Genomic DNA, 144,179 nt, shown 5'->3' with positions numbered 1-144,179 from the left:
AATCCACTAAAATAGTGTTAGTTCGAAGATCTAACAGCCACTGTTTACAACCTTCTCACCTAACCACTACCCGTGCAACCTCTACCTAAGAGCCACTCTTAGATATGAGAACCCCTCTCACTCCCTCTCAATCACTCTCCCGTGTTTACAAATAAATCAAAGACACACCAGAGATTGCTCTCTGAACAAAAGAGATCAACTCTACACACTCAGGTCCAACACTTGATGTTAGGGTAACATCAAGGTGGCTCACAAAACACTCAAGTCCCAAAACTCACAAAATAACTCTTCAATCTCGGACTTGGTAGAAAACTCGTGCAGCCTTCATGTTTATATAGCAGTGTGCGTATCTGGGCTGCAACAACTTGCGCTGGATGAGATCTATCATTCTCCTGAAAAATCTGCACTTAAAGAACTAAAAGATAAAGTTTGATCTTTTAGTTTTTATCTTTAATCTTTAATCCCTGAACGAACTATTCAAGTTTGTAATTCGAACTTTAATTATCTTTTAATTCGTTCCTAAAGATAGATCGCCAAATCTGTTGCTAACTGCACATTAATCTGTTAAAGATATAACAGATTTATGTGTCCAGTATTTTCGGGCAGGATGTCCTGGACATCGTATCCGACATCGTGGATCCTGCAGCTTCAATTCTTCATTTGACATTTTATCTTGCCTTGTGTATTGTGCAGCCCAATCTGATTCCTTGACATAACGTTGGCCATCATGTGCAGCAACTCCAGCTTTCCTTCATTGTCTAAGTGCTTATGTTTTAACAAAATTTTAGCCAATCTTTTAAAACTCAGTAAAGCTAAGCACTAACAATCTCCCCCTTTGGCAAATTTTGTCTAAAACATACTTAGACACTTCCTGAGCAGGTACGAGCAGTTATGCAAGTGGGATCAGCAACTTTCATTATCAGAGTAATCAAGCACAGCGGTATCTGTAGGGGCGACAGCAAAATTCTGCAAGTTGCAAGTCGTTTCCAGGATGTCAAGACATCTCACGTGACATCAGCTTTCTGCTCCCCCTGTCTCCATGCTCCTACTACAACATCTTCTATCAGCTACTAGTAGTTACAGTAGCTTACATCAGTCATCATCAGCAGCAGCAGTCTCCCCCTCAAAATCATATACATACAACTCCCCCTCAAAATCATGAATCATGCATACATCGTATCCTACTACTCAAAATCATAAATCATGCATAATACTATTACTCCCCCTTTTTAGACAGAATTTGACAAAAGTAGAATGCATGCAAATATTACAGACCAATAGCAATCAATTGTTCAAAGGGACATGCCCCTATAGCTAGTAAGAGTAGAAAGCAAAAATAAAGGTCTGATGGTCATGGGGTGGCATCAGAATCATCATCATCGGATTCTGTATCCTCTGCTGCATCTTCTTCTTCCTCAGCGGCTTCTTCTTCTTCCTCAGCTGCTTCACCATCATCAATGCCACTGTCTGAGAGTCTTTTGATCAGGCGTTCCAGCTCCATTTTCTTCTCTGTGGTGGCTTTGATGGTTGCTTCCAGCACCTTGCATGTGTCCTTGAGTTCAGCAATCAAAGCATCCTTGGACACAGCACCTGAAGCAGCAGCTTTCCCTGATGTCGAGACAATGTCTGGGACATGTGTCCCCTCAAACAGTTTGTAATGTAGGGACAGAGCAGATTCTCTCTTCTTCACAGAGTCAATGTTGTTTAAAATATTGGGATGTTGACTCAACATAATGCCACACAATACAGTTGGGAAGGCAATGGGTAATTTGACAGCAAAAGATTCTGAATGCTTAACAGTTTGATCAAAAATATAGTTTCCAAAATTAAATTTGGACTTGGTTCCAACAGCATACAGAAATTTACCCAAACCTGTGGCAACAGTGGAAGTATGATTGGTGGGTACCCAGTTTGCAGTGCCAATCCTATGCAGGATTGCATACTTCACACTTAGCTTCCCTGCAGAATGCTTCCCTTTCTTTGGCCAATGCTGGACTTGTTTGGCAGTGATTTCCTTGGCAATTTGATGCTCAGAAACAGCAATATCCACCACTCCTTCAGTTGGTCTGCCCAGGTATTTGTTGATTACAGCAGGGGAGAATCTAACACATTTTCCTCTGACAAACACTTTCTGATACTCATCACTCTTTCTGTTTGTTATGTCAGAGGGAATGTTGACAATGAATTCCCTGACTAGACTTTCATAGCAATCTCCCAACTTGGTGACAGTTTTCAGCAGTCCAGCAGCCTTGATGAGGTCCATGATCTCCTTGCAATCCAAGGCATCTCTTCCCAGTTCTCTTTCTAAGGCAAGTCTGCGTTGATATACAAATTTCCACCTTTCAACATTGCCAATGGAGTGGAATGAAATGTTGTCCAATGGTGCATCAGGGACATTTCCAGGCACCTTTTTCCCTGATTTCTTGGCCCTCTTGATGTCGGGAACATCTAGTTCGACATCATCATCAGAATCAGATGAGGAAATTTCTTTCCTCTTCTTGGAAGGGATTGCAACTTTGCTCCATCTGGATGTGGTAGGAGTGATTGGAGTGCTCTTCTTCTGTGCCATAGTTTTGATTCGTCCAGACCTAGTAATGGGGGTTTTTCCCTTTCTGCTTTGTAATCTTTCTGCAATGCCAGGTGCCAACTTGTTGGCAATGGGTTCCTCATCAGATTCTACTTCTTCTAGGTCAATGAGGTCACCTGGAGCAGGTTCTGGTGCCCTTGGTGCAGGGGTCTCCTCTGTGGCTTGATCCTCTTCCTCTGTTGATTCCTCTTTACTGGATGAAGAGAGGACTTCAGCATTTGGGGTGGAAGATGTTGGAACATCTTTATCAGCATCAGGGACAGAAGCATTTTTCAGAATGCTACTCACAATACTGCGGATCTTCTTATCCATCTCCGTGTCTACTTCCCTAGGACTTGTTGCAAGGCTAGGGTTTTCAGAAATCTTCACTCCCTGTTGTCTTTTGGGGACCAGTTTCTCAGGAATAGGGGTTTGACCAGGAATCATTTGTATGGGTTGGATATTGAATTCAGGTTGTTCCTGGTTTGATGGTGCTTTGGTGGATGATGGAGATGATGGTACAGAGGGTGAACCAGGAGATGAAGTTTCTTTTGGTGAGGTAGCCATGGAGAAGCAGAGCCTTTGGAGTGGTTTCGTAAATCTCTGAGAGCTGTTGGGGAATGCTGATGAAACCGAGATTACCACGAAAATGTAAATTTGAATGAGGAATGTAGAGGGACGTGTGAAGCAACGGTCAAATTTGTTTTGGCCCAGCAGTGAACGTGCTATTAACATTTGAGCACGTTCAGACAGAAGTAATTGCTATAAATCCTCTAGCAGACAAATGCCCAGCTTGCCCCTCAGCTTTTCAAACTGATTTGCATCCAATGCCTTTGTGAAAATATCTGCTACTTGTTCCTCAGTGTCAACATGCTCCAGTGTGATAATTTTATCATCAACAAGATCTCTAATATAGTGATGTCTAATGTCAATGTGCTTGGTTCTGCTGTGTTGAACAGGATTTTTAGAAATATTAATAGCACTCATGTTGTCACAGTACAATGTCATGACATCTTGTTCGACATTGTACTCCTTGAGCATCTGCTTCATCCAAACTAGTTGTGAACAGCTGCTTCCTGCTGCAATATACTCTGCTTCTGCAGTGGATAGGGACACACAGTTCTGCTTCTTGCTGAACCATGAAATAAGATTGGTTCCCAAATAGAAACATCCACCAGAAGTGCTTTTTCTGTCATCTGCACTTCCAGCCCAATCAGCATCACAATACCCAACCAGCATTGAATCTGAACAATGACAGTACATAATCCCATAGTCACTGGTGCCATTTACATATTTCAGAATTCTCTTTACTTGATTCAAGTGACTTATCTTAGGATTGGCTTGATATCTTGCACAAACACCTACTGCATAGGTGATGTCAGGTCTGCTAGCTGTTAAATATAGTAAGCTCCCAATCATGCTTCTGTACAGGCTTTGATCAACACTGGTGCCAGCTTCATCTTTTGACAGCTTCAAGTGAGTAGGTGCAGGTGTTCTTTTATGGCTGGCATTTTCCATCCCAAACTTCTTGACAATGTTCTTTGCATACTTGCTTTGTGAGAGGAATATGGAGTCTTCCATCTGCTTCACTTGGAGTCCCAGAAAATAAGTCAGCTCTCCAACAAGACTCATCTCAAATTCAGATTGCATCTGTTGGACAAAATGTCGAAGCATCTCATTCGACATCCCTCCAAACACAATGTCATCAACATATATCTGTGCTATCATCAAGTTTTCAGCATCTTGTTTGACAAAGAGAGTCTTGTCAATTCCTCCCTTCCTATACCCTTGCTGAGTAAGGAATTCTGTTAGCCTTTCATACCAAGCTCTTGGAGCTTGCTTCAATCCATAGAGAGCCTTCTTGAGCCTGTATACATGATCTGGATGAGTTGGATCTACAAATCCCTTTGGCTGCTCCACATAGGCTTCTTCATTCAGGTATCCATTCAGAAACGCGCTCTTCACATCCATCTGGTACAGCTTGAATTTGAGGATGCAAGCTACACCAAGTAACAATCTGATGGATTCAAGTCTAGCAACAGGGGCGAAAGTTTCATCAAAGTCTACACCTTCAATCTGAGTGTAGCCTTGAGCAACAAGTCTGGCCTTGTTTCTTGTTATAACACCTTCTTCATTGGTTTTGTTCTTGAAGATCCACTTGGTGCCAATCACATTAGTTCCCTCGGGTCTAGGAACTAGCTCCCAAACTTCATTCCTTTTGAATTGCTCCAATTCTTCTTGCATAGCATTGATCAAGAACTCATCAGTCAGTGCCTCTTTCACATTCTTGGGCTCAATTTTGGAGACAAAACATGAATTGGAGACAATCTCAATCTCCCTTGATCTTGTAGTGACTCCTCTGTTTGGATCTCCTATAATCAGCTCCTTGGGGTGCATCTTCTGGATTCTAATGGAGGGGCTCTTGTCAGGTTTATTGATGTTTGGTTCATCTGTAGCAGAATCAGAGTTTTCTGCATTTTCTGCACTTTTAGCTGTATCTGCTACATCGTCTCCCGATGTTCTGACATCTTCTTCGACATCCTTCTTTCTTGCTGGAGTTAGATCATCAACAACCACATTGATGGATTCCATCACAGTTCTGGTTCTGGAATTGAATACTCTATATGCTCTGCTGTTTGTAGAGTATCCCAAGAATATTCCTGCATCACTCTTGGGATCCATCTTTCTCCTTTGCTCTCTATCTGCCAAAATGTAACATGGACTTCCAAAGATGTGGAAGTGCTTGACAGTTGGCTTCCTCCCTTTCCAGATTTCATACAGTGTGGTTGGAGTCCCTCTTCTAAGTGTGACTCTGTTGTGAATATAGCATGCTGTGTTCATGGCTTCAGCCCAGAAATTATAGGGAAGTTCTTTGGCATGAAGCATGACCCTAGCAGCTTCTTGCAAAGTCCTGTTTTTCCTTTCAACTATGCCATTTTGTTGTGGTGTAATGGCTGCAGAGAACTCATGAGTGATGCCTTCAGATGTGCAGAATTCAGTAAACTTGCTGTTTTCAAACTCTCTGCCATGGTCACTCCTGATTCTCTTGATGACACAATCTTTTTCTCTTTGAAGTCTTAGACTCAACTCCTTGAATACTTCAAAGGTGTCTGATTTCTCTCTGATAAAGTTGACCCTGGTAAATCTGGAGAAATCATCCACAACAACATAGGCATACCTCTTTCCTCCAAGGCTTTCAACTTGCATAGGCCCCATCAAGTCCATGTGAAGTAGTTCCAGCACCCTGGAAGTGGTCTGATGTTGAAGCTTCTGGTGGGACATCTTGACTTGCTTTCCAATCTGACATTCACCACAGATTCTGCCTTCTTCTATTTTCAGATTGGGAATGCCTCTAACAGCACCTTTGTCAATGATTTTCTTCATGCCTCTTAAGTGCAGATGTCCAAATCTTTGATGCCATATTCTGACTTCATCTTCTTTGGAGAATAGACATGTGGAGGAGTAACTGGTTTCTTGAGGTGTCCATAGGTAACAGTTGTCCTTTGATCTGCTGCCCTTCATTAGGACTTCACTCTTCTCATTTGTCACCAAGCATTCTGACTTTGTGAAGTTTACATTGAATCCTTCATCACACAACTGACTGATGCTGATCAAGTTCGCAGTCAGTCCCTTCACCAGCAGTACTTTGTTCAGACTAGGAAGTCCATCATGGACTAGCTTTCCCATTCCAGTGATCTTTCCTTTAGAGCCATCTCCAAATGTCACATAGCTAGTGGAGCAAGGTTCAATGTTCACCAGGAATTCTTTAACTCCTGTCATGTGTCTGGAACAGCCGCTATCTAGGTACCAATCTTCCTTAGCTGATGCTCTAAGTGAAGTATGAACAACAAGACTAACAGTCTTGTGTTTTGGAACCCACATCATCTTCCTTCCGCTGCTGCTACTTTGAGTTCCATGATGTGGATGGCCATGTAGATGATAGCAAAAGGGCTTTATGTGACCATACTTGCCACAGTAGTGACACCTCCACTTCTTTCTTTTGCTCTTTTTCTGCTGCGTTCCATGATGTCGAGACCGATGTTGTGACATCGTGGCTCCAGTGTTGTTTTTGGCAGGAACAAATTCTGTCATGGTCGTTCTGCCAGCAGATTTATGATTAAATCCAAGTCCTCTCTGGTTTCCAACATTCTTCCCAAGCTGTAGCACCTCATCAAGCAAATCTGAGCCTTTATTCAGCATCTTTATTGATTTTGTCATGTTTTCCAGTTTAGAGTTCAGAAAACCAATTTCTCCTTTAAGTTCAGAGATTTCCTCTTCATGTGCCTCCTTCTCAGCCTCCAGATTTGCAATGACCTTCTTTAGTTGTGCTTCTTGCTGAAGAATCTTCTCACTTTTGATGCATAGTTCTCTATAGGATATAGCAAGCTCATCAAAAGTGATTTCACTATCTGTATCACTTGAATCTTCAGCAGATTCAAATCTCCCAGTGAGTGCATTCACATCTCTGTCAGAATCACTTTCTTGTTCACTCTCTGTATCATCAGACCGACATACAGAAAGTCCTTTCCTCTGCTTCTTGAGATGAGTGGGACATTCAGCTTTGATGTGTCCATAGCCTTCACACCCATGGCATTGAATTCCTTTGCTGTGACTGGGCTTTTCATCTGACCTTTTCTGGTATTCACTACCTTTCCTGATGTCGAAAGGGATGTTCCGGACATGTGGTTTCTGCCTCCTGTCCATTCTGTTCAGCACTTTGTTGAACTGTTTTCCAAGGAGCACAACTGCGTTAGTCAGACCTTCATCAGTATCCAGGTCATACTCATCTTCTTCTCCTTCATCATTGGACACGAACGCCAGATTCTTGCTGTTCTTTTCAGTCCTATCCGAGAGTCCTAGCTCAAAGGTTTGAAGGGAACCAATGAGTTCATCTACTCTCATGTTGCAAATGTCTTGGGCCTCCTCTATTGCAGTGACTTTCATGTCAAATCTCTTAGGCAAAGATCTGAGGATCTTTCTCACCAGCTTTTCATCTGTCATCCTTTCTCCCAAGGCAGTGCAAGCATTGGCAATTTCAAGAATGTTCATGTGGAAGTCATGAATACACTCTTCCTCCTTCATCTTCAGATTTTTGAATTTTGTAGCCAATAGTTGCAATCTGGACATCTTCACTTTGGAGGTTCCTTCATGAGTGGTTTTCAGGATCTCCCATGCATCCTTGGCCACTGTGCATGTATTGATCAGTCTGAAGATATTCTTGTCAACTCCATTGAATAGAGCATTCAAGGCTTTGGAGTTTCCAAGTGCCAATTCGTCGTCTTCTTTTGTCCAGTCTTCTTCTGGCTTCAATTCATTAGTGGGCTTTCCTTCTGTGTCCAGCATCTTGGGATGTTCCCAGCCTTTGATGACAGCTTTCCAGGTTCTGCTATCCAGTGATTTGAGGAAGGCCACCATCCTTGCTTTCCAGTATTCATAGTTGGTTCCATCCAGAATTGGTGGTCTGTTCACTGGTCCTCCTTCTTTCTCCATGTTCATCAGAATTTATCTCCCTAGATCTCACTCAGTGATTTAGAGTGCCCGCTCTGATACCAATTGAAATTCTGATACCAATGACAGATGTCGTACCGGATGTCACGACATCACGCTTCAGAACATGCAGATTATATTTGACAGTATGAACAGAATCAGCAAGTAAATAACTCAAGAGAATTGTTAACCCAGTTCGGTGCAACGTCACCTACATCTGGGGGCTACCAAGCCAGGGAGGAAATCCACTAAAATAGTGTTAGTTCGAAGATCTAACAGCCACTGTTTACAACCTTCTCACCTAACCACTACCCGTGCAACCTCTACCTAAGAGCCACTCTTAGATATGAGAACCCCTCTCACTCCCTCTCAATCACTCTCCCGTGTTTACAAATAAATCAAAGACACACCAGAGATTGCTCTCTGAACAAAAGAGATCAACTCTACACACTCAGGTCCAACACTTGATGTTAGGGTAACATCAAGGTGGCTCACAAAACACTCAAGTCCCAAAACTCACAAAATAACTCTTCAATCTCGGACTTGGTAGAAAACTCGTGCAGCCTTCATGTTTATATAGCAGTGTGCGTATCTGGGCTGCAACAACTTGCGCTGGATGAGATCTATCATTCTCCTGAAAAATCTGCACTTAAAGAACTAAAAGATAAAGTTTGATCTTTTAGTTTTTATCTTTAATCTTTAATCCCTGAACGAACTATTCAAGTTTGTAATTCGAACTTTAATTATCTTTTAATTCGTTCCTAAAGATAGATCGCCAAATCTGTTGCTAACTGCACATTAATCTGTTAAAGATATAACAGATTTATGTGTCCAGTATTTTCGGGCAGGATGTCCTGGACATCGTATCCGACATCGTGGATCCTGCAGCTTCAATTCTTCATTTGACATTTTATCTTGCCTTGTGTATTGTGCAGCCCAATCTGATTCCTTGACATAACGTTGGCCATCATGTGCAGCAACTCCAGCTTTCCTTCATTGTCTAAGTGCTTATGTTTTAACAAAATTTTAGCCAATCTTTTAAAACTCAGTAAAGCACTAACAAGTTTTATCAATAAAATTTCATTCTTTATTTGATTAATGGAAGGCTAAGTCCGCAGCGTTGTTTTCTCTTGAGGATCAAGCACAATTCTCTTTGAGGTTCTATTATTACTGTTAAATTCTGTTCAGTTTTTCCTCTTCACTAATTACTCTGAATTTGTTGCTATTAATTTATGCATGCTTAGTGCTTGATTAATTGTCTCTGCGCTTAATTTATGTTCATGCTTAATGATTGTTTATGAGTAATTGGTGTGTGTGATGCTTAATCACATAATGAATGCTTTACATTAAATTTCGCTTAGTAATTTAATTTAGGATTGGATTAAGTGGTTGAACTGATAAAGGATAAATTCTCGCAGCCTAGGATAAGAGACTTGCTTTTGAATCAAGGGAAGCAGCGTATTTTAATTCTGATAATTTCTAATTCAATTTTACTCGCTGTTTAATTTACAAAAGCAAACAACCCCCCCCCCCCAATTTGTTATTATTTCCTACTATCTGTTATGAACATTTGGTGTATCATTGCTCGTTGGGAAACGACCTAGGATCACTTCCTAGTTACTACATTTTAATATTTATTTGATTCGGGTACGACCTTGATCAGGTGTACCAAACAGGTATCCTCCTCGCTTCCATCAAAACAGATGATGCCTGCCTCTCCCAACGCCTTCAAAATAAACCTCCAAGAGGTTACTACATCCTTCATTTGCTTTAGCCTCTGTGGTCTGCAATCCTCCACTACATTAACCGTTGGCCCCCCATGACTGGTAAGAGGGTTTGTCTTTACGTTTAGGATGTCCTCTTGGAACATCAGCCAACCTGTGTCGATTAAACCCTGGACCTTATGTATGAAGGGCATACATTGTTCAATCGATTTACCCGGGACACCCCCATGGTAAGCGCAGGTTGTGTTGGGGTTGTACCATCGAGGAAATGGAGACTGGAAAGTCCTTTCGGGGATCACTACCGCCATTTGGTTAGCGATCAACGATGGTAGCAAGTTCGTGTATGGCATCGGGATAGGAGCAAATTCCACAGGTTTCTTTACCGAAAAATTCCTTCCCGGATTGGAACTTGTGCTTGGATTGGAGCCGGCGGCGGGAAGAGGTTGTGTGTAGGGGCCGAATTTTGAATGGGGGCCCTTTATGGTTAAGCGGGCGCCTTTTGCTGGATGGGCGCTGAACTAGAGGTGTTCCCAACGCGAGCCGAAAAACTCGATAGATGTTGGGCATACTGGTAGGTGTTGTGGGGGGTTGGTTGGGGCTTCAGCTAAGCAGGAGCTACAGTCACGGCTTGGGCCTCCCCTTCCTTTCTCTTTGCCCCACTTGCCCCAAATATTTTGTTGTTTGTACCGGCAGGGCCAACATAGTCGAACTTCCCCTTTTTCAGGCCTACTTCAATCCTCTCACCTATAAATACTAAATCTACAAAGCTCGAAGGCATGTAACCCATCAACTTTTTGTAGTAGAACACTGATAGCGTGTCTACTATCATTATGATCATCTCCCTTTCCACCATGGAGGGCACCACTTGTGCTGCCAAATCCCTCCATGGTTAGGCATACTCTTTAAACGACTCATGCTCCTAGTTGCTCATATTCTATAGCTGGGTTCTTTCGGGAGCCATGTCCGTGTTGTATTGGTACAGCCTAATGTAGGCAGCAATCAAATCCTTCCATGATCAGACGCGAGAGGCCTCCAAATTGGTGTACCAGATGACCGCTGCTCCGACCAAATTATCTTTGAAGAAATGCATCAATAGCCTCTCGTCCCTAGAGTACGCCCCCATTTTCCGGCAATACATCTTCAGGTGATTTTTAGGGCAAGTGGTCCCCTTATATCTATCAAAATCTGGTACCTTGAATTTTGGAGGGATGACAACATCCGGTACCAAACATAAATATGTCATGTCAACGAAAGGGTAATAACCAAACCCTTTGACAGCTTTTAATCTCTCTTCGATGAGATCAAGTTTCTCTCTTCCTTCCACTATCGAAGGTGGCCCCCCTACGGAGAAATGCAACGGTTGCAGAGGGCAGGGTTGAGATGCTCCCGCGGTGTTGGGTTGAGGCATAACTTTGAATGCCAGCCCCTCAGCGGTAAATAGGGGATATGAGTCAAAGTCACCTTGGGCCCGCTCCCGAGGCTCTTCACGGGTGCCCCCTATAGGCTGGGATTACTGACCCTCGAAGGTAATGTGAACAACATGATCAATGTTCTCGTGCATGGTGGGCGGTGTATAATTAGGGGGTAAGTCGTAGGGGTAAGCATTTCTATTATATCCCATGTGCGGGCCGCCGGTGGTCCCCAACACCTCTCCTCCTCGTCCCACCATGTCTGAGGCAGGTTGATGTGCTTGATTCATGGCAGACGGATGAGTAGGATCTGCCTCGGCGGCGGTGCTGGCGGCGGCAACCGTGGCCGTGTTACTTTCTATGAGTCTTTTCATGCTTAGCATGGCTTCCATCATAGAAGCCATTTAATCTTTCAAGGCCACCATATCGGCCTTCATCTGTTCTTGCACTTCTTCTACGTCACCCATGACCCTAGTCTTAGAACGGGTTCGATAGGGGTGCCTTAGAGTGTGTTTAGTTATGGTGTTTTCTCCTAAAAGAACAAGAATTTAGTGAGTAATGTGACAAAGAACTTAACATGAATGCATGCCAAAGATAAGTTGTTGAAGCATTGGATTCGCACAGATTTTTGAGCAAAAACATAGGATTGAACCAAACTCATTTTTATTAAGGAACAAAATTGTTCATCTCGTCAAAATTTAAAGCGAAATTACAAATGCCGTAGTGATTCCTAACTATGTGGGCCATCAGATTGATCATGTGCTGACAATAATTGAGGAGCCCATGAACCTCCTCGAGGACTGCGTATACGTCCACCATTGCCTTGGCTTTAGCTAGCAATCTTGGAAGCTCTTGACTCCCATTCAAGGTGAAAGCGAATCTATCCATCCACATCATTGCTTCTCTGTGCAAAAAATCAGTCACTCTCTCCCTCACCTCCCTTTCTGCTTGTAGGACTGATACCTTTGCTTACTCGTCCTCTAGCCTTTGTTCATGGGTTGAAGCTAGCTTTAGCTTCTCTTTGTATTGGTCAATGATGGCCCACATGTTTTATTTGGTCTTGCTCAAATGCTCGGACAAACTCTTTTTGGATCTTTGACAAGCCTTCAACTTGTCTTCCAATATCATGCTTTCGACCCTTGACTGGTCTCTCTCAGCCTCTTTGTTTCCCGCTCCAAAGCTTTGGCGATGGCCACATTGACGTCCCTCAGTTCATCGCATTCTTTCCGAACCTTGATGGCTGTCGTCTTGAACTTTTCTTTGACCACTTGTGCTCTTTCAAGTTCCGCCTTTAAGGCTTGCACCTCCTCACTTTCCTTGGGGGTTTTAGCCTCTTCCTCGTTTGAAACCTTTAGCTTTGGGAACCAATCAAACTCTTGCGTCGGAGCTTTCAACCACTTATGATAGCCGCCAACGATCCCATCCCTAAGCTCCTTGTCTTTCTTTTGCACCACGCCCCATGATTTGTAGACTCCTTGAAGTATCCTCGCATTGGGGTCACTAGAACCCCATGCGATGAAGGGCGTGATGCTTTCTTCTGATGGTGCTCCTCTCATGGGGTAGCCAAGTTGTCTTATGGCAAGGATGCAATTATAATTGATACAACCCCTCGTTCCCATCAAGGGGATTGATCGAGGCCGTACCCAAATCAAATAAACATTAAAAATGCAATATCTAGGAAGTGATCCTAGGTCGTCTCCCAACAAGCAATGGTCAACCAAATGTTCATAACAGATAGTAATAAAACAATAACGAATTGGGGGGTTGTTTGTTTTTGTATTTTAAACAGCAAGCAAATTTTAATTAGAAAATAATAGAATTAAAACATGTTGTTTCCCCTTGATTCACAAGCAAGTCTCTTATCCTAGGTTATGAGGATTCATCCTTAACCAGTTCAACCACTTAATCCAACCCTAATTTAAATTACTAAGCGAAAGTTAACATAAGGCTGTCATTATGTGATTAAGCAACACATACACCAATTAATCATGAACGAAACTGGTCATTAAGCATGAACGTAAATTAAGCGCAGAGACAATTAATCAAGCACTAAGCATGCATGGATTAATAGCAACAAATACAGAGTAATTGGTGAAGAGGAAAAACTAATCAGAATTCAATAGTAATAACAAAACCTCAAAGAGAGTTGTGCTTGATCCTCAAGAGAAAACAACGCTAGAGACTTAGCCTTCCATTAATCAGCAAAAAATGAAATTGTAGATTGAAGCAGAAACAAAATTACAGAAAACAAATTTTATTCTACGTGAACAGTGTGCATGAACAGTAAAAACTGGAATTCTAAAACTCTAGAATTATTCTCCTCTCCGAAAAACTCTCAAAACTAAAACCCTGGTGTTGTTATATAGGTTCTCAACCCCAAAGCTTACAAATCTATTTTAATTCCAAGCCCATAAACGAAAAAAAATAAAATCTGGACAAGATAAGATAAGATTGGATGAAATAAAATCTGGACGAAATAAAATCTAGATGAAATAAAATATGGATAAGATAAGATTTGATAAAATAAAATTGTATGCTCTCTTCAAGTCCAAGCCCAATTCCGGATTCAAGCCCAATTGCTTATAATTCTCCTGAAATTAAATTAAAAACACAAAATTAGTCAAGTAGGCCCAAATGATAAAACTGCATAATTAATTTGACAATTAAGGCTAATCAGTAATTAAAATGGTGATAAAAAGGGTTGAGAAATAAAAGAAAATAATGGCACATCAGGGACGTTCGAGAATCCCTCACATGAGGACAAAACCCCAGCTCTTCCTTCCTTCCATCGAGGGAACCAATTAATAGATGCCTCTACCATACTAGCCAAGAGTTGCTCCCAATTTGCCTACCCTTTCTCGGTGAACAAGCGGTGACCTGGTAGGGGACAGACGAGTCTATTTTCATGACAAAAGAGGTGTGAGACTAGCCACACATAAAGAGCTAGTGTTCAACAAGCAATCCTTGCGCCACTCTTTTTGTATCTTCGGTCAAAGGTGTCATAGGCATCGGCCAAAACAACAACGACCGAACTCTCCTTGCTATGGTGATAAGCAAGGAAGGCATTGATCGTCGCTAAGTCCATTAGCCCATCCACATTTGGAAAGAGGACAAATCCAAAAACCAATAGCACTAAGACATCAATGAACGAAACCCATTAACCTTGATCCACCAACGCCTTCACCTTTTCCTCCAAATGCCTCCTTGGTATTCTGACTATCCCATTTCTGTTTTGTTTTACTCGGTCCAACTCTTGCACCGAGATTTTGACTACCTTGGCTATTCTCGCCATGGAGGGATAGAATCTAGAAAAAAGACATGGTTTTCTTCCTCCTAGCGGAAATCCCAAGATCTCTTCAAATTCTTCTACGATCGGCACTAGCTGAAAGTCTCCAAACATGAAGCATCTTAGTGGCTAATCGTAATAATGAGTGAGGGACACAATGGCTTCAATAGAGACTTCTATCATAGCTAGATCCCAAATCTTCCCACAGGTCTTCCGGAAAGCTTGACATTGGAGTTGGTCCATCAATTGCCCCAATTCTTGCAAACTGGCAACCTCTTCTCTAGGCTTTTAATTTTGACTTGATAGAACCTTTTCCTAGACAAGAGTGCTTGGTTCGATCCCATGTTTTTGCTAGAATGAAAAGTATTGTTTGAATCAATACTTCGACACCATATCATGGAGGAAATATCATGAATGCATGAAGGAATGCTTATGCTATGCATGAGACAAATGCATTTACAGACACACGAGCCCGAAAGATAATCTCTTCTTACTCACAAACATTCGGGCATCATGATTCATTTGCAGTCATCACCACAGTGCCCCATGTATTCATTTAAAAAGGTGACGCGGACCTTCCAACTTCTTGTGACAAAATGACTAGACAAATTCAACGCATGAGTGATGATGTAGTATAGATATACATGCATGAGAGCACGCGGTTGATAGCACAAAATAAAAATGTTCTAGACGAACAAGCATGGTAACACCATCAAATAAAAGACAGTAGAGATGCACACAAACATGACATTGCAATATGTATCACAATATCAAGGAAAACAACACGTAGTGTGTTTGCTCCGTGCCTCTATTTCAGGAATCTAATGGGAGGAACTAAAAGCTCGCTATTTAGTGATAATTCTCAAGGTGGTTTCATCTAGCTTCCAAAGGTTTCTAGAGATATCATCCCCTTTGATATCAAACATTGTGGCGGTAGTGACTACCAGCGACAACGTATCATCAAAGAGAAAAACTCTAGATGAGGTTTCACTATCATCAAGCAAGTCGGAGACATAGCATGATCATAGATTCACCTCCACTTCCTATGTTCCCATGGACCCGGGTGTAGGGCCCTTACCAATTCACAGTGTGTGTAAAAGTGTAGGTGTTGTGTGTATGCATCAAATGAATATACATTTATCAAGTGCATACATTAAATAAACCATTACACTAAAAAACATCAAAGACTTATGCATACAAGAACATAACAGAAATAAAGGGAAACAAATAAAAGAGCGAGTCATGATGAAAAATGCACACAGATTAAAATGGCCTAACTTTCTAAAAATAGTCCCTAGTGGAGTCGCCAATTGTCGCAACCTACCCTTCGGCGGGAGAGCGACGCGAGGCTCAAGGGTGCATCTTTCAAGGAAGGAAAACGCACGAAGTCGCCACCAACGTTTATTCGAGGAAAATGTTAGAAAAAACAAAAACGGTCTACGAACATTAAGAATAAGGGTTTGGGAGTTGTTTATGCACGGCGAAGGTATTAGCATCCTACACGTCCATCACAAGGGACGACAACCTTTAATCAAATGTGCAAAATCATAACTTCAATTTTTAGTTTATTTTCCCTTTTTATGCTTTTTTTATCTTTTTAGGGTCGACAAGAGCAGGGCTCTCACTCCTACGTATCCTCAATTGCGATGAGGAACTCAAACCTATGTAGTTCTTTAAAGAAATAAAATTACGCGTAGGATTGATTTCATACTTCTAAAGATTCATTTTAACCGTTTAAAAGTAAAAAAGACCGTTCAAGGCGTTGAACCTTTGAACGGAGTCAAGTGATTTTCCTATGGACAAAAGCTTGTTTATGAGTTGATTTTAACTTTGGTTTCACTTGATTATTTTTCAACCCATTAAAAGAGAACATTTGAAGTAAATGGCCGGTTGAAACTTATTTTGATGATTAACCGAGGTTACAGCACAAACGATTGGTTGAATTTTATTTTAAAGGTGATTAAACGAGATTACAACACAAACAATCGGTTGAAATTCATTTAAACATTGATTAAGTGAGATTACAACTTAAACGGTCGGTTGAAACTTGCTTAAAACAAAAAAGAAAGATTACCAGTAGTAGATGAATGAAGAGGAAGACATGCAAAGCAAGAATGGACCCCTAAGGGCGCATAGAATGAATTCAAAGCTTCAAAATAGAAAACTAACCGGTCAAAGATCAAAGAACAATGAAGAATAGATGAAAAACGATGAAGAACATTCATGGAATTGATCACATAAGCGTTACGGAAGCGCCTCGACCTTGATTTTTCTTCTTCTTTCTCCTTCTTCTCACTAATTTTAGTGAAATATGCTTATAAATGGTGTTGAACCCTTTCCCCTCAACCCCCCCCCCCACACACCTATTTATAGGGAAAATGGGGGAGGAGGTTGCAACACAGCTAGCCCAGGCGAGCTGGTTGCTTCTCCTCTAAGTTTCCTAATGAGCCCAGGGGCTAAAGAATGCCCCTAAATTGACCATTTTGCCCCCATTTTGAGAATTTTGCTTATTTCCTTTCAAAATGTCACAAAATCCTATGGATTGCGCGGCAATTGGTGTTAAGCAGCTTAACTCAGCTGGCAAAAATCCACATGTTGACAAACAATCGTCCCCGAACGAAATTAGGGTATGACAGTACTGCATCTTAAATTTTGTCCAAACGTTTTGGAGTTCACCTCATGGCAAATAATGTTAAGAACTGTTTTAAGCTTTGGAGAACATGGTATGAAATTGTGAGTAATATTCTTAGTCAAAGCGGATTTGATTGGGATAACACAAAGTACATGATTACCATTGAAAATGAAATTGCATGGAATGAATATGTTAAGGTAGTTAATCATCTTTTTAATTTTATTTATTATTCAACTGTAGTTATTATTTGTGTTGTTATTAACAAGTTTCTTTTTTTTTTCAACTCACATGAAGAGGTCAAATGATTTCGATTCAAAGTCATTCCTAATTGGGATGATATTCTAGACCTATGTGCAAAGGATAGAGCTACTGAACTTAGAGAATAAAATGCATTAGATGTAGATGATATCATAAGCAAAGAGGCAAATGAAGAGGAAGCAATTCCCCGTGTGAGTATTGATTTAGAGGGATCAAGTTCTGCCTCAAGGGAAAACATTTGCCCAAGTAAGAGTGGAGAGAAAGAAGGGATGATTTCCTCAATGAAAGAAGTAGTCAAGTCATTGTAGTGGTGAATGAGCTAGATAATATACCAAATTTTAATGGTGCACTTTGACATAAAGCAATAGATTGGTTGAGAGAAAATCTCATTATGTTTGCGATTATAAAAGCTCTGCCATTGGATGAGAAGGAGAATTACATCTCGTCTTTTATGCCTTGATGCCAAATTAGAGGTACATTTGATATAGAGATTTGTAGTGGACTGCAAATGGAATAATGATTTAAATTGTTAAATTAATATATTTTTAATTGAAAGATATTAAAATAGTACGTATTTATTGGAATACCACACTCGACAAATAGTACATAGAATTTATTAATGAAAAAATAATTATTTTATTCAAATATAAAATTTTAAAAAGAATGGATTTGACTATTTTATGAAAATAAGAAATTTTGAAAATGAAGAAATTTAATTTCCTTATCCAAACACAAAATTTTGAAAATGAAAAAAGAATTAATTTATTTATCCAAACGCATAATTTGGAAAATGAAAGAATTTCAATTGAAGCATTTAAAATTTTTTTAGACTTTTAAATTGTTTCATCCAAACAGACTCCTAAGGATCATGTTGTTAAGCTAAATGTGGATGGTAACTGTAGGTATAGGTAACCCTAGACCATCAAGTTTTAGGTCACATCTGTGACTTATGTGGGCATTGGCTGTTAGGTTTCTCTTGAAATTGTGGTTTCACTACTAACATGCATGTTGGGTTCTTGGAAATCTATAATGGTTTATGGGTAGCTTCAAATGTTGGGTTTAGGAAAATCATTTGTAAGATTTACTCTTGGATGACTTATGATCATTAACCGACTGTATCAAGACTCTTGCTGCTCAACCATGGTAGCTTTCTTTCCAACACACTTTGAGGGGATGCAATTAGTGTGGCACCTAGTTAGCTAAAAATGATCATCTTCTCCTAATCTTTTTTGTCCTCGTTTGATCACTCATTTTTCTTGGCAGGTCTGGTTGCTAGAACCTGCCATTAAAAAATGATCAACATTTAAATTTAGAATTTTTCTTCAAAAGCATTGATGGTGGTTAGCTCATCATATACATGGTGGATATGGTGGTTGAATCCCCTGCAATAAATATTTTCCTTCTCTTGTATCCATCAATTAAATATGTTTCCATATAGTCATTATTTTTGGAGCCATTATATTATCAGGATTGAAATCAGTAGCAATGAGTACTTGGTTGGTGGGTTGAGAGAACAAAATTGTCTGACTCTTAATAGGTTGTCACTTTTCAATGCCTCTGTAATGATTGCCTCATTATTTGTAGGTTTTGGACCTGCATTTAATTCTCCTAAATCATTATTTGGTTGGTGAAGACTGATTTTCATTGTTGAGTCAACAATTGCCTCCTATCAAGGACTTCCTCAACAATTGTACCTCTCATTTCTCGTTAGAGTTGTGACACCCTAAAATCTATTATGAATAATCATGAAGTTTTCCTTCATTTTTAAATTTGATTAGATAATAGTGTTTATTAATATAGTCAAGGAAGCATTTTACTATGGGCAAACATGAGTAAATATTTTTCTTTTTCTTTTTATTTCTTTATTACATGTAAGTTGTGACAAAAGATAAATTGCTTGATAAAAACAAATGAATCTTTCGATATACTTTAAAAAGTGCAAAATGTCCTTTTCAAATATAATGATACACCCATGGTTATTAAAATTGTGTTTTAAATCATAGAATCATACGATTCTATGATTCCATAGAGCCCCAACGAGTTAAAATGGGAGCAGAATTGAAATTTGAGTGGACTTAGTCAAGTTTGCCCAGACTTGAGTGAGTTAGTGTACACTCGTGAGTTTGTGTCGAGTTTGTGGATTTGGGAAAAAATGAAATGAAGTCGTTTCATTTTTCTTTTGTTCTCCTCACTTCACCAGTCTGTGCCACAATTCTTCTTTCTTCCTGCAATTTTCTTTCTTCCACCTCACTTTGTGTTTTGTGTGAAGGTGTGACTGTTTGATGGTGTGATGATGCGACTATTCCCTCACTCCATCTTGGCTCCCATGACTATGTGACGGTGCGATTGTTCCATCACTCCATCCCGGCTTCCGCGATAGGTTTTCTTCTTTTCCTCTTCTATTGGTAGGTTTGAGTCTGACTCTTGATTGAAGAATACTATGAATTTGTAGTTCTCAAGAATCCTGTGAATGAAGAATACTATGATTCCGTGAATACAATATGAAGCTTTTAATTACAAATAAAATGTGAATCTAATTTCCACACTGTGAAGTTCTCTTTCATTGTTAAATTTTTAGGTTCTTGTTAAATTTATAGTCTGACTTGTTTGCTTACCATGATGTGGCCAATCTGATGACACTCGGCTTCATTGGTCTGGGTTCAATGTTGTTGGTGTATGTTCATTATTCAAATTTTAGGTTCTTTTTAATTTTTCAGTTTTGCTACCTTTTTGGTATTATCATTGGTTTTCAATGTTGTCTTGCTTTTTTTGTCCAAAATACAGTATGACAATTGTTTATCTTGAATGAAATCTAGCACCCAATCCCCTACTTGGCCTTGCTTTTGTCCTAGATGCAGTTTGGCTCTAGCTCCAGTCCCATGAGTCACCTAATTTTCACAAGTTTAAAGCTTAGTAAATGTTTGCCAGTGGAGAAATCTTAGAATATATAAGAAACATCTCATAATATGATGATTATATTAAGAGTATCTTAGATGATCTATTAGGAGTGGTTTATATATTTCTCAGTTTACTTTCTTATTTGATTTTATTAGTATTGGGAGTCTAGAATGAGTGTAAACGAAGGTCAATGCTTTATATTTTGTTGACACCAATATAGATAATTGAACATTATTCATATATGTTTTATTATTTTGTATCATTCTCCATTTTTATACTTTTTGTTCTTTGTTATTAGTTTGTTATAATGAGTGGAAGTGGATACAATTCAATTGGTGGAGATACGATTGTGGGTGGCTCGTCTTCGGTTGCTAGAAGTAAAAGAAAAATACCCCTGGGAATAGGACTGATATTGGGTGCAAACATGGGATTGATGTTGATGGCAATGGTAAGAGAGTCAAATGCAAGTATTGTTCAAAGACTGTGAGTGGTGGAGTTTTCTGATTCAAGCATCATCTTGTCTGGACTAGAGAAGATTCTGAGCCTTGTGCTATGGTGACAAATGAGATTAAATTGCTAATGATGAAAATTGTTGCTGAATCTAAAGCAACAAAAGAAAAGAAAATGAGATTGAATAATATTGATGAAGATCAAGAAAGTGCTAAGGGGGTGCATGCAACCAACTTGCAGGGACAAAGGGGTTTTGGTTCAAAAGGAAAAGAAGGTAGTGGAAGTAGTGGGAGTGTCATTGTTCAAGCAACTTTGAATCAATTGATAAAATAAAAGATAAACCTCTAGTTGATGCTCTAGTTGCTGAATTTTTTTACACAAGTGTCATTCCATTCAATGCTATTATAAATCCTGGATTTTTAAAGATGTGTAAGATGATCAAGAAATATGAACCTAACTATAAACCTTCATCTTATCATGATATTAGAGAAAAGCTCTTGAAAACATGTAGTGCAAAAAACTGATGACAGTCAGCTAGAGTTTAGGGATGAGTGGAAGAAAACCGGTTGCTCAATAATGTCTAATGGATGGACGAATAAAAAAGGAATTCAATTTGTAACTTTTTGGTGAACAATCCAAAAGGGACAATATTCCTATATTCCTTAGATACTTCTGACATTTAAAAAAAACTGAAAAAGTTTTTAAGATGTTTGATGACATTGTCACATTTGTTGGAGAAGAGAATGTAGTTTAGGTGATTACTGATAATGCTGAAAATTTCAAAGCAACAAGAGAATTGTTGATGCACACTAGGAAAAATTTGTATTGTACTCCATGTGTTGCCCATTGCATTGATCTGATACTTGAGGACTTGGAGAAACATTTGAAGGTTCATGAAGTTACTATAAAAAAGGAATAAAGATAACCACATATATATTGTAGAGCAAAGCTCATCAGCATGCTCAAGAAGTACACAAATGGGAGGGACTTGGTTAGACTTGGTATGACTAGATTTGCAACTGCTTACTTGACTTTCGCTTGTCTCCATGAAATGAAAGCATCTTTGATGAGGTTGTTCAGTTCTGAAGAGTGGAAAAAAATTAAGTTTGGACAAGAGGGGAGAAAAGTAGAAAATTTAGTATGGAACTTCAAAAGAATGTATTCATATGCCTCAAAGTTGTTGCCCTTCTTATGGTAGTCCTTCGATTGGTGGATTCTGATCAATAACCCGCATGGGTTTCATATATGTTGAGATGGATCGCGCAAAGGAAAGGATTAAAGAAACTTCAATATTGTGAAGAAAAAGTAAGCTTTTTTAAATTATATCATTTAAATTTTAAAATATATTTTACTTTATTTATCTATGTCTAATTCTAAATATAATTTACTTTATTTATCTGTGTAGTTATAAACCTGTTTGAGAAATTATTGATAAGAAGGGGGAGAACCAACTTTATAGGCCTTTGCATGCAGCTGCATATTATCTTAATTCTTAATTGCATTTTGAAGATGATTTCAAAAAAAGATAAATAAGGATTTTTTATATGTATGATGAGATTGGTAAAGGACGTTGGGGTAAGGAACAAAATTAACGGGGAGCTTCTTGAATGTCATTTTGCTAAAGGTCTTTTTTTCTATGGAAAATGCAATAAACTCTAGGAAGACTATGCCACCTGTAGAATGGTGGGAAATGTTTGGGGATGGATGTCCAGAATTAAAATGGTTTGCTATTCATGTTTCAAGCTTAACTTCTAGCTCTTCTGGATGTGAGCTTAATTGGAGCACATTTGAAATGGTAATTGAACTTCCTGACTTTATTTGTGTTTTTTAATATATTTTTTTTGGTTAGTATAGACTCTAGACTTTAGTTAAGTTATGAACTTCGATTTGTTATGTTATTTATAGGTTCATGCAAAGAGGACAAACCACTTGCATCAAAGAAAGACGAATGAGTTAATTCATGTCACGTACAACTTGAAGCTGAAAAGTAGACAAATAAGAAAAATTATTGCTCTTCCATTTGAAGATATGGAATCTGATGATGAGTGGATTACAAAAGAGGGATATGATATTTTTGATGAAATTGAATACAATGTCCTACTTGAGCAACCTCTAGGTGAAAGTGGTAGTGGAAGCAATATTGACTTGTTGGAGGAAGTTTAAGTGAACCAACTTTGAATGCATTTGATATTGACAATTTGGTTTTGAATGACAATATTGAAGATCACTTCTCAATCGAGGAAGAGCTTGAAGATGATGGAGATAAAGATAATGGTGGTAGTGGTGATATTGGAGATGGTTTTATTACAGGATTGATGGACATTTGAACTATTTCTATGTTTTTTAAGACATTTTATTTTAAGAACTTATATTTTGTATTTATGAATTTATGTTGATTAGGTGTGGACTGTGGACTATGTTAGTCCATTGAATTATTGTTAAAGTTTTTTATTTTGATTTATTTTAGGGTTGAATGATTTTATATATAGGAATATTGATATATATTTTTAATTGAATAAACTTTTACGAGTTTATGATTCGATTCTATGAGTCGAGTTTACGGGACCTCCATGAGTTTACGTAAAATCATGAGTCTGACAACCTTGCATACACACATTTTATATTAAAGGAAAGAGAAATGAAATAATTTTAAACTATCAAAATATAAGTAAAAAATGCATGACTGAGCCAAAACACATATAATGGAAACTGATGAATGAACATACAACCAACCCAGTGTGGAAACTACACCCAAGCCTAAGTTAGCATGCATCCGCACATAACCGAGATACACAAGGAAGTGATCCATGCCTCTGGTCACGTCAGGTATCTGCCGCCTACAAGTGCACTCATCCTTGAGATGGAGGGATTGACTTTCTGCCGGTTATATGATCCTAAAATAAAAACTTAAGGGTGACTTTTTCCACTTCGTCAGCCAAAACATAGAAAGCCCTAACACAAGTTAAAACATACAAGACTAACAACCATTGTGTTATGGTTATCTACCAGATTTGACATGCATCTTAAGGGGCGACATCTTACTTTCTCAACATAAAAAAGCACACCAACCAGCTGCCACTGGAACTCCCAAAACTCAGTGTTCTTACAACATTTTAGTTTGGATGACTCCTGGGAGTACATCCTCACCATGGTATAATTGTGGGCTCTCATCAGTTAGCTATTCCTCGCATATGTCAGGAAGGCCAAGTCGACACTATGGAAAACACGACCATAAATTCAGCGCCACACTCTAAGGACTTGCTTCTTAACACACTCCTCACTGAGTGTTCACTTTATTGTTGTCGTGGGGCCCGACTGCATAGGTACAAAATGACGTCGAATGTTGAACCAGGTCTAAGAATCATCCAGACTTAACATCATCACAAAATAGGGGTCCCATCCATACATTATGGTGGAAACCGCCAATCAATCTCCATTCTTCGTGATAGGGCCTAAGCATGCACATGGAGAAAAATGGGGTCCTTTTTATAACATCAACATCGATTTTTTTAAAAACTAATGTTGCCTAAGCACGCACAACATCAGTTTTTAAAAACTGATGTTAAGTAAGTATTTACAACATTGGTATTTTAAAAACTGATGTTAAAATCATCTTGTTAACATCAATTTTTCTAAAACCAATGCTAACAATGACATTTATTTACAAAAATACCATCATACATTTTGTAACATCAGTTTTCGTCAAAACCAATGTTAAAAACTATTTTTGTAGTAGTGAAGTTACAAGTCATAAGTTTTAATTACAAAGCTAAAAGCATTTATAGAAATTCTAAATTTTTAAAAGAAACATATGTCGATGTACTAGATTACATATACAAATGATTCACAAAAAAATTACATACATAAATGGTAAAGATAACCTGCAACATTTGTGTGAATTTTGATCCTTGAAAAACAAACAAGAAAATGGAATGATTAATGTTAATAAAATTTAGGCCTCAAATTTAATAAAAACAATTATTAATATGACACAGAAATTAAAATTGGTATCAAGATTTTCGTCCCTTAGTTAGTCACTCTCTTTTGACTTCCATTTGAACTTTTGCATAATTGTATGTATGTGTCCCAATCCTTTTTTAACGATATCCTCAAGTTATCAACAATGGCCAAAATAATAAAAAACAATTAGATATGAGAAATAATAGGTATTTGCTTAATTTTCACCAATTCAAAAGATTTCAAGAATTTGAACTTTTCACCATAATCACTATATCATGGAATTAATTTGAATGACTAAGTAAAAGATGAATTTTAACTAACAGAATAATCATACAATAGAGAGAGGAAGAAGAAAGATAGTACACAGACTATAGCTAGCTTTCAGTTAAAGCATAACATCATATACAAAGAGAAAGACAAAATGAGATAGTACAAAGATATTAAAGACTTACCTCTACCAGGAAAGTTACTATTTTTTTTATAAGAAAAATCAAAAAAGATTTACAATTTGTTTCGAATAAAACTTGCGGTCAAAACATAATTGTGTTGCAACCTGAATGGCATATAGCTTGTTGTATTGCAGGTGCCAAGGTGCATAAGAAAGTGATGGTAACAATTTTTTTTGGTGGATAAAAGGGCAAAAATACCCAAAGAAGCTCTAAATCTTGCTGAAGTAAAAATCCTAATATTAATATAACATCAAGAAACAGGTCAAAATTAGCCAACTTATTTGCTACTTGGTTAGCTTTCCTCTAAGTATGCAACTAGTGAAGTTGACCTCCCTTTTGCACATCATCATTAATTTTCTGCACAATGCTATAACACAGATGATATATAAGATTGACACCCTTTCCAAAGAAGACCAATATAACTACTATCACAAAATTGACTTATGCTAAACATGTAATCCTTTGAATTTTCACTCATTGTAAATCGATATTTAATGTATTTCCTGTGTTATTTGATTGATTTGGATGAGTTGAAGTGTTGTGTGAATTAACTATGTCTAATTTCTTGGTGTGGATGTTGGGTTATGTAGAATTTTATTGACTTATGTTGAAATTGTGAGATTTCAAGTTTTATCCAAACCTGTTCCGGTAAAATCACGATCCTGGACTTGTTAATTGTTGGATCACCTTCAAATTTAGACAGTAGGTTAGTAGCCCATGTCTTCATGCTTTGACTATTGGTATTTTCAAAATAACACTTTTGGACATCTTGCTTAGCGAGACAAGCACGTTAAGTGCATTTCCAACCCTAGTGGAATTGCGCTCAGCTCAAATTCCAACTTGAGAGGAATTGTGCTCAACGCGAAAAATGTCATGCTCAATGCTAAAAGTGGATTTCTGCTTAGCAAGACCATCTTGCTAAGTGAGATCTCCAAATTATAAATGTTTTTTAGTGTGAAAAACAAGATTTCACGTCTCTCTCTCTCAAAACTCCATTCAAACAACCCTAGAAACTTCTCCTTCACCAACCACGACCACTGGTGGCCACTACGAACTGCCATTGCTTGCTGCCAGACCACTGCACGGAGAGGAATACTTTAATCAAAATGAAATCCTCAGAATCCACCTCAAGGATTCAGTGGAGAACAAGCTCCCAATCCTTTATTTCATAATTTCTCTGAGGTAATTGATGCAAGCTCCATTGGAGCTTGTAGGCCTAGGATCTTCTTCATCAATGGATTCCTTTGCTTCTTGGAAGATGAATGGCAGCGGAATGGAGAAAGGAAGAGAGAGAGAGGAGACGCCACTTCAAGAAGAAGATGAGTCTAGAAGAAGCTCACCACCATAGGAGGCCATGGATAAGAGCTTGGAGGAAGAAGAAGATGAATGAAGGGAGAGGGAGAGAAGAGCACGAAATTTTGTGCTCTAAATGAGCTTTGAAATCTGAAGTTTAATATTCAAATGATCAAAGTTGAAAAAAATGCACACACATGACCTCTATTTATAGCCTAAGTGTCACACAAAATTGGAGGGAAATTCAAATTTCACTTGAATTTGAAATTGAATTTGTGGAGCCAAACTTTGGAGCCAAAATTTCACTAATTATGATTAGTGAATTTTAGTTATGGTTCAGCCCACTAATCCAAGATCAATTCCAAGATTCTCCACTAAGTGTGCTTAGGTGTCATGAGGCATGAAAAGCATGAAGGACATGCACAAAGTGTGACTATATGATGTGGCAATGGGGTGTAGTAAGCAAATGCTCACCTCCCCCTCTAAAATTTAATTGGATTGGGCTTCTACCAATTCAATTAAATTTATTTCCAACCACACACATCAAATATCCACTTAGTGCATGTGAAATTACAAAACTACCCCTAATACAAAAACTAGTCTAGGTGCCCTAAAATACAAGGGCTGAAAAATCCTATATTTCTAGGGTACCCTACCTACATTATGGAGCCCTAAATACAAGGCCCAAAAATAATGAAACCTTAATCTAATATTTACAAAGATAAGCGGGCTCGTACTTAGCCCATGGGCCCGAAATTTACCCTAAGGCTCATAAGAACCCTAGGGCCTTCTCTTGCATCTCTGGCCCAATCTACTTGGAGTTTTTCTATCCAATGCCCTTGCGGAGTAGGATTGCATCATTCCCTCCCCCTTGAAAAGGATTTGACCTCAAATCCTGAGGTTCTTGATACTCTGGGCTCCTTCCCTTAACACCTGTAAAAAGAACAAAAACATATGTATTAGTGGTGTTTAGTATGTTGAAGTAAGGTAAGGTCTGAAAACTCATTTCCGGGGCATCTTCCCATGAAGGAACATGGTTCCTCACCAACTCAATGAGTGGTGCTACAAGTATAGAAAAATATGGGGCAAACCTTTTGTAAAAGTTTGTTAAGTCTTGGAAGCCCCAAATTTTTCTTACACTTGGTGGAGCGGGCCACTCAGGAATGACCTTTATTCTCTTAGGGTTCATGGGAACCCTTTGATCACAATTTAAAAAATTAAGAAAAGTAAAGCAATAGAACATACCTTTTTCTGTATTTTCATGTTGATTATTCCTACCAAAAAGTATGACAAACCTAAGGTGTCCCATATGTGTGCCTAAGTTTGTATTGAAACTAAAAATAAGAACAAACCTACCTAATGAGTCCCTATGTACACAAATCATGAAGATGTTGGGTGCATGAGTAATTTTACAAAAGAGTGTTGCACCACCCAAAGCATTCATCACACCACCTATTTTAGGGATTTGGTGCCTAATAATACCTATTTTGGGCACCAACAAAGCACAAGGATTTAATCTCTTGCGAACCAAACCCTCATCCAACAACTCCTTTACTTGAGGAATAAACTCAAGCCTAAGAGATGTGGCAATGCTAACAAGTGTCTTTTTACAAAGGAGAAAATGTGGAGGTTGTCTAAGAAGAGAAATTTCTTTAATATTTGTCTTTATTTCAAAATGTCTTTCCTTCTTAGCTAACCTCTTGGAGGAGACACTTACCTCCTTACACTCCTCCTTAACCATTAAAGGTTGTCCTTCTTCTTGGGGGTAGATCTCTTCACTAGATTCTTCCCCTTTTGCTTCTTCACTTTTACTAGAGGAAGGTGAAGTAGTAGCCTCATCTTGGCTACTATAAATGTCTTGGCCCCTCATAATCATGGTTTTCTTGGTGGGGCATTGAGAAGTAATGTGTCCTCTTCCAAGACATTTAAAGCACTTCATGGAGCTAGTCTTCTCTTGCATACTAGCCTTAAGGGGTTGCTTTTCTATTGTCTTCCCCTTATCATCTTTGGGCTTAGAAGGTCTCACCCCTAAGATTCCTTGACCTTGGTCTTTCTTTGGATAAGAGTGAGAGCCATAAGATTTTGAAGTAGACTTCCTTTTAAGTTGTTGCTCTACCTTTATTTCCCAATCTAAATTGGCCTCTACATTGTCCTTCCCATGGAAGTATGGGAGTTTAATGTTAACCTCTTGAGGCTTTCTTTCATTTTCTCTCCTATGGGAGTGAGGTCTAAGATGTGACCTATGCCTTCCTTCATAATAGTCACGAAGTTCTTCACTTAGGCTCTTGCAAGAGTTATGACTACTATAGGAGACATGTTTTTCTCTTTTCATTTCTTTCATTATTTTTCTTCTTTCTTCCTCTCTTATTTTCTTTCTTTCATCTTGACTTATTTCTTCCACTCTTTTTTTACCTTTTTCTTTTCTCTCTTGTTTTTCTTTCCACAACTTAAGGGATCTCAACTCATCTAATATCTTATACAAGGGGTCCTTAGGAGTAGAACCCTCACCATTAACACTAGATGAAGAATGAAGACTCATGTTGGTTCCTAAGTTATGGTTCTTTCTTGTTGGGGGTTTGAAAACAAAAGGTAAAATAAACTATGGTTGAAACTAGCCAAAATAAACACTAAAAGAGGTGTGAAAGATAAGGTAAAAACTAATTAGTAAAAGGCAAGCTATCTAGGCAGTTTGACAATGGAGGGTAAAGGAAATAAGCTATGAAAATAAGCAAGAAATTAAAGTGCAAGAAATGCAAACTAGGCGGATCCTAAGAGTGTTTGGATGACCTCATTTAAGGTTCCCAACAAAACACTCACTATCCTAAGGGGAAATTGCCTAAAATTATTACACACAAATGGAAGTAGGGTGACCTAGCGGAGGCTCCCAACTTACTTCCAATGAAAGGCCTTTTTGTTACAAAATTTGAAAGCAAAGCAAATTGCCAATTACAAAATTACAAAGAAAAAAGTCCTCAATTGTGGTGGCTATTCTCTCTTTAGTGTTTCACTCAATTTGGAGTGCTTCTTAGTCCAATAGCTCTTAAGGTGGTTGGCCCCTTGCTTCTTGACTCAAATTCTTCAAGATATGGCACCAATCCTCCTTTCCAATTCCCTATATGGCAACTCACAAGCAAGGAAACAAAGAGACAAGCAATAACCAAAGACAAAAAAAAAATGAAATGAAAGCTAAACCAATAGAGTTTTAACAAGACAAATTTCCAAGGATTATTCAACAATTAAAGCAATGAAAAGCACAAAAAGCAAGCTAGGACTCAAAGAGAAACCTAGAATGGCTCTAGAGTAGAGTAGAAAAACTCTAAAAAAAAAGACTCAAGAAACCTCTAGTTTTGGCACTTGTTTTCACAATAATGTTCAATTGAAATTTCAGAACTAGGATTGGTATAAAATATGCACCAATTATAGAACAAATTTTGAGCCAAAACAACAAGCACACTTTCCTTTCACTTTTCTTTTTTTTCCTGGACACTGATTTTTCTGCCAACTTGTGAGATTTTTATTATTTTTTTCTTTAATCCAAATCGCTTGATTCTTTTTTTATAATTTTGGTCCAGATGTCTAGAAAATTCAGTAAAAGTTTCAGCTCAAAAAACGTAGTTACCAATTCCCAGTAATTTATACAAGTTCGTATGTTCAAGCTGCCAGCACCAGCGATTTCAGCCTAGAAATCAAGAGTAGTGTTTATGTTGCTTAAGGCTTGGATAGTTACAATTTGTGTTTGCTTATGCTCAATTATCTTGAATAACACAATTAAAGAGAGCTTAAGACTTATTTTGATTCACAAATCCAGCCACAACTCAGCACCACAACTCAACTTCATCATAGGCATCATGTAGGAAACTTAGAAAGCAAAAAAAAAAAAAGTTCAAGAACAAGACTACTTCTAGGAATTGATTTAGAACATGTTATGAACTAAATAACATGCATGAATTAGACTCAAAATTCAAAAGATAGGCTAAGAATGACAAGAATACATGAACAAATGTATCTATAATTCAATCAACAAAATAAAATTCAACACAAACTTAGAACATAATGTGACAATTACTATGACTAAACATGACTCTAAGACAACATGGATTAAGTGATTTACACTTAGATTTTTGTGTTTTTTTTTTCTAATCAATATTTTGGAACAAAATTTAGATCTAAAGGTTCAGAACAAGAATATTATGAATGAAAATTGATAGAACCTAAAATCAACACAAAAACAAGATTCAAGAGTAGATCTACAAAATTTGAACCATAGAAATGCAAGAACAAGTGTAGATCTAAGATTTAATCGGTTTATTTTTTTTTAATCTACTCTAAACAGCACCAAACTACAAGACAATGGAGGATATACATGGAGAATAAGATGAAGAACAAGGAATTAAAGAGAATTCACCGAACAAAAAGATAGAGGAAGCAAAAGAACATCACCTAGATGAAGATGCTCTTGATACCACATGATGCAAGCTCCATTGGAGCTTGTAGGCCTAGGATCTTCTTCATCAATGGATTCCTTTGCTTCTTGGAAGATGAATGGCAGCGGAATGGAGAAAGGAAGAGAGAGAGAGGAGACGCCACTTCAAGAAGAAGATGAGTCTAGAAGAAGCTCACCACCATAGGAGGCCATGGATAAGAGCTTGGAGGAAGAAGAAGATGAATGAAGGGAGAGGGAGAGAAGAGCACGAAATTTTGTGCTCTAAATGAGCTTTGAAATCTGAAGTTTAATATTCAAATGATCAAAGTTGAAAAAAATGCACACACATGACCTCTATTTATAGCCTAAGTGTCACACAAAATTGGAGGGAAATTCAAATTTCACTTGAATTTGAAATTGAATTTGTGGAGCCAAACTTTGGAGCCAAAATTTCACTAATTATGATTAGTGAATTTTAGTTATGGTTCAGCCCACTAATCCAAGATCAATTCCAAGATTCTCCACTAAGTGTGCTTAGGTGTCATGAGGCATGAAAAGCATGAAGGACATGCACAAAGTGTGACTATATGATGTGGCAATGGGGTGTAGTAAGCAAATGCTCACCTCCCCCTCTAAAATTTAATTGGATTGGGCTTCTACCAATTCAATTAAATTTATTTCCAACCACACACATCAAATATCCACTTAGTGCATGTGAAATTACAAAACTACCCCTAATACAAAAACTAGTCTAGGTGCCCTAAAATACAAGGGCTGAAAAATCCTATATTTCTAGGGTACCCTACCTACATTATGGAGCCCTAAATACAAGGCCCAAAAATAATGAAACCTTAATCTAATATTTACAAAGATAAGCGGGCTCGTACTTAGCCCATGGGCCCGAAATCTACCCTAAGGCTCATAAGAACCCTAGGGCCTTCTCTTGCATCTCTGGCCCAATCTACTTGGAGTTTTTCTATCCAATGCCCTTGCGGAGTAGGATTGCATCAGTAATCTTGACTTCTATTCCTTTTTCCTAGTTAGTTTGAGCTTCTCTTAGTGTTTCTTGTGTTTTGGGTATCATAATATGATGTTTCTATAGTTCCTTTGAAAAAACCCTTGAAAATGAGACGTTATAAAAGTCATTTTTTTGTAAAATTGATGTTGTTTTTGTGACCTCGGTTGAACCCTAATCACATTGGCGTGATCAAAATTTTAAAATGACATCTCTTTGTAGTAGAACCCAAAAACACCCCTTAGTCCATTTTATTTTGATAGGGGTATTTCACCACAAATGTTGATATAAACCTTCTTTTTGAAATCTATACTAAATTGCCTTCAATTTGGTGTATAGAACTTTGTGTTTGGACTAACAAACATGAATGTGAGAAACCTCTGAGTGACACAGAGAAGAGTTGATGGAGAGCTCACGATACGTGATAGGAGTTTATTTTGGTTTGCCGCTTTGACACCACAGTTGCGGATCAGGGAACCCAACTATGGTGATGTATGTCTATTTCTATTGCATTTTAGTTTTCTAGATAAACTGTGTTTTTGACTAATGTGATGTGGTTTAATTATTATTGATGATTGAAATTGTGAATGATATCGTTGTTGTATAAGAATTGGGTTGTCTGAAGACCTGGAGAGTGTGAATCTCAGGCATAAAAAATTGTGTGTGTATATATATATATATATGAAATGCGATTACTGATGATGTTGATAACATAGAGATGAGATGATGTTGATGTTTATGATAATGTTGGGGTGAGACGATGTTGATATTGATGATGATAATAAGATAAGATGATGTTGATGTTGAGAATGTCATTGAAATAGGATGATGTTGATGTTAATGATGATATTGAGATAAGATGATGTGAGGATGATAATGACATTGAGATGAAATGATGTTTTTGTTGATAATATCATTGTGATGGATATATGATGTGTATGTACATGGGGGGTGTAGTGACCATGATGGATATCCTCGATGGGGGAAATAGAGTGGTTAAAGAGTTTTAAGGATCTCTTGAGGGGGATGGCTTAGAATCTTTAATTATCCACGCTCAGTGCATTGATGGTGCCCATGTTTCATACTTCATATTGCATGGAAATAGTATTACTTTCTCAGTAAGTACTTGTAGTTTCTTATGAGGGAAAATACTTGTACTTGGAGGCATGTCACTCGGTTTTGAACTTCCTTGAGACTCATGTTGATCACCATGGGAGGGAAGTTGCCTATGCATGATAGGATGACATCGACATTTGCTGCCTAGTTTTCCTAAGTGAGAGTGTCTCATGGAGATGCTTAGGCTATTTCCTAACAAGTGGTACCACATTGCATTTGAGAGTTGATTTTAGGTGCATGCATCATACTGAGCATGATTGATTGAAATTGTGGAAGTGATGCAATCCTACCTCCCAAGGGCATTGTATAGAAGACTCCAAGAAGATTGGGCCAGAGATGCAAGAGAAGGCCCTAAGGTTCTCATGAGCCTTAGGGTAGATTTTGAACCCATGGGTTAAGTATAAGCCCACTTATCTTTGTACATATTAGATTAGGATTTCATTATGGTCCTTGTATTTAGGGCTCCATAATGTAGGTAGGGTACCCTAGAAATGTAGGATTTTTCAGCCCTTGTATTTTAGGGCACCTAGACTAGTTTTTGTATTAGGAGTAGTTTTGTAATTTCACATGCATTAAGTGAATATTTGATGTGTGTGTTGAGAAATAAATTTAATTGAATTGGGAGAAGCCTAATCCAATTAAATTTTAGAGGGGAAGGTGAGCATTTGCTTGCTACACCTCATTGCCACATCATATAGTCACACTTTGTGCATGTCCTTAATTTTTTACATGCCTCATGACACCTAAGCACACTTAGTGGAGAATCTTGAACTTGATCTTGGATTAGTGGGCTGAACCACAGCTAAAATTTAGTAATCATAATTAGTGAAATTTTGGCTCCAAAATTTGACTCCACAAATTCAAGTGAAATTTGAATAGAAATTCAAATTTCCCTCTAATTTTGTGTGACACTTAGGCTATAAATAGAGGTCATGTATGTGCATTTTTTGGAACTTTGATCATTTGAAAATTAAACTTCAGATTTCAAAGCTCTTTTAGAGCACAAAATTTTGTGCTCTTCTCTTCCTCTCCCTTCATTCATCTCCTTCTTCCTCCAAGCTCTTATTCATGGCCTCTTATGGTGGTGAGCTTCTTCTAGACTCATCTTCTCCTTGAAGTGGCATCTCCTCTCTCCCTTCCTTCTCCATTTCGCTGCCATTCATCTTCCAAGAAGCAAAGTAATTCATTGATGAAGAAGATCCTAGGCCTACAAGCTCCAATGGAGCTTACATCAGGAAGGCTAATGACTACTTGTTGAGTGTATGTTAAACTAATTGTCCAGATACTAGCTTAAACTCTGGCCGGCCTTTTGCTACTAAGGATATTTGTAGTAGGTACTATTTGAGATTTTAGTACCCATATCTTTTTTAGTCTAGCATAATTAGTAAACTTAGACATTTGTTTCTTCTTATGGATGCATTTAAACTCGAAGTGTCCAGACTTACCACAAAAGTCACATTTTTCTGAGATAAACTTTGACTTGGAGAATGTTGTTCCCTTTTCAAAGCCTAGGCCAGACTTGTCATGGGGATGTTGATGGAATTTCAAAAAAGTAGTGAGAGTCTTTGGACTTTCCAAGAATTTCCTAAATTCTTTAGTAAGGCATGCTACTTCTTCCCTTAGTTTTTCAACAGTGGAAGTTTCTTCAGACTTTCTTCTAGAGTTTGTATCTTCTTTTCAGATCTTCATTTGATTTCCTTATATCAGTGTTTTAAAAAATAGAAGCATTCAATTATTCTTTAAACTTTTTGCACTTAAGGAAAATCATATGATAGTTTTTAAGAAAAACATCATAGGGCTTATCCTCTTCATCATCTGATGAAGCACAAGAAAAGTACCAATTTCTGAACAAGTTTTTTTGCCTCAATCTTATCATCTGAATTGCTACTCTTCTCATTGTTCCAGTCATCCAGATGACCATCAGACTTATTTTTTTCATATTCCCAGAGTATATTCTCTATTTCAAATAGGGACATTCGATCTTCATAGTTACAGGCTTCCTACACTTAAAGTAGATTACCTCATTGCTTTCATCCTGGTTTTTCTTTTTTAATCTTGAATATTTTTTTCTAGAGGAGTGTTGGAACTTTCCTTTCTTCTTTATCATTTGTTTGCACTTTTTAGACATGATGAGGGTCATTTCATCATCTGTGGATCCATCAGATTCTTGCATTTGCAATTTTAAAGCTTTAGACAAGCTCTTTTTTTCTTGTCTTCTGAAGCTTGTCTCTTCATATTTAAAGGCAATGAAATTCTTATTTTGCAAATACTCCTTGTTTTGATGGTGAACTTCATAGACTCTCAAGATGCTCAGTAGCTCATCCCATGCAAGATTTTTTTTTTTATCTCTTGCTTCTTGAATAACTATGGTCTTTGGTTCCCAGACCTTAGGGAAGCTATATAGTTCCAAAAATATAATCATCAAAATAAATAAAATTATGACTTAGAACCACATATTAGTGGATGTTATCCAAACCTCTCTCCATGTGATGTGTGTACACCAAAGCTTAAAAGCTTCTCTTGAAGTGTCATGTTGATTTCGAACCTCTTAGAGCATCCCCAATGAGAAATGCTTACATGAATTGTTTAACTTTAAGTAACGTTGCTTATTATTGTAAGGCCCCACTAGTCTATATTTAATATAAAAAAATATTATAAGAATTTACTTTTTATATTAAAATAAATTTTTTGGTACATTTGTGATTCCTTATACAAACCTAATTATATAAAAATAATAAATTAATTTACACAATTTTTAAAATAATAATTAGCAATAAATTGTGTAAAAAAGTATAATTAACAATAAATGATAATTTAACTATCGAATATGCATCAATTTTTCGTAATCAAGCTGATTAATTATTTGTAACAATTAATTATGATCCATATCCGAACCAAATATTAACGAAGCAACATATCATGAAACGTCTAATTTTGATCACTCTATGAATGACACATGTAATCTGAACCTTAAAAATGTCTCTTGAATCATCATGTGTGTTACTATCCTTGGAATGTATTCTCAAATATGTTGTCATATACATAAAGTATGCATCAGAAACTATTCGTATGAAAACAATTCTAGTACTATTTGTATACTAAGAATGGTAGGGTAAAACATCTAATTTTTTTTTTATTAATTCTGGTCTATTTTAATATAAAAAATAGTATAAGAATTTTATTTTTTATATTAGAACAAAATTTTTGGTGCATTTGGACACATTATACAAACTTAATTATATATAGCCTAAATTTCAATTTTGGTATCAAATGCATGATTTTGGTCCCCTTGATTTTTAATTATAGCATTTTGTCCCCCTAATTTCATAGATTTACGATTTTGGTCCCCTTGAAGAATAATTAATGAATACTTGTAATTATTAGAGTGATTAAATTAAATAAAAATTAGTAATCATAAAAAATTTAATAAAAGACTATTAATCCTAATGTGGTGTTACTGTTGACGGAATCATGTTTGATAGTGAGGTAGAAGAAGTGTTTGAGTCGATGAAAAGGAGCACAATATTATGAAAAATTAGGAGTAATAATATTTAGTCATTTTTTAATAATTAATAATTAAATTAATAACTCATTTAATTAGAGTTATTTGTTAATAATCTATTAGGAGGACCAAAATCACAATTTTATAAGACTAGGGAGATTGAATGTTACAATTAAAATATAGGGGAACCTAAATCATGGATTTGAGAAACTAGGGAGACCAAAATTATAGTTTAACCTTATATATAAGAATATTATGTCAATTTGTATAAATTTGATTAAATGATAATTAGCAATAAATTGCATAAAAGGATAATAGTAGTAAATGATAATTCAATTATTGAATAGGCATTGATTTTATAAAATTAAGCTGAATGTTTGCAATAATTATGATTCGAATTCGAACAAAATATTGACAAAGCAACATATCATGAGTTCATGACATGTGTCATCTAAATCTCTTTGTAAATGACAGTGTACTTTGAGCCTGAAGAGTGTCTCTTGGATAACTATGTGTTACAAACATGAGAATGAATTTTCAAATTTATTATTATAGATTTTCAGTTACAAAACTCCAATTTGACACTTGATTTATTAAGGAGAACCAAGTTGATTGACACTTAATCAACATTCATTGCTTCATGAATAATTATTTAAATATAGAGAGTTGAAACCATAAATAAATAAATTTAAATACAAAGTATAATAAAAACGTCACTTTAAAAAATATAGTGAAGACAATCAATTAAGATATATATATATATATATATATATATATATATATATATATATATATATATATATATATATATATATATATAACAACATTAATGAAATTCATATGCATACATGATGCATTTAAGGCTGATAGAAAGACCATTGAATGCATATGGAAACATAGTAATTGCTTTAATTAATTTCTCTGCGTCATCATCCTGTCCCTTCCCATTCACGTCATGTCGTTCATATATTACCTTAGCCATAGAGACTAAACTTAATTGTCAGCAGTAGAGAAACTGTAATGTTGCACATCAATGTCATCATTACTTATCACCTTCATTAATTCTCTCCGCCATATATGATCCTTCTATTTGTTCTGCCAACTATATATAATATACCTGGTGTTCAAAAGATATTTGATAATAAAGAACCTAAATTGTAAAGTGTTTTAATAAAAAATATATGCACAAATAGAGTAAATTAGTTTTTTAATTATTATTCAATTACAAAATAGTATAGATAATAAGTGGCATTGACATCTTGTTCTATTCTTTATTTGCCTTGTAGTAACTTATAACACATTTGTCTTGTAGGGTGTGCATGTATGTGTTACAAGGAGAAAATCACCAATGGATCAAGAAGATGAAACCCTAAAATGTAAAAGAATTGGTAGTGATTATAGTAGAAGACCTATTGGAAGACCATGCAAAATGCCATATCCAAAATTGGTGCCACAAAGAGGACTTGGAGTGGCACAACTTGAAAAACTTAGACTTGAACAAGAACAAAAGGAGAAGACAGCTGTAATAGCTGCAATTGCATCATCATCCAATTCTGATATCCCTTATGATAAGCATCCTTCAAGCTCTGTTTCAATTGCAAACAGTCGTGGATATAATGCTGGCTGGCATGGCGCTCTAGTTTTGGGGCATGCAACTGGGCCCCAGTTGCGGGATCCCCATGATTTGGAATTTGGGAAGAAGAACATTGGGATGAATCCTCGATTGACTTTTGCATCAACTTTGCCTTGTGAGTCCAATACTATCATGCCCTTCCCGAATTGGGTGCAGCAAACACAACAACACCAACAACATCCTTTCTCATCAACGGTAAGATGTTTTAAAGTTTGATCTCTCTCTTAAATTTTCATAATGATTGACATCTTTTAGCTCATTCTCTTCCTTTGAAATAAGAAAAGGATTGGCTTAAATTGTGTAGGTGGGTGTCTCCTCAAGGACTTCATCAACAATTGTGCCTCATTCCTCAGTAGAGCCCTATTCAAACAACCAAACCTATGTTTCTAAGAGGCTAGATAAGGTATTTACAATTTCTACTCTCAAATGATTAATTTAATTACTTCAACAATTCAATTTTTTAAGGTAGTGTTTTACATCAATTTTGTCCATATATCTCAATAATTTTGTTCATTCAATTGTTCATATATATCCTCTCTTTTAATAGTTATATAGTAATTTTTTATAATTTAGTTTTTCTGATTAGATTTTTGCATTGGAATTTGTTATAACTAAGGACTAATACCATTTAAAACAGATGGCATATTTGAGCCTTAATCTTTTGACATTGGTGCAGATAATAGGGATTAAAAGACCAAACCCATTCTCCGTGAAGAAAACACCTCTGTCCTCATCCAATTTAAAGCCTTTTGAGTCGAACCCTATTAGGCCCTTCCATAATTGGATGCACAGAACACAACAACATCCTTCTTCATCAATGGTAACATGATTTAAAATTTGATCTCTCTCCTGAATTTTCATACTGGTTGGCATCTTTTATATATAACATTCCCTTCCATTGAAATAAGAAAGGTTTTGCTGGATTGTGCAGCTAGGTGTAAACTCAAGGACTTCATCAACAATTGTACCCTATTCTTTGTTAGAGCCACCTTCAAACCCAATCTATAGTGGAACCTATGTTTCTAAGAGGAAGGAGGAGAAGGTATATACAATTTCTACTTTCAAATGATTAATTTAACTACTTTAATCATTCAATTTTTTGAAGGTAGTTTATTTTTACATCAATTTTGTTCATATATGTCAATAAATTTGTTCATTAAATTTTTCATATGTATCCTCTCTTTTAATGGTTATATAAAATATTTAAAAAATTGAGTATTTATGATTAGATTTTTTCCTTGGAATTTATAATAACTACAAGCTGATACAATTTAGAACATATGGCATAATAGAGTCTTAATCTTTTGATCTTGGTGCAGATGATATGGACTAAACGACCAAATGCCTTCTCCCTTGATATTCCACCTGTGTCCTCTTCCAAATTTAAACCTCTCAGTTTCCCTAATCCTCCTGTGTCCTCTTCCAATTTTAAACCTCTCACTTTCCTTGATCCTATGAAAGCAAGTGAATCCATTTCATGCAGCAGTGGAAGAAGATTCAACTTGGATTTTGGCAATTCAACGATAAGGTTGGTTCAACTTTGATCGTTAGAGTTTTGATAATTGTTTACAATTTTGCATGTTCATCTGCAGGGAAATTCCTTCTCTTTCAGCGTCCAACTCAGAGCTGATCTCAAAGAAAAATAAAAAAGGAAAGAAGAATATTGGTGGAGATTTTCACACAGTGGATCCTCCTACTCGATGCTCATGTTCCAAGTTAAAGTCTCCTTCAGGTTTCGTACCATTTCACCACCAGGTATACCCTGATTTTGAATCTCTATTTAGTCACTTTAGGAAAATTTCACATTGGCCATTATCCCCATTTTTCTGATTTCAGTGTTTATTCTTAACTTCCACTTTTTTAACTAAAGGAAAAAATGAAAGACCAAGTCCCTCCACCATCAAGGTACAATCAACCAAATCAACAAAAACTTGGGTACAATGGCATCCCTTCATCAGCAAAGATGGCACAAATTGGACAACAATCTGATAGGTTTCAGAACTGTAATGTGGTGGGAGAAAGTGTTGATCTTGATCTCAGTTTGAAGCTGTGAACATCTTCTTCCCATTTCTTGTGGTGTCACTTTTAGGCAACTGTAATCTTGTATGGTTATGTTTTATTTAATTTCTTTGTTTAATGACTTTGTTTATGTTAGCCCTAATTTTGGCGGAGCTTTGGTTATTTTCTATTTCCTTGGTTTACATTTCCTTTGGTTAATGCTTGACGGGATGAATGGGTAATTGCAATGAAAAACTAATTTGTGTTTAATGCACAAATATAATGGAATAGAACAAATTTCTTTGATATCTTTTATTTGACTCTTGCTAAATTAAACAGACATATATATATTTTTATACATTATGCTAATGTCAATTCTAAACATAACATAATTTTATATACAAATTTATTTTGTGTTATTTGAAATTCTTTAATTTTAATTGTTATTGAAAAAACATTTTGCATCAAAAAATCTTCTACAATAATTCTAGCATCTTAAAAATTGATTGAGTTTAATATCCAAAGAAGATATTGTAATATATGGTATTTTAAAATAATTTGAAAATTTAATTTCTCTTTCAAAATTTCCCATTCAAACATACGGATATAATTTTTCTTATTCACAATTATTTTTTCACGAAAAAGTAAAACTTTATTTAAATAATTCAAAATATTTTTACAGTTTAATTTCTATGTACTTGTAGTTTTTAAAAACTAATATTTACCTTTCTTAATTACATTGGCGGTATAATTATTTATAAGAATAAGTTCAAAAGAGTATTATTTTGTTTGTTAATCTATCGTTTTTTATTTAAAAAATACAAAACATTAGTTAGAAATATAAAATTCACCTTATTTTTATTATTGTTTCAAAATTTAATTCTCTAACATATGTATATATGTTGTATGTGGTCTAATGTTGGTTAGTTGGGGGAGTAAGCTGGAAGCCTTATATAGTTAATTTTTTTATTATGCTGTTAATAATAACGGGCATGTTATCACACGTATATAAGTTTCGCTTTTTTTTTTTGTTAATAAAAAAACAATATACAGAGCTCCATTTTTGTTCCCAATTTTTGTTTTCACAACAAAAATCATCTTCTTCATTCATAACAAGGGATATCAACAATGAGTTGAGATGCTAAGGGAAAGAAAGGAGAAAACCATGGCTCTTGCAAGAATGGAGATCAAAAAATTCGTTGGTGAAATAGATAATTTCAGTCTATGGGAGGTGAAGATGAATGCATTGCTCATTCATCAAGACTTGGATGCAACACTTTCAGAGTCAGCAATCACAACGAGAGAAGAGAAGAGACGCGTAGAGGTGATGAATAGGCTCATAGTGATGTAGCTCCATGTGGAGCTTGTAGGTCTTAGATCTTCATCATCAATGGAGTCTTTTGCTTCTTGAAGATCAATGAAAGCGGAATGGAGAAGGAAGAAAGATGATTGGAGATGCCACTTCAAGGAGAAGATAAGTCAAGAACAAGCTTACCACCATAGGAAACCATGGATAAGAGCTTGAAAGTAGGAGAAGATGAGTGGAGGGAGAATGAAAGAAGGAGCACGAAATTTTGTGCCTCAAATGAAGTCTGAACTTTGAAGTGTAATTCTCAAATGATCAAAGTTGATAAAATCCACACACATAGCCTCTATTTATAGCATAAGTGTCACACAAAATTAGAGGGAAATTTGAATTTCTATTCAAATTTCACTTGAATTTGTGGAGTCAAAATTTCACTAATTATGATCAGTGAATTTTAGCAATGGTTCAGTCCACTAATCCAAGATCAAGTGCAAGATTTCTCCACTAAGTGTGCTTAGGTGTCATGAGGCACGTAAAACATGAAAGACATGCACAAAGTGTGGCTATATGATGTGGCAATGGAGTGTAGCAAGAAAATGTTCACATTCCCCTCTAAAATTTAATTGAATTGGGCTTCTCCCAATTCAATTAAATTTATTTCCCAACACACACATCAAATATTCACTTCAGGCATGTGAAATTACAAAATTATCCCTAATTCAAAAACTAGTCTAGGTGTCCTAAAATTAATAATTAATAGTTTTGATTAATTTATAAATAACTTAATAACTCAATTAATCAGAATTATTTGTCAATAATTTATTAGGAGGACCAAAATCACCAATTTATAAGACTGGAGATATTAAATGCTACAATTAAAATCTACGGGGGACAAAAAACATGGATTTGAGAAACTAGGGGGAACAAAATTGTAATTTGGCCTTATATATAAAAATACTATGTTGATTTGCACAAATTTGGTCAAATGATAATTAGCAATAAATTTCATAAAAAAGATGATAGTAGTAAATGATAATTCAATTATTGAATAGACATTGATTTTATAAAATTAAGCTGATTTTTTTTTTTTTGCAATAATTATGATTCAAATTCAAACAAACTATTGATGAAGCAACATATCATGACATATGTCATCTAAACCTCTTTGTAGATGACATGTATACTTTGAGCCTTAAGAGTGTCTGTTGAATCACTATGTGTTACCTGGGAATGAATTCTCAAATTTATTATTATAGATTTATAGTTATAAAATTCAAATTCAAAACTTAATTTATTAAGGAGAATAAGGTTGGTTGTCCCTTAGTCAACATTCATTGCTTTATGAATAATTATTTAAATATGGAGTTAAACCGATAAATAAATTTAAATAAAAAGTATTATAAAAACTTCACTTTAGAAATATAGTGGGGACAATCAATTAAGAAGTATATATATATATATATATATATATATATATATATATATATATTAAAAATATTGTTTGCATGGATGATGCATTTAACGTTTGAAAGAAAGACCATTGAATGCATATGGGAACATAATAATTGCTTTAATTAATTTCTCTGCATCATCTTACCGCCCCTTCCCTTTCATGTCGTTCATATATTATTTTTCCTAAAGTGGCTAGTAATTAACCATGAAGATTAAACTCAATTGTCAACAGCTAAGAAACTATAATGTTACTCACCAATGTCATCATTATTCATCACCTTTGTTAATTCTCTGCGCCATATATGATCCTTCTATTTGTTCTACCAACTATATATAATATACCTGGTGTTCAGAATATACATATAATAAAGAACCTAAAGTGTAAAGTGTTTTAATAAACAATATATGTACTGATAGAGTAAATTTGTCTTTTAATTATTATTCAATTACAAAATAGTATATATAATAAGTGACATTGACACCTTGTTCTATTCTTTATTTGCCTTGTAGTAACTTATAACACATTTTTCGTGTAAGGTGTGTATGCGTGTTACAAGGAAGAGTGATGAATCAAGAAGATTAAACTCTAAAATGTAAAAGAATTTTTAGTGGTGGTGGCAGAAGACCTATTGGAAGACCATGCAAAATGCCATATCCAAAATTGGTGCCACAAAGAGGACTTGGAGTGACATGACTTGAAAAACTTATACTTGAACAAGAACAAAAGGAGAAGGCCTCTATAATAGCTACAATTGCATCATAATCCAATTCCGATATCCTTTATGATAAGCATCTTCAATCTCTAAAATTTCATGACTCCAATCAACCTTCTTTGCCAAATTCACTTCCTTCAATCACTGTTTCAATGGCAAACAGATGTGAATCTGATGTTGGCTAGCATTGGGCTCTGGTTTTGGGGCATGTAAGTAGGCACCAGTTGCGGGCTCCCCATGGTTTTGAATTTGTGAAAAACTTGGGGGATGAATCCTTGATTGACTTTTACATTAACATTGCCTTGTGCGTCCAATAATATCATGCCCTTCCTGTATTGGGTGCAGAAAACACAACAACTGTAGCAATAATGACATCCTTCTTCATCAAGGGTAAGATATTTTAAAGTTTGATCTCTCTTGAATTTTCATAATGATTGACATCTTTTAGCTCATTCTCTTCTTGTGGAACCAGAAAAGGCTTGGCTTGAATTGTGTAGGTAAGTGTCTGATCAAGAACTTCATCAACAATTGTGCCTCATTCCTCGTTAGAACCCTATTCAAACGAAACCTATGTTTCTAAAAGACTAGATATTTACAATATTCAAACGAATATGATTCATTTAACTTCTTCAACCATTGAATTTTTTTAAGGTAGTGTTTTACATCAATTTTGTCCATATATCTCAATAATTTTGTCCATTCAATTGTTTATATATATATATATATATATATATATATATATATATATATATATATATGATCCTTTCTTTTAATAGTTATATAGTAATTTTTGATGATTTAGTTTTTCTGATTAGATTTTTTCATTGGAATTTGTCATAAGTATAAACTAATACAATTTGAAATAGATGGCATATTTGAGCCTCAATCTTTTGGTATTGGTGCAAATGATAGGGTTTGAAAGACCAAACCCATTCTCCCTGAAGATAACACATGTGTCCTCTTTCAATCTTAAACCTTTTGAGTCCAACCCTATTAAGCCCTTCCCTAATTGGATGCACAGAACACAACAACACCCTTCTTCATCAATGGTAACATGTTTCAAAATTTGGTCTCTCTCCTGAATTTTCATAATGGTTGACATCTTTTGTCACTTATAGAAAAACTTTTTACAACGCACTTTCAACGTCGGTCCAACAAATCCATCATAGTATATTCAGGTCGTGACATTTTTGTAATTATGATGTTTCTAAATGAAGACGGTTTTACAAAAACCGTCTTTGAATTATGCGTACAACGGCAGGTCAGGGTATAACTGCCATAGAAATGACACTTCCACAACCTTTTTAAGAAAATCGTCGTGGTTTGTGAGTCTTTTAAGGTCTCGTGAACCCTTTCTTTGACTGAGTCACTTGTGCCCTTAGTCACTCACCTGTTTTTTTGCGTTGTGGTTGTGACCTCACTGAGTATCTCTTGTAACAGCCGTGTCTTTTAAGCTTTCCTACAAATAAATAATAAATAAATAAAATCAGTTAGGTCATAATTTCCCCACCATATAAACCAACTTTTAACCCAGAGCAGCTCTTACTAAACACCTTCTGTTCCTTTTTCTTCTTCTGACGTCCAAAAATCCTAACAGAACAACCAGAGGAGGAGCTCTAGAGAGCACCAGAAACACCACAATTGCTAATGAAGAACGCTTGAGTGACTACATCGAGGTAAGAGATGAGTTACTCACGCTTGGGTATTAGAATGAACATGTGTAGGGATTCCTAGATGATCAATTTCTTGGTTATTTTGGGGTGTTTTATGAAGTTCAATTATGTTTTCATGTTTTAATCGCAGATTGAGTGTGTTTGATGAATCAATTGGTGTTCTGATGCGAATTTGTTGTAAAGTTGATGTTCCTGTGTTGGGTGTGTACCTTAGGGATTAGGATTCTTTATAATTAGCATAAAAATTGTGTGATAGTCATTTTGTTTATATCAAATATGTTGGCCTTTCAATCTTGTTGATTTTAAAAAAAAAAAATTGCACCACAGTGTATACACGTACATGTATTGACACTCTTATTTCACAAACTTTATATTTTAATTCGCGTAGGTGATTTCTCATCATGAAATTCATATGTGCAAGGATTATTAGATCATTGAATTGACTAAAATCATTTGAAGAAATTAACTAAAGTTGTACTCACATTGTAATTAGGCATTTTCTTGATGTTGGTGACTTAGTTGAAATATGTTTAGAATATAGGTATACATGTTTTTCATATAAATCAATATAAGTATATATTTTTTTATTTGTTATATATATATAATACATTTCATATTTATAATATATATATATATATATATATATATATATATGCGCATGTTTACTATTTTATATTTATATATATATATATATATATATAATATACGTTCAAATTAATATATACAAATATATATATATATATATATATATATATATATTAATGTTTTTTATATATAATATAATATTTATTTAATGATATGTTTATGATTATTGTTCTTATTAATTATATATATATATATATATATATATATATGTATGTATATGTATATATTTGGTATTACATATAATTGTACAGTAATATGTTATATATATTTGTTTATAAATCTTGAAGTTAGAGGTGTTATGTTATTATTATAATACATTTTTATCTAACTGTTAAATATATTTTGTAATTAGTTAAATTGTGAAATGTTAAATTGTAGACATGAGATATGATTGTGAATGAGTGAGTGATTAATATTTGTAGTGATATTACTTGTCTTGTGAGTTATGAGTTATACAGTAACCCGATCAATGTTTATCTAGAGAAAATTTTTATGCGCAGAGTTAAAGGAAAAGTGTGGGGATTCCTAGTTAGGATCCTGAAGGGTTAAAATGTAGCACAACTTGTTAAATATGTTTGAAATATTAGTGTGAGGTCGTGGGTATTGTATAATTCATGAACAGAGTCTGAGTACAAAAAAAAATATTTTTTTAGGGGTTGGACCTGAATCAGGAAGGTGAGGCCCAAATGGATTCTTCGGAGTCTAGGCCTTAGGGGTAAAGATACTCAGTTTGAATGCTCCTTTAAGCCTATGTTGATCACATGTGGTTGGAGCATTCTTGCAAAACAGAGTAACCATGACTGGTCACCTTATGATTTTACTTAGTGAGAGTGACTTGACATACTCATTGTGTGGTGTGTCTTGTTATGTACTCCTAAGCGCCCCAGTGTGACTTTTCACTGACATGGTATCACATTACATATAGATTTGAGTCTTAGTATAATTATTGCATAACGCATGTGAATTGTTTATTATGAAATCAGTGAATGTTGTTATGCCTTGATTGAGTGGGTGATTCATAAATAATGTGATGGGTGACTGAAATATGAAATTTAAATGATAAAGTGTTGAAATAATGTGAATTGAATTAAGTTGAGTTATATTATAAATGGTTGTATAATGTATTTTTATTATGTTTTTATTTATGTGTAATTTATTTATGTGTAATTTATTTAGAAATGTGATAACTCACTCCCAGTGTGTGTTTGTATTTGGGCTTATTGCCATTTTGTTTTAGGCGAGCCAGCATATGATGAGTTACATGTTGGAGATGGAGAAACTTAGTCTGTGATAGGGATATGCTCTGATAAGTGTGACATAGGGGGCATAGGATTTTACTTCGCATGTTATAATTTCCATGAATGATATAATTGTGTTATGGTTTCTATTTTAGTTTTTTTTATTTACTCAGAATAGACGACCTTGTGTTGAGCCGAGATAACTTTATCTTTTATTTGAACAATTTCTACTATGTTTTCACTAAGCACTACTACAAAATGGTCATTCTACATCGATTATATTGGTCATTCTACATCGGTTATGGACCGATGTTGTAGAAGATGTCGTAAAAGGGGGGTAGGTGTTCTACATCGGTCTCCGCGACCGATGTAGATTGGTGTTAATTCTACTACGGTCTCTTGGCCATAACCATTGTAGAATGACATTAATTCTACTACGGTCTCTTGGCATGGACCGATGTAGAAAGCAATAATTTAACATCGGTTGTCTAATTGACCGATGTAGAATGTCCGCCATTCTACATCGGTTTTGGCCGTTCAACGTTGTTGAATAGGCAACCGAGGTTAAACATTCTACATCAGTTTTCCAGCTAACCAATGTAGTATATTCGAGAATTCAACATCAGTTATCCTAATAACCGATGTTGAATTATTTTTTTTTCCTTTTTCTTCATGAATGGCAATTACAAATGTTTACATGAACCTCGGTATTATCGACAGTTTATAATCATTAACTAGCAAATTGTAACGAACCACGAAGGTTCCTATTCTAACTTTATAGTGTATACAACATATATTGTATTCATATATGTGTGTGTGTGTGTGTGTGTGTGTGTGTGCATATATCACTTACTACCTGCAAACCAACTATATCTCATTAGATATCTAGGTTATATATCTCATGCTCAATGCAACATATGATGAATCAAATACATATATCAGTGAGAAATGACTTGTTTCCTGCATTAACTTCAACAACAGTGAAAAACTTTTCATCACAATTCAACAACTCAATAATTGGACCGTGAACTCCAAAAATGTTATACTCCTTGCAGATCTTTGTAACTAAATTCAACCCTTTTCTCACATCTTGAACATCATAATGTCAAACATGGTGATAGGCAAACAACAATCTGTGACTAGGGATTGACTGGGTTGACCCATGACTCACAAGTTGTTGTTTTTATCATCTATTTATTCAAACCGTGTGAGTATTTTTGAGCAAGATATATTTTACAATTCAGATACACCATGTTAAGGATTCTTGACAATTTAATGGCATATACAAAAGGATATGTTAGAAAGAGGAGTTACTCACACCAGGAATTGCATGATCAAGACTCTTTTCAGCCTTCGAAAGTTTACTAGTCGCTCCAAGCCTCTTTCCAAATCATAGCCTTATAGGGACTATTTGGAGTAAATTTATCACAATAGAAGCCATTGCAGGTGTTTATTTGTTACCCCAAAGATGAAACAAATTAATTTAACAAAAGAAATGAAGTGAACACACAACGAGGTCCATATAAGAGAAATAAACTCATAAAACAAATTAAGTTTTTATTACATTTTTCTTGAAATTCATTAATGACAATAATATATATATATATATATATATATAAACTTGATTCAAATTTAATATAATTTTAATTTTAAATTTAAATTTAGAAAATATTATGAGAATTATTTTATGTAAATGCACCTTAGAAAATAAAGTCATAAATAACCCACTACCAAAAGATTCAAAATGATATAAGGAGATGGGTTCAAACCACTTGCATCTACATCAATATGGGACTGTAATTCACTTGAAAGAGAGACCAGAGACATTACTCTACTCTTTGTATTGTGATGTTATTGATTCGGTGCCATCCACTTGAAAGAGAGACCAGAGACATTACTCTACTCTTTCACACTTCACCAAATAATATACCAGGGATACCACCAAATAATATACCAAGGATATCAAAGATTATCATGGTAAAAGAATCCTAAGTTTAAGCAATGCATAAGATAACCAATTTTTAGTGCTGAAGCACTTTAAAATATTTAAAACCCACCGCATATATTGCCACTAAACCTGGCCTCACTAAGCTGTTTATATATTTTCTCTTTACTGTATGTCATCACAATATCATTACACTTTCTCTATACATGTGCATATAGTAGTATGTCAATACATAAATGAATAAAAATGCTAGTTATGAATATAGAGAGTCACATAACTTATAATAAAAGGGAAGCCTGGTATACAAGGCTCCCACTATTGTGGATATGGGAATATATACTAAAGAAAAGGATATCTCTTTTGAGGACCATTGTTTGGTAGTAAATCACGAACTTGTTTAGAATAAAAAGAAGAAAAAAAATCAGGTCATCAATCAAGCAAACACCAGTTCGCAATCTTCATATAAGCACCATATAATACATACCTTTCAAATCTTGAACTTCATTATACAATTTCCTATTTTCAGCTATAACTACATGATAATTTTCAACAGCCTTAGCTAGACCTTTCAACTTGATTCCTACATATACACATCTTGTTAGTTGTAAATACATCTAATCCATCATAAAATAAATACCAATGATAAATGACGAAAATTTTTAAACATTGTATCCTACCAAAGTACTTGAATTCCTCTAAGTAGTTTCTTTTTGTTTTTATCACATCATCTTTGACAGACTTCATGGCAGCTCTCAGTTCCTAAAAAGCATCAAATTATATGGGATAGCACAAGAAAAAATTGGCGACCATAAATGAAACGGCAATACAAAAAAGCAAACCTAGAAAGCTCCAACTTGGAAATTTACAATAGTTTGATAGGTATCCTCTTTATTCTTCCATTTCAAAAATCTGGATTCGGAAAATGCCTCTAGTTCCTTCACTTGCATTCTTGCATCTACAAGATGAAGCTTAAGTCCCTCTATTCTTTTTTCATATTCAGCTTCAGATTCAGTAGCTTGCAATTCTAACTCTGAAACATGTTCTTCATGTGTTCTTTTGGCTATTTCCAAGTCTTGCTTCAATTCAAAATTATTGAAGGGAATAATTTTAGCAAGGAGTAACTCAATCCCTCCTTTTATATATATACATACATACACACACACACACACACACACACACACACACACACACACACACACACATATATATATATATATATATATATGTATATATATATATATATATATATATATATATATATATATACACACACACACACATGCATGTTTGCCATAAAAAGGAAAGAAAATACTTAATTTATTCTTATTTATAAAATTCAAGTTTAAAATAATTATTGTTTCTTTTTATAAAATTTAATTTATAATATTTTTTACATTAATTATTTTAGACTAAAAATATTTCTCGTTAAAAAAGAAAAAAATATATTAACATATAATTAAAAAAAATAAATATTAATAACAATAATAATTTAAAAATAAATTAAATTTAAGATAAACTTATTATTATTAATTAAATTAATTCTTTTTCTAATCTTAATAAATAAAATAATTAAATTTTATATATCACTACTACAAAGTAGACTTTCTACATCAATTATAGAAGCCTTTCTAATTCGGTTTTGACGCATCATCGTAGCCAGCGATGTAGAAAGTTCGTCGTCCTACTACGACGGTTGAAGGACCGTCCTAGAAAGAATTGGGTTCGAAGACAGGTTTCAGCCCAAACCCGATGTAGCATCCTGACCGTTCTACATCGGTTATTAGGACGACCGATGTAGAATGTCAGTTTTCTACATTGGTTATCCTAATAACCGATGTAGAATGGCCATGATACTACATTGGGTTTAGGTGAAAAACGTCATAGAAGGCTACCTCTTGGTAAAGCATTCTACATTGGTTGTTGTTAGGATACTACATCAATTTTTGGAATAATTGATGTAGAATTAATTTTTATTTTATTTTTTTGCTTTTTGCTACTCTAAAATCACTATCCTTCCCAAAAACTTACAAGGCCCCCCTCATGTTATCATAATATAGTAATATGTATATGTTCTTGTATGTGGCAATTAGAATATACAAATGACATGTATCACTTAAAGCATCAGCTTATGGGCTTATGGCTACTTCAAAATTATCAACCAAGTGACTAAACCAATACATGAACTTCAAAATTAAGAACGAACTAAATTGGATTATCAGCAGCATTTAGCTTATTGGCGATAAAATGCTCCACTAACTAAAACCACAGACCTGTTTCAATATCAATCAAAAGATGAAAAACACAGGCCTCACAATTTTTTTCTTAAAGAAAAATTTAAATTCAATATGTATACTCCATACAAGTTCAAAGATCATATTATGGCTTGCCACATCATAATAATGAGATAAATTGTTACTCATGACCATATATAATGCTCCATCAGATGCAACAAATCCAATACTATGATCAGAATGAAATTTGATTTAAACCTTATCATCATCCAAAATGTTTTCTTAGAAAATTGCAAAGCATTATGCACTGACCTTTCTTTAGGGTTGATTTTTTCCTTGACCACAGCCCGTTCACTATTGAGCTATGATGCAACCATCTCTAGAAAAGGCAAAGGTAAATTAAGATTGAACCTGCCAAGCAAAGCGTTTGCTATTCATGTCCACTTCAAAGTCTGAGCCACAACAATAGGGAGCAATACTCATAAATCATAATACAGTGGAACTTCTAAAACAAATTAATAGCTCACTTCAATAAATACATACCAATTAGATAAAAATCAATGATTGGTGAGTTTGGATCTGTCATAAGTCTCCTATACGGCTCAGGAAGTGAATGAGAGCTGCAAACATATGATAGTTCCAATGTTACACTAACTGAAGATTAGAAAGCTACAATTTACAAAAATAGTAAGTTGTGTAGCAAGCAAACCTTGCAGCAGGAAAGACCCCTATCAATTGGTTTGAATGGGGTACCCAGCCTAAAGCTAATATCAAGTTCACCAAGGCCTTTGAGATCAGATGCAAAGGGGGCATGGTGATAAGGATAAAACCTATTTTATAACAAAATAAAATTCATAAAATAAGACATGCAATTCTTGTAGATGCACTCTGGATCAAGAAAACATGAAATTCACAGGCAATAGAAGTGTATATATATATATATATATATACATATATATATATATATATATATATATATATATATTTTTTCTTATTATTGTCCTAGCTGTGATTTCCTAAGTTTTAACTCTAAAAAAGCAACACAGTGCAAAAGGTCCCCCCCCACCCCCAAACCTAGTGGGTCTAGGAAGGATAGGTATATGTAGCCTTACCAGTGTCACACAACAAATATTAGTCCAATAAGTTTGTGTTGTGGTTAATATGGTGATGAGACAAAAGTATTAAAGGTCCAAAACAGCATTTGTTCCAACATATTCAAACAAAGGACATTGTCCAATTGAAGTAGTACTTCGTAATCATAGGGTAGGAGTTAGAGATTTCCAATTAAAATCAGACATCAATATCTCTAATGTGTGCTTCACATTTTAGAAAAAACTAAGATGCTAAGTTGTAAATCAGCCAATACCTTATGGACCTGATCCTTCCAACAAATCAAGAGAAGTCACATTTAGAACCAGGTAGATAACAGAGATTAAATAAACAAAGTGCTTATTTCCACATATTAATCCCAACCAAACATACACTTACTTCAAAGTACTTTAAAAAATTCTGACCTTATTCATAGATCACGCATTGCAATAAAATTTTAGCCTCTTCATTTCTACTAAAACAAGTTAATCCATAAGACTATTGCAAAGGTGTATCCCTGCTTTATTGCAGGGAATATTAAATTTCTCATTTCCAATATCAATCCCCACTCCACTCATTTTAATTTATTGCGTCCTTCCCCCAAACTACAAACAACTAATATATAGCCTCTGAATATTGAGCAAACATTTTATGCTAGACACTAAATTTTAAGTTATGCTCAGTCAAGTTTTGTTCTTTGAAGATTAGTCACTCACTAGGTATTTTTCACTTATAATATAGTAGTATTAAAAAATTTAAAAATTATAGTAAAATGGTAATATTTTAATTATTCATAAATTACACAGAGAATTCTAATAGCCTAGCCTTATTCATCTGATCCAATCAATGCATTATTAAATCATATCAATCAACAAAAAACTATGGTATCAATGGATGAATTTCATTAAACCGTAAATATATAAATAATAATAATAATAATAACCCTTTCAAAAAAATAAAATAATAATAACAACTGCCTTTTAAAAAATAATAATATAATAACGATAGAGTATATGAGATTTTAAATGTATGAGATTTTAAATGTGGAAAAACCACGTCTCAGTGATATAGGAGTGTTTTTTTAATTATTATGCAAAATATGAAATTAGTCTTTTGGATTGTATAGACCAAGGCAGGCTATATATATTAGTCTCTTTTAGTAACTAATTTGTTCCATTTTTTTAAAAAAAAAAAGACTTATATTAGTGATTTTTCCAATGTAGACTTTTTTTATCATCAAGGATTCGATTAATTAATATACCCTATGTTAACTTTATCATAAAATTGGGTATTTGCTTCAAAGAAATTCCAAATATATCAGCTTTTTCCTACCTGCACATCTTGTGTTATTTATTTACAGCTAAAAGCCTAAAACCAACCACACGAGGTAGTTAACTTTTTTTTTAGTGTCTACAGAGACGTAAGAGTGAATGCTATATAGAAACTTTTCACTCAATAATTTCAAGAGACACATCAATCAATTTATATATGCAACATCAAGTTGAAGTTATTATCGCTAACCTGCAGCTCAATAGAGGGGCGATCCAGTCTATGCATTGTTGAATGGTTATCGCGCCTTTCAATTACTTGATGCATACTGAAAACAAAAAACACATTGTACTCAGATTTAAATTATTCAATTTTTCTTCTGCTTTCCTTTGAATCAATGAAGTTCTTATCATTGCTGTTATATAGCTCATTTTTAGGTGATCAACAATATTAATGTCAATAAGAACTTCATATAATATTGCCTAGAAAACCATTGACCCTTGTATTAAAACCAGTCAATTAAATTTGATTTTTCTTGATTGAAGATTACATAAATTATATAAGCATTCATTTTATTTCGTATTATATGTCTACTTCATTCATAAGATAAATAAAATCATGAAAGTTTGAATCCTAATTAGTTGAAGGGAGTGAATGTGATAAAAAGGGAATTAATATTTTATTCTGTCAAAGGTCACTCTATCAAACCAAACACGTCCTTACGGTTTATATCAAGCCTAGCTATTGTGTTGCCTGGAGATATAGATCGAACTAAAGCCTGAGAAGTGAAATGCTATAAAATACAAGTATTATTAAGTGTTAATGTCAGGTATTCTGCGTAAAAAAGCAAGTGTGTGACACAATTTGGAAAATATCATGCATGTTGCATGATTGGTAAAAGTAGCCAATCTTACATAGTACTTGAAGGATTTCTCATATTACTTTCTTTGGTCAAGCATTTCAGGAGAGATAGTTTAAGAAAACAGAAAGTTGCACAAATACTATTTACAACAATGTATATAGAGAATCCATTTTGACAAATTTTAATGTTTAAAGAGATAGTACTCCACTGTTGTAAAGAAAGGGAAATTTGTTGGTACCACTATAGTAGCATATATACATGGGCATTGAGTTCAGAAAAATCCATGACTTTCTCCTAAACTCCTGAGTCATGCAATCAGTCATTATTATCATGCATATACATTAAATCAATCTTTTCTCTTTCCCTCTTTGTCCATAATATAAGGAATCAAGGAAAGACAAAGAAGCATAATAATTAACACTTGAATAAAAAGACCTGGGCATCAGGTTATAAGTTTCCTTCCACAGAAGAAAATACAGAAAAGAAAGGAAGATAGTGATATGAAAATATATACCTTGAACTGGCATACTCAAAGAGCTTGCTAGTTGTAGAAAAAACAATGAGAGCTATGTGTGCATCACAAAGGGCTGACAATTCCAGAGCCTTCTTGAAAAACCCTTTGCTTCTCTTGGAGAAAGTCACTTGCCTGGAAGGAATTAACTAGTGAACAAATTTAGACCACTCCATAGCTTCTTAAACAAAATGAGATAAAAAAACAAAACATAACCAATTATTTTTCCTCAGTACCTAAAACTGCACTCACCTAGGAATGTAATTTTCTTTTGTTAAAAGAAAAAAAAAATCTTTCATATATATATATATATATATATATATGAAAGAAATTCAATATATATACCTCCAACACTAAAATCTAACCACCCAGCTAATTGTGCCTAAAGCTATCAAGATTCAAAATGCACTCACCTGGTGAGATCACCCATTCAGCAAACAAGTAATTAAACCCATCCACTTTAGGATACAGCCATACCCAAGACTTCATCCTAAATACCATGGAAAGATAACACATGATTAAATATCATATCATTTCGCAATCTCCACACACACCAGATGATGGTAAACGATACCATCGTCCAAGCCATACCTCCCAATTTCCCTCTCACCATCGAGGGGTGCTGCCAGTAGTGTGTTCTCAGATCATTAGGCATAACCACATGAGAACCAATACAGCTACACCAGTGCTTCCAGATCCTCTCTGTTACACAGCAAGTTAGCAATAAATGTTCCTCTGACTCCACATCTTTGCCACAAAACAAGCATAATCCAAGATCATTTTTCAGCAACACCCTTCTTTTCTTCAAATTCAGCTTCGTTGGTAGCCTATTAAGTGTAGCTCTCCACCGGTGGCGGGGTCTTGATCTACCAAAGATGCTTGTAAAAGTTTTCAATTGTCAGATTTGGTGAGTGTGCGTTGTAGCATAGAGTATGCAGAGGCCACAGAGTATAGGCCCGAAGAATCCAGCTTCCATCTCCACAAGTCATCGTGATGCTTGTTCAATGTAACCGTACTAGTAAGATCCTGAAAATTTTTCCACCTCCTCCACCACCTTTTAGCCTCCTCCACCCCCTCGTTTTCCACAACAACACCATCAAGCATGCTCCTTCCTCCTAATAAAAGCCCCTTACCTCTCATCAATGTATTGAGTACCCCTTCTAACTTCCTTGATAACACCTTTGCAATAGTCTTATAGATACATCCAATTAACAAAATGTGTCTATACTCACCAAGGTAAAAAGAATATTAAATAGACAGAAAAGGGAAGGAGAGACGGGCAAGGAACAAAGTCACCAGCATGCATCACACAATTTCAGTTTCAACCAAACTAGTCTTAAAACCAAGTATTCAACACCTTAAATTACGTCATCCCAAATTTAATCATCCAAGGTGAGAAAAGAGAAAAATATCACAAGTGCCATATTAAAGGTAAATGAAAGCCAACAAAATTTCAGGCTCATACAGTTCTCCAGGAAAATTAAAGCTAGAAAAGGAACTCACCAATTCCAAGAACAAACGCCTTCATAATAATAGTGCGTCACCCAACATAGGCCTTTAGTGTATTTCAAGACCTAAACAATAAATTGAATTAAGAACACCTAGATCTCCATATGAATCAAAATTAGTAACACTTCAATTTGTTAACTTACGACATCTTTACGTATAGCTTCAAGTTCCTCAAGAGTTTTGCCTCCATCTAAAAGCTTCAGCTTTTGGGATAGTTGTTCCTAATCATAGACTACAAAATCCTGCATAACCACTCACATGCTTTAAAGTAAGTTAAATTTTAGAGAAGGTAGAGTGGGTTTGATACTTTATTCATGCTTCAGCGAATCAACCCAAAGCACTTTAGCCTTGGTCAATCTAACAATTTAAGCTTTCTTGATAGTTAGTTCCCTTATTATTTAGATAAAAGAACAAACCCATCATTTTTAGAATTGCCCCAAATTGTTTACATTAGCTACCAAAATCCAAACAATGAGAAAAGGGGGGAAAACAGCTCCAATATACGTCCAAGACCAGTTAGGTTAAGTCAAGAACAAAATCCACAACTAATGCCTAAAAAATAGAAGACCAGTCTTGAAATTTGATTCAGACCAAATATATAGAAAATAGAAAAGAAAGGGAGTGAGAGAATAAGAGATCTAGAATACCAGACCTCACGAATCTCTAGTGTAGGCATATGTGGTAGAAAATCATTGCCGACAAAAAAACACATGAAGATAAAATCATCCACAATGCATTCAAAAACAATCTCAGGCAAACACTAGATTGTCGATTACCTGTTTGACAAGGTGAGTATGGATGCGCGTGTGAAAACACTATTGATGGCGTATAACCTAATAATTTTGAGACAGCAGGCTAGGGTTTGAGGTACACAATATGGGTGAGGTTCAGGGTTTGAGGTACACCATGTGGGTGAGGTTCAGGGACACCATGTGGATGAGCTTCAGGGAGGCAAGGCAAAAAGTTTGATGGAGACAATGGCTGAGGAAGAAACATGAATGGTCTACGGCAAAGGCTGAGTAGCGGCGCTGCGGGTTTAGGTTAGTTTTTATATTCGTAATACTACGACGGTCCTAGGTCAAAACCCATCGTTGACTTTGTTGTACGTAATTACAAGTTTGCCACCACCATACATAGAATGTACGATGTGAAAAATTATTTTTTTCCCCTAATTACAAAATTTCCACCGCGCCTTATATTAAAACGGTTCTCCAGAACCGTCGTAGATCGCGCGATGTAGAATGCCATAATTCTAGTAGTGTATAAAAACGGAGAGAGTACATGTTATATATATTGTGTTCATAACATTAAATTCTAGGACCTCCAAGGCTAGCTACAAGTCTTCAAGCGGTTCACTGGCCCATCATAAGCCTGAAGTGTCGTACATAGATTTAAACGAAATATATCCAACATTTTTTTTCATTTGATTCTTAAATTTTTCTCTATTTTGAATTATAGTAAAAAGTAGTAACTTTCAATTTTGATAATTAAATTTCTAGTCAATTTTTATTCATAACGAGTTATGTTTTAAGATATCTTTCTTTTCTTCAAATTCACTAACTGATTATGTAAGTTAACATTTATAAATAGAAATTTAGGACGAATAAAAATTGCATTCGTTCATAGATTAAGGCACGTGATCACTGCTTACAAAGAAATTTATCAACAAAAGACTACTAAGAAAAATCCATATAAGCCAATATTATTTTGTTCTAATCTCCTCATTCTAAAGTAATCATCACTTTAAAGTTTTATATAACTACCCTAAAGTTTAGAGAGAGAAAAGCAGTGACAATGAGAATAACTTATATTTTTAACAGAATATATTATTAATTAATAATTCATCTATTAATAATAATATAATATGGCAAGGCATTGCCCCAAATCCATCAACAACGACAACACATAAAAATAAAGAAATACCTCATTCTCTGTCGTTGTCCCTACCGCCAAGGTTTCAAGTGCATTTATTCTTGTTTGATACTTTCCCTCACGAGCCTTGAAAATATGGTTTTGCTTTAGGTATGCGACATAGTTAAATGGTCATTGTTCAAGAACAACTGAAAAACTAATAATCTTTAGGGGAAAATGTGAAAAAAAAATATTTTTACATTTTTCATGCTTTCTGCTTGATTTGAAAAGCGCAACTGAATTACTTGCAGAGAATTTTCCTCAACAGGCATGCAACACGATGAGCCTAGAAATAAAAAAAAATGGGAAATCAAACTACTTCACAGACACAATCAAAACTAATTTTGTCAGAACAATAAAACAACATTATGCATTACTTCTTGTAGAAGTATTTAGTCCACTTACCTGAGGTACATCTCCATTTTTCCTTTCAAAGATATCACTTAGGATCCTATTTCCTATATTAAAAAGCAATTGAGTTGAGACACTCTACAGAAAAAGATTTCACAAATATATTAGGGTCACATACAAGTTAATAGCAAAAACCCAAGGGAATTATACACACACACTATACACACAGGGAGAAAGAGAGGAAATTATTCAGACAACAATATATATAGAATTGGTATGAACAAGAAGAAAGGGAAACTTTGATAGAGACAAACAAATTATCTCATCACTTACATCCAAATTGTTTGATTTCAATACTTCATTAAGTTTAGCATCAGAAAAATCTACAAGCAATCCTTGCTTCAACTGGAACAGTTCATTAGACTTTATTCCAGTATGATCTACAGAAGTGATTTGATCTGGATAAAGAAAATAATAACTATAATAAAAAATTAAAGGTAGATACAAATCCATCCCTCAACCATGCCCTCAATTCCTTCTCTGAAGTATCTAAAGGCAGATTAAAACTAGGAAGCACCGCATTTATCCACTTCACCAGAGACACAAGCTGCTGGCTACTTGAAACCATACCAAAATCTAGTGTTGCGTAAAGAGTAGGCCAACAAAAAATTGAAATAACCATTTCATTAGAGAGAAGCCAATGAAACTTCTCTTCGGTTAACACCTGCCCGAGGAAACCCATTTCCGTTGTCAGATCCCCCTCTCCCCCGCCCCTCCTGCTCCCACTGCATGCTCATTTTCAACACTCCTCACCCCTTTGATCAATTACACCTAAACTGCCACAACTAAGAATTTTAATAAGCGCAAACTCAAAACAAAAATGTTAATACTTCAAGTGCAGGAGAAACATTTAACCAAAATATACTTAACAACACTTCATCCTAAGAAAAAGATCAATAACATCACAGTCCAAACTTTGGCAGCCACTTACATCGTTTTAAAGCGGACCAAGCTGCCATAGCTGCATTTTTCTCAGCTTGTTTCTTATTCTTGGCAGGTTCACCAGTAAACGTGATTCCAGTCAGTTCTACTATCCTGATAAAAATAGGTAAATGTCCTAAGCCTGACCTGTACGTTATGTAATGAGGCAATGGAGCTCCTACCCTTTGCGCAATTTCCTGTAGAAGGTTCTTGTACACTCCAGTCTCATCCTAAAAAAATTGACAACACGATAAGCATGTGCACAAAAAGCTACTAAAGGTACAATCAAGACATAATACCATGCAATGCAGTGTGGTTCAAACATTACACATTTTTCTTTCATATCTACAAATAGATATTAAAAAAAAGCACTAAAAGTAAAACATTAGCATCAGTCAAGCAGTAAAAGAGATTAATGAGTTCATGAGAAGGCGCATGTTAGAAAAGAGTGCGCCAAACATGAATTTGGGGGGGTTAAGGAGAGGGGGAAGCAAAAGAAAAAAAAACCCTAGAAGTAGAAGCGACAATGACTCACGAGGATCTTAGTGGCGAGGGAATGGGAGGGGCCACGGTGGGAGAGGGAATTGAGAGGGACTTCAGCGGCGGAGTGTTCGGCCTGACGGAGAGTGGAGCAGTAGTGAGGGGTCTCGAAGATCTCGCCGTTAAATTTGATGGTGGCCTTGAACCTTGGCGCGTGATCGGGACCTTCCCGAATAGACATGTAGGAAGGCAGATTAAAGCAGCTCCGTTGGGCCAGCTCTTGAAGCTGGTTCTTGTACATTTCTAGCAGCAACAACAACTTCTCTTTCTAGAGAAAACAGTAACCAGAGGTGGATGGGCTTTTAGGGTTAGTGAGAGAAAACGAAGAGGAATGCAGAATAAGAGAGTGATTTCTGGGAAATAATAATAATAAAATTGGGAGCTGAGGTTTTGCTATTCGCACGCGCTTGTTTTTTTCCCCTAATTACGATGGTCTTTACCTAAAACCCGTCGCAAACTTTATTGCATATAACATTCTAAAGCGGTTTTTAATAACCATCTTAGAATGTGCGTCGTAAAATACAATTTTTTTTATAATAATTACAAAAATGTCACCACACCACCTTCTAAATTGGTTCTATAATAACCGTCGTAGATCACACGTCGTAAAAAGTGTTTTTTTTAGTAGTGAAGTGGATGTGAACCTTTAGTCCTTTTGAATTGATTTAAAGTAAATGTAGTGTTTTAAAAAAAATCTCCATGATTTTCTTCGCTTTTATTACTATGTGTTTAAAAACTTTTAAATAAATTTTGTATGACTTTTTATTTATTTATTTATATTTGTGAGGGTAGAGGGTGTCACATCTCTAAACTATGAATCTCCATCACTCACTGGTCTCTTAACCCACCCAAACCCCAAAATCTGAAAAGACAAAAACCGTCTTATTCCTGGTGAAGAAGAAGAAGAAGAAGAAGAAGAAGAAGAAGAAGAAGAAGAAGAAGAAGAAGTTGTGTGGTGTGTTTGCGTTTCGTTCTTCCAAATGGCGATTTCCATCAGTCCCAGCGGCGGCTCTATGCCACCTCAACAGGAACAACAACCCAACAAGTATTCTTTCACCAAGCCCGTCTCTCTCGTGGGTCCTACCGATGCTGATCTCCAACGTAACAATGAATTGGACAAGGTTAGGTTATTGGTTTGTTTATTTTTGATTCGTTTCATCTCATCTCATATACGATTTGTTTAACTAACCCGTGCCTTCGCGTGAGACAAAAACCTAAATTTGTTTTGTTTTGTTTTGCTTCATTTGTTGATCGATTCAGGGCTCTACAAGAGCAATGAAGAATCCGTGGAGAGGAAAGAGGTTACCGCCTTGATCAGGTCTTCTACTTCTTCGATCTTGCTTTTCTTCATACTATTCAAGGTTCGTTATGGCACCCTTTACTGTTGTGATTGTTGTGTTTCATTGTCCTTTGGGTTTATGTTTTGTAATGATGAAGTTAGTTTGCGATGTAGATCGAGAAAAATTGGGTGAAGCAGTTGATGCGCCAACGTGGCTACACAGATTAGATGGTTGAGAATGCAAACAGTCATTTTTACTTTTGGCCCTTACCGACTAGGGGTAAGTATGCTGTTGTTACCTTTTCCTGACTCATGACATGGCCAATTGCTAATTTCTCTTAATTGTTCCAATCATGTAATGGCTCTTGATTGTTCCTAAGGATATATGTTTGAATATCATTATACTCATGATTATCGTGGAAAGTACAAATAGAATAATCGTTGAACTTCAGCTATATAATTTGACTTCATTTACTTCTTATTTCATTTCTCAATCACATTGATATCAATTTTTTTTTTGTAATGTTTTTCCTATTCACATGACTGGTGACAGAAAAACATACGATTTTTCTTTATTGTGAATTAAACAAACTTAAAATCCTGGCATTACAGTTGAGCAACCATTAGGTAGAACAAGGTTTAGGCCATCTTTTTCTGAAATCTTGTGTTGCAAAACTATCAAAAAATATTTGTGAATCTATTCAAGGTTAACAATATAATTTAACCAGAAATTGTCTTTTTCAAAGGATGAAAGTTTCTTAAGTTTAATGTGTGCATAAATAATGTCATTAAATGTGTCAGTGTGGATTTGGTTTGAGTTATTGGCTTTTTATGCTGGAAGTCTATGTCAATGTGGTTATGATAGGTTGTCAGGCGATGGATACTTACATGAAACTTTCTATTTTTTATTATTTTTATTTTTGTGTGTACTGTGATTAGTGCTACTATGGGACTATTTACATAAACATTTGAGTCTGAAAACTTGTTTAGAAAAAAGCATGGGTTAAAATCATGGCATTTTTTTCAAGTTCTGCATTATGAACTTGGACAAAAGTATGAGCCTTGTTAGTGCTTAGCTTTACTGAGTTTTAAAAGATTGGCTAAAATTTTGTTAAAACATAAGCACTTAGACAATGAAGGAAAGCTGGAGTTGCTGCACATGATGACTAACATTATATCAAGGAATCAGATCGGGCTGCACAGTGCACAAGGCAAGATAAAATGTCAAATGAAGAATTGAAGCTGCAGGATCCACGATGTCGGATACAATGTCCAGGACATCCTGCCCGAAAATACTGGACACATAAATCTGTTATATCTTTAACAGATTAATGTGCAGTTAGCAACAGATTTGGCGATCTATCTTTAGGAACGAATTAAAAGATAATTAAAGTTCGAATTACAAACTTGAATAGTTCGTTCAGGGATTAAAGATTAAAGATAAAAACTAAAAGATCAAACTGTATCTTTTAGATCTTTAAGTGCAGATTTTCAGGAGAATGATAGATCTCATCCAGCGCAAGTTGTTGCAGCCCAGATACGCACACTGCTATATAAACATGAAGGCTGCACGAGTTTGCTACCAAGTCCGAGATTGAAGAGTTATTTTGTGAGTTTTGGGACTTGAGTGTTTTGTGAGCCACCTTGATGTTACTCTAACATCAAGTGTTGGACCTGAGTGTGTAGAGTTGATCTCTATTGTTCAGAGAGCAATCTCTGGTGTGTATTTGATTTAATTGTAAACACGGGAGAGTGATTGAGAGGGAGTGAGAGGGGTTCTCATATCTAAGAGTGGCTCTTAGGTACAGGTTGCACGGGTAGTGGTTAGGTGAGAAGGTTGTAAACAGTGGCTGTTAGATCTTCGAACTAACACTATTTTAGTGGATTTCCTCCCTGGCTTGGTAGCCCCCAGATGTAGGTGACGTTGCACCGAACTGGGTTAACAATTCTCTTGTATTATTCACTTGTTTAATCTGTTCATACGGTCATATACAACTTGCATGTTCTGAAGCGCGATGTCGTGACATCCTGTACGACATTTGTCCCCAGTATCAGAATTTCAATTGGTATCAGAGCGGGCACTCTAAATCACTGAGTGAGATCTAGGGAGATAAATTCTGATGAACATGGAGAAAGAAGGAGGACCAGTGAACAAACCACCAATTCTGGATGGAACCAACTATGAATACTGGAAAGCAAGGATGGTGGCCTTCCTCAAATCACTGGATAGCAGAACCTGGAAAGCTGTCATCAAAGGCTGGGAACATCCCAAGATGCTGAACACAGAAGGAAAGCTCACTGATGAATTAAAGCCAGAAGAAGACTGGACAAAAGAAGAAGACGAATTGGCACTTGGAAACTCCAAAGCCTTGAATGCTTTATTCAATGGAGTTGACAAGAATATCTTCAGACTGATCAACACATGCACAGTGGCCAAGGATGCATGGGAGATCCTGAAAACCACTCATGAAGGAACCTCCAAAGTGAAGATGTCCAGATTGCAACTATTGGATACAAAATTCGAAAATCTGAAGATGAAGGAGGAAGAGTGTATTCATGACTTCCACATGAACATTCTTGAAATTGCCAATGCTTGCACTGCCTTGGGAGAAAGGATGACAGATGAAAAGCTGGTGAGAAAGATCCTCAGATCTTTGCCTAAGAGATTTGACATGAAAGTCACTGCAATAGAGGAGGCCCAAGACATTTGCAACATGAGAGTAGATGAACTCATTGGTTCCCTTCAAACCTTTGAGCTAGGACTCTTGGATAGGACTGAAAAGAAGAGCAAGAATCTGGCATTCGTGTCCAATGATGAAGGAGAAGAAGATGAGTATGACCTGGATACTGATGAAGGTCTGACTAACGCAGTTGTGCTCCTTGGAAAACAGTTCAACAAAGTGCTGAACAGAATGGACAGGAGGCAGAAACCACATGTCCGGAACATCCCTTTCGACATCAGGAAAGGTAGTGAATACCAGAAAAGGTCAGATGAAAAGCCCAGTCACAGCAAAGGAATTCAATGCCATGGGTGTGAAGGCTATGGACACATCAAAGCTGAATGTCCCACTCATCTCAAGAAGCAGAGGAAAGGACTTTCTGTATGTCGGTCTGATGATACAAAGAGTGAACAAGAAAGTGATTCTGACAGAGATGTGAATGCACTCACTGGGAGATTTGAATCTGCTGAAGATTCAAGTGATACAGATAGTGAAATCACTTTTGATGAGCTTGCTATATCCTATAGAGAACTATGCATCAAAAGTGAGAAGATTCTTCAGCAAGAAGCACAACTAAAGAAGGTCATTGCAGATCTGGAGGCTGGGAAGGAGGCACATGAAGAGGAAATCTCTAAACTTAAAGGAGAAATTGGTTTTCTGAACTCTAAACTGGAAAACATGACAAAATCAATAAAGATGCTGAATAAAGGCTCAAATTTGCTTGATGAGGTGCTACAGCTTGGGAAGAATGTTGGAAACCAGAGAGGACTTGGATTTAATCATAAATCTGCTGGCAGACCGACCATGACAGAATTTGTTCCTGCCAAAAACAGCACTGGAGCCACGATGTCACAACATCGGTCTCGACATCATGGAACGCAGCAGAAAAAGAGCAAAAGAAAGAAGTGGAGGTGTCACTACTGTGGCAAGTATGGTCACATAAAGCCCTTTTGCTATCATTTACATGGCCATCCACATCATGGAACTCAAGGTAGCAGCAGCGGAAGGAAGATGATGTGGGTTCCAAAACACAAGACTGTTAGTCTTGTTGTTCATACTTCACTTAGAGCATCAGCTAAGGAAGATTGGTACCTAGATAGCGGCTGTTCCAGACACATGACAGGAGTTAAAGAATTCCTGGTGAACATTGAACCTTGCTCCACTAGCTATGTGACATTTGGAGATGGCTCTAAAGGAAAGATCACTGGACTGGGAAAGCTAGTCCATGATGGACTTCCTAGTCTGAACAAAGTACTGCTGGTGAAGGGACTGACTGCGAACTTGATCAGCATCAGTCGTTTGTGTGATGAAGGATTCAATGTAAACTTCACAAAGTCAGAATGCTTGGTAACAAATGAGAAGAGTGAAGTCCTAATGAAGGGCAGCAGATCAAAGGACAACTGTTACCTATGGACACCTCAAGAAACCAGTTACTCCTCCACATGTCTATTCTCCAAAGAAGATGAAGTCAAAATATGGCATCAAAGATTTGGACATCTGCACTTAAGAGGCATGAAGAAAATCATTGACAAAGGTGGTGTTAGAGGCATTCCCAATCTGAAAATAGAAGAAGGCAAAATCTGTGGTGAATGTCAGATTGGAAAGCAAGTCAAGATGTCCCACCAGAAGCTTCAACATCAGACCACTTCCAGGGTGCTGGAACTACTTCACATGGACTTGATGGGGCCTATGCAAGTTGAAAGCCTTGGAGGAAAAAGGTATGCCTATGTTGTTGTGGATGATTTCTCCAGATTTACCTGGGTCAACTTTATCAGAGAGAAATCAGACACCTTTGAAGTATTCAAGGAGTTGAGTCTAAGACTTCAAAGAGAAAAAGACTGTGTCATCAAGAGAATCAGGAGTGACCATGGCAGAGAGTTTGAAAACAGCAAGTTTACTGAATTCTGCACATCTGAAGGCATCACTCATGAGTTCTCTGCAGCCATTACACCACAGCAAAATGGCATAGTTGAAAGGAAAAACAGGACTTTGCAAGAAGCTGCTAGGGCTATGCTTCATGCCAAAGAACTTCCCTATAATCTCTGGGCTGAAGCCATGAACACAGCATGCTACATCCACAACAGAGTCACACTTAGAAGAGGGACTCCAACCACACTGTATGAAATCTGGAAAGGGAGGAAGCCAACTGTCAAGCACTTCCACATCTTTGGAAGTCCATGTTACATTTTGGCAGATAGAGAGCAAAGGAGAAAGATGGATCCCAAGAGTGATGCAGGGATATTCTTGGGATACTCTACAAACAGCAGAGCATATAGAGTATTCAATTCCAGAACCAGAACTGTGATGGAATCCATCAATGTGGTTGTTGATGATCTAACTCCAGCAAGAAAGAAGGATGTCGAAGAAGATGTCAGAACATCGGGAGACAATGTAGCAGATACAGCTAAAAGTGCAGAAAATGCAGAAAATTCTGATTCTGCTACAGATGAACCAAACATCAATCAACCTGACAAGAGACCCTCCATTAGAATCCAGAAGATGCACCCCAAGGAGCTGATTATAGGAGATCCAAACAGAGGAGTCACTACAAGATCAAGGGAGATTGAGATTGTCTCCAATTCATGCTTTGTCTCCAAAACTGAGCCAAAGAATGTGAAAGAGGCACTGACTGATGAGTTCTGGATCAATGCTATGCAAGAAGAATTGGGGCAATTCAAAAGGAATGAAGTTTGGGAGCTAGTTCCTAGACCCGAGGGAACTAATGTGATTGGCACCAAGTGGATCTTCAAGAACAAAACCAATGAAGAAGGTGTTATAACCAGAAACAAGGCCAGACTTGTTGCTCAAGGCTACACTCAGATTGAAGGTGTAGACTTTGATGAAACTTTCGCTCCTGTTGCTAGACTTGAGTCCATCAGATTGTTACTTGGTGTAGCTTGCATCCTCAAATTCAAGCTGTACCAGATGGATGTGAAGAGCGCGTTTCTGAATGGATACTTGAATGAAGAAGTCTATGTGGAGCAACCAAAGGGATTTGTAGATCCAACTCATCCAGATCATGTATACAGGCTCAAGAAGGCTCTCTATGGATTGAAGCAAGCTCCAAGAGCTTGGTATGAAAGGCTAACAGAGTTCCTGACTCAGCAAGGGTATAGGAAGGGAGGAATTGACAAGACTCTCTTTGTCAAACAAGATGCTGAAAACTTGATGATAGCACAGATATATGTTGATGACATTGTGTTTGGAGGGATGTCTAATGAGATGCTTCGACATTTTGTCCAACAGATGCAATCTGAATTTGAGATGAGTCTTGTTGGAGAGCTGACTTATTTTCTGGGACTCCAAGTGAAACAGATGGAAGACTCCATATTCCTCTCACAAAGCAAGTATGCAAAGAACATTGTCAAGAAGTTTGGGATGGGAAATGCCAGCCATAAAAGAACACCTGCACCTACCCACTTGAAGCTGTCAAAAGATGAAGCTGGCACCAGTGTTGATCAAAGTCTGTACAGAAGCATGATTGGGAGCTTACTATATTTAACAGCAAGCAGACCTGACATCACCTTTGCAGTAGGTGTGTGTGCAAGATATCAAGCCAATCCCAAGATAAGTCACTTGAATCAAGTAAAGAGAATTTTGAAATATGTAAATGGCACCAGTGACTATGGGATTATGTACTGTCATTGTTCAGATTCAATGCTGGTTGGGTATTGTGATGCTGATTGGGCTGGAAGTGCAGATGACAGAAAAAGCACTTCTGGTGGATGCTTCTATTTGGGAACCAATCTTATTTCATGGTTCAGCAAGAAGCAGAACTGTGTGTCCCTATCTACTGCAGAAGCAGAGTATATTGCAGCAGGAAGCAGCTGTTCACAACTAGTTTGGATGAAGCAAATGCTCAAGGAGTACAATGTCGAACAAGATGTCATGACATTGTACTGTGACAACTTGAGTGCTATTAATATTTCTAAAAATCCTGTTCAACACAGCAGAACCAAGCACATTGACATTAGACATCACTATATTAGAGATCTTGTTGATGATAAAGTTATCACACTGGAGCATGTTGACACTGAGGAACAAATAGCAGATATTTTCACAAAGGCATTGGATGCAAATCAGTTTGAAAAACTGAGGGGCAAGCTGGGCATTTGTCTGCTAGAAGATTTATAGCAATTACTTTTATCTGAACGTGCTCAAACGTTAATAGCGCGTTCTCTACTAGGCCAAAACAAATTCGACCGTTGCTTCACACGTCCCTCTACATTCCTCATTCAAACTCATATTTTAGTGATAATCTCGTTTTCAGCTTTCCCCAACAGCTCTCAGAGATTTACGAAATCACTCCAAAGGCTCTGCTTCTCCATGGCTACCTCACCAAAAGAAACTTCAGCTCCTGGTTCACCCTCTGTACCATCATCTCCATCATCCACCAAAGCACCATCAAACCAGGAACAACCTGAATTCAATATCCAACCCATACAAATGATTCCTGGTCGTATTGTGAGTAGCATTCTGAAAAATGCTTCTGTCCCTGATGCTGATAAAGATGTTCCAACATCTTCCACCCCAAATGCTGAAGTCCTCTCTTCATCCAGCAAAGAGGAATCAACAGAGGAAGAGGATCAAGCCACAGAGGAGACCCCTGCACCAAGGGCACCAGAACCTGCTCCAGGTGACCTCATTGACCTAGAAGAAGTAGAATCTGATGAGGAACCCATTGCCAACAAGTTGGCACCCGGCATTGCAGAAAGATTACAAAGCAGAAAGGGAAGAACCCCCATTACTAGGTCTGGACGAATCAAAACTATGGCACAGAAGAAGAGCACACCAATCACTCCTACCACATCCAGATGGAGCAAAGTTGCAATCCCTTCCAAGAAGAGGAAAGAAATTTCCTCATCTGATTCTGATGATGATGTCGAACTAGATGTTCCCGACATCAAGAGGGCCAAGAAATCAGGGAAAAAGGTGCCTGGCAATGTCCCTGATGCACCATTGGACAACATTTCATTCCACTCCATTGGCAATGTTGAAAGGTGGAAATTTGTATATCAACGCAGACTTGCCTTAGAAAGAGAACTGGGAAGAGATGCCTTGGATTGCAAGGAGATCATGGACCTCATCAAGGCTGCTGGACTGCTGAAAACAGTCACCAAGTTGGGAGACTGTTATGAAAGCCTAGTCAGGGAATTCATTGTCAACATTCCCTCTGACATAACAACCAGAAAGAGTGATGAATATCAGAAAGTGTTTGTCAGAGGAAAATGTGTTAGATTCTCCCCTGCTGTAATCAACAAATACCTGGGCAGACCAACTGAAGGAGTGGTGGATATTGCTGTTTCTGAGCATCAAATTGCCAAGGAAATCACTGCCAAACAAGTCCAGCATTGGCCAAAGAAAGGGAAGCTTTCTGCAGGGAAGCTAAGTGTGAAGTATGCAATCCTGCATAGGATTGGCGCTGCAAACTGGGTACCCACCAATCATACTTCCACTGTTGCCACAGGTTTGGGTAAATTTCTGTATGCTGTTGGAACCAAGTCCAAATTTAATTTTGGAAACTATATTTTTGATCAAACTGTTAAGCATTCAGAATCTTTTGCTGTCAAATTACCCATTGCCTTCCCAACTGTATTGTGTGGCATTATGTTGAGTCAACATCCCAATATTTTAAACAACATTGACTCTGTGATGAAGAGAGAATCGGCTCTGTCCCTGCATTACAAACTGTTTGAGGGGACACATGTCCCAGACATTGTCTCGACATCAGGGAAAGCTGCTGCTTCAGGTGCTGTGTCCAAGGATGCTTTGATTGCTGAACTCAAGGACACATGCAAGGTGCTGGAAGCAACCATCAAAGCCACCACAGAGAAGAAAATGGAGCTGGAACGCCTGATCAAAAGACTCTCAGACAGTGGCATTGATGATGGTGAAGCAGCTGAGAAAGAAGAAGAAGCAGCTGAGGAAGAAGAAGAAGCAGCTGAGGAAGAAGAAGAAGCCGCTGAGGAAGAAGAAGATGCAGCAGAGGATACAGAATCCGATGATGATGATTCTGATGCCACCCCATGACCATCAGACCTTCATTTTTGCTTTTTACTCTTACTAGCTATAGGGGCATGTCCCTTTGAACAATTGATTGCTATTGGTCTGTAATATTTGCATGCACTCTACTTTTGCCAAATTCTGTCTAAAAAGGGGGAGTAATAGTATTATGCATGATTTATGAGTGTGAGTAGTAGGATATTATGTATGCATGAGTTATGATTTTGAGGGGGAGTAGTATTTATATGATTTTGAGGGGGAGACTGCTGCTGCTGATGATGATTGATGTAAGCTACTGAAACTAGTAGCTGATAGAAGATGCAGTACGAGCATGGAGACAGGGGGAGCAAAAAGCTGATGTCACATGAGATGTCTTGACATCCTGGAAAAGACTTGTAGATTTGCAACTTGCAGAATGCCGCAGTGAACTGCTTCACAACAGTAGGAGCATGGAGACAGGGGGAGCAGAAAGCTGATGTCACGTGAGATGTCTTGACATCCTGGAAACGACTTGCAACTTGCAGAATTTTGCTGTCGCCACTACAGATACCGCTGTGCTTGATTACTCTGATAATGAAAGTTGCTGATCCCACTTGCTTAACTGCTCGTACCTGCTCAGGAAGTGTCTAAGTATGTTTTAGACAAAATTTGCCAAAGGGGGAGATTGTTAGTGCTTAGCTTTACTGAGTTTTAAAAGATTGGCTAAAATTTTGTTAAAACATAAGCACTTAGACAATGAAGGAAAGCTGGAGTTGCTGCACATGATGACTAACATTATATCAAGGAATCAGATCGGGCTGCACAGTGCACAAGGCAAGATAAAATGTCAAATGAAGAATTGAAGCTGCAGGATCCACGATGTCGGATACAATGTCCAGGACATCCTGCCCGAAAATACTGGACACATAAATCTGTTATATCTTTAACAGATTAATGTGCAGTTAGCAACAGATTTGGCGATCTATCTTTAGGAACGAATTAAAAGATAATTAAAGTTCGAATTACAAACTTGAATAGTTCGTTCAGGGATTAAAGATTAAAGATAAAAACTAAAAGATCAAACTGTATCTTTTAGATCTTTAAGTGCAGATTTTCAGGAGAATGATAGATCTCATCCAGCGCAAGTTGTTGCAGCCCAGATACGCACACTGCTATATAAACATGAAGGCTGCACGAGTTTGCTACCAAGTCCGAGATTGAAGAGTTATTTTGTGAGTTTTGGGACTTGAGTGTTTTGTGAGCCACCTTGATGTTACTCTAACATCAAGTGTTGGACCTGAGTGTGTAGAGTTGATCTCTATTGTTCAGAGAGCAATCTCTGGTGTGTATTTGATTTAATTGTAAACACGGGAGAGTGATTGAGAGGGAGTGAGAGGGGTTCTCATATCTAAGAGTGGCTCTTAGGTAGAGGTTGCACGGGTAGTGGTTAGGTGAGAAGGTTGTAAACAGTGGCTGTTAGATCTTCGAACTAACACTATTTTAGTGGATTTCCTCCCTGGCTTGGTAGCCCCCAGATGTAGGTGACGTTGCACTGAACTGGGTTAACAATTCTCTTGTGTTATTCACTTGTTTAATCTGTTCATACGGTCATATACAACCTGCATGTTCTGAAGCGCGATGTCGTGACATCCTGTACGACATTTGTCCCCAGTATCAGAATTTCAAGCCTCACTATGATTGCTTCAAGTTCTGCATTATGTCTTACAAGGTATATTACTTACCTTATCCATAAGTATTTGAGTTTTTGTATCCTATATTAATCAATTTATTTAACATCTTACAATGTTGACCTTTGACAATAAGTAAATGATATGCCCAAGTATTCCTTGATGTGACACAATACCAATAGCTAGAAAATGTGCAAATAGAACATAGTAATTGAGAAAATATTCTTAATTTGGCCTAAGTAAAGTATATTTTGGAATGTGAATGCAGATTCAAACTTTTGCATTAAGAAGATAGAGTTTCAAAGATTTGGTATGCGTAAAAATGTTGCTCAGCTTTGTGTTTTTGAGGTATTGTTTCTATTTTTCTAAGTTGTTTCCCTCCTATGTTTTATATTTGCTCTTTTGTCTTTTATTAGAATTTATCATCTAAGATGTAAATTTTTATTATCGCTCCTAAATTCTGATTTACTAATGATACATATATACTTTTTTCATATCACTCTAAATTATTATATATGGTTTCCCTCCTATGTTTTATATATTTTTATTATCACTACTCCTAAATTCTGAGATGCAAATTTTTATTATCGCTCCTAAATTCCTATTTAATAACTCTGTAGCCTTTTTGAATTGGACATCAAGACCCATTATAAATAATGTGTCGAGTGAATCTACTAAAATTGCCCCTATACCGCCAAAACTGTTAACACAATTCATAGATTGTGACTGTGAAAGGAATAACAGACTAATTAGATAAATTTAAATTTTATCAAGGATGAAAAATGTGAATGAAAGATAGAAAATATTTTCATAGGGAAGACCATTCCAAACTCTAGATTAGCATAAAACAAAAAGGATTTAAATAAGAGCATCCACAGACACATTTGTTACTGCTTTTAATCTGAACTCTAGATAAATTTTAATTGTACAAATAATTATGTGCACATATTATTGTTCTTGTGGTACCTGGTTTTGGCAGTCCGATCTAAGAGGGAAATAAAATTGGTCAATGACAATGGGGCTATTGGCTCGAACAAACCTAATCTTTTCAAACGTTATTCTCCTAGCATATCCAGCTCCCTCCCCCCCTAATGCAAAATAGAATAGAACAATTACATTTAACATAAAAGTTTGCATAACTCATATGTAACCAAAATTGCAAGAAAACTATCTTCTATTAAGAGACTTTTTAATAATTAACTAATAATTTTCTATTTGCTCAATTACCTTCCATGTCTTGATTCTTACTCCGGTTAATGTTTCGGTTGAAGTACAATTCTACACATGCACGTCTTCTTCAATGTCGGTATCTCCACGTGCTCCCAATGATCCAATGCTACAAAAGCGTAATTTCTTTTATTAGTCAAAACAATATTCCAGAAAGTAGAAAAGGAACATGATACGTACTGGGGAATCACACATATGCCCCCAGTACTATCTAGAAAACAAAATGCGGTTAAAAGTGAATAAATAAATAAAATTTTAACATGCATAATTTATAATTGGATTTGTAGGTTACAAAATTACATTTTTTTATTTATAAAAAAACACATTGAAGTCAATATCTATATACTAAAACAGAAGTAAATGGAAAATACTGAAATACCCATGGCTGAGAGGTTGACCGTTGTCCAAAATTTTGGTTTTTTGGTCAAAATACCTATAGCTGAGAGCTTGACACCTGTCCAAGTTTTTTGTTTTTTGGTCATTTATGCCCTTCTAGGTTGGGTTGGTTTTCTACCACCTTGCTGCCATGTGTTATTTTATGGTTCTATGATTATGGTTTTAAGCCACGTAGCTTGGTGTGTTGTTGAGTGATTAGATTGCCGTTTGCAGTTTTGGTGGTGGGTGGTGTACGTGGCTTCTTTGTAGCGTTTTTTACTTCTTTCACTAGCAAGTTACAAGCTGCTGATTGCATTTGTTTAACTTTTTTCATTTGTTTTTAGTTGACTTTTGTCTTCAATATAGTTGTTCTGTTGTTTAGGAGTTTGGCGTGAGGCTGTGGTTTCCAGTTCGTGATTTCCGTTCTTCTGTGGTTGAAGGTTCGAGTGCATGTTTATGCTCTTCTAGCACGTGTTCTGTTCTATTCTTTACTGTTCACAAATTCTTGCTTTTCTTTTCGTTGGCCTGCATTTGTCAGTTGTTCTTTGGATTGCATTTACATGGTTTTGGATTGATCATATTATTCCTTTAGAGCTATAATTGTTTGGTTCTGTTTTTTGCTTTTTTGCTGAGTTGGATTTTTTGTTTTTTGTCTTTTATCACTGGCTTCGATGGTTGGATTGTATTGACATGGTTTTTTGTTAATCATATTATTTTTCGTCTGTTGTGCATGTGTGTTTTTTGATTAACCATATTATTGTTTGTGTGTTCTGCATATGTGATTTTGTCATGTTTTTGTTGTTTGGTGATTTTGGTTTCTGCATGTTTATGTTGCTCTGACATGTGTTCTGTTCTATTTTTTATTATTTACAAACTCTTAGTTTTTTTTTTGTTGGCTTCCATTTGGCTGTTATTGTTTGTTGGATTGATTGATAGTGTAATACTTTTTGTGTTATGTTGGCATTGATGGAAATCTTATTGCATGTGTGGTTTAAGGATGGGTTGGTATTCTGTTTTCCAAAAGCTGAACTTTGTTGTGTTTGTTTTCGGCCTTTCTATTTGTTTGTTGATGGTTGCAATATTATTTGTTCAGAGATATAATTTTTGTTTCTGCTTCTCTTCTATTTGCTTATTTGGTTTTTTTTTTTGTTCAGGTTGTTGCATGTATTGGCTTAGTAGTTCAACGAATAGTATCATAGTTTTTATGGTATTTTGTCATTCATTGAAATGTTATTGCATGTGTCATTTGAGTCTGTGTTGCTATTCTATTTTTTGTTAGCATTATTTTCTATTCTAAATTGACAATCATTCTTTACATAGCATTTGCATGGTTTTGGATTTATTACATTTTTCATTTAGAATTGGCAGGTCTATGTAATTTTATGGCGAGGATTCCTAACAAGATTAGGTCTATTGATGGATCAAAAGAAACGCTTAAGCTTGCTGTTAGGATCACCGATCTTTGGTTCGTTGGGACTCCTAACAAGTCTGAGCAAGCGAAAATGGTTTTTGTTGATTTTGAGGTATATTTTGTGCTCTCTATTTGATTGTTGGATTGTTGTTGATGTCATTTATTGATTATATAGTTTGCATATTTCAGGGTGATCAAATTCATGCTATTTGTAAATCGGACCACCTCAAGTCTTGGAAAGCTGATTTGAAAGAGAATTGCACTTATGTTATGCATAATTTCAAAGTTGTTAAGAATGATGGTCAATTTAGAGTGTGCGAACATGAGTACAAGTAATTTTTTTATTGGAGTGACGATTGTTAGAGAAGCTGATTTGCATGAACTGCCTTTTAAGGAATTTATATTTGTTGAATTTGCAAATGTTGCTGCAGGCAATTTTGTGTCTGGCCTGTTGTTTGGTGAGTATAGTCACAATTTTTGCTTTCATTTTGATCATAACTTCTTTGGGTTTTTTCCGATGACCTATTTTCATTTCTGGTGGTTTAAGATATTATTGGGGTCGTTGATCAGGTGGTCTTTTGGCATGTTTCATCGAAAAATGCCAGGGTTGTTTTTAGAATGAAGGATTTGAGGTTATGGTTAATCACAGTTTTTGCTATCTCCTGTGTATATTTGGTTATTTAGAGTTTATATTGTCGAGAATTTTATTTTTCATTTTGCATGGTGCTTATGTCTATCTTATCCTTATGAGGTGATGGATGTAATGTTGTTTCTTTGTTGTAGTGGTGAAATTTTGTCTTGCACACTTTGGGAGAATCACTGTACTCAGTTCCTATCCTATTTGAATGAACGTGGGGATGATGGGCCGATGGTTATTATATTGACGCATGCCAGAATAAAAGATGCATAGGGTAAGTATGATATTTTATTTGTTGATTTGGATACTCAATAGCTGAGTTTTGTTGTTGCTGTTGTTGGCATTTATAGGAAGTTATCCAGCTTCAGTGAGCAATTCCTTCAAGGCGTCAAAACTATTGATTAATGATCCTATATTGGAAATTCAGGAATTTAAAGATAGGTATTTTGCTTATCATTTTTGCTCTATAGTTGTTAAATTCATGTGACAATTGTCTTGACTGTTTTCTGTTGTTTTATTCTATTTATTCGATTGGCTTAGGCTTTTAGATTTAGGTGTTGAGGTGAGTCGAGTTTCGCTACCTGGCGATCAAGCAAGCTCACAAGTTCCAGGGGGAAGTCAGCTATCATCAAAGGATTCGTTTCTTTCAAAGGCCGAAGCCAAAACTATTTTAGAAATCAATGCCATTTCTGAGGTGGACCTGTTATCTGTGTTTATTTTATATTCATTGCAGTTGGAAGTCGAATTTGGCTAGATTTGTTCGCATTCATATATTATAGCTAATGTGTCTAACAATGGCATTTTATTGTTGGCAATTTGATTGTTATGGTTTTTTAAAAAGGACGCTGTTTGTGTTACGGTAGGGACTATTAGCAAAATAGTCATGGATAACCATTCATGGTGTTATCCAGCCTGTGCTCAATGTCATAGGAAAACTGACATACAAATAGGACAATTCACATGTGGATGTGGCAAGGATAATGATCAGCCTGTTCTAAGGTAATTGGAGTTTTAGTCCATTAACATGTTTTATTCAGTATTTTGTTTTTGAGTGCCATCTAAATTGGTAGGTATAGAGTTGAAGTCATGGTTACACAAAACAATGAGAGTGACAAATTTTTGCTCTGGGACCGTGAATGTGCTGAATTGATTGGCCAAATAGCTGATGATGTGAATAGGGTCAAGATTGAAGTATGTTCATGCTTTATGATATGTTGCTTCTCATTTTATGTATTATATTTTGTTCTTCGAGTTGTAACTGGCAGCTGGTGAATATGTGTTGTTTCTGGCAGGATGGTGATCTTGATTTGAATGCTTCCCCTCAAGCACTTGACAAATTGTTGGGTCATGTGCTTGCTTTTAAGGTCAGGATTCAATCATGATTCAAAAATGCAGTTGTACTTAAATACTCAAAGGACCTGGATTTGAACAATGTTGTTCTGGAGATGCTGCCTGATAGTGAGGTGTTCTTTTCTGATATCTATTTTAGTCGTTGTTGTCATGATGATATGATTCATGAGTTTGACTATCATCAACTTATATATGGTGCAGGCATGTTCCAAAATAGATCCTTCCAATGTTGATTGCGATGATGCTACGCATGCTGAATGTGTGAGTTAATGTTGTTGTCATGAACATTGATATCTTATATTTTTTTTATTTACCAGTTTATGCTTTATGTAGCAATCTCTATCTGTCACAACTTACCATGATCCGGTTGTGGGGTTGCCTTTAACACCCAAAAAGCGGATGTCATCTGATGAAGCCGATGATGAGTTAGGGAGCTCTTAAATTTTGCCAGCCCAACTATCGTCTAACAAATTAACAAGACATTCTCATAGGAGCTAATTTAGCTGATTTCAGATTCTTATTGTTGTGTTTTCACGCTGCTATTAAAATATTGGCATATTGAATAGACAATTATGTAGTTTTTGTTATCACTGCATTTGCACATTTGAAAATCAATTTTTTTGGATTCATGCTTTTAGACGTTCTAAATTGAGATCTGTCCATATTGTGTTCCTGCTGTAGTATCGGAAGTTTTCTTATATTAAATATGGCATTGAAAGCAATTCATTTTCCCAGTATTCTTTGTTTGGTTGTCCTCGATACAATTGAATTGTTGTTTACCATACCTTTGATGGTCTATATGGTTCTAACAAATTAATGGCGGAGTTAGCCTAAATAAAAAAAAAACAGTGAAGGAGATAAATTGGTGTTCAAATAACATCAAATATTAAAAAACAACCAAGGAGGAAAATTTATAGCTACGTTGGCGATCATGTTGTTATTCGATATTCTCACATTTTTAATCTGTTTGTTGATTAACTGCTTAATGAATTCCATTCCCATCTGAATTGCTTGAAAATAACAGGAAAAAAAACCAGATTAAGAAAAAAATAGCATGCAGAGGATTGTGTTAAATTTTTAGTTTCAGTTTTCCTTCTCAATCGAGGTGCTCTTTAAATTAATCAAAGTTTCTATCCTGACATCGTATTTCCTTATTTGGAATGTGTTTGCTTTGAATGTTATCACTCCATTTTTGTAGCTATCACTGCTTTGCTAAAATCATGTGTTCGATATTTCAGTTGCAATTTTTAATTTCATTGATGGCTTACGCAACTTTAATCTTGATTTTAACTACAGCAAAGTAGAACTATATAAAATAGGTCTAATCTATGGCGAAGAGAAATCAAAGAAAAAATTGTGATGTGCTGGACAAGGTTATATAATGCCAAATAAAAGATGTAAAATAGAAATTTCATATTTCAAATTGAACACATCTGCTAATAGATTTGAGCGTACAAATTAAACAAATTTGTGTTAGTGAATGGAAAATTCATCAACATATATACAATGTCTTCCATTGCAAGCTTAGTAGCAGTTACAGAAGTCAATATTTACGCCAATAACTATGATCATTTCTACCTTACCTATTTTCCATCATGGCCTTGGTTTGTGTGTTTAGATTGCCACCAGAGTCCTAAATAGATAATATCTTTCATTGCAAGTTTGCAGCAGTCCCAAAACCCAATTTTTTGTCGAAACCAAGTGTCATGATTTCTATATTGCCAATTTTGCTAGCTGTTGATGTTGCATCATAGTTTTGCTATGTCATCTACCTTTGGCCTCATCTCTTTACCTTACAATTTAGGCAATTCTATCATTAGCCTTTTTCAATATATAGAATTGGCAACATGCAAACATATCTAATCCAGGAAATTCCACCACTAATAGCCAGCCTATAATCCATAACCAATGAAGTCCCCTATCTCCAATTTATTCCATCTTCTAATTTTATTGTAGTTTCTGCAGATTTAAAATAAACGTTTGGTTCTTCGTTTCAACATAAATCTATTGTTTAGTTTATAATTCACCCAATTCTGCCTTTAGTCATTTTCAACATGCAGAACTATCAACATGCAAAGAGATGTGATTCTGCAAAAGGGAGGACCAACAGAAAACGTGTTATGCAGCAGAAGCGACATGGTCATGCTGAGTCATCTTCACAACCAACAATTAATTGCACTTTAGAATATAATAGTGAGACATCTGATATATCATGTTCTGGAAGAAATGAATTTACTTAGTTGTCTTAATCACATTTTCTTTTGTTTCCTCTCTATTTTGTAGTAATTGTTTCTGATTCATCAGAAAGTGAAAATTCTGAATCCACACAAGGTACTGAAAAAAAAATGTTTCCTGCTCTTTTCTGCTATGTTTCAAATATTGCTATTATATATATTTCTAATTTATGCAGGTTCAGGCTCTAATTATATGACTCCCTTCGAGGATTGTCAATCTCCAACTAATCAGCCTGTAATCAACACCAAAGGTAATGACTATAATTCTGATTTCCAGTTTCAGATGCTACTCTACATGTTCTTAAGTTAATATTCAAAATTCTGATCATGATATTGTACTATGATATTGAACAATTTCAGGATATTCTGATCTTGGTGATCAACTCATCCAATGTAGATATTGTAAAGCACAAATGTGGTATGATGAAAGAATATCAAAAAATAAGAATTTTCAGAATCCAAGGTTCAGTTTATGTTGTGGAGATGGCAAAGCTGAAATGCCATTATTACAAAATCCACCTGAATATCTGCAACAACTTCTATTTCATGATGATACAATTGATAGTAAAAATTATCAACATAACTTGCAAGCATACAACATGATGTTTGCCTTTGCTTCTGCTGGAATTAAGCTAGATAAAACAATTAATAATTCAAGAGGACCTCCTACGATCAGAATACAGGGGCAACCATGCCATAAAATAGGCATTCTATTACCAATGCCTGGCAAAAAACCCAAATTTGCACAGCTATATATCTTTGACACAAAAAATGAAGTGCAAAATAGAATTAATGTCATGAGGTAGAAGTTCTTTTATTTCTGTCAGTGAGAAAATTATTCATTCACTTTCAATAGTTTGTGCAGTTATCAATATTTTTAAATATTGTTTTTTCAGTCAATATTCCGGAATTCAGAATCATATTGTTTCAGCTTTAAGTCACATGCTAGATCAACACAATTCTCATGCTAAAAGTTTTATAATGTCCAGAGATAGATTGGCAGCTAATCAAGCCAATAATATCAAATTGCAACTCATAGCTGCTCGGGGAAAAGATGGTCGTGTATATAATATGCCTAATGTTCTGGAAATTGCTGCACTTATTGTTGGCAATTTTCATCCAGCTCAAAAAGAGACATTATTGTTGAAACTCAAAATGGAGAATTACAAAGAATCCATGAACTTCATCCTAACTATCTACCACTAAAGTATCCTCTGCTCTTTCCTTATGGAGAAGACGGATATAGAGCTGACATACTTCATCGTTGTACTTCATCCAACAAAAAAAGAAAGTGAAACCGTCTGACAATGAGAGAGTGGTTTGCTTATAGACTTCAGTCCAGGTCAAATGAAGCGCAGACTTTATTGCATTCTCGAAAATTATTTCAACAATTCATTGTTGAAGGTTATACCATGGTGGAATCTGAAAGACTTAGCTATATCAGAAACAACCAAAAGAAGCTTAGAGTTGATAAGTATTCTAGCTTACAAACTTCATTGGATACTAGAACAGCTAAAGGCTTAACCAAGGGAAAAAGAGTCATCTTACCCTCAACGTTTGTTGGGAGCCCACGTTATATGGATCAACTTTACTTTGACGGTATGACAATATGCAGTCATGTTGGTTTTCCAAATCTTTTTATTACTCTAACCTATAATCCAAATTGGCATGAAATTCGTAGATGACTTTCACCTTTAAATCTCAAACCGACAGACAGGCCAGATATTGTATCACGAATTTTCATATTAAAATATGAACACATGCTGTCAGACTTAACAAAGGGTCAATTACTGGGAAAAGTGGTTGCATGTAAGTTCACCATCATTTTTATACTTAAATACAAATATAACTTGGTCATTTGGCCATTTTTGTTTGTTGTATAAAGCAGATATTCATGGCTAAAATATTACAATTTAACCAATGCTTTTACAGATATGAAATACAAAATTATACTTACCATCATAAGATTATCTTTTGTGAATCACATATATGCATTTTATAGAGTTTAGTTGGTCATCAATTTTTATAATTAAATTAAATACAAATATTAGTTGGTCATTTGGAGATTTTTCTTTGTTCTATAACGTAGATATTAATAGCTAAAATATTACAATTTAACCAAAACTTTTACAGATATGAAATACAGAATTATACTTGGCATCATAACTTTATCTTTTGTGGATCACAGATATGCATACTATAGAGTTTCAAAAGCGAGCACTCCCTCACGTGCATTTATTACTATTTCTACATCCAGACAATAAATATACATCTTCAACTGACATTGATAAGATAATATCAGCTGAAATACCTTCCCATCAAGATGACCCAGAACTCTACAGATTGGTGGAGAACCATATGATACATGGCCCATGCGGAATTTTACAACCCAACTCTCCATGTATGAAAGAAGGCAAATGCAGTCGTTTTTATCCTAAACAATTTCAGCCTCAGACTCTTTTGGATTCAAACGATTATCCATTCTATCGTAGAAGAAACAATGGTCATTCAATTTCAAAGAATGGTGTTATCATTGATAATAGATATGTAGTACCTTACAATCCAAAATTACTGAAAAAATATTGCGCTCATATAAATATTGAATGGTGTAATTAAAGTACTTCAACCAAATATTTATTTAAATACATAAACAAAGGCTATGATAGGGTGACTGCTGTTATGCTTTCTGATAGCGATAATGCAGCTCAAAATGTAAATATTCATAATGATGAACTTAAAGAATATCTAGATTGCAGGTAATTTCATCTTAACCTGCATAATTTATTATCTCACTATTATTTTTATTAACCAACCTATATCACAGATACATTTCTCCCTGTGAAGCTGCTTAGAGAATATTTGCTTTTCCAATCCATGGCAGAAAGCCTGTTGTTGAGAGATTGTATTTTCATCTGCCAGATCAACACAACATTATTTATGAAGATCATGATGATATAGATGATGTACTATCAAAACCAACTATTTTAGATTAAAAATTCCTGGCTTGGATGAACACTAATAAAGATTTTGATGAGGCCTGAAATCTAACTTATTCCCAATTTGTGTCAAAGTTTGTATATAATAAAAGAAACAGATCATGGCAACCCAGAAAAAAAGGATATACCATTGGAAGACTCATATGGGTACCACCATGATGCAAGCTCCATTGGAGCTTGTAGGCCTAGGATCTTCTTCATCAATGGATTCCTTTGCTTCTTGGAAGATGAATGGCAGCGGAATGGAGAAAGGGAGAGAGAGAGGAGACGCCACTTCAAGGATAAGATGAGTCTAGAAGAAGCTCACCACCTAGGAGGCCATGGATAAGAGCTTGGAGGAAGAATGACATGAATGAAGGGAGAGGGAGAGAAGATCACGAAATTTTGTGCTCTAAATGAGCTTTGAAATCTGAAGTTTAATATTTAAATCATCAAAGTTGAAAAAAATGCACACACATGACCTCTATTTATAGCCTAAGTGTCACACAAAATTGGAGGGAAATTCAAATTTCACTTGAATTTGAAATTGAATTTGTGGAGACAAAATTTGGAGCCAAAATTTCACTAATTATGATTAGTGAATTTTAGTTATGGTTCAGCCCACTAATCCAAGATCAATTCCAAGATTCTCCACTAAGTGTGCTTAGGTGTCATGAGGCATGAAAAGCATGAAGGACATGCACAAAGTGTGACTATATGATGTGGCAATGGGGTGTAGTAAGCAAATGCTCACCTCCCCTTCTAAAATTTAATTGGATTGGACTTCTACCAATTCAATTAAATTTATTTCCAACCACGCACATCAAATATCCACTTAGTGCATGTGAAATTACAAAACTACCCCTAATACAAAAACTAGTCTAGGTGCCCTAAAATACAAGGGCTGAAAAATCCTATATTTCTAGGGTACCCTACCTACATTATGGAGCCCTAAATACAAGGCCCAAAAATAATGAAACCTTAATCTAATATTTACAAAGATAAGTGGGCTCGTACTTAGCCCATGGGCCCGAAATCTACCCTAAGGCTCATAAGAACCCTAGGGCCTTCTCTTGCATCTCTGGCCCAATCTACTTGGAGTTTTCTATCCAATGCCCTTGCGGGGTAGGATTGCATCATTCCCTCCCCCTTGAAAAGGATTTGACCTCAAATCCCGAGGTTCTTGAAACTCTGGGCTTTTTTCCTCACACCTGTAAAAAGAACAAAAATATATGTATTAGTGGTGTTTAGTATGTTGAAGTAAGGTAAGGTCTGAAAACTCATTTCCTGGGCATCTTCCCATGATGGAACATGGTTCCTCACCAACTCAAGGAGTGGTGCTACAAGTATAGAAAAATACGGGGCAAACCTTTTGTAAAAGTTTGTTAAGTCTTGGAAGCCCCAAATTTTTCTTACACTTGGTGGAGTGGGCCACTCAGGAATGACCTTTATTCTCTTAGGGTTCATGGGAACCCCTTGATCACAATTTAAAAAATTAAGAAAAGTAAAGCAATAGAATATACCTTTTTCTGTATTTTCATGTTGATTATTCCTACCAAAAAGTATGACAAACCTAAGGTGTCCCATATGAGTGCCTAAGTTTGTATTGAAACTAAAAATAAGAACAAACCTACCTAACGAGTCCCTATGTACACAAATCATGAAGATGTTGGGTGCACGAGTGATTTTACAAAAGAGTGTTGCACCACCCAAAGCATTCATCACACCACCTATTTTTGGGATTTGGTGCCTAATAATACCTATTTTGGGCACCAACAAAGCACAAGGATTTAATCTCTTGCGAACCAAACCCTCATCCAACAACTCCTTTACTTGAGGAATAAACTCAAGCCTAAGAGATGTGGCAATGCTAACAAGTGTCTTTTTACAAAGGAGAAAATGTGGAGGTTGTCTAAGAAGGGAAATTTCTTTAATATTTGTCTTTATTTCAAAATGTCTTTCCTTCTTAGCTAACCTCTTGGAGGAGACACTTACCTCCTTATACTCCTCCTTAACCATTAAAGGTTGTCCTTCTTCTTGGGGATAGATTTCTTCACTAGATTCTCCCCCCTTTGCTTCTTCACTTTCACTAGAGGAAGGTGAAGTAGTAGCCTCATCTTGGCTACTATAAATGTCTTGGCCCCTCATAATCATGGTTTTCTTGGTGGGGCATTGAGAAGTAATGTGTCCTCTTCCAAGACATTTAAAGCACTTCATGGAGCTAGTCTTCTCTTGCATACTAGCCTTAAGGGGTTGCTTTTCTATTGTCTTCCCCTTATCATCTTTGGGCTTAGAAGGTCTCACCCCTAAGATTCCTTGACCTTGGTCTTTCTTTGGATAAGAGTGAGAGCCATAAGATTTTGAAGTAGACTTCCTTTTAAGTTGTTGCTCTGCCCTTATTTCCCAATCTAAATTAGCCTCTACATTGTCCTTCCCATGGAAATATGGGAGTTTAATGTTAACCTCTTGAGGCTTTCTTTCATTTTCTCTCCTATGGGAGTGAGGTCTAAGATGTGACCTATGCCATCCTTCATAATAGTCACGAAGTTCTTCACTTAGGCTCTTGCAAGAGTTATGACTACTATAGGAGACATGTTTTTCTCTTTTCATTTCTTTCATTATTTTTCTTCTTTCTTCCTCTCTTATTTTCTTTCTTTGATCTTGACTTATTTCTTCCACTCTTTTTTTACCTTTTTCTTTTCTCTCTTGTTTTTCTTTCCATAACTTAAGGGATCTCAACTCATCTAATATCTTATACAAGGGGTCCTTAGGAGTAGAACCCTCACCATTAACACTAGATGAAGAAAGACTCATGTTGGTTCCTAAGTTATGGTTCTTTCTAGTTGGGGGTTTGAAAAAAAAGGTAAAAGAAACTATGGTTGAAACTAGCCAAAATAAACACTAAAAGAGGTGTGAAAGATAAGGTAAAAACTAATTGGTAAAAGGCAAGCTATCTAGGCGGTTTGACAATGGAGGGTAAAGGAAATAAGCTATGAAAGTAAGCAAGAAATTAAAGTGCAAGAAATGCAAACTAGGCGGATCCTAAGAGTGTTTGGATGACCTCATTTAAGGTTCCCAACAAAACACTCACTATCCTAAGGGGAAATTGCCTAAAATTATTACACACAAATGGAAGTAGGGTGACCTAGCGGAGGCTCCCAACTTACTTCCAATGAAAGGCCTTTTTGTTACAAAATTTGAAAGCAAAGCAAATTACCAATTACAAAATTACAAAGAAAAAAAGTCCTCAATTGTGGTGGCTATTCTCTCTTTAGTGTTTCACTCAATTTGGAGTGCTTCTTAGTCCAATAGCTCTTAAGGTGGTTGGCCCCTTGCTTCTTGACTCAAATTCTTCAAGATATGGCACCAATCCTCCTTTCCAATTCCCTATATGGCAACTCACAAGCAAGGAAACAAAGAGACAAGCAATAACCAAAGACAAAAAAAAATGAAATGACAGCTAAACCAATAGAGTTTTAACAAGACAAATTTCGAAGGACTATTCAACAATTAAAGCAATGAAAAGCACAAAAAAGCAAGCTAGGACTCAAAGAGAAACCTAGAATGGCTCTAGAGTAGAGTAGAAAAACTCTAAAAAAAAAGACTCAAGAAACCTCTAGTTTTGGCACTTGTTTTCACAATAATTTTCAATTGAAATTTTAGAACTAGGATTGGTATAAAATAGGCACCAATTATAGAACAAATTTTGAGCCAAAACAACAAGCACACTTTCCTTTCACTTTTCCTTTTTTTTTCCTGGACACTGATTTTTCTGCCAACTTGTGAGATTTTTCTTATTTTTTCCTTTAATCCAAATCGCTTGGTTATTTTTTTATAATTTTGGTCCAGATGTCTAGAAAATTCAGTAAACGTTTCAGCTCAAAAAACGTAGTGACCAATTCCCAGTAATTTATACAAGTTCATATGTTCAAGCTGCCAGCACCAGCGATTTCAGCCTAGAAATCAAGAGTAGTATTTATGTTGCTTAAGGCTTGGATAGTTACAATTTGTGTTTGCCTATGCTCAATTATCTTGAATAACACAATTAAAGAGAGATTAAGACTTATTTTGATTCACAAATCCAGCCACAACTCAGCACCACAACTCAACTTCATCATAGGCATCATGTAGGAAACTTAGAAAACAAAAAAAAAAGTTCAAGAACAAGACTACTTCTAGGAATTGATTTAGAACATGTTATGAACTAAATAACATGCATGAATTAGACTCAAAATTCAAAAGATAGGCTAAGAATGACAATAATACATGAACAAATGTATCTAGAATTCAATCAACAAAATAAAATCAACACAAACTTAGAATATAATGTGACAATTACTATGACTAAACATGACTCTAAGACAACATGGATTAAGTGATTTACACTTAGATTTTTGTGTTTTTTTTTCTAATCAATATTTTGGAACAAAATTTAGATCTAAAGGTTCAGCACAAGAATATTATGAATGAAAATTGATAGAACCTAAAATCAACACAAAAACAAGATTCAAGAGTAGATCTAAAAAATTTGAACCATAGAAATGCAAGAACAAGTGTAGATCTAAGATTTAATCGGTTTTTTTTTTAATCTACTCTAAACAGCACCAAACCACAATAAAATTGAGGATATACATGGAGAATAAGATGAAGAACAAGGAATTGAAGAGAATTCACCGAACAAAAAGATAGAGGAAGCAAAAAAACATCACCTAGATGAAGATGCTCATGATACCACATGATGCAAGCTCCATTGGAGCTTGTAGGCCTAGGATCTTCTTCATCAATGGATTCCTTTGCTTCTTGGAAGATGAATGGCAGTGGAATGGAGAAAGGGAGAGAGAGAGGAGACGCCACTTCAAGGAGAAGATGAGTCTAGAAGAAGCTCACCACCATAGGAGGCCATGGATAAGAGCTTGGAGGAAGAATGAGATGAATGAAGGGAGAGGGAGAGAAGAGCACGATATTTTGTGCTCTAAATGAGCTTTGAAATCTGAAGTTTAATATTCAAATCATCAAAGTTGAAAAAAATGCACACACATGACCTCTATTTATAGCCTAAGTGTCACACAAAATTGGAGGGAAATTCAAATTTCACTTGAATTTGAAATTGAATTTGTGGAGCCAAACTTTGGAGCCAAAATTTCACTAATTATGATTAGTGAATTTTAGTTATGGTTCAGCCCACTAATCCAAGATCAATTCCAAGATTCTCCACTAATTGTGCTTAGGTGTCATGAGGCATGAAAAGCATGAAGGACATGCACAAAGTGTGACTATATGATGTGGCAATGGGGTGTAGTAAGCAAATGCTCACCTCCGCTTCTAAAATTTAATTGGATTGGACTTCTACCAATTCAATTAAATTTATTTCCAACCAGACACATCAAATATCCACTTAGTGCATGTGAAATTACAAAACTACCCCTAATACAAAAACTAGTCTAGGTGCCCTAAAATACAAGGGCTGAAAAATCCTATATTTCTAGGGTACCCTACCTACATTATGGAGCCCTAAATACAAGGCTCAAAAATAATGAAACCTTAATCTAATATTTACAAAGATAAGTGGGTTCGTACTTAGCCCATGGGCCCGAAATCTACCCTAAGGCTCATAAGAACCCTAGGGTCTTCTCTTGCATCTCTGGCCCAATCTACTTGGAGTTTTCTATCCAATGCCCTTGCGGGGTAGGATTGCATCACACCAACCACAGGAGAATTGTTTTATTTAAGAATGATGCTTGGCAGCTGCAAAGGACCTACTTCATTTGAGGATATCAAGACTGTTGCGAATATCCAATATCCAACATATAGAGAAGCATGTTTTGCAATGGGCTTTCTACAAGATGACAGAGAATATGTTGAGGCAATCAGAGAGGCCAAGAACTGGGGCACATCTAATTATCTAAGGAAATTGTTTGTATTAATTCTGTTAATAGGTGCCATGAGCAAACCTGAAGAAATTTGGAATCAATGTTGGCATTGGCTAGCTGATGACATTGGATATCAATATACTAAATCAACAATCAACTCAGGTAGGCTGTAGCAGTTTTTATGTTCCACAGCAATGGTCACAATCATTCACTACCAACTTCATTTTTATCTTTTTATTGACTAACAACTTGCTTTTTTTTCTTAGAAATACAGATCAATGATGATACTCTTAGAAATTTGACATTCATTGAAATTGAACAACTCTTGCACATAAACCAAAGATCACTAAAAAACTATCCTACAATGCCATATCCTCAGGATATCAATCTCACATCGTACCTACAAAACAACTTGGTATTATCAGAACTCGACTACAACCATGATGAAACGAGATCAGAATTTGAACATCTTTTTGCATCCATGACAGACAATATACTTATTCATACATTATAAATTCTATTAGTGACAGTTAACATCTTATAAAAAATGGTCATTGCGAATTATAAATTATATTGATGCTTTTAATATTCTATTAATAATAGGGAATCTACCCTCACTTAATTGTTTCCATCAATGACTAAATTAATCTTCATTTCAATATAACATCAGCTTACCTATCAATGCAGATGAACAAAAAACAATTTATCACAGAATTATCCAAGCTGTCAACAACAATGAAGGTGGAATGTTTTTTCTATACGGATTTAGAGGCACAGGAAAAACATTCATATGGAGAACATTAGCAAGTTCATTGAGAGCAGAAAATCAAATTGTAATTATTGTTGCTTCTAGCGGAATAGCCTCTCTATTATTACCAGGAGGCAGAACTGCACATTCTAGATTTAAAATTCCTGTACCAATTTTTGAAGACTCAACATGTAATATCCATCAAGGCACCGAATTAGCAGAATTATTGAACCAGACAAGCCTAATAATTTGGGATGAAGCACCAATGGCCCACTAATTCTGTTTTGAAGCGCTTGATCAAAGTTTAAGAGATATTATCTGATGAGGACAAGACCAAGAGCAAGGGCAAGGATCCACTTGAAGGACTTGGAAGACCTATGACAAGGGCTAGAGCAAGGAAAGCCAAGGAAGCTCTTCAACAAGTGCTGTCCATACTATTTGAATACAAGCCCAAGTTTCAAGGAGAAAAGTCCAAGGTTGTGAGTTGTATCATGGCCCAAATGGAGGAGGACTAAATGACACCACTTTGTCTCAATTTTTAGAGTGTTTAGTTTGTCTAAATAATGGCCCAATCCTTGTAAAGTTGGCTGACCAAAAATATGTTTTGGGTTAATCAATTAAAAGGGCTTTAGTTAGGTTTAGTTCAAGTTGTAATAAGGGCCCAATTGGCAACCTAGGCATCAGCCTTTTGGGAGACCAAATGGTGGCTGACTTGTTGGCTGTTGGGGGTGACTTTTGGTTGCCACAATTTCAGTTACACTCAGCCATTAAGTTTGTTTTAATTCCCTAGGTTAATGGCATTAAGTTATTTTAATTCTAGGTTAGTGGGTCATTACTAAAATCTGCTGTAAAGCTTCTATATAAGCTGAACCATTTTATCAATAAACACAAGTTGAGTTTTATTCAGAAAATTAGAGTTTATCTCTTTTATCTTAGTGAGAGTGATTCTCCTAAATTCTTGAGTGATTCAAGAACACCTTGGCTGTATCAAAGGACTTTCACAACCTTTGTGTGTTGCCCTCGCTGGAAAGAGTGATTCTTTCCTTCCTTTCATCATCACCCTTGTTCTTTCAAACCACAATTCCAGAAAATCCACCTCTGCCCAGAATTATCTCGTGGCCATAACTCCCATTTTACGCACTCAAATTAAGTGATTCTTGAGCCTAAATTGAATTTCAAAACGAGACCTTTCACCTCGTTTTGGAATCACCTCATTTGGAGCCCTGTAGCTTCAGTTATTGCCATTTCTATATTTCTGTCCAGCCACCACTTAACCTACATTTTACCATCCCATTCATCCATTTTATGCCAAGAACCACCTTATTAAGACCCACGAAATTAGCCACCTTATTTTCCATCCTTTCCTTAATCAATTTCCGCATTTTCCATCAAGGTTTAATCCTAGACGATCCTAAGTTAGCCCTTGTGCCATGTGGGTTCATATCATTATCACAGATAAATCAAAGTCAAATCAAATATTTGGAGGCAAAGTTATAGTTTTTGGTGGAGATTTTCGCCAAATACTACCAGTCATCCCAAGAGGAACGCGCTCAGACATTGTATATGCAACAATCAATTCATCCTATCTATGGGATCCGTGTGAAATATTGACCTTGACAAAAACATGCGCTTACACAACAATCTAGAATCAGTTGATGAACAAGAAACTGCCACATTTGCTAAATGGATTCTAGACATTGGAGATGGAATTATAGATGATGAAAATGATGGTTATGCTACAATTCAAATTCCTGCTCATCTACTCATTACTCAATATGATGATCCAATCGGTGCTATAGTCAAATCAACATTCCCAGACTTAGATCAGCACCACAATAATCCTGAATTCTTTAAATCGAAGGCAATATTGGCTTCAACAAATGAAATGGTAGAACAAATCAATGATTACCTGCTATCCTTCATTCCAGGTAATTATATCATTACTTATTTAATTGTCACTTTCTCAGATAAAAATATAACCACTGAAATTGTAATTTTGCAAATCATAGGTGACCACATGGAATATCTAAGCTCTGATTTCATTGATAAATCAGAAACCAGTGAGAATTCGTATTTCCAATCAATTACTACTGAATTCCTTAATTCATTGAAAACATCCGGTTTGCCAACTCATTCTATCAAACTTAAAATTGGAAGTCCTATAATGCTGTTAAGAAACCTCGACCAAAATCAGGGTCTATGTAACGATACTAGATTAGTGGTAACAAAGATGGCAAAACATGTAATTGCAGCTGAAATTATCTCAGGTAAAAACATTGGCACGACTGTTTATATTCCAAGAATGTCAATGTCTCCTTCACAATCACCCTGGCCGTTTAAACTATTAAGAAGACAATTTCTGATTATGCTATCTTATGCAATGACAATAAACAAGTCACAGGGACAATCACTATCCATGGTTGGACTTTATTTGCCGAAACCGGTATTCACTCATGGCCAATTATATGTTGCATTGTCAAGGGCCAACTCAACAAAAGGATTAAAAATTCTTATTCATGATGATGAGCAGAAAAGCATGAATTCCACCACGAATGTAGTCTACAAAGAAGTGTTCAGAAACATTAAAAGTTAAATTTCAGTTGTTTAATATCAGATTCAATTCTATTGTCATGCTTTTTCAAACAGTTTTATTCTTTAATAATCAATTGTTCAATATTATATTATCACTGCATTGTATAATTTGAGTTATTACAACCTTCAATACAATTCAATTGATATTAAATATTGATAATTGACAATCAATTTCAATTCTTTTCTCATGTGTTCTGAAACAGTGCTACTCTTTTGTGATCACTTCTTGCAGACAATTCCATTGATTTTAAATACTAAGAATCTAGCAAGAATAACAACAACCAATCTATAATTTTTTAAATAACAATGACAATTCCATTCATATCACCACTTTCACACAGACACACATCGAGAAAAATACATATATATATATATATACATATATATATATATATATATATATATATATATATATATATATACACACGTGGTTTTATTAATACCAAAATATGCTAGATCAGTTAAACATCTTATCTTTTAAATCACATTATAAATTAAAAACTAAGGATAAATAAGGCTGACTAAGTAGCGGTAGTAGTAATTAGTGCACTACAATACTTTGGAACTTGATATGTCTAGGAGAATTAGAGTCCTCACAGAAAATCCTTTTCATTTTGTTTTGATTTATTTCAGTTTGAATTTCAGTTTTTTTACTGTATCTTGCCTATTCTTCTCTATTTTCTAACGTGCCTCCATTTTACTCATTTTTTAGAAATTGCACACACAACAGTTTCACAGGGGCATTAATTGAGAAGATATAGGTGACGGCAGAGTTGATACTGCAATTACTTCAAGCACGGGAACGTGTAAAATACTTTAATGATTAGGTGAATTTGACATTATTAATCTATTAATTAATCTATCAAGCCGAAAACCTCATGAAAAAAATTAACGAATTTAAGGCCCAACTATTATATGCACACCACAAACAGCACTAAAGTCCAATCACTTCTAAAACCATTCAGAAAAAAACCCTTCGGTTACTTCCACAACTATTCACGTTGAGGCTCTTCATATCACCACTGCCTTTCACATTCAAGAAGCAACCATTCACTTACACCATTTCCAACATAAACCTACCTCCACTTATGCCATCGAAAAGATAAATCAATTAACCAAGTGCACTCAACTATTAACCCATACTACCCGTTCCTCTGCAAACATCATCTTAACATCAAATCACCATACTTTTACTTCAAAAAAACCCAACATGAGTACCTCATCCTCCACCGCTTCAACCAGAGTAAGGACCCACTCTTACAAAATTTATATCTTGCAATGCATCATTTTTTCGTTTAAACTTTTGACATTAGCAAATCTTTTGTTCATGCAGATCAGATATCCAATTGTGAGACCACCAACAATCATGCAATTCAGAGTAGCTTTCCACAATTGATGATGTCATTTCTCTTCGTTCTGTTTTTTCCCTGTTTCCTGCTTTACCTGTTCTCTTTTTGCCTATTTCTACTGACTTGCATGCTTCCATTGCATTTGCATGCTTTTCAGTTCCCCACATTTTAAATATATAGCATTTTGCTTTACCTGTGGATTTCACGTGGAAGTTTATATCATTTTCATTTAATTCCTTTAACTTTTTTCATTTTCTCTTTTGACATATTATTTCTTTTCATGCATTTTCTTGCTTTTTATATTCAAACATTCATAGAGATACCCCCATTTTACCATGAACAATGGGCACCCAATTACCCACACGAAGTTCGGTTCAAATACAATGGAGCAACCTACCCAATACGGGTCCAACAACACCGAGGTAGATATTTTTTTGCAGATGGACTCTCAGAGGTCAGGGCAGATTTAAAAATCTACGAGTCTATTATCATCAACTTCTTTGCCTGCGATGATAATACCGTCTTTGATCTACATTTTACGCCTCCCCTCAATCAACAGACATGCGGTAGACCAATACTTCATTCCCGTGTACATGCCTGGAGAACTGAAATTACCCAATGTATACTGGGTGCTCCCCAACCACTGGTAATATACAATCACATTAACTTGCATTATTATGAGAATTTCAATAACATTATTAATCTCTATAAATGATCCGCAGGAAATCCCATCACATGCAAGGAAATATCTGAAACAATGTGAGAATCACTTGACAATTTTAAGGAAGACTGCACCTCCTCTGCAATGGGACGTCGTTACACTTGACCGCGACATTAAAGATAAAAGTATAGTTCGGCCATGGTACAAGTTTCTCAGGGAAAACGATTTCCATCACGAAGACGAGGTATCATTCTATTACCGGCCACATGAAAGAATTTGGGAAATAGTCATCAGAAGAGAAAGGAAGTGGCTATAATTTTCGCTTTATATGTGATTATATTTTGCTTTATATGTAATTATGTTTTGTTTATTTTCTCTGAACAATCTCTATTTCATCAACATTATAATTATATATCTATTTAATATTCAATTATGCTCCTGTGATTGCAATTTTATTAACCAAGTGACTCGTGCGTACAGACTAGTTTGCATATATAGTTAAAAAAATAATGGGGTGATACCTGACTGTCCCTAAGAAAAGTTAGAATCTAATGAAAATAACAAAAATTTTATATTATGTAATAAAATTTATTAAAAAAAATATAAATTTATACGAGTCTCACTTATCATTTAATGAGATTCACCTATACTTTTGTAATTTTTAATAATTTTTAAAAATACTAACAGATGATGTGTTAATAAAAATATGTAAGAGAATACTAATTTTCTTTCTCCTATTAATGTAAAGTAGAGCATTTAAGAAATCTAAACTCATTTTAATTAATTATATAGGAAGGAATTTTTATTTATTTTTTGCACAACATAGGAAGGAAATAGTGAACAAAGTATTTGGTTTGTAGAAGCCAAGCTAGAGCAAATGGATAATATTACCGAAGCACTAACTAACTAACCTGATACCATGGCCTGGACCACATGTTATACCAGTTATTTTGATCTTGGAGGATCCAGCACTAATAGCTCAATTTCATTCAACGAGATATTTGATATGGAGGTACCCCCTCGGTTTGAATCTGTTGGAGGTAAAGTACATGAGCTTAAAAAGGCTCTAAATGAACTGAATGAAACAGTCCCTAAAAAAACTAGTGGGAATATTAATGTACTCATCTCACTAGCATGATAAAATTTCAGCAGTAAGGATGCTGAGCCAAATTATGCATGATCTTAAAAATCCCATCTTATAGTTGTCCATCACACAAAGTAACTAAAAGGTACTTGTGGAAAGAACATTCACAGGCTCTACATTGTCAAACAATACTAAATACTAAGTAAAGCTTGGCTCATATGACCTCTACATCATTAAGTAGAGGTGAAATATGTGCTAAAATCTATTGGGAAAACAGGAAAAAAAAACAGAAGTGAGGATTGAATGGCATAACCATGAATCCACTGACAACACTGCATACTACACAATTGTTCCAAATGTCTTGACCACGGATTTCCTCTACTGAGGGTAGTCCTATAGGCTCAATTTGAGGGTTCTCTAGTTGTGTTGAGTTCAAAGAAGCATTTTCAATTCCTTTAGTAGAGTCATCATCCATTGGTAAAGCTCAAATCAGGGATATGCTAGAGCTATGTAATGAAGAATGAATAGTTATTATAAAGCACAAATACTCAAAATATCTATCTATATAGATACAACAGAGTCAGTTCTCAAGTATTAAAATGAAAGGAATCCAATTGAGATAACAAGATTCATAACATTATAATGAATCATATGAGAGGTAAGGCAAAGCAGAGAGAGATAGAGAATGTGGTTGGCACAAGTAGCACATGGAAACAGGTAAAAAGCAATGAACCTCCAGCTTGGGACTCCCAAACACACTACTCATCATCATTGTGCTTGGTGGTAACAATGACCTTTTTGGCAACAAGATATACAAAGTAGAACCCCACACCAAATAGTCCAATCATACTAACATTAGCACCAGCAGCCAAAGCTTCCACGAATTCCTTAGTACCAGACCTAGCAATTGTACCCAAGTTGTTCAGCAAATCTGAAAAAAAAACATCACAAAAATCAATTAGAGACTAACCAAGTAAACAAAAAAATTGGTCCACAAATATCTCAATAAAATAACATCTCAACCTAGTTGGATCGAGTGACCTCGAAATAATTAAGAAGGGGGATTGAATTAATTATGAATGTGTCTTGACTAATTAAAAATTTATCCTTCTTAATGTTACTAGATTCAATTAGGTTTTACTACTAAGTTATGAGAAAGTAAAGAATAGAAACAATAACTTAGACAAAAGTAAAGCGGAAATAAAAAGTACACAGCGGAAATTAAAGAGTGTAGGGAAGAAGAAAACAAACACAAGATTTATACTGGTTCGACAACAACCCGTACCTACATCCAGTCCCCAAGCAACCACCGATTCTTGAGATTTCCAATAACCTTATAAAATCATTTACAAGCAAAGATCCATAAGGGATGTACCCTCCCTTGTTCTCTTTGAACAACCAAGTGGATGTACCCTCCACTTGAATTGATCCACAAGAGATGTACCCTCTCTTGTTCTCAGTATTACAACCCAAGTAGATGTACACTCTACTTGTACCACAAAAGATGTACCCTCCAATGTGTTAAGACAAAGAATTCTTAGGCGGTTAGTCCCTTGAATCTTTGTAAGGGGAACCAAAAGATATCTCAGGCGGTTAGTCCTTTGAAATCTTTTGTCAAGAGGGAGAAGGGAAGAATCAAAAGAATTCTCAGGCATTTAGTCCTTTGAATCTTTTGGCAAGAGGAAGAAGGAATGAAGAAGAAGAATAGCACAAGTTTTTGGTTAATGAACTTTTCTTGAAAGAGAAAGTATTGTGTAATCGATTACCATCATAGTGTAATCGATTACACATCAACAGATGTGACTCTTCATTTTTTAATTTGAAAATCAAAATATTTAGAAACACTGGTAATTGATTACAAGTATTGTGTAATCGATTACAAGTTTGAAATGATTTGAAAATGTTTTATCACAAGTTGTGACTCTTGAAATTTGAAATCTAACGTTTTAAAACATTGGTAATCGATTACATGATTATGATAATCGATTACAACTTTATAAATCAGTTTGAAAAGAATGTTGGCTACTAGTAATCGATTGTTGCCTTATGGTAATCGATTACCAGAGAGTAAAACTCTTGGTAAAAGATTTCTCTTTGAAAAATTCTCTTGAACAAAATTGTGCTATTCAATATTTTGAAAAACTCTTTTAATACTTATCTTAATTGAGTCTTCTATTGAATCTTCACTTTAATCTTGATTCTTGAAACTTGCTTTGATTGAACGACTCTTTGATTCTTGAAACTTGCTTGACTCTTGATTGTTGACTTGAGTCTTTGGCATCATCAAAATAATCTTGGAAAACATTGCTTCCCCAAACCTACCAGCTTTGGTCATGCCAATACCACTGTTAACAATGGTCAGCATATTGTTATTCTTGTCAGGAATAATATGAATGAACAACTTTGGCTGAGCATCGAGCTTGCTCTTGTCCATTAAACTCTCAAATCTAATTTTGTCCAAAGCCTACAATTTTACATACAGCCACATAATTAATTAATCTATCAGAACAAATCAACTCAAGAAGAAAAGCAATATTAACACAACCACACATCACAAAAAAAATTTAGTGGCAGAGTACAACATTCCAATCATAAATTAGATATCACTAATTCACTATTCACCATTAGAGTTTGAGAAAAACATTGTTAAAAGAGCAACAATAATCGAATTCATTACATATCAAAACCAAAACAATAACCTAACCGCATGAACTTATATCTAATCCACCATCTCAATGCCAAAGGTGACGGACTCAATCTGGCTCTGGTCCTCGAGGACTTGGTTGGCCTGGATGACAGCCATGGAGAAATCAGTGTTGGCAAACTTTCTGATGTCGCGGAACTAGTGGACATCGTCCTTGCATTTTCTTCTGGCGGCGGCATTACCAGTGTCTAACATCTCTCACAAAACCTAACCCTAGGCCCCCAGCATCGGAACCTCTTTTCCCAACAGGGGCGTTCGAGAACAGGTCATAGAGGAGCGTCAATAGGAGCATGGAGGAACAAAGCGCATGAGTGAAGAGTGAATGGGAGAGAAGAGATCGAGAGCATGCTTCACAAACTTGAAGCTTAACTTCTTCAGCGACTGTGGCTCACGGGCTCCACCTCGCATCTATCTTTATACTTACCCAATCTATGATGCCAGTTTTGATGAAAATCGTCATCATATTGAATGGTTTGCATACTCTTATTTACGAAAATACCACCGGTCATTTGTTAAAAACGCTTTTAGTAGAACTGTACTTATTCATTTGTCATAAAAAGCTTTTTATTTAGTGAATGATACATATATACTTGTTCATCCATGTGCCTGTCTTTTTTTTTCATGTAGATATCATTTGCATGCATGGCCATATGTAATAACCAGGCTTGCATTTCCTCGTGGCCATATATGTTTTTCCTTTTTTATTTAATATTTTTTGTTTCATTTATTTTTTAATTTTTTGTTTGATGAATGTTCTGCTGGTGTTCTGTGTTGAAGAATTGCTCCTTGACAAGCACAATTTCAATGTTTTTCCTCGATAGGCTTGGAGTTAGAAATGCAATGGGATGGGAACCCATTGGTTATTTTATTCATCTATAATTAATTTAAGTTTAACTATAAAAAAACTTAACAATAGTGTGACTGTGCAAAACTCCTTCATCCATTTCCAATTTTTGTAGTATTCCTATGATGATCATAAACTATCCTACACTCCGCAGTCCCTTCCAAGCTCAAATGGGTGAATCTTGCAGCTTTCATAAATTAATACATGGTACTCGACACATCTTAAGATTAACATGAAATTCATATTAGATAAGTAAATGATTTCAAAATTTGACATACAGAGGAGTGTTTAATTACTCACCAAACTGTTACAAGTCACTTCGTACTTAGTCAGGAGGACTTTGAAAGTGACTGAGTTAGGAACTTTATGGTACAAGTAGTGCCATTTAGGGTAAGCTTTTGGTTAAGAGATGCTTTTGAAGATGGCGAGGAGGAAAACACTTTGTCCATAGTGGGTCAGGGTGATCTAATGATTTCCTGTGAGCCCATAGAACTCTCAAGTTTTATCCATCCAGCAAGTAGAGCTGAGCTCACCAGATCTTGGTTATATGTGACAGAGTGCATGTTGCCACTAGAGTGCAGTAAATGCCAAGTATGTTATAGTTCATCCTTCCACCTTCCAGCATATGACCTACACACTTCACCATAAGGCTACATTTAACAAGCAAAGTAATATAAGCAAAAGTGTTAAAGTCATGTTTATTTTGGAATAGTCTTGAAATAATTTCTAACCTGATCAATAACATGAATAGTGTTAAACATTTCCTCTTATTCTTTTTTCAATCTTCATCATTGTGAGTGTCATTTCCTTCCAGTTTTGTTGATGTGCATCCATCATTTCTAAATTCCATTTACAATATAAACATGACATTAATATGCATGATACATTTGAACTATATGATACCAATAAATTAAATCTTTACAACCAACAATATGATACAAATGATATTTCATTTTGAAAACCAACAATGATATTCCTATTATGGGGGCCTAAGGTTGTGGCATAATTCTCACACCAGCACAAAGTCCCATTATAAAACACATAAAAACAAAAACAAATATTACCAAGCATTACCAAACAAAACCAAGAATGAGCATGACAATAAACAAGCATTACCAAGAAAACCAAGAGCATCCATTTAAATTATAAACAAACATTACCAAGCAAAACCAAGAACAAGCATGAGCATTACCAACCAAAACCAAGAACTTCCATTTAAATTACGAGCATGAGCATTACCAAGCAAAACTAAAAATGACCATCAACATTACCAAGCATTACCAAGCAAAACCAAAAATAAGCATGAGCATTACCAAACAAAAACATTCATTTACAATATCAACAAGCATTACCAATCATTACCATACGAAACCAAGAACAAGTATGACAATAAACAAGCATTACCAATCATTACCAAGCAAAACCAAAAACGAGCATGGCAATAAACAAGCATTACCAACCAAAACCAAATAAGCATTACCAACTACCATAGAGCCCAAGCTCTCGTGAGTGAGAGACTGACCTTATGTAACTGCGAGAATGCGAACATGGCTACGCGAGAACGGAAGTGGAGCACAACAACGCGAGAGATGTGACAATGGCAGTGTGACAGACTTGAGGACGGCAACAAGAGAGTGGGAAGGAAAGAAAGAGAGAATGAGAGAGAGATAGAGAGCGAAAGAGTGAGAAGGCGAGGCAAGCTAGAGGCGTTGGAGGACCTCAGAGAAACCATCCTTTTAGAGGAAATGGTAACAAGAGGATGAAGCCGTATGCTAGCAACAAGGGGAAGCAACCTATGGCTACCTCCAACATGAGCCAGTCAAGGGGGACTGGGGTACAGTGCTTTCAGTGTGGGGGACCGCACCTTAAGAGGAATTGCCCACAGCTCCAGCAGACACAGGAGAACCGCTGTTATGTTTGTGGCAAGGTGGGCCATTATGCTCGAGAATGTAGGGTGACCGGGAGGCCGACAGTGACGGCCAATTCCAACACCGTCAATCGTGGACCCACTAATTCCACAAGGAGCGGTAATGTTAGCAACAACAACACTAGTGGTGGAAGACCAAAAGTACCCTCTCGGGTGTTTGCTATGAGTGGTTCAGAAGCGGCTGCCTCCGACGATTTGATACGGGGTAAGTGTTTGATTGCTGATAAACTACTAGATGTACTTTATGATTCAGGTGCCACGCATTCTTTCATATCTCATGCATGTGTAGAGAGGATGGGGTTATGTGCGACGGAGTTACCATATGATATGGTGGTGTCTACTCCGACGAGCGAGCCTGTAACCACCTCTCGGGTGTGTTTGAAGTGTCCTATAATAGTTGAGGGTCGATCTTTTATGGCGGACTTGATTTGCCTACCTTTAGCTCACATAGATGTGATCTTGGGGATGGATTGGTTATCTACTAACCATATCTTTTTAGACTGCAAGGAGAAGATGCTAGTGTTTGGTGGAGATGTAGTTCCAAGTGAATCGTTGAAAGAGGATGCGGCCAACGAAGAAACGGGGGATGTTCGAACTTACATGGTGTTGTTCTCTATGTATGTGGAAGAGGACGCTAAAGTTAGTAGTATACCGGTGGTGGCAGAATTTCCAGAAGTTTTTCCTGATGATATCTGTGAATTACCACCTGAGAGAGAAGTGGAGTTCATTATTGACTTGGTGCCTGGGGCGAATCCAATGTCGATCGCACCTTATAGAATGTCTCCGGTGGAACTAGCAGAGGTGAAGGCACAAGTGCAAGATCTTTTGAGCAAACAATTTGTTCGCCCAAGTGCATCACCGTGGGGAGCACCGGTCTTGTTGGTTAAAAAGAAGGATGGAAGTATGAGGATGTGTGTAGACTACCGGCAGTTAAACAAGGTCACTATCAAGAACAAATATCCTCTACCAAGGATAGATGATCTGATTGACCAATTGAGGGGAGCGACGGTATTTTCGAAGATTGATCTACGATCTGGATATCATCAAATCCGAGTTAAGAAGGAGGATATCCCAAAGACTGCGTTTCGGACCCGGTATGGGCACTACGAGTATTTAGTCATGCCATTTGGAGTGACTAATGCTCCTGCCATCTTCATGGACTATATGAACCGTATATTCCATGATTACTTGGATCAGTTCGTGGTTGTGTTCATTGATGATATCCTAGTGTATTCGAGGAATAAGGAGGAGCATAAGAAGCACTTGAGAATTGTGTTGCATATCCTGAGGGATAGGAAGTTGTTCGCCAAATTGTCGAAATGTGAATTTTGGTTGGAGAAAGTGCAGTTCTTGGGGCACGTGATTTCTAAGGACGGGGTTGCGGTGGATCCGAACAAGGTGGAGTCGGTTATGGAGTGGCAACAACCGACAACTCCAACGGAGGTTCAAAGTTTCTTAGGGTTAGCTGGCTATTATAGAAAATTCATTGAGGGATTTTCTAAATTGGCATTGCCCCTAACTAAATTGACTCGTAAGAATGAGAAGTTTGTCTGGAATGAGAAGTGTGATCAAAGTTTCCAAGAGTTGAAGAGGCGGTTGACGACAGCTCCAGTGTTAATTTTGCCCGACCCTAAGAGGACATTTGAAGTGTATTGCGATGCAAGCGGGCAAGGCTTGGGGTGTGTGTTGATGCAAGAGGGAAGAGTAGTGGCTTATGCTTCACATCAATTACGTCCTCATGAAGTTAACTATCCGACCCATGACTTGGAACTAGCAGCGGTGGTCTTTGCCTTAAAGATTTGGAGGCATTATTTATACGGTACTCACTTTGAAGTTTTCAGTGATCACAAGAGTCTCAAATACTTGTTCGATCAGAAGGAACTCAATATGAGACAACGAAGATGGATGGAGTTCCTCAAGGATTATGATTTTGGACTTTCCTACCATCCAGGAAAGGCTAATGTAGTAGCCGATGCGCTGAGCCGGAAATCCTTACATGTTGCCACTATGATGAGTTTGGAGCAGAGATTGATAGAGGAGTTCCAAGATCTGAATCTAGCAATCGAGATGCGACCCAAGAGCTTATTTGTGGGAGCATTGCAGATCACCAATGAATTCGTAGATCACATACGCGAGGCTCAAGAGGATGACCCATTTTTGCAAGGCAAGGTGTTAGATGTAATGGGGGATAAGGATGTGGAGTTTGAGAAGGACACAACCGGGTTAATTAGATTCAAGGGGAGGATATGTGTGCCATCTTTAGATGATTTGAAAGTTAAGATCTTGGAAGAAGTGCATAAAAGTCGTCTTAGTTTCCATCCTGGAATGACTAAGATGTACCAAGATTTGAAGAGAAGTTTTTGGTGGCATGGCATGAAGAAAGATGTGGCTGAATATGTAGCAAGATGTTTAACATGTCAAAAGGCTAAGGCTGAGCACCAGCGACCATCAGGGGAAATGAAGCCATTGGAAATTTCGGAATGGAAATGGGAGAGCATATCTATGGATTTTGTATCTAGTTTACCTAGGACTAGTCATGGGCATGATGTTGTGTGGGTTATAGTAGATCGACTCACCAAATCTGCTCATTTTATTCCGGTGAATATGAAGTATAGAATGGAGAAGCTAGTAGAGTTGTACATCAAGGAAGTGGTAAGGTTGCATGGAATTCCTTCCAGTATTGTATCCGACAGGGATCCGAGGTTCACTTCACGATTTTGGACAAGTCTACATGAAGCCTTGGGGACAAAGCTAAAGCTTAGTTCAGCTTATCATTCTCAAACAGATGGTCAGACTGAACGAACTATTCAGACTATGGAAGATCTACTTCAGGCGTGTATTATAGAGCAAAAAGGTAGTTGGATGGATTGTTTGCCATTGATTGAGTTTACTTACAACAATAGCTACCAAGCCAATATTGGTATGGCTCCTTTTGAAGCTTTATATGGACGAAAGTGCAAAACTCCTATTTGTTGGTACGATGATGGAGAAGCAGTACTTCTTGGACCTGAAATGCTACAACAGATTAATGAACAAGTGAAGTTGATTCGAGAGAAGATAAAAGCATCCCAGGATAGGAAAAAGAGCTATTATGATAGAAGGAGGAAGCCACTAGATTTTCAGGAAGGAGAGCATGTGTTTTTGAAGGTTTCTCCCGTAACCGGGGTCGGAAGAGCTCTCAAATCTAGGAAGTTGACGCCCAAGTATCTAGGCCCGTATCAGATTTTGAAGAAGATTGGGCCTGTAGCTTATCATATCGCCTTACCTCCGAGTTTATCGAATTTGCATCCTGTGTTTCATGTCTCTCAACTGAGACGGTACAACCCAGATCCATCACATATACTTGCAGTGGATGAGGTACAGGTGAAAGATAACCTCACCTACAGAGCACAACCTCAGAAGATCACTGACAAAAGAATGAAGTCGTTGAGAGGAAAGAAGATCGCGTTGGTGAAGGTGTAGTGGGGAACCGATGAGGGTGATTCTACATGGGAGTTGGAGGATAGGATGAGAGAATTGTACCCAAGTTTGTTCATCGAGTAGTTAATTTCGGGGACGAAATTCCTAAAAGGGGAGAGTATTGTAACATCCTGGAAATTTCTACCCGGAATTTTGAAAACGATGTATTTTGAATGATTATATATATATAAGTATTATTCAGTGTATATGCATATATGTTCTTGGTAGAAGTAGGGATAGTGGGGGCAAGATATGTGGGTTAGGCTAATTAAGGAAGAGAAATCCATAACTGGGAGGTTATGGGCTAATTCTTAATTAATTAGTTTAAAAATCATCGTTTTGCGTGCGACTTAAAATTTAACGAAACCAACCTCTGAACCACGCTCGGGGTTTTATTCTGAGCGTTTTGATATATATATTGCTTACTTTCGAAAACTGGCCCTGACGGACGCAGAGAAACGCGAGGAACTGGAACCAGAGAAACGGCACGCAAACCGAGGCAGGATTTTAGCGTTTCAAAGGTCAGGTTTTTCTCACTTTTTGTGGCTGAGTATGGGTCACAATCAAAAGAGAAAGTGGGCCCTTTTTGCTCCACTCAAATGGAGACATGTGGCATAGCTTAAATAAAATAATAAGAAAAGAGGAAAAAGCCTTTTAAAACCAAAAAGCAACTCTCTCTCTTCACTCAGTAGAAAAAATTTCAGACAGCTCTCTCTCCCTCTCCCTCACGTTGCCTTTCTTTCTCCCTCATTCTCCATTGAAGCTCCAAACAAAGCTTCATCCTTTAGTGCCTGTTTCTGCTCCAAATCGCAAAAGGAGGGCATTTTCGGAGTCGTGAAGTGCGTGTCTACGAGTGGGACTTCGAAATTTCAGGTTTGGGTGGACTTCTTTCTCCTTTGATTTTCGTGGGTATGGGGTTTTGGGAGATATGATGGGTAGTCTTGCTAGTTTTTTGCTTCATGATAGTTATTTGTGAAGAAACTTGTTGAAAGCATGTTGAAATTGCCATGTTTGGAAGAGTTAAACATACCCATTCTGTTTTTGGGTTTTTATGATGATGCTTATGATGTTCATGTGCTGAAATTGCTTATGGAAAACTGTTAGAGATGAAGGGTAGAATTAACCTAGGGTTAGAAAGTGAAAATGTGGTGTTATGAGTGGAAAAAGAGTGAATTGTTGAGGGCTGGAAGGCCAAATCTGGAATTGGTAGTATTTAGAGGTTAAAGTGAGTTAATCTTAGCTTGAAATGCCATTTAGAACATGTGAGAAAGGTTAGGCTGAGCTAGAGAGAAAAACAAATGACCAAAGTGAACAAAGAGCCATTTCTAGAGTAAATTTGGGTGTTGGAGAGTCAAATTTTGATTCGGCAAGATTTTAAGCGTAAATCCAGTTTGAGCAAGTTTAGATTGATCTTATGGACTGGTGTGAGGTGAGAGTTTGCTTCAAATTTACCTCATTCTCAATTTCACTTTTCAAACCTAGAAAACCCATTGAATTGAGGGGTGTTGGACACCTAGATTCTGTGATTGATACATGATTTGGAACTTGTAGGGATTGATTTGGGCAAGATTGGATGAGGGGAAGTGTGATTTTCGAAATCTGCACTTATGCAGAATTTTGCTGTCAAAATAGGTGCAGCAGGATTTTGGCTTTGTGCAGAAAAATGCTTGTGTGTGATTGGCTGTGGAAAGAGTAGTGCAGAATGAGTTCTGGATGTTTGCTAGTAGATCCCAACGGTCAAAATGTAGGCTTATGTACTAGAGACTTCCAGTAAAATTTTGGAGTCGATCCAACGGTTAACGAATTGGATCGAAGGAATTGTTACTGGGGTCTTTAAGTGAGAAAAGCTGTGATTTTTGGTTGTTGTTTGAGCAGAGTTTTCTGCCTTTGCCCTGTTTTCTTGGCTGTGGTAGTTTGTGCTGTTTGAATGTTGTTTTGCTTGGATGTTGTGGAAGCTTGGGAGGATTGATGGGGACCCGGTGTTGAGAGAAACGAGGATATGGGCTACGTGGGAGTACGTGAGCTCAGTTGGAGGTGGGCAACAGAGGATGGTGGGTTTATGCGCGCATTGTGGATGTGGAAAACTTGTTGTGCACCATCTCCCGACCGCCACCTAGTACCACATGTGATGGGTACCCCATAATCCTACAAGCTTGAGATGAGGAAGTGTAGAAGGGTGAAACTTCCTGCTTTTACTCGTTGACCACAGAGTGGTACCTGGAGATATGTCGCGGGGGTCAGGAGACCTTGGGGACGTCAGGTGGGGTGCTATTGCCCAAAACCAAGCTTGACCAATCCCGACCCAACCCGGGCATAGTCAGTCAGTGAGAACCTGTGATGTACCTAAACAGGCGAGCTCCTGGCAGTCAACAGATAAAAGGAACAAAGACCACAAAGCAAGGAGGCTTGTGGTGGCTGGCCAGCTATGAATTTTGTGTGATATATGGGTTGTGGCCTCTGGTAATCGATTACCAAGGGTGGGTAATCGATTACAAGGCTTAAAAATGAAGACAGGAGGCTAAGATGGTCTCTGGTAATCGATTAGCAGGCTTAAAAAGGGAACTGGGAGATGGTGGAGGCCTCTGGTAATCGATTACCAGCCTGTGTAATCGATTACACAGAGGAATGGGTCACTGGTAATCGATTACCAGGTATGTGTAATCGATTACACAGTGCATTTTTGCATATTTCATGTCCTGAGGCTGTGTAATTCGAGTTTAGCCTCTGGTAATCGATTACCAAGGTTGTGTAATCGATTACCAGAGATGAAAAGCCTTAAGATACCCCTTTTAATTGCATGTAGTGGTTATGAGACGCATTGTGTTGCGGCATAGTTAGATTCTTGTGAAAGAGTCTACCCCTTTCTTTTCCTTCTTGTAGATCGTGATGGCGGCACATCTAATCCATGATCGAGTGGAGATGGAGTGCCTAGAGGGAGCTTGGGAGACCCTCGAAGGCAACACGAGGTGCCGATTTCGGGGCACCATTCGATTCACGGCTACTTCTTTGGTGCATCCAAATGAACCTGCACGGACGCTTCAGCGCACGGTGGAGTGGATACTACCCACGCCTACACCATATCGTCTAGTGGAGCCCGTCCAAGTGATCGAGGTGACGTCGTCCGAGGAAGACCTTGAGGAGGATCTTGAGGAGCTACCTCCTGAGCCTGCCGTGGATGCTCTTGACTTTCTAGAGGGGTGATGAGGATCCATTTCTTGAGGCGGATTCTCCTGAGGAAGTCATGTTGGCATCTGAGGTAGACTCTACGGAGGATAGTGGCCCGGGAGAGATGGCGATCAGCGGAGGCTCTTCATTCTAGTGGACAGCTCTTTGGATTAGTTTTGTATACTTTTTTAGGGTGGGTGTATCTAGGACTGACTGTTAGGTTTACTCTTTTGTTTTTGGTATGGGTAGACCTGATGTATAGGAATTTGATGATTGTATACATGTGGCTGAAGCCACCACTATGGACACCTTTGCTCTGGATGACACTGTGTATTTTGTAAAACTCCCATATTTTGGACAGCTTTAAATGATGAATGCATTTATGACCAATCTTGTTATTTGAAAAGAAAGCATTAGTAAAATTATTTGTAAAAGAGTTTATCGACCGTATTTTATTCTTTTATTTTCACATGACGACCTAAAGTAATGGCTGGTATATTCTTCCTTTTGAAACAGCAAAATAATTTAGAGAATTATGAACGGTAAGAAAGAACTGACTCCGAATAGAGTTGTGAATTGGGCATTCAGGACTTTATAGTGAGGATTTTCCTTCTACACCTAGTTATTGTGAAAAAGAGAAAGATATGAAAAGGGAAAAGAAGAAAAAAAAAATTTACCATGGTTTTTGTTATTTAAATTATTACTATTAAACCAGTCATTATTTTGGGGACGCCACAAGCGCGGGGTGAAAAGAGGTTTGGGTTTTTAATTAACCTAAAACACAACATCGGTTTTTTATATAAAAAAAACTGATGTTAACAAGCTCATGTTATTTATGAGTACGCCACCGCATTTTTGTTAACATAAGTTTTTTCTAAAAGTTATGTTAAGCTAGCGATGTTAAAAAGAATATTTCTAGTGGTGCTAACTCACTTTGTCTAGCAAACAACCTTTCGTAGCTATAGGGAGAAACTCTTGCATTAAAAGATGGCAATAATAACTTTTGAGACCAAATATTTTGTGTTCCTTCAGTTGCACACATCTTGAAATATTAGACAAATATTCATCAGGAGCTTTTATTGTTTTGAGAACATCCAAAAATGTTTATTTCTCCTTTGAAGTCACTTGGTAACAAGCTCTAGGAAAATATTGTTTGCCTTTACTTGGATGCATGTTTTGATGTAATTGGGTTCTAATATTCATATCAACAAGATCATATTGTGCCTTATCATTGTCCTTTGACTTACCTTCTAATTGTAACATCATCCCAATAATGTTATGACACACATTCTTTTCTATATGCATAACATCAAGATTATGACGAAGCACACTATGTTGCCAATAAGGCAATGTGAACAATGACATGGATGCATGTTTGGATGTAATTGGCATGACATTAATGATGTTGCCAAACCATTCTGCTTGATGATATGGATGAAAGTTTGAAGGTGTTTGAAATGTTGGTCAATGTTTTGGGAAAATATTAAAACACCGTCTATGTAAACAATGACAAATTTTGAATATGGATTGAAAATATCATTCATAATTTTTTGAAATTTTGAAAGGGTATTCTTCAGACCAAATGGCATTACATTCCACTCGTATTTCTCGAAAGGTATAGTGAATGTTGTCTTGTACCTATCTGATTCTTGGATCTGGATTTGCCAAAATCCGGATTTCATATCAAATTTGGAGAAAAACGATGATGCCTTTATCCCGTTGGCATTCTGAAAATGTTGCTAATGTCAAATATATATATATATATATATATATATATATATATATATATATATATATATATATATATATATATATATATATAATGTTAAGCAATTAATGAATGGAAGAGTTTTGCGCATAAGAATCAGTATTAACAGAAATAAATTGACAATTAACAACAAAGCATTAAAATAGGGAGTCACGGGTGAACCATAGTAGAACCCTCAATTAATTGACGAACAAATCTAAGGAGGGTTTCAGATCTAAGGGAAAAGTAAAAGGTTGTGTGAGGTGCAATGGTGGTGGTGGTGCTTGGAGGGGAGGCTTTGGGAGATGACAGTGAGGCTTAGGGTTGATAGAGAGAGAGGGGGTTATCAACATCGGTTTTTTCATAAACCGATGTTGTCTAAGCACTCACAACATCAAATTTTAAAAAACCAATTTTAAATGAGTATTTACAACATTGGTATTTTAATAACGGATGTTAAAATCGTCATGTTAACATTGGTTTTTTTAAACCCAATGTTAACAATGACATTTTATTTACAATAATGTCATTGTACATTCTATTACATCGGTTTTCATCAAAATCGATGTTAACAGGGTGATGTTAAAAACTATTTTTGTAGTAGTGAAGTTAAATGTCACAATTACTAAGCTAAAAGCATTTATAGAAATTCTATTTTTTAAAAAAAATATGTCGATGTACTAGATTACATATACAAATGATTCACACAAAAAAATTACATATATAAATGGTAAAGATAACCCGCAACATCTGTGTGAATTTTGATCCTTGAAAAATACACCAGAAAATGGAACGATTAGTGTTAATAAAATTAAGGACTAAAATTTAATAAAAACAATTATTAATATGACATAGAAAAATTGGTATCAAGAATTTCTTCCCTTAATGAGTCACTCTCTTTTGACTTCTCCATTTGAACTTTTGCATAATTGTATGTATGTGTCCCAATGCTTTTTGAACGATATCCTCAAGTTATCAACAATCCCCAAAATAATAAAAAGAATTAGATATGAGAAAGTATAGATATTTGCTTCTTAATTTTCACCAATTCACAAGATTTCAAGAATTTGAGCTTTTCACCGTAATCACTGTATCTAGAATTAATTCAAATGACTAAGTAAAAGATGAATTTTCGCTAACAAAATAATCATACAATAGAGAGAAGAAGAAGAAAGATAGTACATAGACTCTAGCTAGCTTTTGGTTAAAACAGATAGTACAAAGATATTAAAGACTTACCTCTACCAAAAACGTTTTTGATTCATTAGGCAGAGAAAAGTTACATTTTTTTTTTTATAAAAAGGTCAAAAAATATTTACAATTTTTATTATAAAAGAAAGTCAAAATAGATTTACAATTTGTTCGAATAAAACTTGCGGTCAAAACATAGTTGTGTTGCAACCTGAATGGCATATAGCTTCACATATGGCAGGTGTCAAGGTGCATAAGAGAGTGATCGGAACAACAATTTTTCTTGGTTGATAAAAGGGAAAAAATGCCCTAAGAAATCCTAGAACTTGCAAGGAAGCACGATTGAGTTTACATATGACATAACAACATTGAAAACATAAGAGGGAATTGAATTAAAAATCCTAATATTAATATAACATCTAGAAACATGTCAAAATTAGCCAACTTATCTACTACTTGGTTAGCTTTTCTCAAAGTATGCAACCATTGAAGCAGACCTCCCTTTTGCATAACATCATTAATTTTCTGCACAATATTGTAACACGGATGATATATAAGAGGGACACCCTTTTTGAAGAAGGCCAATATAACCACTATCTTAAAATTGACTTATGCTAAGCAGGTTATACTTCAAACCTTCAGCATATAAGACATTGTTTATGGAGGCTTGAGAAGGGATACCAATTTTACCCATACCAAAAACATTTCCTATACTTATGCCTCCAAAGGCAATTTTACCAGGAACATTGACCTTTCCCTGTCATGTTTTGTGAGCACCCATTGTCCAGGTACCAACTTAAACCTTGATCGGCCTTTTGCTACCAAGGATATCTGCAGTAGGTACTATTTGAGATTTTGGTATCCATATCTTTTTGGGTCCAACATAATTAGTACCCTTAGACATTTGTTTCTTCTTATGGGTGCATCTGAACTTGGAGTGTCCAAACTTACCACAAAAGTCACATTTGTCTGATATAGATTGTGACTAGGAGAATGTTGTTCCCTTTTGAAAGCCTAGGCAAGACTTGTCATGGGGATGTTGATGGAATTTCAGAAGAGTGGTGAGAGTCTTTGAACTTTCCAAGAACTTTCCAAAGTCTTTAGTAAGACATGTTATTTCTTCCCTTAGTTTTTCAACACTGGAAGTTTCATCAAACTTTCTTCATTTGATTTTCTTATCTAATGTTTTCAAAAATAGAAGCTTTCAATTTTTCTTTAAACTTTTTGCACTTAACAAAAATCATATGACATTTCTGAAGAAGATCATAGGGCATATCCTCTTCATCATCTAATGAAACACAAGAAAAAGTACCAGTTTCAGAATAAGTTTTTTACCTCAACCTTATCGTTTGAATTGTTACTCTTCTCATTGTTTGAGTCATCTAGATGACCATCAGACTATTCTTTTTCTTGTCCCCAGAGTATCTTATCTTTTTCAATTGGGGACATTCAGTCTTCATAATTATAGGTTTCCTACACTTAAAGTACATGATCTCATTGTTTTCCTCGTTTTTCTTTTGAAATCTTGAATCTTTTCATCTAGAGGAGTGTTGGAACTTTTCTTTCTTTTTCATCATCAGTTTGAACTTTTTGGACATGAGGGCCTCTTCATCATCTGTGGATCCATTAGAATTGTCTGATCCATCAAATTCCTGCATTTGCACTTTTAAAGCTTTAGACAAGATCTTTTTTTTCATTTCTTCTTAAGTTTGTCTCTTCAGATTTAAGGGTAGTGAAATTCTTCTTTTGAAAATACTCCATGCTTTGAAGGTGAACTTCATGGACTCTCAAGATGCCTATCAGCTCATCCCATGCAAGATTTTTTAGATCTCTTGATTCTTGAATAATTGTGGTTGTGGTTCCCAAACCTTGGGGAAGCTATCTAGTACCAAAAATATAATCATCAAAATAAATATAATTATGACTTAGAACCAAATATAATATGTATGAAGCACCACATAGCAATGCATGTTATCCAAACCTCTCTCCATGTAATATGTGTACTCCAAAGCTTAAAAGCTTCTCTTGAAGTGCTACGTTGATTTTGAACATCTTAGAGCATCTCCAATGAGAAATGGTTACATGAATTGTTTAACTTTAAGCAATGTTGCTTAATATTGTAAGGCCCCACTGATCTATATTTAATATAAAAATATTATAAGAATTTTTCTTTTTATATTAAAATAAATTTTTTGGTGCATTTGCGACACCTTATACAAACCTAATTATATAAAAATAATAAATTAGTTGCACATTTTTTTTAAAATAATAATGAGCCATAAGTTGTGTAAAAAAGGTAATTAACAATAGATAATAATTTAATTATTGAATATGCATTATTTTTTTTTGTAATTAGGCTAATTAATTATATGTAAGAAATCCGAACCAAATAATGACGAAACAACATATCATGAAATGTGTCATTTGGATCTCTCAGTGAATGACACGTGTAATCTAAGCCCCTTAAAAATGTCTCTTGAATCGTCATGTGTGTTATCCTTGGAATGTATTCTCAAATTTATTTTTATATACATAAATTATGCATTAGAAACTATTTGAATGAAAATAATTTTAGTACTATTTGTATACTAATAATGGTAGGGTAAAACATCTAATTTTTTTAATAATTCTGGTCTATTTTAATATAAAAATAGTATAAATTAAAAGACAATTAATCCTAATGTGGTGTTACTATCGATGGAGTCACTTGTGATAGTGAGGTAGAAGTAGTGTTTGTGGCGGAAAAAAAGAACACAATATTATGGAAAATTAGGATTAATAATTTTTAGTTGTCATTTTTTAATAATTAATAGTTTTGATTAATTTATAGTTCACTTAATAACTCAATTAATCATAATTATTTGTTAATAATCTATTAGGAGGATCAAAATCACCAATTTATAAGACTAGGGGATTAAATATTACAATTAAAATCTAGGGGGACCAAAATTATAATTTAGCCTTATATATAAAATACTATATTGATTTGCACAAATTTGGTCAAATAATAATTAGCAATAAATTGCATAAAAAGATAATAGTAGTAAATTATAATTCAATTATTGAATAGACGTTGATTTTATAAAATTAAGTTGATTATTTGCAATAATTATGATTCAAATTCGAACAAAATATTTATGAAGCAACATATCATGACGTATGTCATCTAAACCTCTTTGTAATTGACATGAGTACTTTGAGCCTTGAAAGCATATCTTGAATCACTAAGTGTGTTACAAACATGGGAATGAATTCTCAAATTTATTATTATAGATTTACAGTTACAAAATTCAAATTCAACACTTAATTTATTAAGGAGAACCAAGTTGATTGTCACTTAATCAACATTCATTGCTTTATGAATAATTATTTAAATATAGAGAGTTGAAACTATAAATAAATAAATTTAAATAAAAAGTATTATAAAAACTTCACTTTAAAAAATATAGTGGATATATATATATATATATATATATATATATATATATATATATATATATTAACAATATTAATGAAATTTGTCTGCATGCATGATGCATTTAACGCACAAAGAAAGACCATTGAATGTGCACGGGAACATAATAATTACTTTAATTAATTTCTCTAGGTCATCTTCCCCTCCCTTTCCATTCATATGTTCATATATTACTTTAGCTAAATTGCATAAAAAAGATAATAGTAGTAAATTATAATTCAATTGTTGAATAGACATTGATTTTATAAAATTAAGTTGATTATTTGCAATAATTATGATTCAAATTCGAACAAAATATTTACGAAGCAACATATCATGACATATGTCATCTAAACCTCTTTGTAAACCACAAGTGTACTTTGAGCCTTGAGAGTATCTCTTGAATCACTTTGTGTGTTACAAACATGGGAATGAATTCTCAAATTTATTATTATAAATTTACAGTTACAAAATTCAAATTCAACACTTAATTTATTAAGAAGAACCAAGTTGATTGTCATTTAATCAACATTCATTGCTTTATGAAGAATTATTTATACATAGAGAGTTGAAACCATAAATAAATAAATTTAAATAAAAAGGATTATAAAAACTATAGCGGGGACAATCAATTAAGAAGTATATATATATATATATATATATATATATATATATATATATATATATATATATAATAACAATATTAAATGAAATTCGTCTGCATGCATGATGCATTTAATGCAGAAAGAAAGACCATTGAATGTGTATGGGAACATAGTAATTACTTTAATTAATTTCTCTGTCATCTTCTCATCCCTTCCCATTCATGTCGTTCAATGTTGCTTTAGCTTACCTTCTAATTGTAGAGAAACTGCAATGTTGCACATCAATGTCATCATTATTCATCACCTTCGTTAATTTTCTCCACCATGTATGATCCTTCTATTTGTTCTACCAACTATATATATAATACACCTGGTGTTAAGAAGATACTTGATAATAAAGAACCTAAAGTGTAAAGTATTTTAATAAATAGTATATGTACTGATAGAGTAAATTAGTTTTTTTAATTATTATGCAATTACATAATAGTATATATAATAAGTGACATTGACACCTTGTTCTATTCTTTATTTGCCTTGTAGTAACTTATAACACATTTGCTTTGTAGGGTGTGTATGTGTGTTACAAGGAAGAAATAATCGATGGGTGAAGAAGATGAAACCCCAAAATATAATAGAATTGGTGGTGGTGGTAGAAGACCTATTGGAAGACCATGCAAAATTCCATACCCAAAATTGGTGCCACAAAGAGGACTTGGAGTGGCACAGCTTGAAAAGTTTAGACTTGAACAAGAACAAAAGGAGAAGGCAGCTATAATAGCCACAAGTGCATCATCATCCAATTCCGATATCCCTTATGATAAGCATCTTCAATTTCTAAAATTTCATAACTCCAATCAACCTTCTCCAAATTCATTTCCTTTAAGCACTGCTTCAATTGCAAACAATGGTGGATCTGATGCTGGCAGGCATGAGGCTCTAGTTTTGGGGCATGTAAGTGGGCCCCAGTTACGGGCTCCCCATGATTTTAAATTTGTGAAGAAGAAAATTGGGATGAATACCGGAATGACTTTTGCATCAACATTGCCTTGTGCGTCCAACACTATCATGCCCTTCCCGAATTGTGTGCAGAAAACACAACAGCATCAACAACAACATCCTTCTTCATCAATGGTAATGTTTTAAAGTTTGATCTCTCTTGAGTTTTCATAATGATTGACATCTTTCAGCTCGCTCATTCTCTTCATGTGGAATAAGAAAAGGCTTGGCTTGAATTGTGTAGGTGAGTGTCTCCTCAAGGACTTCATCAACAATTGTGCCTCATTCCTCGTTAGAGCCCTATTCAACCGAAACCTATGTTTCTAAGAGACTAGAGAAGGTATTTACAATTTCTACTCTCAAATGATTAATTTAACTATTTCAACTATTCAATTTTTATAAGGTAGTGTTTTACATCAATTTTGTCCATATATCTCAATAATTTTGTTCATTGAATTGTTCATATATATCTTTTCTTTTCATAGTTATATTGATTTTTGATAATTTAGCTTTTCTGATTAGATTTTTTTCATTGGAATTTGTTATAACTACAAACTAATACAATTTGAAACAGATGGCTTATTTGAGCCTTAATCTTTTGATATTGCTGTAGATGATAGGGATTAAAAGACCAAACCCATTCTCCCTGAAGATAACACCTGTGTCCTCTTCCAATTTTAAACCTTTTGAGTCCAACCCTATTAGGCCCTCCCCTAATTGGATGCACAGAACACAACAACATCCTTCTTCATCAATGGTAACATGTTTCAAAATTTGATCTCTCCTGAATTTTCATAATGGTTAGCATCTTTAATATATACCATTCCCTTCTTATGAAATACGAAAGGTTTTGTTGGATTGTGCAGCTAGGTGTCAACCCAAGGACTTCATCAACAATTGTACCCCAATCCTTATTAGAGCCACCTTCAAACCAAAACTATATTGGAAGCTATGTTTCTAAGAGGAAGGAGGAGAAGGTATTTACAATTTCTACTTTCAAATAATTAATTAAACTACTTCAATCATTCAATTTTTTGATCGTAGTTTTGACATCAATTTTGTTCATATATATCCTCTCTTTTAATGATTATATAGTAATTTTGAAAAATTGAGTATTTATGATTAGATTTTTTTCCTTGGAATTTATAATAACTACAAGCTAATACAATTTAGAACATATGGTATAATAGAGTTTTAATCTTTTGATCTGGGTGCAGATGATATGGACTAAACAACCAAAGCCCTTCTCCATGGATATTCCACCTGTGTCCTCTTCCAATTCTAAACCTCTCACTTTCCCTAATCCACCTATGTCCTCTTCCAATTTTAAACCTCTCACTTTCCCTAATCCACCTATGTCCTCTTCCAATTTTAAACCTCTCACTTTCCTTGCTCCTATGAAAGCAAGTGAATCCAATTCATGCATCAGTGGAAGAAGATTCAACTTGGATTTTGGAAATTCAACTATAAGGTTGGTTCAACTTTGATCTTTTGAGTTTTGATAATTGCTTATAATTTTGCATGTTCATCTGCAGGGAAATTCCTTCTGTTTCAGCAACCAACTCAGAGCTGATCTCAAAGAAAAACAAAAAAGGGAAAAAGAATATTGGTGGAGATTTTCTCACAGTGGCTCCTCCTACTGAATGCTCATGTTCCAAGTTAAAGTCTCCTTCAGGTTTCGTACCATTTCGCCACCAGGTATACCCTGATTTTGAATCTCTATTTAGTCGCTTGTGGAAAATTTCACACTGGCCATTATCCCCATTTTTCTGATTTCAGTGTTTATTCTTAACTTCTATTTTTGAATTAAAGGGAAAAATGAAATACCAAGTCCCTCCCCCATCAAGGTACAATCAAACAAATCGACAACAACATTGGTACAATGTCATCCCTTCATCGGCAAAGGTGGCACAAATTGGACAACAATCTGATAGGTTTCAGAACTGTAATGTGGTGGGAGAAAGTGTTGATCTTGATCTTAGTTTGAAGCTGTGAACATCTTCTTCCCATTTCTTGTGGTGTCACTTATAGGCCAGTGAGAATTGTAATCTTGTATGGTTATGTTTTATTTAATTTCTTTATTTAATGACTGTGTTTATATTAGCCCTAATTTTGGTGGCTTGCTGCCTCTGGAGCTTTGGTTATTTTCTGTTTCTTGGTTTATATTTCCTGTGGTTAATGCTTGATGGGATGAATGAGTAATTGCAATGAAAAACTAATTTGTGTTTAATGTACAAATATAATGGAATAGAACAATTTTTTTATATCTTCTTGATTTGACTTTTGCTAATTAAACAGACATATATACTTTTTTTTTACAATATACTAAGGTCCATTGTAAACATAACATAATTTTATATACAAATTGTAGTTTGTGTTATTTGAAATTCTTTAACTTTAAGTGTTATTAAAAAAAAATTGCATCAAAAAATCTTCTACGATATTTCTAACATCTTAAAAATTGATTGAGCTTAATATCCAAACAAGATATTGTAATATATGGTATTTTAAAATAACTTGAAAATTGAATTTCTCTTTCAAAATTTCCCATTCAAACGTACGGATATAATTTTTCTTATTCACAATCATTTTTTCATGGGTAAATAAAACTTTATTTTAAGAATTCAAAATATTTTCAGTTTAATTTCTATATACTGTTAGTTTTTGAAAACTAATATTTATCTTTCTTAATTACATAGACGGTACAATTATTTATAAGAATAAGTACAAACAAGTATTATTTGTTGTTAATCTATCGCTCTTTTATTTTAAAAATTATCAAATTAGAAAACATTGGTTAGAAATAATAAATTCACCTTATTTTTATTAATGTTTCAAAATTTAATTCTCTAACATATGTATATATAATGTAAAACGTGAAAAGTAGAACAAAAATAAAAAAAACAAAATTACACTATATTGAGGTGTCTACTTCGAATTAATCAACATTTTCAACGTGTTTACTTCGAATTAATCAACTTATTCAATTTACATCGTGATAACTAACATAACTGATGGATTGAAGTAAAACTTCACTGGAAAATTGAGTTAGGAACTATATTGTCTTGACCTCTATAAGAAAAAAATATATTGCTCTCACCTCTTTTTTACTCACTAGTTTAGGTCTGTTTATTTTTTAAAAAAATAAATTTATGATATAGTTCTTTTAGATTTTTTAAGTTCTTATTTTTTGGTTTTTAAATGCTAAAACTCTTTTTCATATTTTTAACTTAAATAATTATTAATTTTTATTGAAATTTTGTATAAGTAAATACACATAAATAATCGTAATTGAAATTGGTTAGGTTATTGTAATTATAGAACAATATATTTGTGAATATGAAGTAAGTACGAAATAGAATTTTTTTTTGGAGAAATGTAGTATCAAATAGTAGGATTGAATCCTAAGTTTTAAGACTTTAAAATGTATAGTAAGACCGACATCTCCTATGCCACCATGTCTTTTTCTCTTTACATGGAGAAACTTAAATGATACAAGATAGAGTGGAGAAAGTGGATATTGACAACCTATGACGATCTCTAGAAATGGTCCTGCAATATTCTATCTTTTGTTTTTGTGCTAATGATTGTCTCATCACAAAGCTAATTAAGTGTGACCAAGTTAGAATTATATCAAAGATGTTCATGATAAATTTTGCATAGTTTCGGGATTGAACGTGAATGTAAAAAAATCCCTGTTCTTTGCTTCTGAAAATGTACCAAGGAGGAAAAATTTAATTTTCTCACCTCTATTATTGTTTTCAACCATACTACTAATTCAGGAAAATATTTGGATTTTCCTCTTCTCATTCGTAAAGTGAAGAACAATGACTTCTCTTTTATTTAAGTTTTCAAGGCTGGAAAACAAAGTTGCTTAACTTTGCAGGTAAACTTACTTTGGCAAAGTCAGTTCTCTGACCCATTCCAATTTATCCGGATTCTTGAAGATATTTGTCATAATATTGATAAGAGTATTTGGGGCTTTGCTTGGGGTAGCCCTTCTATGCGTTGGGTTCGATGAAATAAAATTACTCAACCAAATTTATAGGGTATTCTCTTGGCATTAATTGATGGTTCATTTATTAAGAGATTATCACAAAAGCAATCTTTTACGACACATATTCTAAGGCGGTTATCTGGGACCGTCTTAGAATGTGACACGGTGACAAACTTGTAATTAAGATACCTAAAAATTGTTTTTTACAATGCACATTCTAAGACGGTTGTTAATAACCGTCTTAGAATGTACTTGGGTGACAATTTTGTAATTATTGGCAAAACAACAATCATGGTCTTAAGAGAAAATCGCCTTCGTTTTTGCGCACAAAGGACCAGGACCTTTGGTATTCTTTCTTCTTCTACGAAAATTCGAATAATCACCGCTGGCCTCAAGGAATCAACATCTATTCTTTTTCTCAATTCTCTCAGTTCTAGGTGGGTTAATAAGTGTGGGTCCTTCTCTCTTTCTCTCAGTTCTCTCATTTCTTAATTCTTGCATTTTCTATTTATTTTAATTTTAATTGTCCGATTTCCTCCAATTCTTCCTCAATCTTTGTAGGGTCAGGGTTTCAATCCCTTTCTCCCTCAATTTCAATTATTAAGGAGTGGTCAACATGAATCAGCTCCACCGTGCTTTGGACAACAAACAAAAAAACTAAGGAATGATTTTTTGTGTGCAATGTCGTCATCACCGTTTTCAACTCTCTCGTTTCGACGTCTTGTCGTGAGCAATGCGATGGTGTCTCCTTGCATGTCGTATGCCATGAAACCATTAACGGCACTTCCGAGCGTGGGGCGGAGGCAGTTTCTATTTTTTCTAACGGCGACGACAGCGTTCACAGTGAGGGAAGCGACGTCCGTGGCGCAGGACATTCCCTTATTTGGGATACGGAAGAGTCTAAAGAAGGCGGAGGAGGAAGTGGAGGAGATTGTGAAGGAGGGATTTGAGGCTGCAGACAAGGGGTTGGTGGCAACGGAGAAGGGGTTGTCCCTTATTCTTTTGTTGTTGTTGATCTTCGCTTCCCTCCTCGACTCACTATTCCACCCAAACACACCGTTTTTTCATTCACATTCCTCTCACTCAGAATCAGATCACACCACCGCAAAACCCTAAATTCAATTTTTAGATCTTGCCCCTCGCAGCCGGAGTGGAAATGGGGAGCAGGAGGGACAAGGCGCCCGCCATAAACAGCACCAACGTCTTCGCCGCGCTCGAAAGCCTCAAGAAGATGAAGGACTAGCAGGGCCGTCCAAGCCCAATGACAAGAAGGACGTCTTTTGGGCCCCCGTGCCTCTCACCTCCAAGTCATGGGCCGATGTTGACGACGAAGATGACGACGACTACTATGCCACCATCGCTCCTCCCGAATCTGTTTGGGCCGCGCCGATTATCACTCAAAATGACATCACTGCTACTAAGATTTCATTTTTTTATTTGCCCTATTTTTTTCCTCCCTCCTTATAGATTCATTGCTTTTACTTATTTTATTTGGATTGTTGTTTGTCTTTGACCAAACTGTGGATTGGTTCAACTGCATGGACATCACTGCTATTCCAAAATCTGTGTTTCTATATCTATCTATCCATGAAAATTAATCTGTGTTTCACGAGAGTACTGTTGGTTTAGAGAAACTGGCTTCCCTCATAGGCAAGCACATTGCATTTTTTATTTTCCTATAATTTTTAATGATTTTTTAGAGTTTAATTTTTCACGGATTGTGAATTTTTTTTTTGTAGTATGCACATGTAATTGTGACTGTCCTTTCAGGTATGAACGAATATTGCCATTTGTCTGGCCTGCCATCAATACCTTTACATTTTAAAGAAAAGGAATCACGATGTAATGATTCTTATGACCTTCAAAATGAAGAGACTTCTTTAAGGTAATTACAGACGACTATCATGTTAATGCCATAAGGATATTTGTGTTGCATCTTACTGGAAAATTATCTTCTGTAGCGTTGATTTTAAAACCAGTTAGTATGTTTAGTTTATAGCTTAATTTTATAGCATCTTAAGGAATATTTTCCCCCTAATTCTATAATCTCAAATGTCTTAGGCTGAATGTGGTGGGACAGGTAGAGAAATAAGCTTTCGTTTGTTCCTTGTTATTTTTGCCTTTTATTTTTTTGTTTTCGATCAATTTATATGGGTGCCTTTTTTTTATTCGTTTAAACATTTGAGCTACCTTAGGGTATATTAATCTACGTTTAGTTGTTGATTTTGATTTCGGGTTTGGATATTGCTAATTACAATGCTATCTGATTCAGCTGAAATGGTTTATTGATGATGTCGTTTGTTTGCGTGCGTGCGAATTTGAATTCGCAAACTGGATTGTGATTGGCAGCAGAACCATGTTTTTGTTTGATTCCGTAGTGTGATTTCAGATCCAGAATGAGCTTCCCTTTTTTTGTTGACGTATTGATGAAAGTCGGCGGTTGATTTTTCTCCTTTTGGTGGCGTCATGTCACATTTTTGTTTCTTAGCACCGAAAGTTTTCTCTTAAACCATTTTGTTCAAATGCGTTTTAAATATTTACATTTATTATTATTATTATTTAGTTAAAGGATGGATTTTGCCCCATGTCTACTTTGTAAATGAAAAAGCTATGCAAGAGGTGGAACTCTTGTTTTTGGATAGAACTTGCCTCTTATAAGTTTGTTTATTGATTCTTTTGCTGAATTCAGGTGAATAACAATATTAGAATATCTATTGACATTTGTAAAACCGATCACTACTACATAAAAGGCTTTCTACATCGGTTATTCCAACCATTTTACGTCGGTTTTCAACCGTCATTGTAGTGGACGACGTAAAAAGGGAAAACTTTTTCTACGACGGTTATGAACGACCATCTTAGAATGTTTAACATTCTACATCGATTCTCAGACAACCGATGTAGAATGATAATCATTCTAAGACGATCAGGTGATAAAAACGTCTTAGAATGATTAACATTCTACATCAGTTGTTTGAGAACCGATGTAGAATGTCAATATTCTAAGACGGTGTTTGCCACATGACCGTCTTAGAATGATTATCATTCTACATCAGTCTTCTCAGAACCGATGTAGAATGCATTTTTTTTTTATTTAAAGCTACTTTTTATTCTTAGTGCCTGTCCAATCACTTCTGGCAATCTAAATTAACTTTATAAGCACGAAAAATACATGTTTTGAATATCTTCTACCATGATCACATCCAGAAGCAAGAGTACAAAATTAATAATTAAATGAGAAAAAGGAGAAATACTAGGAAAAAAATCTATAACCTCTATATCATCAACATGGTGAAATATCAATAAAAAATAATTAAACATGACAAAACTTAAGTATAATTGTTCATGTGCCAAGCAAAAAAAAAATAATAGCTTCATCCCACTAGGAAAAAATAATCAATAAATTCAATATCAAATAAAAAACAATTTACTTTCTAATAAATTAATATTTAATTTTTTAAAAGGGCAATTAAATATTAATTGCATAGATTTATAATAATCAATAATTAGTTTAGATTATATATGGTCTTTTAACCATCACTCATGAAATTTTATTGTTTAACAAATTATATCTTACTTTTTAATTGTTAGCAATTGGTTGCTTTTACCGTATCTTATAACAATTTTATATTAGTGAGAAAAAAAAGGAAAATACATTTAGGAGATGAGTAGATATTACAATATGATATTAATGCATCCGTTATGATTTTTTAAAATAGTGCTACCACAAATTAAGACAGCAACTAAATCTAAGTAACAATTGATGCTTAGTTTTAAAAATAACAATTACTCTGATTTTTTTTACAAGACCCAATTAAGAATTGAGAAATTAATAATAATTTAATTGGTAACAATAAATTTATTTTAAATTTATATATTTTTCCTAAAATTATTCTTATAATAGTAATAAAACATATTTTTATTAATTTTAGTTATTTTATCCTCTTTTATGATTTTATCATTAATATATTTATTGCTTTATTTTTTATTTACTATGGGTATGAGTCGTCAAAATAAGGCTATAATTATTATTTACCATGTTGGAGCACGCATTTTATATTTGGTTTACACTTTGCAGTGAATGAATTCCACAATTAGGAAAGGACGAGACATATACCTTTGTAATTCTGTGACCACTCCCACCCAAAGTTTGTATCCCCTTATGAAAAAATATTCGCTATCAACAACTCCCACTTTTTTAGTTCGATGTCCCTGAAAAAATGACATTATTCTCACTAATGATATAATGGTGGCTAATAAAGTCAAGGCAGAGCAACCTAAGTCCTAGTATACAAATGATTGATTGATTAAATATAAATTTAATATATTCACATTATGCATTTAAAATTTACATGCTAATGATTTCACACGAGAATGTGCAAATATTCCATAACCTTTATCTCTCGCTGGAGGAACTATGGAGGAACTATAAGCACGATTGGCTATATCAGTCACTTCCAAGAATGAAAAATAGAGTTGCAAGGTAATAAGAATCTTACAGGAAATATCATCATTGAAAAAGAAAATAAAGAAATAAAAAAAATTACAACCACCAAAAGTGTCTAGAAAATGCATATTTCTCACCTGTGCACAATATCCTAGTTTCATATCTAGTCCCATCCATGGACAAGGTCATTCTGGACAAGATACAAATGATAGTGATGAGCCAATATTGAGCACCAACATAGAGGATTATTTTCATCTATTTTTAATCTATGAAAAAAATGACAATTTGAATTCTAAAAATTTCATAACAAACAAGGTTAAACTTCATCAGGAAGCCCCCCAAAATAAAAGGCAAGTAAATCAGAATAAGTTTTCTTATGAGCAGCTAGACGAAGGTAAACCTCATTTAAAAACCCCAACAAATAACCTCTTTTTTAAGATACCACCCTAGAAAAGCCAAGATTTCTTAGCAACCAAATGTAAGGTTAACAAACCTAATAAGGATAATATACATCTTATAGTGTGTTGCAGAAAATTCAGAGCCAGTTTTCATTCGGCTATCAAATCATAAAAGGGGAAAACTAATATATAATCATGTAATAAAATAAAATTGGATTCTTTTTTCATAACATTTACACCAGTAGGTTCCTGCTAGCCTATAAAATGATAATCATTCACATCCAAGGTAGACTGCACATACATAGTTTCACTCCAAAATTAAAATACTTGACTGCTAAAGAAATTTCAGAAAATTCAAAATTAAAATACTCCAATTTATTTTTGGTCTTGCACCTGAAATGATTGAAAAAGCATTGGAAAATTCAATATCTCATCGAAATGAAGATTAAAGATTGAGGTTTGTATTGACTTGAGTCAATTGGCAAAGTCATCGTGGTTGAATCATTGTCTCCTACTAATACCCCATTCAAAGTTATGCAAGCTTATAATCACCCAAACCAACTCCTTAAGCGGGTTAAAAAACAAAAAAATGCTCACTACTTCATCCAAAGCTACCTTTTCAAACTATGGCATTAAATGGGTTAAATCAACATATTTTGTCACTTAGAAAAGGAAAAGCATAAGGAAAAAAAAAGAAACTAATGAAGGGGAATTATGCACACGAAATAAAAAAGGACTTGTAAGGGAGGATATTGACAGAGCATGATCATCTCAAACCATTACTCAAAAATCGTAATTCCATAAGAGGGTAATCATAGTTAAATGAAATGTAGATTCGTTATAAGGGTAATCACACACAGATGCCTGATATATATTGGTCACTGCATAATACAAGAAAAATATGCATTTATGTAAAGAACCAAAATATGCTCATACCATCTTCAACCTCTCTCAGCTTCTTCTCTACAGAATACAAGATATATTTAGGCTGCCCAAGCACACAAAAACTAAGCTAATCAAACACAAACCTAAAATCATGCCAAACCCTATACAAATTCAACCTTGTAAAATTACGCAAAAATTAAACAAAAATAAATAAATTAAAAGAGAGAGAGAGACAAACCCTTGTTCACATTCGAAAGGTTGTCTTCAAGACCTAGATGCTAAAATCATCCAAGTTTCTTATAATTTGATAACAGAAAAAAGGGGAAGCTAAAGAATGATGTACAAAACTAAAATTACATAACCCTATGTTTGAACCTGAAATTTAGGGGACAGGTTTACGCTTTCTTGAGGCATGAGTGAAGGGAAGAAAAAGAAAGTTCAGGTTTTGGGATTCTAATTGTCCTTTTTCAACTTTCCCTATAAACAAACAAAACAAAAAGAAAATGTGAGAGAGAATGACTCACAAGGTTTCAAATGGTCCAAAAATACCCACTCGTACTAGTGCACTTTCTACCAGAAGAAGAAGAAGAGCGAGAACTTCTGAAGCCAAATCGGAAATGCAGAAGTTTTAAAAAATAAAATAATTAATGAATAATTAAAGAGGAAGCGAATGGGCTTTGACTGCAAATAGTAACCGAAAATCAATTCTGCTTGCTGGGTTGGGATTCAAATGAATGATTTTACCTTAAAGGGTGGGGGATTTAATGATTAATAATGAGATGATTAGTCCAAAACGAACAATCTCTATCTCTGAGGCCAAAAAGCAAAGCAGCAAGGGCACAACTTCGAAGCTCAGCCACGGAAGTTGCTTTTGCGGCGAAGGGTGTCTTCAAGACCTCTTCGAAGCTCAGCCGGAAGACGAAAGGTTGAACGGAGCGCGCAACACATGAAATGGGTACAGATGATGCAGGAGAGCGGGGCTGCTAGCTAGGGCATGTATGTTTGTGAAACAAAGAAAAAGCAGGCACGTGCAGTCATTAATGATACAAACACGGTTCTCAGGAAAGGCCCGTCCTTGTATATTAGACGGGTTTCAAGAAACGTCGTAGGTGTCTTTCTCTTAATTACGATTATGCCACCGCCTAACTTACTAAGACGGTCCTTTCGAACCGTCGTAGAATTAGCGACGTAAAAAACTATTTTTTAGTAGTGGATGCTCTTCTGGCTGACCAGCTGCGTGTACTCTAGATGGACGAATCTGAATCCACTCTAAATAGAGGGAGCATTCAAACTATATATATATATATATAGAGAGAGAGAGAGAGAGAGTTTATTTTTTAAGCACTCATGTCTGATGATACAATTTTTCCATTTTGACTGTCAATAATTTACTTTATTTCCAGGTTGGACCCCAAGCAATCTATGTGGTTGGTCGAGACGACGATGATGAATCAATTATTGCTGCTGGGAGTGAAATAAGTGATGTTGCAAGCTGGGAAACTGTTAATGACAATGAAATGGAAGTCCTTGAGGATTCCAGAGAGGTTTGTTTCTTTTTCCACCTGTACTGTGATTCTTACCGAGTTTCAACTTGTTTCTTTCTGAGAGGAAGCTTAAAGAAGAAGAAAAAAATGTTATTTGGAATCCTTATCTAAAGTTTGCTTCTACCCATTCAATAAGTTTGCTTCCACATGGATCATTCTATTGGTAAAAAAAGGTAACTGATTTGAGAAATATGTTAGAAAATTAGATTTAAATAAAAAATGGACTGACTGGATATATATAACTTTATTAGTTTCTATGAAATAACAATAATGCCCCAAATCAAGTTAATTTGGTAAAAATAAAACTTGGAAGATGACAAGCATTTTTTTAAAATAATCATGTCAGTTTTTGTTAATGAAGAAAAACTTACAGTGCATTTACTAGGAATAAAAGAAATAATATATATATATATATATATATATATATATATATAAAAGAAATAAAACAAATAAATATAAAGTAGAAATAAGAGTGTTTTGATTTAAGAGAATGAAAAAGGAAAAGAGAAAAATTTTATAATTGATAATTAATTATCACGGTTCAAAAGCACACATTTCGCATACATGAGTGTTTTCTTTTAAGGAACATACAAGAGGTATGGACTTAATAAAAGTTACATCATAGATATAATTTAAAGTCAAGATAGGCAGAGTTTAATGTTATTTTTCTAATTATTATATTAATCTTGTAATTTGTCTCTATTTTTTTCCTTTGAAATGTATCATGTGAGTTTGTGAGAATCTTTCTTCAAGTTATAATATCCCTACTCTCTTATCCATAAACATCTCCTCACAAAAAAAGAAATGTAAAATCATTAAAAGTCAAGTTTGATAGTTAAATGTTTAAATTAACATTAAAGAATTGAATGATATATATGAACCTCGTACGTACATGAATCTTAAAAAAAATTTGTTCAAAACGTTTTCTATTATCAGTTTTGGATCATTTTGGCCAAGTTTTTTAATGACTTATTAGACTGGTATATAACTCAACCGATTCATCTACTTTCAGACATATTAGTCTAATCCAATTTTTTTTATTAATGATATTTGGTAGTTGCCTCACAATTAAATATTTTAATTTTATATAAATTGACGTCGTATATATGTAAAGTCCCCCCATCCTCCTCTCGGGGTCTACTATGATTTTGGCGCTATATGCCAAATTTCGATAACATCCCTGTCACTTTTGTGTCCACGTTTATTCCAAATTCTGAAAATAATGTGTTCCGAATCGTATGCAAATCACATTTGCAGCTGACTCTATTCGAAAGAATTAAAGTTGACATCTGTTTATTAATTAGAAAAAGACGTAGACATATGTTAATATTATTATAGGAAGCTATTAGTATGTGGTATTTGTTAGGATACAATTAATCATAAAAATAAAACATAATTTCTTTATTAAAAAACACTATTCTAAAAGATCTCACTTTATAATTATAACTAGTCTTTTGTATCAAAATAATTCAGTACGACCAAAAAATAAAAAAAAATAATTCAGAAATCATAGTGTGGAATCACTCTAAATTCATATCTTTTATGTTTGGTCCTTAAATTTCTACATTTTTAATTTATAGATTTTCATTTTGGGGTGAGGTGAAGGACTGGACCAGTTTCTAGCAAGTCATGCATGTTAGTGCTTTAAATTGAAGTGCTAAAAAGAATTAGGACACAAAGTATAATTTGTCTTGGAGATCAGACTATAGAGACAACTACATATGTTATATCACTACACCGCAAAAGTGTATAGCCTGGCTAAACCAAGCTGAATTTAGACTTCCTCTTCCTTTGCATAGCCTGGCTATTATAATAAATGCTGTGCAATTTTAAGAAGAAGAAAAGAAAAATTCTTAATTGGTCTGCATGTCAAGGTACGAAAGATTAATTAGTAATCTCCAGTCTCCACTATGGTTTTCTTATGATTATCCTACATTACAACTTCCTTGCGTGTACTTTTGGTATTTATTTTATTCACACAGTTAACTTTGGTTTATTTATTTTTCAATATAAATGAAACACATGTACAAACTCACTCTTCCAAAACAGGGAACCAGCTAAACTTGGGAACCACATGGATCACATTATGTCCGAGAGAAAAAGGAGACAGCTATTTGCTGAGAGATTCATAGCACTTTCAGCTATTATACCTGGCTTGAAGGTCAGTGCTCAAATCTTTGCATCACTCTATAGTATTATTTTATTGTTAAACACTTCAAAATACAATATTTCTATGGATAATGTTTCCAATTTTTTGCCTGTGATCCAAGGTAGAAGGACGACAAATAGAGAGATAAAAATAAAGGAATGAGGGGAAATTGTTGGTTGATGGATATGTAGTGAAAAAGAATAAGGTTTGAAATAATTTGTAAGAGAAGCTGCTGGGTGAATAAAATAGTGTAGAGAGATTGAGAGATGGATAAAAAAAAGAGATCGAGAGTAATAGATACTGAAAGTAGGTTGGACTATTTGGAGACTGGAATTAGGAAATGAAAAATAAATAAAAAAATAGTATCATCTGTGAATATGTATTGTCACGATATGTCTACAAATAAAGATTAAGATTAACTATCTAGATTTTGAAATTTAGAAGAGAAATTGGAGTTAGCTATATAATGAGAACGATAAAAATTCAGACTGTCCTATAATTTATGTTTTCCATTTTAAGAATATATGCTTAGTAATAATTGAGCTGGGTTAGGCTAAGTTTGACTAGTTTAACACCCAACTGAAAGTTATTGGTTTTAACTTTCTATAGTTTCTCAATTGGCCTTAAGCATTATTTGGCTCAATACCTGATAAGAATAATACTCCATAGGATTCAATTGTCTAAAATAATCTAAGATAATTATCTAAGCTAAAGTTTTTATTACTATATTTTACTTCTTGTTTTTCTAAAAATAATCTTAAATCATAGTTGTGCACCTCTCAGTGAGATTCATGACATAAATGTGAGAATAGGAACCATGAGTTTCTGAAAAATAGTTCTTGAATCAGAAAACAATGAACTTTTTTCAAGTTCTTCGAGAATGAGGGATTTTCTCCTACAACAATTTTGTAATCATGGAATAGGGAATGAACATGTTGTGTGTGACATTCAGTTGTCCCTGGGCATCTCCATTGCCTTCTCCTTGGTCAGGTACATTTTCTACCATCGAGTACATCACCTGTTGTCTGTAATTGGCAAGTTGGTCTTTGTAATTTATTTTCTATCATGTTTTAACCCGGGAAGTAGAATAGCATAACTAATAGTTGTGTGTCAAAACACACGAATAAGCTATTTATTGTTATATGGGGGTGATGAAAGTTAGTATACCTTTTAAGTTTAATTTATGTTATCTTTTTTTTTTAATTGTTTAAGTTTCTCCAATATATTTATTTTCTCCTACTGGATTTGATGGTAAGTTCAAGAAAGAATAGAATAGCATAACTAATAGTTGTGTGTCAAAACACACGAATAAGCTATTTATTGTTATATGGGGGTGATGAAAGTTAGTATACCTTTTAAGTTTAATTTATGTTATCTTTTTTATTTTAATTGTTTAAGTTTCTCCAATATATTTATTTTCTCCTACTGGATTTGATGGTAAGTTCAAGAAAGAATCACTTCAACACTTCAAGAAGAAGCGATGGGCTCATGAGCATGAGCTTGTTGATAGTCTCTTAGATGTTGTTTAGGTGTCAAAATAGGCTTCTTGAGAACCTGAGTTAACATAAATCATGCCACTATCTTTTAAAAAAAAAACAGAACCGAAAAAAAAATTAAAAAAAAAAAGATACTACGACGGTTCTTAAATAACCGTCTTAAGACAGTTATTCAAGAACCGTCCTTGATTTCGCGTGTTAATGACGACGTACTAAGACAGGTTGTTGTTTTAAGCCGCCTTCTAAAAGGGATCATTCTGTGACGATTATTTACTAACCGTCTTAGAAACCTATATTTTTTAAGACGATTTAAAAACTGTTGTTGTAAGTGTAATGCTATTTTATGACACTACATTTTACGACGGTTTTGAACCGTCGTAGAATACCAAATTTAACCAACTTATAATGTCATATTTGTAGTAGTGTATGCTCGTGCTAATGTTTATGGTTTTCTATTGGCATTAATGGTTCCTAATACTTTGATTCTATATATGGATGGACATGGTTGGTTCCAAACTCAACTTTAACGTCAACATGACATTCTTTTTGCCATAGCTCGCTGATACAACTGGAAATCTTGAAACATATGTTGAGATCTTTGAAGAAAAAATCTGCCCAACAACCACAAGTCAAATAAAGATAACTCAATGTCATAATGCTTGGAATTTTCTTAAGGATCAAGTTTTTAAGCTTAATGTGGATGTTAATTGTACGCATAGGTTCCTGGAACTTCAAGTTTCAGGTCTCATGTGTGATTCATGTGGACATTGACTGTTAGGTTTCTCTTGAAATTGTGGTTTCACTACTAACATGCATGTTGAGTTCCTAACAGTCTATAATGGTTTATGGGTAGCTTGAAATGTTGGATTTATGAAAATCATTGGTAGATTGACTGCTTATTATCATTAAGCGGTCGTATCAAGACTCCTGCTGCTCAACCATGGTAGCTTTCTTTCCAACACACTTTGAGGGGATGCAATTAGGGTGCCACCAAGTTAGCTAAAAAATGATCTTCTCCTAATCTTTTTTGTCCTCGTTTGATAGGAGATCATTAAAACCTCCCATGACACACTAAGGGAAGAAATTATCATGAGCAAGTTTCCGCAAAGCTGCCAAGAATCTTTTTTTTTATTTCTCTCAAGAAAATCATAAAAGCTTGTGAATCTCTATAGTGGCTTGTCAAGATAATGAACCTCCATATTAATAAAATTTTGAGTGAAATTTATTAGACGACAATCAAAAGGGTTTTCTCCAAAACATGACTAACCCTCCACTTCTTCTTGAACAATCAACAATAAAACAATAATCATCAACTTAATTTTTATTTCTTTAATTCTTTTTTCATGAACCAAAGTTTCAAAAAGGCAAATAACATTTGATTTATACATCTGAATAAGACTACAAGAAGAATGTAGTGCTCTCAAATTGCCCAGACCTCGAGAGTTCCAACTTAAATAAATCATTTTTCTTGTCAGGTCTGGTTGCCAGAACCCATCACCATAAAAAAGTATCAACATTTAAATTTAGAATTTTACTTCAAAAGCATTATTGGTGGTCAGCTCGTCTCATACATGGTGGACATGGTGGTTGAAACATTTTAAACTTTGATTGGATAACAATGTTTATTGATATAGTCAAGGAAACATTTTACTTTGGGGAAACATGAGTAAATACTTTTTTTGTTTTGTTTTTATTTCTTTATTACATGTAAGTTGTGACAGAAGATAAATTTCTTGATAAAAACAAATGCATCTTTCGATATACTTTTAACGAGTGCATAACGTCGTTTTCGGATATAACCATACACCCTTTTTAGATGAAAGGAAACATAAATGAAATAAATGTTAAAATGTGAAAATATATGTAAAGAGTGAATGAGTGAGCCAAAACACATAATGGAAACTGATGACTGAGCATACATGTAAAAGTCTGAAGCCTAGGCTTACATAGAACAAGTACATATAGAAGTAAAGGTCCTAGACTTAGAGCAGACTTGTCTAAGAACCAATTTGGTGTGGAAACTACACACAAACCTTAGTCAGCATGCATTTGCGCATAACTGGGATACCCAAAAAAGTGATCCATGCCTCTAGTCATGTCAGGTATCCACCGCCTCCAACTGCATTCATCCTCGAGATGGAGCATCGACTCTCTGCCCGCCATATGATCCTAAAATAAAAACTTAAGGGTGAGTCTTTCCACTTCATCAGCCAAAACACAAAAAGCTCTAACACAAGTTAAAACACACAAGACTAACAACCATTGTGTTGTGGTTATCTACCAGATCTGATACGCATCTTAAGACATCACATCTTACATTCTCAACACAGAAAATACATTAACCAATTATCATTGGAACTCCCAAAACTCAGTGGTCTTATGACATTTTACTTCAGATGACTCTTGGGAGTACACCCTTACCATGGTATAATGGCGGGCTCCGTCGACTATGCCTTGCATTTATTGGGATTGGCAAGTCAACACGATGGAAAACGTGACCATAAAATCAATGCCACATCTCCAACAAACACAACTAGTAAATATAGATTTAACATCGCTAAGTTAACATCGGATTTTGATCAAATCGATGTTAACATAAATGCAGTGAAATAATTGTAAACAATGTGTGTTTGTTAACAACGGTTTTTTAAAAAACCGATGTTAATGAGCTGACGTTAAACTTGGTTTTTCCAAAACTGATGTTAACGAAGTCTTGTTAACATCAATTTTTGAAAAACTGATGTTAATGACAACTCGTTAACATCGATTTTTCAAAAACTGATGTTAAGAAATGATAAGTTAACATCGGTTTCTTCCAAAAAAAACTGATGTTAACATTAACATCACTTTCCTAACATTGGTTTTTTTTATGGAAAACCAATGTTGAACCTACATTTTAAAAAATAAGAACAAGAGCCCTATTTTTCTCGCGTTCTCTTCTTCTTTGTTTGAGCTCCGTATTCGCCTTTACACTTTGCGACTTTGTCTCTCTCTTGAACCTAATATCGCCACCGTCACACCCCATGCTCCGTCACCGTTACACTTCGCAACTTGTTCTGCCACCGTGACACCTCGTGCTCAGTCAAGTAGGTTTTATTCTCTTACTTTTTGGTTTTCAATGTGTGTGTTTGGCTCACCTCACATTTTTTTATGAGTTAATGTTGTTTAATGGAAGTGCTATGGCGGAGTGGCATGGCTGAGTTTTTGACAAGTTTCATGGCGAAGTGGCATGGCATGGCCTTGACTATGGTGGCGTTGTAGGCTGCAACGACATGTTTTTCGCCTTCCACCATCTGCCAATGATAATAACATTGGTATGACGAGTCCATTGCAATGCTTGTATGTTGGCCACTGCCTAGTTCTATTGTAGTTAACCAGGTTGATGTGCTAGAGTTGTTGTAGTAGCAATGTTTTTGTGCTGGCCACTAACTGGTTCAACTTTTGATCAGAAACTATGTTATGTGATGATAAATTTGGAAAATCTTCAATTGTTATGCTTTAATTTGATAGAGAGTATCTATTTCAATCTATCTATGTTTATGCCATCTGACATTGGTTTTTGTATTGTTGTATTTGATAAGGCCATAATCAACTCTAACATTTAGGTCTTTTGTGGCCTACATTTATGTTATTGCATCTCAAGTGTCACTGTTCTTGGAATGCCTTGTACAATTAATGTTATTGTCAGCTTATATAGCTTATTGTTAGCTAATCTCTTCGAGTTGGGTTCTTTTTTACGTGTTGGGAAGGACAACAAATTATTTGTGAATGCCATGGATTAATTGGATTAATGATTTGTTTATATGTGTGTGTGTGTGTGTGTGTGTGTTTCTTCAGATAAAAGTTGTTTAAGTTGTGTCTCGTGCATTTATTGCTCCCACTCCAACCCAGCTTCACACTAGTTTGTTGCTACAATTCTTGGTAAGTTAGTCAATTGAATTTTTTTATTACTTGTTGACTGTGATTAATGAGTATTGATTTATATGCAAGTTATGTTCATGATGAGTGAATCTTAGAATCCCATTTGAGATTGAATACAGTGATTCCTGCAGGCAGTTTGCAATAATCATTGTATTGAATCTTGAATTGTTCATTTGGACAGTTTGGGAAAAGACATATTTTATAGTACATTCAATCGTTAAGGTTAAGTTTATTTTCTTAAATTTGATGAAATATCAGTATAATGCGTTTCTCTTTGTTCTCTGAGTGTATACTTGATTGTCATGGAATTAATCTCACCACTTTCATGTCGTATACTTGGACACCAATAATCCTAGCGAAATTTTATCAAATTTAAGAAAAGATACTTAACCTTTACTTATGAATGTACTATAAAAATATGTTTTCCTGAATGGGATAGGGCCACACCTTTAATGAAAAAGTGAGATTTTCATGCATCAAAATTTGGATGAATGCAAGTCTTGTGAGCCTTTTGTATAAGGAAGGCATGGAACAATTGTTGGAATTCGCCTCCGAAAGAAGTTGATTGGATGAGGATGGAAAATATTTTTGTCCTTGAATAAACTGTTTGAACGGGAGACGACAACTACTTGACGATACATGGGAACATTTACTCTGTGTTGGGATTAAGAAGAATTATATGACATGGTGAATTGATAGACATGTAGAGGGACTCCTAATCTGAACCGGTTGATGTACAAATGGGAGATTGCTTAGAGGAAATGATTTGTGATCTTGGACAAGAAACTTTTCAGCAAGCACATGCCTCTATTAATGATACATTACAAAGTGATTCCAATAAGCCTTTGTATCTGGGGTGCAAAAAATCTTTGACCTTGTTGTCAGTGGTGTTAAGTCTACTTAATGTCAATGCCAGATATGGCTGCAGGATATGCTTCCAGAGAAAAACACTTTGCCAAAAAGTTACGATCCCGGGAAGAAGATACTGTGTCTGATGGGTTTGGAGTACCAGAAGATTCATGCATGCCCTAATGATTGCATACTGTACAAAAATGAGTTTGAAGAAATGCACAATTGCCCCAGGTCTGGGATATCACGATACAAAGTGAAGGATGATGACGAGTGTAGCAGTGATGAAAGCACTAAGAAAGGCCCCCCAGCAAAGGTGTTATGGTATCTTCCAATCATTCTAAGGTTTAAGTGTCTATTTGCTAATGCAGTGACGCTAAAGACCTTACATGGCATGTATATGGGAGAAATTGCAATGGAATGCTCTGCCATCCGGCTGATTCCTCTCAGTGGAAGAAGATTAATAGTCTATATCCAGAATTTAGCAAAAAGGAAAGAAATCTTAGGCTTGGACTTGCCAGTGATGGAATGAATCCATATGGCAATTTAAGCACTCAATATAGTTCATCACATGTTTTGCTAGTAATTTAGAACTTGTCTCTGTGGAAGCAAAGCTTCATGATGAATCAACAATGATTCAAAGGTGTTTTGATGATAACAATGATGACAACAAAAGACGATGACAAAAGTGATGAACAAAAAGCTCAAGAGAATCAAAGAACATCCATCTCAAGAAAATCTAGAACAAGTCAAAGAGTTCAAGAATCAAGAAGAATTCAAGACTCAAGAAGAAAGCCTACAAACAAGAATCAAGATTCAAGATCCTAAGAATCAAGATCAAGATTCAAGACTCAAGATTCAAGAATGAAGAAAAGACTCAATCAAGATAAGTATTAAAAAGTTTTTCAAAACTTTGAATAGCACATGAGTTTTTCACAAAACCTTTACCAAAGAGTTTTTACTCTCTGGTAATCGATTACCATATTGTTGTAATCAATTACCAGTAGCAAAATGAGTTTGAAAATGTTTTCAAACTGAATTTACAACGTTCCAAATATTTTCAAAAGGTTGTAATCAATTACAATGTTTTGGTAATCGATTACCAGTGCCCTTGAACGTTGAAATTCAAATTTAAAAGTGAAGAGTCACATTGTTTCATTCAGAAGCTTTGTGTAATCGATTACACATATTTGCTAATCGATTACCAGTGTTTGTTTCTGAAAAATCTAAAGATGTAACTCTTCAAAAAGGTTTTGCTCTTTCAAATGGGTTTTAAGCTTTTCTAAAAGATATAACTCTTCTGAATGGCTTTCTTGACCAGACATGAAGAGTCTATAAAAGCAAGGCTTTGTTTTGCATTTTAAATCAATCATTCCAAGTCTTTCTAAACAATCTTATACAATCCTTTACAAGCCTTGAATCTCTTTGAATCTCTTTGAACTTCTTCTTCTTCTTTGTACCAAAAGTTTTCTGAAGTTTTCTGGTTTTCTAAACCTTGAAAACTTGTGCTATTCATACTTTTCATTCTCTTCTCCCTTTGCCAAAAAGAATTCACCAAGGACTAATCGCCTGAATTCTTTTTGTGTCTCTCTTCTCCCTTTTCCAAAAGAAGGAAGGACTAACCGCCTGAATTCTTTTGTGTCTCCCTTCTCCCTTGTCAAAGAATTCAAAACGACACAATCTGAGAATTCTTTTGATTCTTCCCATTCCTTAATACAAAAACGTTCAAAGGTTTAACCGCCTGAGAATTCTTTTGTATCCCCATTCACAAAGTATCAAAGGTGTAACAGCCTGAGATCTTTGTCTTAACACATTGGAGGGTACATCCTTTGTGGCACAAGTAGAGGGTACATCTACTTGGGTTTGACTGAGAACAAGAGAGGGTACATCTCTTGTGGATCAGTTCTAGTGGAGGGTAAATCCACTAGGTTCAAAGAGAACAAGGGAGGGTACATCCCTTGTGGATCTTTGCTTGTAAAAGGATTTTTACAAGGTTGAAAGAAATCTCAAGGACCGCAGGTCGCTTAGGGACTGGAGGTAGGCACGGGTTTGTGCTGAACCAGTATAAAAATTCTTGTGTGTTTGTTTTCTTCTTCCCTACTCTTTTATTTTCCGCTGTGCATTTAATTTCCGCTTTTACTTTCTGTTAAGTTTCTCTTCTACTCCATATTCTCTTAACAACATAAGTAAAAGCCTTAAAAGAGAAATTTTTTAATTGGTAAACTTTTAGGAATAATTAATTCAACCCCCCCTTCTTAATTATTCTGAGGCCACTCGATCCAACAGTCTCCTTGGTTGTGCATGAAGCGAAAATACATGATGTTGCCTATGGTGATATCAGGCCCAAGACAACCAGGAAATGAAATTGATGTTTATCTCAATCCCTTGATTGAAGACTTGACAAAGTTATGGGACGAGGGGGTTGTTGTGTTTGATGGGTATCGAACTGAAACATTCAAGTTGCTATTTTGTACCATTAATGACTTTCTAGCATACGGGAATATGAGTGGATACAATGTTAAGGGCCATTGTGCATGTCTCATCTATGAAGAAGACATAAGCTACGTACAACTGAAACATGGAAGAAAAATAGTATACACTCAAGAGCATGATACGTAGTGGAAGTCAAGAGTATGATACTGGCGACTCAACTGAAACATTGTGCTTGTCACCCTTACTGGCGATTGAAAAAAGCTTTTAGTGGAAGTCAAGAGCATGATACTGCGCCGATACTGTTGACTAGAGAAGAGGTTCTTGAGCGGGTTGACGACGTCTATACTGTTTTTGGAAAAGACCCAAAAGAAGGAAAAAAAGTAAAACTTCCATATGTTTGATCTTCCATACTGGTCTGACTTAGATGTCAAACATTGTATTGATGTTATGCTTGTCGAGAAAAATATGTGTGATAGTGTCATCGGGACGCTTCTTAACATTCAATTCAACACAAAGGATGGTTTGATTACTCACCAAGATCTAGTTGAGATGGATATACGAGACCAGTTACATCCAATGTTTGATGATAAGAAAATATACTTGCCTCCAGCTTGTCATACTTTGTCCAGAAAGGAAAAAATAAGTTTTTTTTTCAGTGTTTGCATTGTGTCAAAGTGCCATAGGGATACTTTTCAAATATTAAAAGTCTTGTGCAGTTGAAGGATCTTAAGTTAGTTGGCTTAAAGTCTCATGATTGCCACGTCTTAATGCAACAATTGTTAGCTATGGCGTACAAGACATTCTGCCTAAGAAAGTCAGGCATGCCATAACTCGCTTGTGTTTTTTCTTCAATGCCATATGTAGCAAAGTCATTGATCCTCTCAAGTTAGATGAGCTGGAAAATGGGGTTACTATTATCTTGTGTCAATTGGAGATGCATTTTCCTCCTTTGTTTTTTGACATCATGGTTCGCTTAATTTTTCATCTGGTGAGGGAAATTAAATGTTGCAATCCCGTTTATTTGCAATGGATGTACCCAGTTGAGCGATACATGAAGATCTAAAATGAGTATAAAAAGAATCTACACTGTCATGAAGCTATTGAGTTTTGTTCCGACTACATGGAAAAGGCAAAACCTATTGGTGTTTTGGAGTCTCACCATGGCAATAGAGTGGGAGATAAGGGTTCAAGAGGACTGCATGTTATCACTCCAAGTATAGAAGAATTTTGAACCAAGCATATTTGTATATATTGAATAACAATAATGAAGTTATGCCATACATAATTCATCATGAAGCCTTAGTGAAGGGAAGTAACCCAAAAATGACCAAGAATAGGATGTTGAAAGAGCATAACAAAGTTAGCAGATGAGCCTAAAAGAAATGTTATAACTTGGCAAGGATACGATATCAACAAGTACTCATTCTACACGAAATCACAAGACGATAAGAGTACAATGCAAAATAGTGGTGTAAGTCTAAGGGCTGAATCTCAACACTTTGCTACTATGCATGATGACAATCTCCGTGTAGCTTCCATGCCTTACTTGGGAGTCATTGAAGAAATCTGGGAGGATAATAATGTAAAATTCAGTCTATGTGTTTTCAAGTGTAAGTGGGTATATAGCAATATTGGTGTGCGAAGAAGCTTGCTTATCATAATGAGCCTTTAATCATGGTTGAACAAGCTAAACATGCATTTTATGTTGAAGATCCTTGTGATGAAAGATGGTCAGTGGTTCTAAACCAAAAAAAAAACAATTGGTGTTAATATTGAAGATGATAATTCAACCTTTGAAAGTTGTCTCACTCCGTTCTCCACACAAATGTCGAGTAACATCAATGGAGAAGAAGAAGTTGATGACGTCCTTGAAAATCATAATGATCATGATGAAGGAGAATTAATTAACATTGTATAATGTAATTTATTTTATATTTAGTTACACAACTTAATATAGTTTTCGTACTTTGTTTAATTAATATTGTTGTTTTTTGACAGGGACACGGCTACACCACCCAGCTCACCTCCTCCTCTTGAGTCAGTCGCACCTTCTTCACCGTCTTCATCGAAGAAGACTAGAAAAGCAACATGACTGAGATCGTTGGTTACTAGACCAGCTAGGGTAGAGAGACCAATGGTTCATGTTGATCTTGTCACTAGGAAAGTTTATGGTCTTCATAGAAAGAAATTAAGAACATATTTGGGGATTGTCGCTTGTGACAATGACCACTGGTGGCCACCACGAGCCGTCGTTGCTTGTCGTCGAACCACCACACCAAGTGGAACGTTTTAATCGAAGCAGAATCCTCAGAATCCACCTCAAGGATTCAGTGGAGAACAATCCTTCAATCCTTTCTTGCGTAGCTTCTCTGAGGTAATCTTGACTTCTAAGCCTTTCTCCTTGTTAGTTGGAGCTTCTCTTAGTGTCTCTTGTGTTTTGGGTATTGTAATAGGATGTTTTTACACTTCCTTTGAAAAACCCTTAAAAATGAGACATTGTAATAGTTATCTTTTTATAAAATTGAAGTTATTTTTGTGACCTTCGATGAACCCTGGTCACATTGGTGTGATCGGAATTTCAAAATGACTTATTCTTTATGTTTTGACAGGGGTAATTGACCCCGAATGTTGTTATTAACCTTGTTTTTCAAATCAATACTAAATTTCCTTTGTTTTGGTATATAGAACCTTGTGTTTGGATTGATGAACGTAAATGAGAGAGGTCTCAGAGCAACGCAAAGAGGAACTGACGGAGAGCTCACGATAGATGAGGAGAGTTTATTATAATTTTATGGCTTTGATACCACAATTAGGGTCAAGGAACCCAATTATGGGAATGTATGTTGGTTTTCAAGAAAAACAATGTTTTAGACTAATGTGATGTGATACGTTCTTTTATTGATAAATGATATTATTATTTTTATTAGAATTATGTTGTCTGTATATGTGTATCTCAGGCATGAACTATATGTGTTTGTATATGTGGAATGTGAATTACCGATGATATTGTTATTGATGATATTAATTGATATGAGGTGATGTTGATGCTTATGATAATGTTGATAGAGAATGATGTTGTTATTGAAGATGACAGTGATAGTTGGCGTTTTATGATAATATTGATATGATGTGATGTTGTTATTGATGATTATGTTGATATGAGATGATGTTGTTGTTGTTGATAATGTCATTGAGATGAGATGATGTTGATGTTGAGAATGACAATGAGATGAGATACAATTTTTATGAAGTCCTTAAGGAATGAGGTACAATTCTTATGAAGTCCTTAAGGAGACACCTAGCTGCACAGGATCTAAAAGATGCCAACCAACCATTATAACAACTTAAGAGAGATGAAACTTAAAAACATCTTACTATTGATGAAGAAGGAGGTTGTTGTTGTTGTGTACATTGTGAAATCCAATCCAGAATTCATCCCAAATTTTTTCTTACCAAATTCAAAATCATGGGGACCCCATAAGTAGTGCCCACTTTCATCCAATCCAGCTAGTGTTTGCAATTGAAACAATGCTTGAAGGAAGTGAATAGTGAATGTGGAGAAGATGGTTGAATGTAGTGATAAAAGTTTAGAAATTGAAGAAACTTATAATCACAAGGGGTATTCGAATTGGAAGATGATGCAATTGCTGCAGCACCTACTGTAGACAAAGGATCAAGCCGATGTTTTGATGATGCCAAAAGATCGCATGCGTCTCAAAGCTTTATTCAAGACAAAGCAATTAAAGATATTCAAGATGGATGATCAAGACAGTCTATAGAGTCTTAGAAAGGGTATATTAAATAGGAAGGGAATTCCAATTGAAGTAGCAAAAGGTTTGACCAAGAAATTTAAGTTAAAAAGTCCTTTACAAGAAATTTACTCTCTGGTAATCGATTACCAGAGGATGTAATCTATTACCAGTGGCCAAAACTGATTTACAACAGCTATTAAAATTTGAATTCAAAATTTGCCCTGTGTAATCGATTACACATATACTGTAATCGATTACCAGAGCAGATTTTCAGAAAATATTCTCAACAGTCACATCTTTTTATGTGGTTCTTGAATGGCTATCAAAGGCCTATATATATGTGACTTGAGACACGAATTTGCGAAGAGTTTTTCAGAACAAAAAGGTCTTATCCTCTTAAAAAGCAAAATCGTTTTATCCTCTTACAAATTCCTTGGCCAAATTACTTGTGATTCAATAAGGAATTATTTGAGTGCTCAAATTGTTCAATCTATCTCTTTCAAGAGAGATTTCTTCTTCTCTTCTTCTTCATTCTGAAAAGGGATTAAGAGACCGAGGGTCTCTTGTAAAAGAATTCTAAACACAAAGGAAGGATTGTCCTTGTGTGTTTAGAACTTGTAAAAGGAGTTTACAAGATAGTGGAACTCTCAAGCGGGTTGCTTGGGGACTGGACGTAGGCACAAGGGTGTGGCCGAACCAGTATAAATCTGAGTTTGCATTTTCTCTTCCCTTAAACTCCTTTATTTATTATTGTTTTATATTCATATTCAGATTGTTCTATTTGAATCATTATTTAAGAAATTCATTATTAAGGGAATTTATAACTTGAATAGAAAGTTAAATAGAATTTTTAATTGGGAAAATAGTTTGTAATATCTTAATTCAACCCCCCTTCTTAAGATATCTGAGGCCACTTGTCCAACAAGTGGTATCAGAGCTTCATTCTTGTATAAAGTTTAGAAGCTTCAAGAATTATGGCCTCATCAAACTACTTGTTTCCCGAGGGAAATTCTATAAATAGACCTCCTATCTTTAATGGAGTGGGTTACCATTACTGGAAAACCCGCATGCAAATCTTTATAGAGACAATAGATTTAAATATTTGGGAAGCCATAGAACAAGGACCTTATGTTCCCTCTATAATAGCCGGAAGTGCAACAATAGAAAAACCTAGAGCAGACTGGACTCACGAAGAAAGAAGAATAGTACAATATAATTTAAAGGCAAAAAATATTATTACATCTGCCCTAGGAATAGATGAATACTCTAGGGTTTCAAATTGTAAAAGTGCTAAGGATATGTGGGATACACTACAAGTAACACATGAAGGCACAACAAATGTTAAAAGATCTAAGATAAACACTTTAACGCGTGAATATGAACTTTTTAGGATGAATATAAATGAAAGTATACAAGACCTGCAAAAGAGGTTCACACACATAGTTAATCATCTTGCATCTCTAGGAAAAACTTTTCAAAATGAAGATCTAGTAAATAAAGTCTTAAGATGTCTTAATAGAGAATGGCAACCAAAGGTAACAGCCATCACAGAATCTCAAGATCTATCTAGTATGTCTCTTGCTACATTATTTGGAAAATTGCAGGAGCATGAAATGGAATTACTAAGATTAAATCAGCATGAAGAAACTGATAAGAAGAAGAAGGGAATCGCTCTTAAAGCCTCATCTGCAATCCAAGAAGACAGTGATAAAGAAGATTCAATTGACTTGGATAATGATGAAGATATTAGTCTGTTTGTAAAAAGATTCAACAAGTTCCTGAGAGTCAGAGGAAATCAAAAGCTACCCAATTTTAAACCTAAAAGAAGGACAGAAACTTCATCCTCTACACTAAAATGCTTTGAGTGCAATAAACCTGGACATCTGAGGGTTGATTGTCCCATCTTCAAGAAAAAGATGGAGAAGTCTGAAAAGAAAAATATTAATGAAAAGAAATTGATGAAAGCATACATTACATGGGATGAAAACGATATGGAATCTTCTGAAGATTCAGAAAATGAAGAAATAAACCTCTGCCTTATGGCAAAAAGTTATGAAAGTGATGAAGAGGTAATATCTTCAAACAATTTATCTATTTCTTTTGATGAATTGCAAGATGCATTTGCTGATTTGCATAAAGAGTCAATTAAACTTGCAAAGTTAGTTTCATCTTCAAAGAAAACTATTTCAAATTTAGAAAATGAAATTTTAAAATTAAACAAAGAATTAGATCATCTTAGAAATGAAGTCTCTATTTCTAAACCAAATGAAAAAGTTCATATCTCTACTATTTCTGACAAGAAAATGTCAGATTCTTGTAGTTGTTGTGAAAAGTATGAAAAAGAAATCAAAGAGTTGAAAAACTCACTTGCAAAATTCTCTTATAGTAAAAATAATTTAGATGTCATATTAGGAAAACAAAGACATGCCTCCAATAAGGCTGGTCTAGGATATAAATCTGAAAAGCAACAAAAATTTCATAAAAACTTCTATACTTCCACACAAAAATATAATTCTAGTTTTATCACATGTTTTTACTGTGGAAGAAAAGGGCATGGTACATCTACATGCTATTTTAGAAGAAATTGTAACAATATTAAAATGATTTGGGTCCCAAAAGAATCTGTTATTAATACTAACACACAAGGACCCAATAAAGTTTGGGTACCTAAGTTACAACCTTGATTTTGTAGGAACCCTTGAGGAAAAAGTGGTACATAGATAACGGATGCTCAAAACATATGACGAGAGACGAATCAAAATTCACACATATCTCTCCCAAGAAAAGCGGACATGTAACTTATGGTGACAACAACAAAGGTAGAATTCTTGGAGTTGGAAAAATAGGTACAAATTCTTCAACCTCCATTGAAAATGTTCTACTTGTTGAAAGTCTTAAACATAGTCTGCTTAGTGTGAGTCAATTATGTGACAAAGGCTATCTGGTATCATTTGATTCTCAAAAGTGTGTCATTGAACATAAACATGATACGAATATAAAGCATATAGGGTTTAGAGTCAACAATGTTTACATGATAGACTTAAGTCAAAAACTAGATAATAATCAATGTTTTCTTAGTAAAGATGATGATCCATGGTTATGGCATAAACGGATTGCACATATAAACATGGAACACTTAAATAGATTAATATCAAAAGATTTAGTTGTTGGTTTGCCAAAACTAAGATTTGAAAAAGATAGGCTATGTGATGCTTGTCAAAAGGAAAAACAAACTAGAGTTTCTTTTAAATCTAAAAACATTGTTTAAACTACTCAACCCTTACAATTACTTCATATGGATTTGTTTGGTCCTTCCAGGATCATGAGTTTTGGAGGAAGTTACTATGCTCTTGTTATAGTTGATGATTATTCTAGATACACATGGACTCTTTTTATCACTCATAAGAATGATGCATTTCAAGCATTTAGAAAACTTGCAAAAATCATTCAAAATAAGAAAAATCTCAAGATTATATCTATTAGGAGTGATCATGGAGGTGAGTTTGAAAATAAAGAATTTGAATTATTTTGTGATAAGCATGGGATTGAGCATAATTTTTCTGCACCAAGAACCCCTCAACAAAATGGTGTTGTTGAAAGGAAAAATAGATCTTTGGAAGAGATTGCTAGAACTTTATTAAATGATACTCCTCTTCCAAAATACTTTTGGGCTGAAGCCGTTAACATTGCATGCTACATTTTAAATAGG

The 144,179-nt window shown here is 35.4% G+C and overlaps 3 protein-coding genes, 2 long non-coding RNA genes and 2 pseudogenes across 6 annotated transcripts; 3 read left to right on the top strand and 4 right to left on the bottom strand.

Annotated features, from left to right (window-relative positions):
- The first annotated feature begins 37,786 nt into the window (after positions 1 to 37,786).
- Positions 37,787 to 40,414, top strand: LOC114414143. Its single transcript, XM_028378482.1, has 7 exons — positions 37,787 to 38,296; positions 38,406 to 38,504; positions 38,778 to 38,921; positions 39,033 to 39,143; positions 39,421 to 39,629; positions 39,694 to 39,856; positions 39,972 to 40,414. Exons 1-7 carry the CDS (start codon positions 37,817 to 37,819, stop codon positions 40,152 to 40,154), a joined length of 1,389 nt encoding a protein of 462 aa, XP_028234283.1. The 5' UTR covers positions 37,787 to 37,816; the 3' UTR covers positions 40,155 to 40,414.
- Positions 40,415 to 49,524: 9,110 nt separating this feature from the next.
- On the bottom strand, positions 49,525 to 57,541 carry LOC114416803. Of its 2 annotated transcripts, none has more exons than XR_003667586.1 (10): positions 57,319 to 57,541; positions 56,686 to 56,784; positions 55,037 to 56,607; positions 53,913 to 53,988; positions 52,012 to 52,132; positions 51,846 to 51,922; positions 51,615 to 51,754; positions 49,911 to 50,147; positions 49,749 to 49,830; positions 49,525 to 49,651 (listed from the first exon to the last, which is right to left on the bottom strand). It is a non-coding gene; the product is annotated as an uncharacterized LOC114416803 (long non-coding RNA). The 2 variants fall into 2 exon arrangements; XR_003667587.1 differs by having other exon boundaries at positions 51,615 to 51,713.
- Positions 57,542 to 58,727: 1,186 nt separating this feature from the next.
- LOC114414372 lies at positions 58,728 to 59,250 on the bottom strand. The gene is made up of 3 exons (XR_003667201.1): positions 59,138 to 59,250; positions 58,859 to 58,942; positions 58,728 to 58,739 (listed from the first exon to the last, which is right to left on the bottom strand). It is a non-coding gene; the product is annotated as an uncharacterized LOC114414372 (long non-coding RNA).
- A 516-nt stretch (positions 59,251 to 59,766) lies between these two features.
- On the bottom strand, positions 59,767 to 60,566 carry LOC114416120 (double-stranded RNA-binding protein 2-like). Its single transcript, XM_028380995.1, has 2 exons — positions 60,321 to 60,566; positions 59,767 to 60,015 (listed from the first exon to the last, which is right to left on the bottom strand). Exons 1-2 carry the CDS (start codon positions 60,564 to 60,566, stop codon positions 59,767 to 59,769), a joined length of 495 nt encoding a protein of 164 aa, XP_028236796.1.
- An 18,482-nt stretch (positions 60,567 to 79,048) lies between these two features.
- On the top strand, positions 79,049 to 91,414 carry LOC114416119 (annotated as a pseudogene).
- A 3,740-nt stretch (positions 91,415 to 95,154) lies between these two features.
- Positions 95,155 to 97,310, bottom strand: LOC114416118 (annotated as a pseudogene).
- Positions 97,311 to 114,150: 16,840 nt separating this feature from the next.
- LOC114414139 lies at positions 114,151 to 116,800 on the top strand. Its single transcript, XM_028378479.1, has 7 exons — positions 114,151 to 114,734; positions 114,844 to 114,939; positions 115,213 to 115,356; positions 115,466 to 115,576; positions 115,817 to 116,070; positions 116,135 to 116,297; positions 116,412 to 116,800. The coding sequence occupies exons 1-7, from the start codon at positions 114,204 to 114,206 to the stop codon at positions 116,592 to 116,594; spliced, it is 1,482 nt and encodes a 493-aa protein (XP_028234280.1). The 5' UTR covers positions 114,151 to 114,203; the 3' UTR covers positions 116,595 to 116,800.
- Positions 116,801 to 144,179: the final 27,379 nt, after the last annotated feature.

This window comes from Glycine soja, chromosome 6, assembly GCF_004193775.1.
Source record: "Glycine soja cultivar W05 chromosome 6, ASM419377v2, whole genome shotgun sequence".
Lineage (NCBI taxonomy): Eukaryota > Viridiplantae > Streptophyta > Magnoliopsida > Fabales > Fabaceae > Glycine > Glycine soja.
This window is presented reverse-complemented; position numbering and strand designations above follow the sequence as displayed.

Bases quoted from the DNA above. Each gene is read 5' to 3' on its own strand.
- LOC114416120 (XM_028380995.1), bottom strand. From the start codon at position 60,566: ATGTACAAGAACCAGCTTCAAGAGCTGGCCCAACGGAGCTGCTTTAAT. The intron at 60,016-60,320 runs GTGAGTCATTGT...CAATTTTTTTAG, and splicing joins CCCTCGCCACTAAGATCCTC to GATGAGACTGGAGTGTACAA.
- LOC114414139 (XM_028378479.1), top strand. From the start codon at position 114,204: ATGGGTGAAGAAGATGAAACCCCAAAATATAATAGAATTGGTGGTGGT. The intron at 114,940-115,212 runs GTATTTACAATT...ATATTGCTGTAG, and splicing joins TTTCTAAGAGACTAGAGAAG to ATGATAGGGATTAAAAGACC. The intron at 116,071-116,134 runs GTTGGTTCAACT...GTTCATCTGCAG, and splicing joins TTTGGAAATTCAACTATAAG to GGAAATTCCTTCTGTTTCAG.
- LOC114414143 (XM_028378482.1), top strand. From the start codon at position 37,817: ATGGATCAAGAAGATGAAACCCTAAAATGTAAAAGAATTGGTAGTGAT. The intron at 38,505-38,777 runs GTATTTACAATT...ACATTGGTGCAG, and splicing joins TTTCTAAGAGGCTAGATAAG to ATAATAGGGATTAAAAGACC. The intron at 39,144-39,420 runs GTATATACAATT...ATCTTGGTGCAG, and splicing joins CTAAGAGGAAGGAGGAGAAG to ATGATATGGACTAAACGACC.